Raw genomic sequence first — 142517 nt, forward strand, 5'->3', positions numbered from 1 at the left:
ACAAAGGCTTTGTTTATTGTTGGTGTTTGGCTCAAGGTCAGACCCTTTTTGGTGAATCAGAATCGTGTTGAGCCTTTCAGCTTATCAGGGTGGAACAAATGAGAATCAGCTACTTAACAAGATTTTTCCTGGACTCAGGTGGCTGTGCCTGTCTCAGGTTGCCCCCTCAGGGGGTCTTACCCGTCATTGCCTAAGCAGCCTTCTCACCTCTGAGTCTGCAGCTTTTCACCATTCCAGCCCAAGGCTGTTCTGGGGATAGAAGACTGACAGCAGGCACGCCCAGCGTGTATAGCTGGGGCCTGGGTCATTGCTAAAACCTCAAAGCAGTTACTAAGCACATCTTCTTTAAGGAAATAAGCGGCTGCGATCTGTTACAATTTGTTAACCCAGTCATGGGCTCCCACATCTAAGAACAACAGATGGATTCAAGCTTATACTGATCTTGTTTCCTTCTTTGCTTTGGCTGCTAGGAAGCTTAGAGCTACAATTCCAACTGCTCTCTAGCAACTGAGTTCCTCTAGTGGAGGGACTTATGGTACTTCTCAATTTTGTGTTATAATTTTTTCTGGACTTTATTTTCCTAGCTTACCATTAGTTTTTCATGGTCTAGTTAAACATTTCTTCCTTTGCTGTGGCACTGTATGTGGTTTTGGAGATTGCATCAAATTGTTTTGGAGCAAGGCAGGGTGCAAACAAACTATGACAGAAATGTCACACCCCGCCAAGGAGTCTCAGCCAAGAGCAGTGAGTGTCATCTTGGAGCTGATAGGAGCCGAGTCAGGCAGTCGTGGGTTTGTGTCCTGAGCTCTCCCTACTCCGCACACTTATTAGCCGTGACCGTGGAAGTAAGTACTTCACCTCTACAAGCCTCAGTTTTCTTCATCTGTGAAGTGGGCTGAGTCTTGCCTGAAGAGTGTCTGTGAGGCTTTGATGTCAAGTACAAGATGCCGAGAGCATGAGAGATTTGCAATACGTCCTCCAGGGCTGTTGAGAGCTTGCTGGGTGTGCTGAGCTGGGGCAGTAGGAGCTGTGGCCCCTGATTTCACAAAGAGGACCCACGATGGTGGCACAGGGGACAATGAGAGCCCAGCCCAACACGACATGTGAGCTGGGGGAAGACGGAGAGTGAGTGGGGCTCTGACTTCATGGGTGTGGAGAGAAAAGGCTCCGTGGAGGGAGACAAAGGGGATTAATCCAGTTTTCTGAGAATGTGTGAGGCAACAACAGAGGAGTGGGGAGAATTCTGAATAAATCTCTTCTGGCTGAGTAAGAAAGGGGTAAAGCTGTCCCCAGGCCCTGCCACAGTCTGGAAGAGGAAAGAATTAGGTGCTGGCTCGCCTCCCAATCCAGAGCCTCTCTGAGGTCCCCAAGCCTCCAATGTCTGGGGAGTGACCCCAGAGGTGGTGGAGGGCATGACAGCTCTGCCCCAGCCTTGGGAAGGAGCCAGGCTGGCTCTCCTGACCTGAGGCCAGCTCCCTGCTGGATTGGAAGCCCTGGTGTTAAGTTCTCAGCCTGATCAAAGGCTGTGGAAAAAGCATGTTCATCCAATTAAATCCACCCAAATGGTTGGTCAGGCATCTCCTGGGGGATACTGCCCATACATGTGTCTGCAGGACACACACACACACACACACACATACAGGCACGGGCTCTCTGGGTCCCATATTGTAACAAGGAATAAGGAAATAATGAACAAAACATTTTCACTCAAGGAACTAGCATGAGAGTCAGTGATACCTTCATGAACGCCATCAATCATGTTCCTTCCTCACTGGCTGCTCACAAGAACTCCATTATGGCCACGCTGCTCTCAATGCACTTCTGTTTTCTTTGGTTTGGCTCCGTGTTACACGCTTGTACCTATCTGAGACTCTTTTTTTTGGGTTCCAATTTCCTTGGAGTTATACTATGTGTTACGTCAACACCACCTGTCAAGGCTACAACGAAGACTAATTTGGTGAACAAAGCACTGGACTTGAACCACTGCCTTGAACTCGATGTGACCCAGCTCTCAGGAGTCGAGGGCCCATGGTGATGGCTTCCAGGTCACACCTGCCACCTGAGTTTACTTTGGGACTACAGCGGGCTCTTCAGCCAATGTGAGCAACAGGTGACCTTTCCTTTTGGGTGATGGGGGTCCCTTGGTCTACTCTGCATGGTCCCCTTGGTTACAGTTTGGAGCCACTGCCTCTGCCCTCAGTGGCAGAATGAGAGGCTAGAGAGGAGAGGCATCCCCAGGACTCCGTAGCTTGGGCCTGGTGGACGGGAAGGGAGCCAGCCGGGCTGGAGGTCAGTGAGCAGGGGCCAGCCGTGCCCAGGGAAGGGCCTCTGGGGGAGGTGACCACATGACGTCATCCCAAGCAGCCATGTGTGGCTCGGCCAGCTGTTCAGTCTTTCTAGATTGCCATGCGTACTGGTGGTGTCTTCTGTCTCTTTTCCATGCCTCCCTCTGTGTCGCTCTCCAGTCCTGGTAAAGGTGTTGAAGGAGGTGGGCACGAGGGCTCTCCTGCAGCCCAGGACACCGCCGGGTAGACACTCACCCATCATCAGCCCCTTTGGATCACAGGACTCTCCTAAAGCAACTGAGCTCCAGTCCCTGAATTTAACAAAAAGGCTGTCAAAGGCCACCTTCTGAAGCAGTTGAATTGAACATGAATAACTATGAATCAAACCAACTTGACTGTGGCCCAGGGTCACATGTGCTCCGGTTGGAGGTGGCCTGCGTGAGTCTCCTGTGTCCCCTGCATTCCCGGAGCCCCATGGCTGGGACTTGGGAGGGCAGTCGTGATGAGAAACAAGCATTTAGAGGTGCCCAGAACAGTTCTTTACACAGACACTTCCCAAGAAGGGACAATGACAGGCTCTATTATCTTGATAAGAGTTTCTTTGGGACACCATCCAGTTTCCTTGTTCTCATTCTTTGTTCCCCAAGCAAATTCCTGGTGTATAATTTGATCTCTCAAGCAGAATAATTCTTGAGTCAAAGTATACCCCTATTGCAAATGAATGACTCGGCTTCCTGGCTTACCTATTTGTAATTAGTGTAACTGAATTTCCTAGAACCTGATCGCACGGGGGCGAATTGAACTTGAAAAGGCTAACGTAGTATGATGCTGCCACCCCGAGTGAGATTCCCCTTGAATCAGCACCCGCCCCCCCCCACCGTCCCCCACCGCCCTGAGCTTCCTTCACTTGGTCGTTGGACCTTCGTTCTCGAGGGTCCCCTGCTCAGTTGCAATAACTCCCTTGGAGAGGCAGCGCTCATGCGCCCTAACGGGAAAGAGTTGAGGAGTAAAGAGCGCTGGGAAACGACCACAGCTCCGGCTTGCGTTTCCCCGCATCGCTGTGATCCGACTGCGCGGTGCGAGCCGCCTGGACGACGTCCAGCCGCGTTGGTCTAGAGCTAGTGCTGCCTTCAGAAATGCCCTCCCTCCACCCTTCTGGGGACAGGCCACCTCGCCTCTTTCGCAGGGCGTCCGTCTGGAAATCCTACCCTCCTCTGACGACCTGAGCCAGTTCTCCGTCTCTCCCCGTTCTTTTCAATGTTTCTGAATAGCAAGGCATCCTTTGGTGGAGGGCACTTAGGCACAAGCCTACCATTTGAATGGAAACAGGGTCTTGTGCGAAGAAAGAGAAGGCTCTGGGGTCTAGTGGAAAAATACCAGGCGCTGGACTCAGACTTGTGTTCAAGCTCTGGCTCTGCTACTTTCTAGCTGTGTGACTTTGAGTAAGTGACTTAACCTCTCTGAGCTTCAGATGAGGAAGCCCTGAAGCAGTTTTGAGCTAGTGTGAGATATCGGACCACCCTGTGCAAATGGCCTTTCCCACCCCAGGTACTCCCTGCTCTATCACCCTGTTCGTTTCCTTCATAATTCTTATCCCAATCTGATACATTTCTCCTCACATAGTTACACTCTTGCCTAGTGTCTGTGTTGTCCTAGCCCAGAAAGCCTAGGAGGACAGGGGTCAAGTCTATCTGACTTTGGACTGGAGCCCTATTACCTAGAGCAGCGCCCAGAACATCGTAAGCGCTCAACACATATTTGCTGAGTGAACAGATGAATGGGTAGCCTCATCCCCAGCATGTGGTTGGCGGCCAGTTACTGTCGACCTCACCTGAACCATCTGGGTGAGAAGTCCTGGTCCTCCTCTTCCGGATCTGCTCACACGCATTCAGTCAACTCATTCTGCAAGTATTTCTTGAGCAACTATTATGTGCTAAGCATTGTTCTAGATTCTAGGGATACAGCCATAAACAAAACAGACAAAAAAATCCCTGCCTCTTGGAGCTTGGGTTTCAGTGGGAGCAGACAGGCAAAGAATAAAGAAGTAAAGTATGAGGAGGTCAGATGGTGAGAAGTGTTGTGGAGAAGGTAAAACCAGGAAGAGGTGAGGGGTTGCTGGGGGTTGGGGTGGTCAAGAAGACAGCACAGAGGGAGATGATGCTCCAGAAAAGGTGTGAAGGAGGGCAGGGAGTGAACTCATAGATCTCTGGGGGAGTTTCTCCCAGGCAGAGAAAACAGCAAGTGCAAAGGCCGTGGGGCTGGATGATTGCTAGAGTGCTCTGAGGGGAGCAAGGACATGGGGGCCCATTGAGTGGGGCCTTGTAAACCATGGGGAGGGATTTCAGCATTACTCTGAAAAAAGATGAGAGGACTGAGATCAGACTTGTATTATAAGGGTCATTAGAGGAGTGTGTTTGCTGCTAGAAGATTCTGCAGTTGGACGGCACACTGATGAGCAGAAAGCTGTATCAGCCCTCCTGGTCTGCATCCTTCTGAAGGGAGGCAGTTTCTACTGCCCTGGACACTGGCCTGGCTCTGTGTGTCAGTTCCCATCTCTGGACCTCAGTGACCCCTACTTGATGATGACGGTGACCCTGGAAAGAGGGGCGGGGGGCTGTCTTGATATCCACCTTCAACAGCCAGTGCCTTCTGAGCACCTGTTCTGCTTGAGGCTCTGCAGCTACAGAGGAGCCGCAGGAAAGGACTAGACTCAGCCGGGTCCTCAACTGTGGCGGGGCTGGGGTGGGGCGGGGACCCTTGTAACCTGGCTGGGAAGACAGGCGTTCAGAGAGCAAAGCTGAGTGACACTGTGACGTTGCTAAGTATCATATACCCAGTGCGCAAAGGGCTGTTACAACGGTAACAATGGCTAACAGTCATGTCGTGTTACTCAGTAACAGTAAAATTAGATTTTAGGGGTCAGCCTGACACCTGGAGGGGGAACATAGTCACCGGGACTTCTGGGACCTGATGCCCAGAAGCCAATGGCAATGGTGGGGAGGCCACAGCTCCCCGGCTGTTCCCACTCAGGCCCTCAGTCCTCTCTCTCACCCCCTCAGGCCTGTTCCAGGTCATGGGGCTCCTGGGCTCAGAGATCAGAGACCCCACAGAGATGGGAGGGCCCAGGGTAGCAGGCAGGTTGTGTGTCTGTGAGTTGAGCCAACCTGTGGGGAAAGGGGCTTAGAGGACTGAAGCTGAAGGCAGGTATCTGCTCTGGGAGGGGGTGGGGTCCACCTGGTACCCCAGCTCAGCATCTAGGAGAACCCCAGGCTCCCCAGAAGCCTGGCTCGGTCTCCAGGTCCCTTAAAGGGAGGGGCTGGCCTCCATCAGGGAATTCCCAAGTCTGCCCCTGGCTGCTCTGGAGGAGGAGAGGGCATGGTGCTGAGGGCTCCCCTTTCTTCCTGTTGTTCTTAATGGCAGTTTTTTTTAGGAATTGGGGGTCTGTAGCTCTGGTCTTCCACCCAGACATGCTGTTCACACAGGTACTTCTAGCCTGTGGGTGGGGAAGTGCACCCTCTGAGGGAGAGCAGATGCTGTTAGAGGGGTGGGTCCCCCACCCTCTGCACAGGACAGAGCCCACCCTGAACAGGGTCTCATAAAGGGCCAGGGACACAAGGGCCTTGGGACAGGGTGGGGGTGTTGGTGCTGAAGGACCCACACAGTGGTGGCAGGTGGCCTGTGGTCCCCTTGTGCTCTTCCTGCTCCACTGACATCACCCACTTTCCCACCTGGGACCTCTCCTGTTGAAATGACAGGCAGGTCCCCCAACTTCCTCCTTCCTGGTAACATCTGAAACAGAAGCTCACAAGCATTTGTGTGTTAGGCTCGTTACCGCTAACCACAGGCGGAAGGACAGAGTTCCCAAAATGACAACAATGAGGACGTGGCGCTGTTCTTCCTGGTCTGAGCCGAGCGATCGATTGGGCTTCCTCCGCCGTCTCCTGCCTAGACACCCGCCCCACCTCCGTCCTCCTGGGGGTCACTGCTCTTCCTCATGTGGTCCTCCCACTCTGGGCGCCCGATGACTCCTGTTTACATGTCAAGTCTCACCTGTGGGAAACTGCCCCTGCCGTCTGACTTACATGTCCCTCGTGTATGTTCCCGTAGCAACATGTGTCAGTACTCACTCCTTGTAACTGTCACCATGCAGGTCTGTCCCCAAGACCAGACCGCGTGCTTCTGTGGGGCAGGGATGCTTTTTGCCTGCTCCTCCACTATCGATATTTTGTACTCTGGCCTCTATTTTTCTCGGCTGTGCTCAGGGCAGGCATTACTAACCAATCACAGTATATATATATATATATATTTTGGATGATCCCAAGGCCAGCATCACAATCATTCTCAGCCCAGCACTTCAGGATCCAAACAATCATCACCCCTGTAAGAGGAATCCAACGTGCTGTCTGGCCTCTGGCATCCCGGGCGGGTGCCTTGTCACGTGCATCATCAACTGCTGGACTGACAGAAGGAGAACGAAAAATAGTTAGGCTGTGTGCTTGGAAGTCTGCTTATTCTCATCAAGGGGAGAAGAGGAACTTGGGAACAACAGGAAGAGCTGTGGGATTAAAGAAGAAATCCAAGGTCGAAAGTAGCTTTCATCTGGATGAAGCCAAATGCAGGTGTTCCATGCTGAATCCTCCTTGGTGGCTGATACAAGGACTGTGTTCCTGGTTTTCTTCCAGAATGAAGCAGCAGGAGCCTAGGGGTTAACAGCTCGAGGCAAGGAAATCAAAGTGTCATCTCTCTGCCTTAGGGGCTCACTCAGGCCAGGATAACAGGCAAGTCCTGCAAAGCCCTGTGCTTCTAACCAAGAGTTACTGACCACCAAGAGAGTTTTGATGAACGATGAACAACAGGAAATCTTCTTGATAGATGTAGGAGTTTTATCAGAGTTCAGTGAATAATACTGGGGTCTCAAACAATGCACAAAAATCAGAAGGGAAAAAAATCACAACATATGGCTTATGTTACAGTACAATATTAAAATATGTCTTTCAAATATGAGAAAAAAGATTGGAGGGTCTCAAAGGGGTACCTGCATAACAAACGCAAGAAAAGAGCTTGTGGGAGAGGTTGGAGGAGGATGGGGGGCAGGTTCTGTGGGTTTGCCGAGCTCCAGGGGTCAGACCATGTGAACGCCAAGGGCAAGAAGTCAGAGCCTGCAAGTGGCTGTTCTTGAGGCCACTTGTTTCTCAGCTCCCGGGCTACGGAATGAGTGTGGGAGCCAGACGATGGGGTCAGAGCAGGTGCAAGCCTGTGGAATCCGTGGACTCCCCCACGTCCGCTGTTCTGCAGCCACGGCTGCGCCGATGCTGTCCTCCTTTCTCCAAGGCCAGGGGCCAACAGGAGGATGCCCTGCCAGGACAAATCATTCCAAAGACATGCTTTTCCCCTTGGCACCCTGTCCTCTATTTGCTCAGCAGCCCACATCCTGCTGTGCCCTGAAACTTGGAGCAGACGTCCCACAAATTCATTCAGATTCTCCAAGATGAAAATCAACCCTATATTCAGGGAGCTCTTCAGAGTCTTAAAGGTTCACCTAGAAGGAAGTTGGGAAGTGTATCGCTCATGTCAGTGCTTTTGCAGTTGGGGAGGAGCCAGACTGTTCATGCGACAATCCATCTAGAACACCTAAGATGTTGCCACAGGTCACCATCGATTGTGAGAAAAGTCCCTCACTTCCTTTATATTGATTTATGGCACCAATAGACAGATACGCCCAGAGGACACGCCTCCTTTTGGCTACGAACCTATAAATGTCAAGGCATTTTCACTCAGTGAGAAGAGCCCAGCAAAATGGGGATCTCCACAGTCATCCTTGAATTATGCCTTTTACTGGGTCAAGTTCTATCCACAGGTATTCTACCTAATTGTTATATTTGTTCATTTCACTGCTGCAAATTCAAATCATGGCAAATTATATCTACTTGTTCCTTGGTGCTAGACTTTCTATCTCAAGGGGAGTTTTGTATAAAGGGGGAGACAATTCTTTGCTGATAATTGTAATTGCAAGTATGTTTTGTTTCATTTCTAGCTGATAAATGTAAGGGTTCTGGTTAGAAAAAGTCAGTCATTATGTCAGTGTTTTCAGTGAGTTGCTCAGCTAAGGAAATGATTGATTGGTCTTAGAAAAACTCCTGAAATTAAGGAAAAGGGTGTACAGTTAAGAGGCCCTAAGACTTTGTCATAGCTGGTTAAGCACACAGTTTGTGTACTTATGAAAATGGGCAGAAAAGATTGCCCTGTAAGTGCTCATAATGAGACTTCTTTCTGCAGGTGTGTCTGACTCGTTAACTCATATTTACTGAGCGGAATCAGATCAGGTAGCTGAGCACAGATAAGATCACTAAGAGTCCAAGTTTATGTCTGTCGCTGCTTTAGATCAATGACTTGAAGCTTAGTTACTCAAGCATATCTTTGTGTTCGTAGTGTGTCAAGTTATAAAATGTGCACGAAAGAGCCCTGGGCAAGTCAGTGAGACCGTTGAATCTCAGTGACATTTTACTGAGATGTTAAGTGAACAGGACGCTTAGCCAGCCTGTCTATTATCTCTCCCTCTGTTTCTCTGTCTCTGTCTCTGCTTTTCTCTCTCTTGTCTCTCTGGTGTCTATTATCTGTCTTCTCCTTCCCCTTCTCCCCCCCACCACTGTCCTTCATTCATTTCTTCCTTCTTCTTCCCACCCAGCTTTTTCCCCTTTGGTGTCACCTTTGGCTACATTTCTGAACTTCAGAAGTCAGGGCAAAAGTATCCTAATTTTCAGATAGCTTCCAGAACTCTCGCTTCCCCAGGCTTCACAGGGGAAGCTCTGAGGATAAAGGTTCTCTCAGGGACGCAGCACCCCAGAACCAAGCCCTCCCGGCCCTGGTGACGGGGGAGTAGGCCTGCACTCTGTGACGTGTGGGCCCCGCACGGGGCTGCCAGCGGGCCAGCTGCCAGGGCCACCCGCCTTCCCTTCTTGTCGGGAGGACCTCGGGGGTCCTGACTCTGGACAGTCAGGGGCTGGAGAGCGTGCCTCCATCAGAATATCTGAAAATGGAGGCAGCGTTCTTGGCTCCAGCTTTTATCGGTACAGAGTTAATCCCTGGATTTGCACCGGCTGTGGAAGGGCCTGTCATCCCTTAAAGGACAGGGAGCGCACTGCCCCGTCCTATGCACAAAGGGGCTGAAGGCAGCCGCGCTGTTGCCTTGAGGAAAAGTGGTTTTACACGCTGTCACGTGCACGCGAGCGCGCAGACATGCACACACGCGCGTGCCCGCGTTTGCAGTTCGGACGTGGGAATGAACTCGCTGCCAAGTGCTCGCTCTGCACCGGGCGCTCTGCGGGGCGGGGAGCCTCTCCTCGCTGGTCTAAACCTGCTCACAGCCCCCAGGTTCAGTTTCATCATCTCCACACTGCGGAGGAGGAAACTGAGGCTGGGACAGGTTCCGTGGCTTGTCCAAGGTCGGCAGCTGGTGAGTGGCTGGGCCCGGAGTCGAACCCGGAGGAGGTCAGCTGGCCCTCGGGCGGCCGCCTCGGCCTGTGAGCCCCCGCTGTCCCTTGCAGAGAGCCGAGCAGGTGAACGTCACTCAGCGCTGGCGCCGCGCGGGGGAGCGTTGTGCCCGGAGAGCCGAGGCCTCAGACGCTCCTCTCGGTTCTGGTCTCTGCACAGATTCTTGAGAAAAATCAGGGAGCTCGGGTTTGTCGTGGGCCGGACAAACCTGCAGCTCCTGCGGCTCCTAGCCACGTGTTTCCTCTGCCATTTACCAGCTCTGGGGCCTCTGCAAGCCTCAGTTTCTCCGTTGGTAAAACGGGCTCGTGTTCCCACTTCATCGGGTTGTCGTAGACACCGGGGCCCCGCTGCAGGGCCTGGCCCAGGGAGGGTGCCTCGGGCCGCCCACCGTGACTCTTCCAGGCAATCCTAACAGCTTCCCAGATGCAAGGTGGACTCTTGGGTTGGACCCTAGAACAGAAAAAGGAAAGACCCGTGAAATCCAAATAAAACCTGGACTTCAGTGAATAGGAAGGTTCCAGGGTTGGTTGGGCGCTCGTGACAAATGCTCCGAACAGGTGAGATGTCCCCATTAGGGGAGCCTGCGAGGGGGCTGTGGGAGTGCTCTGTGTTCTCTGCGCTTCTCTCTAACCCTATAAAGTTATTCTGAAATATTTTTTTAACTTAACTTCCTTTGGTCTCATTTCTTCAAAGTTAATGTTTTGCAAAATGAGAAATTAATAACTGCTTACAAATGAATCCCTAGTAAATTGTTAAAGCTTGTACTTCCCCTTTCCACGTTTATCAGGGGGTGATAATGATTAATGCCTTGAAAAGAAGGAGGAGAACCAATGGGGCGACTTTCAGGCATTGTGAAACGTCTTTAATGTGGGTGACATTTGGACTGGGGGAGGCACTCCTGTTATCACCTAAATAGGCTACATAAATGTCTAATCACTCCCCAATAGCGATCTTTTCTTCAACCTGTCTTACTGCGCAAACTGCCCGCTGGATGTTATGTGACTCAGTCTTGTCTAGGTGTGGAATGTTACACAATGAGGAGAAAGTCCAAGGTGGTGCCCGGGACTGAGTCCCAGCACCCAGCCTGGCACCCAGAACCTCGTGGCCCCACCCAGCCGTCTTCTCCAGCTCTGTGTCTCTCCCACCCTGCTGATAACACTCACCTGGGTGTCACTTCCTACATGTCCCAAGCTGATTTCCACCCTGTTATTTTTTTTTGTCCTGTTTTCCAGGATACCTTGCAGCAGGATGTCTCGTAGTACAAAGCAACCTGTCCTTCCCACCCCGTGCACTCCAGTAACCTTGCCTCTTGCTGCGGTGCCCACGCTCATGCTGTTCCCTCTACCTGGAATGCAGTCTTATTCTCCCCGCCCCCACCCCCTCACCTGGATAAATCTAGCTGCTGTTTCTAAATACCACGGACACAGTCCAGTCCAGGAACCTGCCCCTGACATGTGCTCTCAACACACACACAGACATGCACACACCCAGGCACACACGCACACACGCACACACACAGTGTGTCATCCTATGGTTGCTTCTCATGTTCTCCCACAGCACCTTAACTGTTGCACTGAGTTGTCTGCAGATTTTTCTAGAGATTCTGCTATGCTGGGAGTCCCTGGAGGGCAGGGAGCCCGTCTTGCTCGCTTAGTATCCGGCACAACGCTGTGCACTGCCGAGAGCCTAACGGAGGCTCCCGGTGACCCTAACAGAAGAGCAGGAGAGAGGGTGTGTGTGCCGAGAACCATCCCCGCTGTGCCCTGTGCCGGGTCCTGACAAGTATTTCTATTCCCTTACATCTCGTTTATGGGGAGCAAACTCTGTATCAGGAGCAATACTCACCACATCCTCTCCACTACTGAGAATTATTTCAGAACATTTTGCTTTCTGACAAGTTGACATGGAATCTCATTGTTTCACTTGAATCTCAGGAGGCAGTGGAGGGGAGCTGTGAGTGCACTTGGCGGGGGGTCAGTGCGCTTGACTTCTGGTGTCAGTTTCACTGCGTCATTGCTGTGTGGCCTTTGGCAAGTTGTTTTACTTCCCTAAGCCTTGGATTTCTCTTCTATAAATAGATGTGTGTAATAATTCCACTGTAAAGGATATTGTGAAGATAAAATGAGATACTGCAGGTAGAATACTTAGCTCGATGCCCAGAATGTCCCTAACTGATTGATACAAGACATGGTCCCCTCCCCCTCCTCCCCTCTCCCCTTCTCCTTCTCTCCTCCTCCTCCCTCTTTGCTTTCTCTATCCTGAGCTTCACTGTTTCTTTACCTTCTTTATCTTTTTCATCCTTGTTCTTTTCCTTTAGCCTGCAACCACAATTTCTTCCCAACCTGAAAGGATCTGCCTCCTATAGAACCTCATCTCCCACCTTCAGCCTCAAACCACAGCTTTTAATGCATAATTGGTGCAGAAAATGTAGGGACTAGAGAAAAACACAGAGAAATGGTAAAAACACCGAGTGACTTTGTCACAATATATATTTCCTTTCAAATTATGTATGTATGTAAGGGATATCATTTAATTTACATGTTTTCTCTAATTTATCTTTATATTCTGAACATTTCAACATGCATTCATGATTTTTGGAAATTAAAGTTTTTTTAGGTTCTCTTTAAAACAAAAACAAATTTTTGCTTCATTGAGGTATGACTGACCAATAAATTTATAGGATATTTAAAACGTTCCTTGTAGTGATTTGATATGTGTATTGTGAAAAGATTCTCCTCCACCTACTTAATCAGCACATCCATCATCTCATTCATTTCTTTAATTTTGGTGACAAATTTAAGTTCTCTCTTAGCAAGTTCCAATTGTACAATACAGTGTCACCAACTATAGCTCCCATGGGTTACATTCACTCCTGAGACCCTATTCATGGTAGAGCTGAAAGTTTGTACCCTTTTACCAACCTCTCCCTCTTTCCTCCACCCTCTTCAGGTTCTTTCTGTAATTACAGTGGAGGTTACTGTGAAGATCATGTTTGTCCATGCATCTTTGTCCACATCATGAAAATTATTATTTCCTTTGGCTAGATTCTCAGAACTGGAATTACTGAGTCAAAGAGTTGATCATTTCAAGGCTTTTAAAACATACTGCTAAATTCTTTTCTATCAATGTACCAGTTCTTTCTCTAATCAGTAAACAAGCGGCAATTTTCTACACCTTCACCAGCTCCAAATGTTATTGTACAAAAACAGTGGCTGAATTATTGGGTGAAAAATGGTACAGAGTTATTTTGATTTGCATTGCTTTGCTTAGAGTGAGGGTGAACTTTTTAAAGCCATTTACATTCCTTTCCCTTGACTTTGTTTATCTCCTTTGTCCACTGTTTTTGAAAGTTAGCATCATCTTTGTTGGCTTATATAAATTCTCTCTATAATTTAGATGTTATGACTTTGTGCATTTACAATGATGTCAAGTATTTTCCCAGTTTGGATTTGGATTTTTTTTCACACAAATATCTTATATTTTTACATAATTAAATTATTTGCTATTTTCCTTTGTGATTTCCTATTGATTTAAAAATCTAGAAATTTCCCAGAAACCAGATAAGCATTTAATTAATTTCTTCTTTTTGTGTTTAAAAAAAAAGTTTTTTCCTTCAGTTCTTAAAATTATTCTGCTTTCTGGTGTGAAGTAAATATCTAAAATAATTTTTAAATTATCTTATTAAAATTTTTCACTCTGTTTTCATTTTATAGCTTTATTTTAGACATTTTTGGAGCTAATAATAATTTTCTGAATTCTGACTACATACCAAACACTATATTAAGCACTTGATATAGTTTTTCTGATTTTGTCTTCACAATAACCTACTGAAGCAGATTAGTGAAACGACAGTTTTACAGGTGAGGAAACCAAGACTGAGTGAGAATAAATGACTTGCTCAAATTTAGAGACCAAATAATCAGCAGAGCTAGAATTTAAACCCAGGTCACCTATCTCCCAGCTTCATAGTTGGGCAAGGTGCTGTCCCCCAGCCCCACTCCTACTGTCCCTACCTCTGCCCCTTCAGTATTTTTTTTGTTCTTTTTCAAGAACTTAGTTATTTTTAGCCTATTTATTTTTCCTGATAAACTTTAGAATCATTTTTCAAAGAACCAATCAATTCAAGGAAAACGTTTTGTTAGAAGTTATAACAAAGCTATGAGTGAGTTTAGAATGACCGATATTCTTGTATTCAGTCCTTCCATCCAGAAACCTGATTCATCTCTTCATCTGCCAGGAAACAGTCAAGAAGCTTCACACGGAGTTTGTAGTTTTATTCCTGTGAGTTTATTTTGAAAGGGCAGTTTATTCATAGTGTTTTTACTTTCTTGGAGCCCATTTAAGCCACATCTTCCCCTCTGCCTGGCTTATATCTGCTTCTATGTCCTGGTAGCATTCTAGACAGTCTCGTGCAACCCTCTGCTGGACTTCTGAACGTCCCTCAGTCAGAGTCCTTAGTCTCCTGTCCTCTAATGTCTTTCCTGTATGTCTCACTCACTCAATCCGATTTCCAGAGGTGGCATCATGTAATCGCAGTCTTCCCCCTGCCTGCTAGTGTCCAGCATCCAGTAGGCACTCAGTAAGTGATTGCTGAATGAATTATTCCTTACCACTCTTTTGAAACACTCTTACATTCCATTTACACATGCTGCAGGATAGCGGTTTTTAAACTTCTGTGTGTATCAGAATCATCACAAGTGCTTGTTAAAAACACATATTGTTGGGCGCCCCCTCCAGGGTTCCTGATTCTGAAGTTTAGGGGGAGCCTAAGAATTTGAATGTTTTTTGAATTCCCAGGTGCTGGCTGGCGTTACTGATTCTTGGAACTATTTGAAGAGCCATTGCTCTAAAAGCGCTCTTTCTGATGTGACTGGGACGGGAAGTTGATTGGTTCTTCAAAAATGTTGCTCAAAACGGGGAAATCATAAAATATGATACACACACCTTTTAAATGTTTCATTTTTTAAACTTAAAACATATAAATGCACTTTGATTCGCCGATTTCTTGCTGTGAGTCTCCCTCCGCAGGGATCGTCTGCAGTTCTGTAGTGTCTTTCTTGCATAAACTACGCCCACTTGGCATATCTGTAATTTCTAATTTAGTTCCTCTGAAGTAGAGCATGAAATGAGAGACGTCTGCAGAGCAGGATGGGGGCAGAAGCTCTGCTGTCTTACAGATCCTTCTACTTCTTGCTGTCTGACCCACTTGATTTCTTTTTAGCAACTCAATTTTATCTCCAAAGCTTTCAGTGTTATTGTTATTGAAAGACATCCTTCTTTTTATATCTATATTTGATCAATTAACTTAATATTTATTTTAATTTAATGCCAAGTACAACTGGCAGAAGCAGGTTCAGGACTCACAACGGACTCTAATACACCATGGCTGGCATGAACGTTGCCACGTGTACTGGGAATTAGCCCACCAGCCTAGCGCTCAGTAGGTCTACAGAAAGGATGGAGAGCCCCGTTGCTCTGGCTGGGGGTTACATGCAAGTCAGTGAGGAGAACTTCTTCTCTACTGCCACCCATGGGATGCCTTTCCTCTAGAGTAGCCAGATAGTGCAAATAAAAATACAATACACCCAGTCAAATTCTAATTTCAGATAAAATTTTTTTCTTGAGTGTAGATATATCTCAAGTGGTATTGGGGACATAGTGATACAAGAAGTATTCGTTGTTCATCTGAAATTCAAATTTATCTGGGCTTCCCGTGTTTCATCCAGCAACTCGACTTCACCCCATTTTTTTCTTGACATGTGTCCATGCCTTCTCCTGGGTCCTGCTGAAATATCCTCTCCTCTCTGGATTCCTCCTGCCCTTCTCCCAAGCCCATGAATCGCTTCCTCTGAGATTCCCGTTCCCCTCCACTGTGTTCCTCGTTGGCCAAGACCAAGAACTACTGGTTAGCAAGTCTGGGCCAGGTGGCGTCTGAGCTCCAGAGGCCTGAGCCTTACCCTCCATGACGGATCCCTCCTTTCTCCCCGAACTTTAGCTCAGGGCCTCATGTGCGGTCAGAGACTGATTCCCTGAGTGAATCAATTAGTGAGGGATCGGTCCAGCTACGCTTCAAAGCAAAGAGTAATGCAGCCCCCTCCCCTGCTCGAATTAGCTGGTGGGGGGCCCGGATTTAATGTTTGTTTTCAGAAAAGCCCTCATTTATGTCATTTTCTTTGTATTTTCAGCAATACCAACAACAGGAGACACCACAGGAACCACTGTTTGGGATACACAAACTGCCAGCTCTGGTAACTATACCTAAACTCTGGGGCCCAAGGCCACCCCCCAAGGACTCAGGAGGGGCTGCTGCAGAGAGTCCTGCTGGGTTTTAGATGTAGGACAGGAAGGGCTTCCTCTGATGGGGTCCACTAGGACCCTCAGCCCCTTCCTCGCAAGGTTCCTTATTGACCATAAAACAGGCCCGAGTTGCCAGGCAAAGTCTCTGTCTGGCCACATCACTGTCCTAGGATGTCTGTCCCCAGGCTCCCTTCACTGGGTGTCCAGCTGGGGTTCCAGGCCACAGGGCGGCAGGGGAAGCTGGGGACAGCAGCACCTAACTGAGCCTTTCTGGATATAATCTCATTTCTCTTCTTTTCTAGAACTTTTAACAGGTCTTGGGGAAATGACAAATACCCCTGCTCAGTCAAGGCTTTAAATCATAGCTCCTCCTGCTCACTAGTTCCTCATTTACTGCAGTCCTGTGTGTGCACAAGTGCACCTGCCTGTGCGGAAGTGAGGACCATGATTTGCACCAAATAATAGAAGTGTTAACAACATGTACACCGAGCGGCAGAATGGTGAAGTGGTTTAGAGCAACTGTCTGAGGGAAGATCCTGCTCCATCACTTACTAGTCGCTTGATCTGAGCCACAGTTTCCCCACGGGGCTGTTTTGAGGATTCACTAGATGACACATGTAAAGACCCTGGGTCCCCAGGTCAGAAAATGTTCACAATCATCTGCCACGATCCAGCTTTAAAAATCAGTGCCCTTGGTTGTGTGGGAGGGAGGAGAAGAGCTGTCACGGGGAGGGGGTGCTTTTGAGGTGCGGGGATACAGGCATTTTAGAAGCAAGTCTAGCGCTCTCACTGCACACACCTGAGCCTCAGGAAATCCTTATCAACGCCAGGATGCCGGGCTGGATCCCTCAAAACCTGCCCGTTCTCCTGTGTAATCAGTGTAGGTGACTCAGCAGGACCACGTCAGGCAGGAACATGGTGCCCACTGACCCCTTAGTCTCGGGTGGTCCTGGTGGTGGCAGCCAGGCTCTCTAAGCCCCTCCCAGGAGGCTCAAAAGATAGGTTGAGGCCCATCCTTGGACAAATACCATCTTGGACTTGACCCTGGTGGAGTGGAGAGCACACTGAGGCATTTTGAACTGGAAGGTGACTTGACCGTGTCTGCACTTTGTAAAGATAGAACTTAGGATGGTCTGGGGGTGACAGATGAATCTTCTCAGCCCAGGAACTGGCACAGAGTAGGCACTTCATGAATGCTGGTTGAGTCAGTGACTGCGGACGGATTAAAGAAAGGAAGGGCAGGCCTCTGGGGCAGGCCAGGTTCAAGAGCGGGAAGAGCTAACCTAGCAAAATGGCAGGGGACTAAAACGGAAAGACAGCCTCGGTGACAAGCTGGGTATAAGAGGTGAGGAGAAGGAAGACTCAAATGTTACACCCAGATTTCCTACACGGGGGCGGAGCGTGGTAACACTGTGGATCCAATGGAGGGAAGAGACTGCGTTCCGTGTGGGATGAGGAGGTGGGATCCAGGAGGCCACTGGCAGTGTGTGTCTAGAGCCTGGGGCTGGGGTGGGAAGGGCTGATCAGGACTGGAGAGGTGGACTCGGGGGTCCTCTTTCCGGGAAGTTCTCGGAGCACACGAGGTCCTGCAGGTGGGGAAGAGAAGAGGGCAAAGACAGTGCTTGGGAGAGCAGCGGTAGGGAAGGTCCCGAGAGAGGAGAAAAACCGGCTAAGGAGCGGGGACAGGGGTCAGAGGAAGGAGGGGACAGGGGGTGCTGGGCAGGGGACGCCCGGGCAGCAGAAGGACATGCTTGTCTCCTGGGATCGCTGTGGGCTCATCATCCTACGTCACCCACAGTATCATCTCTGATCCCGAAGTTGTGTGGAAGGTGTAAGGATGGGGGCGCACAGCTCTCAAGGGTGGCGGCCTCTGAACAAGGCCTGACTGGGTGTCTCTTCCATGGACCTTGACTCTGAGATTGGGAAGGAGTCAACCTGCAGAGGCATCTCCAAGGACCTCCAAGGTGGAACTTGGTGTCTTGTCACTATGAGGGTCCTATTGCCCATGCTCATTACTCAGTGCCAATTAAGCCTTGATTCTCCACTGTGACAGTGCCAGCCAGAGGCAAATGAGGAAAGTTCTATAGGGGATCTCAGAATGAAGGTCATGGGCTAGGACTCCAGATGGCCCAGGATTTGGTTCCTGAGTCTGGAATGAAGGTTCCTCCAGAGCATAGAGATGCACGTGGGCACCAGGTTTGCTGTGTGCAGGGCAGTGGCCCCTATGTGGGCTGCCAGTCACAGCCTTGTCATCAGCTGGGGTCAGTTCTGACAGACCACACAAGGGATCTGGGTTGGAGCTGGACTCCTCAGTCTTGCTGCCTCAGTGGACCAATAATAGCCCAGAGCCTGATGCTGGGTTTGGGGATAACGTGGTCAACTAGACTTGGAGCTTATCGCCCTAACATAGAAACAACAGATGCTGGTCACTGGGACCTGTTGTAATGAGGATCTCTGCAGCGGTGTGGCTGGCAGATCTCCACCCTCCATGACTGGCACAGGCAGGGACTGTTAGAGATCATCTGTAGGTCTGCCCACACTCAAAGTTTCTGTAAATAGCTTCTTGGGTATAGAAGCGGATGAACAGGCTTGGATCAGATCCTTTTGCTGAAGAACATTAACCAGAACCCAGAAGTCTTTCCCCAACAGAATTCTAAAACTCAGACCTCAGGACCACTTCCTCAGGAGACACAAAAGAGACTGAATTTTCCTGTCTCTTTCCAGGATCTGATTCTGGTTTGGCCCTGAGGCTGGTGAACGGAGGTGCCAGGTGTCAGGGCCGGGTGGAGATCCTGTATCAAGGCTCCTGGGGCACCGTGTGTGACGACAGCTGGGACATTAACGATGCCAATGTAGTGTGCAGGCAGCTGGGCTGTGGTTGGGCCACGTCGGCCCCAGGAAGTGCCCGATTTGGCCAGGGCTCAGGGCCGATTGTCCTGGATGACCTGGGCTGCAACGGGTATGAGACCTCCCTGTGGAGCTGCCCCCACAGCGGCTGGAACAGCCACAATTGTGGGCACTATGAGGATGCTGGTGTCATCTGCTCAGGTGGGCTTCAAAGAAGTTGGGTGTCCCCCTCCTGGGGTGTGGTTTCCCCTTCCTTTCTGACGCCTTCGCTACGCTCTGTCTACATTTCTGTTTTCCCTGAAAGCCCCTGAGCCTTTGGCTTAGAATTAGTATCAGCTTTGGCGAAGCCACCAGGTATGAGGTTGCTGAGTGAGAGCAAAGATCCAAACTGAAAGTGACGCCTAAGCCGTGATTCCCCACTGTGACACTGCCAGCCAGAGGCAAAGGAGGGAATTTCTGTAGGGGGTCTCGGAATGGAGGTCATGGGCTAGGACTGCAGATGGCCCAGGATTTGGTTCCTGAGTTTGGACTGCAGCCCCTTGCAGAGCACGGAAATGCACGTGGGCACCAGGTCTGCTGTGGGCAGGGCAGTGGCCCCTAAATGGCCCAGGCTTCTCATCACCTGGGGTCGGTTCCGACAGATCACACATGCGATCTGGGCCTGGAGCAGGCCTCCTCAGCCTTGTGCCTCAGCGGACTGCTAACAGCCGGGAGACTGATGCTGGGTCTTAGGGTAATGTGGTCATCTAGACGGAGAGCATATCGCCCTGACATGGAAATAACGCACGCTGGTCTGCAGGGACCTGTCACAAGGAGCATCTCTGCAGGGGTGTGGCTGGCAGAGCCCCGTCCTCTGTGACCGGGCACACGAGGGACTGAGCAGCTCACCTGCTCAGCATCATCCCCTTTGCTCCCCTTGGGCCACTTGCGTGCAAGTGTCTGATCTGCCTTCTCTCCTCACAGCTGCCCGGCCACAGTCCACGCTCAGGCCAGGTGAGTCCTGCTGCCTCCAGTCTTCGGGGTGTCTTCTCTCTCCCCAGTCACCTCAGCAGCCCCAACCAGTAGCCCTGAGAGGGGTGTGTGGAGGATCTCCACCTCTCAGTACCTTCCTAGGTCTCTCTAGATCCTGTGGATGGTTCCAGATGAGCCCCTGTCACATGGGTCCTCTGATCTGGCTCAGCGAGATAAGGGCTTTACAGCGACACAGTGTTCCCCACTGAGAGTAGGGTGACAGTGGGGGTCTGTCCTGGGGCCATTTGGACTTGGAAGCCTTACCTGGACCAAGAGGTCTGTGTGAGGAGGGAACAGATCTTCATCATGCCCTGCAGAGTCGAGGCCATGCTTTTACTGGACAGCACTCAGTCAGGAGAGCTCAGACATTGCTCTTGGGGATTGTACCAGCTCATGGCCCTTGTTGTGGACATTCGAGGGCATGGTTTGGGCTCACTGCAACTCTCAGGAAAGGGCCCTTTCTCCCCCAGACAGTGGAGCTCCTCAGTCCCCACTGTCTCAGACCCCAGTTGTAGGTCATTGGGCCAACCTTGATTCTGTAGATCTCCTTTCTGATTCTGCTGTTTTCCCTCCAGATTGGTGGGACACAACAACTCCTACCCATGGTAAGCATCACGGGAATCCTGCCAAGGTATCAGTGTTCAGTGTTCGTCAACAGGCCTGGGTGCAATGTCTGAACCTTGGGTTGGACCTCTGAGCTCACAGCCTCAACCAATGCGGAGGGTTGCCTTCACTTACCAGAACTATGGGTGGCTTTTTCCTACCAGCTATGGTGCATATTAGTCAAGACATTTTGGTTTGCAAGTGATAGGCCCCAAATTCATAGTATCTTAAGATATATGGGGTGCAATGGAGTGGTAGTTCTGTCTTCAGGTACAGCTGGATCCAGAAGTTCCAAGATTAACTGTCAAACTATACATTTCTAACATATTCTTTCCTATGTTTTTGGATTGACTGTCAGCTTGCTTCCTGCATGGGATAGTTATAATCCTCAGTTCTACCTCCTACTAGGAGAAAGTGTCTATTTGTCTCTGGAGGGACTCTTAGCAGCCTGCTGGCAATTGCAGCCTTCCTCCCAGCCATCTCCCTGTGCTCAGAGGACGCTCAGTAGGTCCATGCTTGTTCCAGATGCAGGGTAGGCTGTAGGACTGAAAGTGACATGAGTCACGTGCTCAGTGGAAAGGTAGTCTTCGGGACAGCCTCGGGTCCAACGGAGCGGGTCCCTTGGAGGGGTGAACGGTCCAAGGTGGCACCTTGGTGGGGCTGGGAAGCTGTCTCTGGCGGTCTCCTGCTGCAGAGGCTCAGGTCCTGGGCTGCTCAGGGCGTGAGACCTACCTGTGGAGCTGCCCCCACATGTCCTGGAACACACCCAATGTGGGGCCTGGGCGGACGCCAGTGTCATGTGCTCAGGTGGGCCTCAAAGTTGTCGCTGCACGCATCTCGGGTGATCTTTGCCGAGATATACGTACTTCCCATTCCAGGGCCCCCCGAAGCTGCTCCCAGACATCCCTGCCTCCCGAGTGTCCTGTGGGCAGCTGGCCCCGGGAGTGCAACATCCGGGGGAGCATCAAGTTCCTCTCCCCTCCCTTTTCATCCAAGTGTCACCCAAATCACCTTGGAGCAACAATGGCAGAAGGAAACATCTAGAGCCTCCACTTCCCTGTGGGTGGACGAAATGAGCCTTGCTTGCCAGCAGGATGGCCTCCTCAGGCCACACTGATGTTCCCTGGGGCGCCCTCCTCAAGGCCCATCCTTAGGGAAACGCTTGGAAATGCACTGCTCTAGCCTTTGAGAGCTTATGAATTGGGGTCCTGTCATAGCTGCCTCAGACAAGAGATTTTGAAGCGGAAATGATGAATGTTTGAGCGGGGTGAACACCAGCTGAGTGGATGGGGGTAGGGAGGAGGGTGTGGGGAGGGGGTGGCTCTGTGTGGAAAACTAATGAGCCTGCTGGGACATTGGGGTTGGAACTGGCCCCCAGGCAGAAACTCTGGGGGAGGGGAGGCACCTTGATGGGTCTCAGAATCACTGCACCTGGGCTGGATTTGGGCACTTTCTACACTGACCCTTGGGGCTTTATAGCTGTTCCCCCGAAAAGTTAACTGGTGGCTTTGGCGGCCTGTCCCAGGCATGGCAGGGGCTGTCCTATTCTGGAAGGTGAGCCCCCAGGCCCAGGGAGGCAGGCACAGGACGTGAGACCGAAGGAGGAGCCCCCAGAGGACTGCGACACCCTCAGCGGGCCCTGACACCGCCCATGCTGAGGACGCACGAGGAGCATCAGCTCCATGTGCATGTGCGCAGTGTCGTCTGTGTGGATTCCAGCGGGTCCCCTGTGTGCTGGGTGTGTGACTGTCCTTCTCTTCCCCACAGGTGCTCAGCCGCAGACCACTGCCTGGCCAGGTGAGTCTCCGGTGACCTTCCTCGGGATGTCCCTCTACTCCCTGCCCCCCTACCCCCGTTCCCCCCACTGTAGGGGAAACACAGCACTTTGCAGAACCGGTGGGGACACATGATTTTCCCCTCCATCCCTGAGTCTCCTGGCTGGGGCTTCGTAACTGGACGTGGGATTTCCAACACGGCTACTCCCCATTCATGCACCTAAGCTGTCATCCTCTGCTGGATGCTCTCCCAGAGAAGGCTGGCTGCAGGTTCAGAGAAGCCGGAAGGTGTCCTCCTACCTTTGGCCCCATTACGGTCCTGGCAGGGGAGAGCTCTGTGGAGAGGGAGCGTGGTAACCACCGACCGTCTGTCGGTGGGACGTGACAGCAGGCCCGAGACCCTGTGTCCCCCATCCGGGCCACACCGCAGACTCCATGGGGCCACATGTGCATCCAGAAGTGACAGGGAGAGCGCCCAGGGGAGGGCGGGTCATGAGTGACCTTAGTGCTCTGGGTTCCAGGAACCTGGATTGTCTCCGGCATCTGGGCAGCCCCTCGGATGTGCCGGTGGGCCCGTGGCTCATGCAAGGGTGGTAGCGAAGGTTTTCTCACGAAAAAGCGAACATGCAGACTCAGAGGGGTGGAGGCAGCTGGTGGAACTCAGACGGGGCCCTTGTCCCAGGTGACCCAGCTGAGCGGGAAGCTGGCTCAGGGCACGCACAGGGAAGCGGTGACATCCGGGCGGGGAGCAGCTGTGGTGCCACTGCAGACTCTCCCGGAGCTTCCTTCCTGTGATGTGTAACCCTGACCTTTCTTGGTTGCCCCTTCCAGAATCCACACCGGTCACATTCTTGCCTACTCCATTACCAACAGGTAACTGTCCCTGTTCACCTTTGTGGGGCTCGCTCTCTGCTGCTGGATAGAGGTTGGGTTTGAATGGGACACGAGAAGTCTCAGGGTGTGGCTTTTGTTATCCTTGTCCCTGTGAGTGAGACTAGAGTCCGTGAAGGCCAGATGCAAGGTCTGGTCTTAGTGGGCTGGTCCACTAGGTGACCAGTGGAGTCCAGATGCTCAGCAGACATCCTCTGGGAGGTGAGGGGAGTCAGTGTAGGTCCTGGCTGCCTCTCAGTGCTGCCGGGTCCTCTGCAGGTCTCTCAGGCCATGGACGGCTGTCCGGGGAGGGGGTGAAACTGCCCGACCTGCTCCTATCTGGCCGGGTCCCAGCATCCCCAGGAGCTCTGCCAGAACCCGGGGAGAAGCACCCAGGAGCCACCAAGCTGTCCAGCAGGGGGAGGGTCTTGGCCTTCCCCTGGTAGCTGTGGTGCTGCAGCCTGGGTGTGTCCGGGGTGGGTTGGGGATCCCTTCCTGCTCACCTCTTTTTGGACTTGTGGGCCGCATCCCTGCACGTGAGCACCCCGAGACACGGGCAGGACAGGATGTCTCTGCTCCTCTCCCTGTGATGACGATGAGCTCCTGGGCTTATAGAGAGGTAACTCCCTTTAGGGAGTGGGATGCAGCTGCCATCAGGAAGTCTCTTGAGTCTGGAAGCTGCCTTTGACCTGTGCCCTGAAGAGAGACATGACTTGGGGTCTTGTGTTGCCCTCTAGAGACCGAATCGGGCTTGGCACTGAGGCTGGTGAACGGAGGTGACAGGTGTCAGGGCCGAGTGGAGGTCCTGTATCGAGGCTCCTGGGGCACCGTGTGTGACGACAGCTGGGACATCAACGATGCCAACGTGGTCTGCAGGCAGCTGGGCTGTGGTTGGGCCACGTCGGCCCCAGGAAGTGCCCGGTTCGGCCAGGGCTCGGGGCTGATCGTGCTGGATGATGTGGGCTGCTCAGGGAATGAGGCCTCCCTGTGGAGCTGCCCCCACAGCGGCTGGAACAGCCACAACTGTGGGCACCAGGAGGATGCTGGTGTCATCTGCTCAGGTGAGCCTTAAAGAAGTTGGGTGTCCCCCAGAGGGTTTCCCCTTCCATTCTGACACCTTCTCAAGGCTTTTTCTACATCTCCGTCTTCCCTGAAATCTCCGTAGCTCTTTGCTTAGAATTAGTGTTAGCTTTGGCCAAGCCACCAGGTATGAGGTTGGCGAATGGGACTGTGCGCTCGCTTCCTTCACGGGACAGTCGCCAGCCACGGTTCTACGTTCTACTAGGGGAAAGGGTCTATTTGTCTCTGTTCTTCAGCTGAGAAGTCCTGGAGGGACTCTAAGCAGCCTGCTGGCAATTGCAGCCTTCCTCCCAGCCATCTCCCTGTGCTCAGAGGACGCTCAGTAGGTCCATGCTTGTTCCAGATGCAGGGTAGGCTGTAGGACTGAAAGTGACATGAGTCACGTGCTCAGTGGAAAGGTAGTCTTCGGGACAGCCTCGGGTCCGACGGAGCGGGTCCCTTGGAGGGGTGAACGGTCCAAGGTGGCACCTTGGTGGGGCTGGGAAGCTGTCTCTGGCGGTCTCCTGCTGCAGAGGCTCAGGTCCTGGGCTGCTCAGGGCGTGAGACCTACCTGTGGAGCTGCCCCCACATGTCCTGGAACACACCCAATGTGGGGCCTGGGCGGACGCCAGTGTCATGTGCTCAGGTGGGCCTCAAAGTTGTCGCTGCACGCATCTCGGGTGATCTTTGCCGAGATATACGTACTTCCCATTCCAGGGCCCCCCGAAGCTGCTCCCAGACATCCCTGCCTCCCGAGTGTCCTGTGGGCAGCTGGCCCCGGGAGTGCAACATCCGGGGGAGCATCAAGTTCCTCTCCCCTCCCTTTTCATCCAAGTGTCACCCAAATCACCTTGGAGCAACAATGGCAGAAGGAAACATCTAGAGCCTCCACTTCCCTGTGGGTGGACGAAATGAGCCTTGCTTGCCAGCAGGATGGCCTCCTCAGGCCACACTGATGTTCCCTGGGGCGCCCTCCTCAAGGCCCATCCTTAGGGAAACGCTTGGAAATGCACTGCTCTAGCCTTTGAGAGCTTATGAATTGGGGTCCTGTCATAGCTGCCTCAGACAAGAGATTTTGAAGCGGAAATGATGAATGTTTGAGCGGGGTGAACACCAGCTGAGTGGATGGGGGTAGGGAGGAGGGTGTGGGGAGGGGGTGGCTCTGTGTGGAAAACTAATGAGCCTGCTGGGACATTGGGGTTGGAACTGGCCCCCAGGCAGAAACTCTGGGGGAGGGGAGGCACCTTGATGGGTCTCAGAATCACTGCACCTGGGCTGGATTTGGGCACTTTCTACACTGACCCTTGGGGCTTTATAGCTGTTCCCCCGAAAAGTTAACTGGTGGCTTTGGCGGCCTGTCCCAGGCATGGCAGGGGCTGTCCTATTCTGGAAGGTGAGCCCCCAGGCCCAGGGAGGCAGGCACAGGACGTGAGACCGAAGGAGGAGCCCCCAGAGGACTGCGACACCCTCAGCGGGCCCTGACACCGCCCATGCTGAGGACGCACGAGGAGCATCAGCTCCATGTGCATGTGCGCAGTGTCGTCTGTGTGGATTCCAGCGGGTCCCCTGTGTGCTGGGTGTGTGACTGTCCTTCTCTTCCCCACAGGTGCTCAGCCGCAGACCACTGCCTGGCCAGGTGAGTCTCCGGTGACCTTCCTCGGGATGTCCCTCTACTCCCTGCCCCCCTACCCCCGTTCCCCCCACTGTAGGGGAAACACAGCACTTTGCAGAACCGGTGGGGACACATGATTTTCCCCTCCATCCCTGAGTCTCCTGGCTGGGGCTTCGTAACTGGACGTGGGATTTCCAACACGGCTACTCCCCATTCATGCACCTAAGCTGTCATCCTCTGCTGGATGCTCTCCCAGAGAAGGCTGGCTGCAGGTTCAGAGAAGCCGGAAGGTGTCCTCCTACCTTTGGCCCCATTACGGTCCTGGCAGGGGAGAGCTCTGTGGAGAGGGAGCGTGGTAACCACCGACCGTCTGTCGGTGGGACGTGACAGCAGGCCCGAGACCCTGTGTCCCCCATCCGGGCCACACCGCAGACTCCATGGGGCCACATGTGCATCCAGAAGTGACAGGGAGAGCGCCCAGGGGAGGGCGGGTCATGAGTGACCTTAGTGCTCTGGGTTCCAGGAACCTGGATTGTCTCCGGCATCTGGGCAGCCCCTCGGATGTGCCGGTGGGCCCGTGGCTCATGCAAGGGTGGTAGCGAAGGTTTTCTCATGAAAAAGCGAACATGCAGACTCAGAGGGGTGGAGGCAGCTGGTGGAACTCAGACGGGGCCCTTGTCCCAGGTGACCCAGCTGAGCGGGAAGCTGGCTCAGGGCACGCACAGGGAAGCGGTGACATCCGGGCGGGGAGCAGCTGTGGTGCCACTGCAGACTCTCCCGGAGCTTCCTTCCTGTGATGTGTAACCCTGACCTTTCTTGGTTGCCCCTTCCAGAATCCACACCGGTCACATTCTTGCCTACTCCATTACCAACAGGTAACTGTCCCTGTTCACCTTTGTGGGGCTCGCTCTCTGCTGCTGGATAGAGGTTGGGTTTGAATGGGACACGAGAAGTCTCAGGGTGTGGCTTTTGTTATCCTTGTCCCTGTGAGTGAGACTAGAGTCCGTGAAGGCCAGATGCAAGGTCTGGTCTTAGTGGGCTGGTCCACTAGGTGACCAGTGGAGTCCAGATGCTCAGCAGACATCCTCTGGGAGGTGAGGGGAGTCAGTGTAGGTCCTGGCTGCCTCTCAGTGCTGCCGGGTCCTCTGCAGGTCTCTCAGGCCATGGACGGCTGTCCGGGGAGGGGGTGAAACTGCCCGACCTGCTCCTATCTGGCCGGGTCCCAGCATCCCCAGGAGCTCTGCCAGAACCCGGGGAGAAGCACCCAGGAGCCACCAAGCTGTCCAGCAGGGGGAGGGTCTTGGCCTTCCCCTGGTAGCTGTGGTGCTGCAGCCTGGGTGTGTCCGGGGTGGGTTGGGGATCCCTTCCTGCTCACCTCTTTTTGGACTTGTGGGCCGCATCCCTGCACGTGAGCACCCCGAGACACGGGCAGGACAGGATGTCTCTGCTCCTCTCCCTGTGATGACGATGAGCTCCTGGGCTTATAGAGAGGTAACTCCCTTTAGGGAGTGGGATGCAGCTGCCATCAGGAAGTCTCTTGAGTCTGGAAGCTGCCTTTGACCTGTGCCCTGAAGAGAGACATGACTTGGGGTCTTGTGTTGCCCTCTAGAGACCGAATCGGGCTTGGCACTGAGGCTGGTGAACGGAGGTGACAGGTGTCAGGGCCGAGTGGAGGTCCTGTATCGAGGCTCCTGGGGCACCGTGTGTGACGACAGCTGGGACATCAACGATGCCAACGTGGTCTGCAGGCAGCTGGGCTGTGGTTGGGCCACGTCGGCCCCAGGAAGTGCCCGGTTCGGCCAGGGCTCGGGGCTGATCGTGCTGGATGATGTGGGCTGCTCAGGGAATGAGGCCTCCCTGTGGAGCTGCCCCCACAGCGGCTGGAACAGCCACAACTGTGGGCACCAGGAGGATGCTGGTGTCATCTGCTCAGGTGAGCCTTAAAGAAGTTGGGTGTCCCCCAGAGGGTTTCCCCTTCCATTCTGACACCTTCTCAAGGCTTTTTCTACATCTCCGTCTTCCCTGAAATCTCCGTAGCTCTTTGCTTAGAATTAGTGTTAGCTTTGGCCAAGCCACCAGGTATGAGGTTGGCGAATGGGACTGTGCGCTCGCTTCCTTCACGGGACAGTCGCCAGCCACGGTTCTACGTTCTACTAGGGGAAAGGGTCTATTTGTCTCTGTTCTTCAGCTGAGAAGTCCTGGAGGGACTCTAAGCAGCCTGCTGGCAATTGCAGCCTTCCTCCCAGCCATCTCCCTGTGCTCAGAGGACGCTCAGTAGGTCCATGCTTGTTCCAGATGCAGGGTAGGCTGTAGGACTGAAAGTGACATGAGTCACGTGCTCAGTGGAAAGGTAGTCTTCGGGACAGCCTCGGGTCCGACGGAGCGGGTCCCTTGGAGGGGTGAACGGTCCAAGGTGGCACCTTGGTGGGGCTGGGAAGCTGTCTCTGGCGGTCTCCTGCTGCAGAGGCTCAGGTCCTGGGCTGCTCAGGGCGTGAGACCTACCTGTGGAGCTGCCCCCACATGTCCTGGAACACACCCAATGTGGGGCCTGGGCGGACGCCAGTGTCATGTGCTCAGGTGGGCCTCAAAGTTGTCGCTGCACGCATCTCGGGTGATCTTTGCCGAGATATACGTACTTCCCATTCCAGGGCCCCCCGAAGCTGCTCCCAGACATCCCTGCCTCCCGAGTGTCCTGTGGGCAGCTGGCCCCGGGAGTGCAACATCCGGGGGAGCATCAAGTTCCTCTCCCCTCCCTTTTCATCCAAGTGTCACCCAAATCACCTTGGAGCAACAATGGCAGAAGGAAACATCTAGAGCCTCCACTTCCCTGTGGGTGGACGAAATGAGCCTTGCTTGCCAGCAGGATGGCCTCCTCAGGCCACACTGATGTTCCCTGGGGCGCCCTCCTCAAGGCCCATCCTTAGGGAAACGCTTGGAAATGCACTGCTCTAGCCTTTGAGAGCTTATGAATTGGGGTCCTGTCATAGCTGCCTCAGACAAGAGATTTTGAAGCGGAAATGATGAATGTTTGAGCGGGGTGAACACCAGCTGAGTGGATGGGGGTAGGGAGGAGGGTGTGGGGAGGGGGTGGCTCTGTGTGGAAAACTAATGAGCCTGCTGGGACATTGGGGTTGGAACTGGCCCCCAGGCAGAAACTCTGGGGGAGGGGAGGCACCTTGATGGGTCTCAGAATCACTGCACCTGGGCTGGATTTGGGCACTTTCTACACTGACCCTTGGGGCTTTATAGCTGTTCCCCCGAAAAGTTAACTGGTGGCTTTGGCGGCCTGTCCCAGGCATGGCAGGGGCTGTCCTATTCTGGAAGGTGAGCCCCCAGGCCCAGGGAGGCAGGCACAGGACGTGAGACCGAAGGAGGAGCCCCCAGAGGACTGCGACACCCTCAGCGGGCCCTGACACCGCCCATGCTGAGGACGCACGAGGAGCATCAGCTCCATGTGCATGTGCGCAGTGTCGTCTGTGTGGATTCCAGCGGGTCCCCTGTGTGCTGGGTGTGTGACTGTCCTTCTCTTCCCCACAGGTGCTCAGCCGCAGACCACTGCCTGGCCAGGTGAGTCTCCGGTGACCTTCCTCGGGATGTCCCTCTACTCCCTGCCCCCCTACCCCCGTTCCCCCCACTGTAGGGGAAACACAGCACTTTGCAGAACCGGTGGGGACACATGATTTTCCCCTCCATCCCTGAGTCTCCTGGCTGGGGCTTCGTAACTGGACGTGGGATTTCCAACACGGCTACTCCCCATTCATGCACCTAAGCTGTCATCCTCTGCTGGATGCTCTCCCAGAGAAGGCTGGCTGCAGGTTCAGAGAAGCCGGAAGGTGTCCTCCTACCTTTGGCCCCATTACGGTCCTGGCAGGGGAGAGCTCTGTGGAGAGGGAGCGTGGTAACCACCGACCGTCTGTCGGTGGGACGTGACAGCAGGCCCGAGACCCTGTGTCCCCCATCCGGGCCACACCGCAGACTCCATGGGGCCACATGTGCATCCAGAAGTGACAGGGAGAGCGCCCAGGGGAGGGCGGGTCATGAGTGACCTTAGTGCTCTGGGTTCCAGGAACCTGGATTGTCTCCGGCATCTGGGCAGCCCCTCGGATGTGCCGGTGGGCCCGTGGCTCATGCAAGGGTGGTAGCGAAGGTTTTCTCACGAAAAAGCGAACATGCAGACTCAGAGGGGTGGAGGCAGCTGGTGGAACTCAGACGGGGCCCTTGTCCCAGGTGACCCAGCTGAGCGGGAAGCTGGCTCAGGGCACGCACAGGGAAGCGGTGACATCCGGGCGGGGAGCAGCTGTGGTGCCACTGCAGACTCTCCCGGAGCTTCCTTCCTGTGATGTGTAACCCTGACCTTTCTTGGTTGCCCCTTCCAGAATCCACACCGGTCACATTCTTGCCTACTCCATTACCAACAGGTAACTGTCCCTGTTCACCTTTGTGGGGCTCGCTCTCTGCTGCTGGATAGAGGTTGGGTTTGAATGGGACACGAGAAGTCTCAGGGTGTGGCTTTTGTTATCCTTGTCCCTGTGAGTGAGACTAGAGTCCGTGAAGGCCAGATGCAAGGTCTGGTCTTAGTGGGCTGGTCCACTAGGTGACCAGTGGAGTCCAGATGCTCAGCAGACATCCTCTGGGAGGTGAGGGGAGTCAGTGTAGGTCCTGGCTGCCTCTCAGTGCTGCCGGGTCCTCTGCAGGTCTCTCAGGCCATGGACGGCTGTCCGGGGAGGGGGTGAAACTGCCCGACCTGCTCCTATCTGGCCGGGTCCCAGCATCCCCAGGAGCTCTGCCAGAACCCGGGGAGAAGCACCCAGGAGCCACCAAGCTGTCCAGCAGGGGGAGGGTCTTGGCCTTCCCCTGGTAGCTGTGGTGCTGCAGCCTGGGTGTGTCCGGGGTGGGTTGGGGATCCCTTCCTGCTCACCTCTTTTTGGACTTGTGGGCCGCATCCCTGCACGTGAGCACCCCGAGACACGGGCAGGACAGGATGTCTCTGCTCCTCTCCCTGTGATGACGATGAGCTCCTGGGCTTATAGAGAGGTAACTCCCTTTAGGGAGTGGGATGCAGCTGCCATCAGGAAGTCTCTTGAGTCTGGAAGCTGCCTTTGACCTGTGCCCTGAAGAGAGACATGACTTGGGGTCTTGTGTTGCCCTCTAGAGACCGAATCGGGCTTGGCACTGAGGCTGGTGAACGGAGGTGACAGGTGTCAGGGCCGAGTGGAGGTCCTGTATCGAGGCTCCTGGGGCACCGTGTGTGACGACAGCTGGGACATCAACGATGCCAACGTGGTCTGCAGGCAGCTGGGCTGTGGTTGGGCCACGTCGGCCCCAGGAAGTGCCCGGTTCGGCCAGGGCTCGGGGCTGATCGTGCTGGATGATGTGGGCTGCTCAGGGAATGAGGCCTCCCTGTGGAGCTGCCCCCACAGCGGCTGGAACAGCCACAACTGTGGGCACCAGGAGGATGCTGGTGTCATCTGCTCAGGTGAGCCTTAAAGAAGTTGGGTGTCCCCCAGAGGGTTTCCCCTTCCATTCTGACACCTTCTCAAGGCTTTTTCTACATCTCCGTCTTCCCTGAAATCTCCGTAGCTCTTTGCTTAGAATTAGTGTTAGCTTTGGCCAAGCCACCAGGTATGAGGTTGGCGAATGGGACTGTGCGCTCGCTTCCTTCACGGGACAGTCGCCAGCCACGGTTCTACGTTCTACTAGGGGAAAGGGTCTATTTGTCTCTGTTCTTCAGCTGAGAAGTCCTGGAGGGACTCTAAGCAGCCTGCTGGCAATTGCAGCCTTCCTCCCAGCCATCTCCCTGTGCTCAGAGGACGCTCAGTAGGTCCATGCTTGTTCCAGATGCAGGGTAGGCTGTAGGACTGAAAGTGACATGAGTCACGTGCTCAGTGGAAAGGTAGTCTTCGGGACAGCCTCGGGTCCGACGGAGCGGGTCCCTTGGAGGGGTGAACGGTCCAAGGTGGCACCTTGGTGGGGCTGGGAAGCTGTCTCTGGCGGTCTCCTGCTGCAGAGGCTCAGGTCCTGGGCTGCTCAGGGCGTGAGACCTACCTGTGGAGCTGCCCCCACATGTCCTGGAACACACCCAATGTGGGGCCTGGGCGGACGCCAGTGTCATGTGCTCAGGTGGGCCTCAAAGTTGTCGCTGCAAGCATCTCGGGTGATCTTTGCCGAGATATACGTACTTCCCATTCCAGGGCCCCCCGAAGCTGCTCCCAGACATCCCTGCCTCCCGAGTGTCCTGTGGGCAGCTGGCCCCGGGAGTGCAACATCCGGGGGAGCATCAAGTTCCTCTCCCCTCCCTTTTCATCCAAGTGTCACCCAAATCACCTTGGAGCAACAATGGCAGAAGGAAACATCTAGAGCCTCCACTTCCCTGTGGGTGGACGAAATGAGCCTTGCTTGCCAGCAGGATGGCCTCCTCAGGCCACACTGATGTTCCCTGGGGCGCCCTCCTCAAGGCCCATCCTTAGGGAAACGCTTGGAAATGCACTGCTCTAGCCTTTGAGAGCTTATGAATTGGGGTCCTGTCATAGCTGCCTCAGACAAGAGATTTTGAAGCGGAAATGATGAATGTTTGAGCGGGGTGAACACCAGCTGAGTGGATGGGGGTAGGGAGGAGGGTGTGGGGAGGGGGTGGCTCTGTGTGGAAAACTAATGAGCCTGCTGGGACATTGGGGTTGGAACTGGCCCCCAGGCAGAAACTCTGGGGGAGGGGAGGCACCTTGATGGGTCTCAGAATCACTGCACCTGGGCTGGATTTGGGCACTTTCTACACTGACCCTTGGGGCTTTATAGCTGTTCCCCCGAAAAGTTAACTGGTGGCTTTGGCGGCCTGTCCCAGGCATGGCAGGGGCTGTCCTATTCTGGAAGGTGAGCCCCCAGGCCCAGGGAGGCAGGCACAGGACGTGAGACCGAAGGAGGAGCCCCCAGAGGACTGCGACACCCTCAGCGGGCCCTGACACCGCCCATGCTGAGGACGCACGAGGAGCATCAGCTCCATGTGCATGTGCGCAGTGTCGTCTGTGTGGATTCCAGTGGGTCCCCTGTGTGCTGGGTGTGTGACTGTCCTTCTCTTCCCCACAGGTGCTCAGCCGCAGACCACTGCCTGGCCAGGTGAGTCTCCGGTGACCTTCCTCGGGATGTCCCTCTACTCCCTGCCCCCCTACCCCCGTTCCCCCCACTGTAGGGGAAACACAGCACTTTGCAGAACCGGTGGGGACACATGATTTTCCCCTCCATCCCTGAGTCTCCTGGCTGGGGCTTCGTAACTGGACGTGGGATTTCCAACACGGCTACTCCCCATTCATGCACCTAAGCTGTCATCCTCTGCTGGATGCTCTCCCAGAGAAGGCTGGCTGCAGGTTCAGAGAAGCCGGAAGGTGTCCTCCTACCTTTGGCCCCATTACGGTCCTGGCAGGGGAGAGCTCTGTGGAGAGGGAGCGTGGTAACCACCGACCGTCTGTCGGTGGGACGTGACAGCAGGCCCGAGACCCTGTGTCCCCCATCCGGGCCACACCGCAGACTCCATGGGGCCACATGTGCATCCAGAAGTGACAGGGAGAGCGCCCAGGGGAGGGCGGGTCATGAGTGACCTTAGTGCTCTGGGTTCCAGGAACCTGGATTGTCTCCGGCATCTGGGCAGCCCCTCGGATGTGCCGGTGGGCCCGTGGCTCATGCAAGGGTGGTAGCGAAGGTTTTCTCACGAAAAAGCGAACATGCAGACTCAGAGGGGTGGAGGCAGCTGGTGGAACTCAGACGGGGCCCTTGTCCCAGGTGACCCAGCTGAGCGGGAAGCTGGCTCAGGGCACGCACAGGGAAGCGGTGACATCCGGGCGGGGAGCAGCTGTGGTGCCACTGCAGACTCTCCCGGAGCTTCCTTCCTGTGATGTGTAACCCTGACCTTTCTTGGTTGCCCCTTCCAGAATCCACACCGGTCACATTCTTGCCTACTCCATTACCAACAGGTAACTGTCCCTGTTCACCTTTGTGGGGCTCGCTCTCTGCTGCTGGATAGAGGTTGGGTTTGAATGGGACACGAGAAGTCTCAGGGTGTGGCTTTTGTTATCCTTGTCCCTGTGAGTGAGACTAGAGTCCGTGAAGGCCAGATGCAAGGTCTGGTCTTAGTGGGCTGGTCCACTAGGTGACCAGTGGAGTCCAGATGCTCAGCAGACATCCTCTGGGAGGTGAGGGGAGTCAGTGTAGGTCCTGGCTGCCTCTCAGTGCTGCCGGGTCCTCTGCAGGTCTCTCAGGCCATGGACGGCTGTCCGGGGAGGGGGTGAAACTGCCCGACCTGCTCCTATCTGGCCGGGTCCCAGCATCCCCAGGAGCTCTGCCAGAACCCGGGGAGAAGCACCCAGGAGCCACCAAGCTGTCCAGCAGGGGGAGGGTCTTGGCCTTCCCCTGGTAGCTGTGGTGCTGCAGCCTGGGTGTGTCCGGGGTGGGTTGGGGATCCCTTCCTGCTCACCTCTTTTTGGACTTGTGGGCCGCATCCCTGCACGTGAGCACCCCGAGACACGGGCAGGACAGGATGTCTCTGCTCCTCTCCCTGTGATGACGATGAGCTCCTGGGCTTATAGAGAGGTAACTCCCTTTAGGGAGTGGGATGCAGCTGCCATCAGGAAGTCTCTTGAGTCTGGAAGCTGCCTTTGACCTGTGCCCTGAAGAGAGACATGACTTGGGGTCTTGTGTTGCCCTCTAGAGACCGAATCGGGCTTGGCACTGAGGCTGGTGAACGGAGGTGACAGGTGTCAGGGCCGAGTGGAGGTCCTGTATCGAGGCTCCTGGGGCACCGTGTGTGACGACAGCTGGGACATCAACGATGCCAACGTGGTCTGCAGGCAGCTGGGCTGTGGTTGGGCCACGTCGGCCCCAGGAAGTGCCCGGTTCGGCCAGGGCTCGGGGCTGATCGTGCTGGATGATGTGGGCTGCTCAGGGAATGAGGCCTCCCTGTGGAGCTGCCCCCACAGCGGCTGGAACAGCCACAACTGTGGGCACCAGGAGGATGCTGGTGTCATCTGCTCAGGTGAGCCTTAAAGAAGTTGGGTGTCCCCCAGAGGGTTTCCCCTTCCATTCTGACACCTTCTCAAGGCTTTTTCTACATCTCCGTCTTCCCTGAAATCTCCGTAGCTCTTTGCTTAGAATTAGTGTTAGCTTTGGCCAAGCCACCAGGTATGAGGTTGGCGAATGGGACTGTGCGCTCGCTTCCTTCACGGGACAGTCGCCAGCCACGGTTCTACGTTCTACTAGGGGAAAGGGTCTATTTGTCTCTGTTCTTCAGCTGAGAAGTCCTGGAGGGACTCTAAGCAGCCTGCTGGCAATTGCAGCCTTCCTCCCAGCCATCTCCCTGTGCTCAGAGGACGCTCAGTAGGTCCATGCTTGTTCCAGATGCAGGGTAGGCTGTAGGACTGAAAGTGACATGAGTCACGTGCTCAGTGGAAAGGTAGTCTTCGGGACAGCCTCGGGTCCGACGGAGCGGGTCCCTTGGAGGGGTGAACGGTCCAAGGTGGCACCTTGGTGGGGCTGGGAAGCTGTCTCTGGCGGTCTCCTGCTGCAGAGGCTCAGGTCCTGGGCTGCTCAGGGCGTGAGACCTACCTGTGGAGCTGCCCCCACATGTCCTGGAACACACCCAATGTGGGGCCTGGGCGGACGCCAGTGTCATGTGCTCAGGTGGGCCTCAAAGTTGTCGCTGCAAGCATCTCGGGTGATCTTTGCCGAGATATACGTACTTCCCATTCCAGGGCCCCCCGAAGCTGCTCCCAGACATCCCTGCCTCCCGAGTGTCCTGTGGGCAGCTGGCCCCGGGAGTGCAACATCCGGGGGAGCATCAAGTTCCTCTCCCCTCCCTTTTCATCCAAGTGTCACCCAAATCACCTTGGAGCAACAATGGCAGAAGGAAACATCTAGAGCCTCCACTTCCCTGTGGGTGGACGAAATGAGCCTTGCTTGCCAGCAGGATGGCCTCCTCAGGCCACACTGATGTTCCCTGGGGCGCCCTCCTCAAGGCCCATCCTTAGGGAAACGCTTGGAAATGCACTGCTCTAGCCTTTGAGAGCTTATGAATTGGGGTCCTGTCATAGCTGCCTCAGACAAGAGATTTTGAAGCGGAAATGATGAATGTTTGAGCGGGGTGAACACCAGCTGAGTGGATGGGGGTAGGGAGGAGGGTGTGGGGAGGGGGTGGCTCTGTGTGGAAAACTAATGAGCCTGCTGGGACATTGGGGTTGGAACTGGCCCCCAGGCAGAAACTCTGGGGGAGGGGAGGCACCTTGATGGGTCTCAGAATCACTGCACCTGGGCTGGATTTGGGCACTTTCTACACTGACCCTTGGGGCTTTATAGCTGTTCCCCCGAAAAGTTAACTGGTGGCTTTGGCGGCCTGTCCCAGGCATGGCAGGGGCTGTCCTATTCTGGAAGGTGAGCCCCCAGGCCCAGGGAGGCAGGCACAGGACGTGAGACCGAAGGAGGAGCCCCCAGAGGACTGCGACACCCTCAGCGGGCCCTGACACCGCCCATGCTGAGGACGCACGAGGAGCATCAGCTCCATGTGCATGTGCGCAGTGTCGTCTGTGTGGATTCCAGCGGGTCCCCTGTGTGCTGGGTGTGTGACTGTCCTTCTCTTCCCCACAGGTGCTCAGCCGCAGACCACTGCCTGGCCAGGTGAGTCTCCGGTGACCTTCCTCGGGATGTCCCTCTACTCCCTGCCCCCCTACCCCCGTTCCCCCCACTGTAGGGGAAACACAGCACTTTGCAGAACCGGTGGGGACACATGATTTTCCCCTCCATCCCTGAGTCTCCTGGCTGGGGCTTCGTAACTGGACGTGGGATTTCCAACACGGCTACTCCCCATTCATGCACCTAAGCTGTCATCCTCTGCTGGATGCTCTCCCAGAGAAGGCTGGCTGCAGGTTCAGAGAAGCCGGAAGGTGTCCTCCTACCTTTGGCCCCATTACGGTCCTGGCAGGGGAGAGCTCTGTGGAGAGGGAGCGTGGTAACCACCGACCGTCTGTCGGTGGGACGTGACAGCAGGCCCGAGACCCTGTGTCCCCCATCCGGGCCACACCGCAGACTCCATGGGGCCACATGTGCATCCAGAAGTGACAGGGAGAGCGCCCAGGGGAGGGCGGGTCATGAGTGACCTTAGTGCTCTGGGTTCCAGGAACCTGGATTGTCTCCGGCATCTGGGCAGCCCCTCGGATGTGCCGGTGGGCCCGTGGCTCATGCAAGGGTGGTAGCGAAGGTTTTCTCACGAAAAAGCGAACATGCAGACTCAGAGGGGTGGAGGCAGCTGGTGGAACTCAGACGGGGCCCTTGTCCCAGGTGACCCAGCTGAGCGGGAAGCTGGCTCAGGGCACGCACAGGGAAGCGGTGACATCCGGGCGGGGAGCAGCTGTGGTGCCACTGCAGACTCTCCCGGAGCTTCCTTCCTGTGATGTGTAACCCTGACCTTTCTTGGTTGCCCCTTCCAGAATCCACACCGGTCACATTCTTGCCTACTCCATTACCAACAGGTAACTGTCCCTGTTCACCTTTGTGGGGCTCGCTCTCTGCTGCTGGATAGAGGTTGGGTTTGAATGGGACACGAGAAGTCTCAGGGTGTGGCTTTTGTTATCCTTGTCCCTGTGAGTGAGACTAGAGTCCGTGAAGGCCAGATGCAAGGTCTGGTCTTAGTGGGCTGGTCCACTAGGTGACCAGTGGAGTCCAGATGCTCAGCAGACATCCTCTGGGAGGTGAGGGGAGTCAGTGTAGGTCCTGGCTGCCTCTCAGTGCTGCCGGGTCCTCTGCAGGTCTCTCAGGCCATGGACGGCTGTCCGGGGAGGGGGTGAAACTGCCCGACCTGCTCCTATCTGGCCGGGTCCCAGCATCCCCAGGAGCTCTGCCAGAACCCGGGGAGAAGCACCCAGGAGCCACCAAGCTGTCCAGCAGGGGGAGGGTCTTGGCCTTCCCCTGGTAGCTGTGGTGCTGCAGCCTGGGTGTGTCCGGGGTGGGTTGGGGATCCCTTCCTGCTCACCTCTTTTTGGACTTGTGGGCCGCATCCCTGCACGTGAGCACCCCGAGACACGGGCAGGACAGGATGTCTCTGCTCCTCTCCCTGTGATGACGATGAGCTCCTGGGCTTATAGAGAGGTAACTCCCTTTAGGGAGTGGGATGCAGCTGCCATCAGGAAGTCTCTTGAGTCTGGAAGCTGCCTTTGACCTGTGCCCTGAAGAGAGACATGACTTGGGGTCTTGTGTTGCCCTCTAGAGACCGAATCGGGCTTGGCACTGAGGCTGGTGAACGGAGGTGACAGGTGTCAGGGCCGAGTGGAGGTCCTGTATCGAGGCTCCTGGGGCACCGTGTGTGACGACAGCTGGGACATCAACGATGCCAACGTGGTCTGCAGGCAGCTGGGCTGTGGTTGGGCCACGTCGGCCCCAGGAAGTGCCCGGTTCGGCCAGGGCTCGGGGCTGATCGTGCTGGATGATGTGGGCTGCTCAGGGAATGAGGCCTCCCTGTGGAGCTGCCCCCACAGCGGCTGGAACAGCCACAACTGTGGGCACCAGGAGGATGCTGGTGTCATCTGCTCAGGTGAGCCTTAAAGAAGTTGGGTGTCCCCCAGAGGGTTTCCCCTTCCATTCTGACACCTTCTCAAGGCTTTTTCTACATCTCCGTCTTCCCTGAAATCTCCGTAGCTCTTTGCTTAGAATTAGTGTTAGCTTTGGCCAAGCCACCAGGTATGAGGTTGGCGAATGGGACTGTGCGCTCGCTTCCTTCACGGGACAGTCGCCAGCCACGGTTCTACGTTCTACTAGGGGAAAGGGTCTATTTGTCTCTGTTCTTCAGCTGAGAAGTCCTGGAGGGACTCTAAGCAGCCTGCTGGCAATTGCAGCCTTCCTCCCAGCCATCTCCCTGTGCTCAGAGGACGCTCAGTAGGTCCATGCTTGTTCCAGATGCAGGGTAGGCTGTAGGACTGAAAGTGACATGAGTCACGTGCTCAGTGGAAAGGTAGTCTTCGGGACAGCCTCGGGTCCGACGGAGCGGGTCCCTTGGAGGGGTGAACGGTCCAAGGTGGCACCTTGGTGGGGCTGGGAAGCTGTCTCTGGCGGTCTCCTGCTGCAGAGGCTCAGGTCCTGGGCTGCTCAGGGCGTGAGACCTACCTGTGGAGCTGCCCCCACATGTCCTGGAACACACCCAATGTGGGGCCTGGGCGGACGCCAGTGTCATGTGCTCAGGTGGGCCTCAAAGTTGTCGCTGCACGCATCTCGGGTGATCTTTGCCGAGATATACGTACTTCCCATTCCAGGGCCCCCCGAAGCTGCTCCCAGACATCCCTGCCTCCCGAGTGTCCTGTGGGCAGCTGGCCCCGGGAGTGCAACATCCGGGGGAGCATCAAGTTCCTCTCCCCTCCCTTTTCATCCAAGTGTCACCCAAATCACCTTGGAGCAACAATGGCAGAAGGAAACATCTAGAGCCTCCACTTCCCTGTGGGTGGACGAAATGAGCCTTGCTTGCCAGCAGGATGGCCTCCTCAGGCCACACTGATGTTCCCTGGGGCGCCCTCCTCAAGGCCCATCCTTAGGGAAACGCTTGGAAATGCACTGCTCTAGCCTTTGAGAGCTTATGAATTGGGGTCCTGTCATAGCTGCCTCAGACAAGAGATTTTGAAGCGGAAATGATGAATGTTTGAGCGGGGTGAACACCAGCTGAGTGGATGGGGGTAGGGAGGAGGGTGTGGGGAGGGGGTGGCTCTGTGTGGAAAACTAATGAGCCTGCTGGGACATTGGGGTTGGAACTGGCCCCCAGGCAGAAACTCTGGGGGAGGGGAGGCACCTTGATGGGTCTCAGAATCACTGCACCTGGGCTGGATTTGGGCACTTTCTACACTGACCCTTGGGGCTTTATAGCTGTTCCCCCGAAAAGTTAACTGGTGGCTTTGGCGGCCTGTCCCAGGCATGGCAGGGGCTGTCCTATTCTGGAAGGTGAGCCCCCAGGCCCAGGGAGGCAGGCACAGGACGTGAGACCGAAGGAGGAGCCCCCAGAGGACTGCGACACCCTCAGCGGGCCCTGACACCGCCCATGCTGAGGACGCACGAGGAGCATCAGCTCCATGTGCATGTGCGCAGTGTCGTCTGTGTGGATTCCAGCGGGTCCCCTGTGTGCTGGGTGTGTGACTGTCCTTCTCTTCCCCACAGGTGCTCAGCCGCAGACCACTGCCTGGCCAGGTGAGTCTCCGGTGACCTTCCTCGGGATGTCCCTCTACTCCCTGCCCCCCTACCCCCGTTCCCCCCACTGTAGGGGAAACACAGCACTTTGCAGAACCGGTGGGGACACATGATTTTCCCCTCCATCCCTGAGTCTCCTGGCTGGGGCTTCGTAACTGGACGTGGGATTTCCAACACGGCTACTCCCCATTCATGCACCTAAGCTGTCATCCTCTGCTGGATGCTCTCCCAGAGAAGGCTGGCTGCAGGTTCAGAGAAGCCGGAAGGTGTCCTCCTACCTTTGGCCCCATTACGGTCCTGGCAGGGGAGAGCTCTGTGGAGAGGGAGCGTGGTAACCACCGACCGTCTGTCGGTGGGACGTGACAGCAGGCCCGAGACCCTGTGTCCCCCATCCGGGCCACACCGCAGACTCCATGGGGCCACATGTGCATCCAGAAGTGACAGGGAGAGCGCCCAGGGGAGGGCGGGTCATGAGTGACCTTAGTGCTCTGGGTTCCAGGAACCTGGATTGTCTCCGGCATCTGGGCAGCCCCTCGGATGTGCCGGTGGGCCCGTGGCTCATGCAAGGGTGGTAGCGAAGGTTTTCTCACGAAAAAGCGAACATGCAGACTCAGAGGGGTGGAGGCAGCTGGTGGAACTCAGACGGGGCCCTTGTCCCAGGTGACCCAGCTGAGCGGGAAGCTGGCTCAGGGCACGCACAGGGAAGCGGTGACATCCGGGCGGGGAGCAGCTGTGGTGCCACTGCAGACTCTCCCGGAGCTTCCTTCCTGTGATGTGTAACCCTGACCTTTCTTGGTTGCCCCTTCCAGAATCCACACCGGTCACATTCTTGCCTACTCCATTACCAACAGGTAACTGTCCCTGTTCACCTTTGTGGGGCTCGCTCTCTGCTGCTGGATAGAGGTTGGGTTTGAATGGGACACGAGAAGTCTCAGGGTGTGGCTTTTGTTATCCTTGTCCCTGTGAGTGAGACTAGAGTCCGTGAAGGCCAGATGCAAGGTCTGGTCTTAGTGGGCTGGTCCACTAGGTGACCAGTGGAGTCCAGATGCTCAGCAGACATCCTCTGGGAGGTGAGGGGAGTCAGTGTAGGTCCTGGCTGCCTCTCAGTGCTGCCGGGTCCTCTGCAGGTCTCTCAGGCCATGGACGGCTGTCCGGGGAGGGGGTGAAACTGCCCGACCTGCTCCTATCTGGCCGGGTCCCAGCATCCCCAGGAGCTCTGCCAGAACCCGGGGAGAAGCACCCAGGAGCCACCAAGCTGTCCAGCAGGGGGAGGGTCTTGGCCTTCCCCTGGTAGCTGTGGTGCTGCAGCCTGGGTGTGTCCGGGGTGGGTTGGGGATCCCTTCCTGCTCACCTCTTTTTGGACTTGTGGGCCGCATCCCTGCACGTGAGCACCCCGAGACACGGGCAGGACAGGATGTCTCTGCTCCTCTCCCTGTGATGACGATGAGCTCCTGGGCTTATAGAGAGGTAACTCCCTTTAGGGAGTGGGATGCAGCTGCCATCAGGAAGTCTCTTGAGTCTGGAAGCTGCCTTTGACCTGTGCCCTGAAGAGAGACATGACTTGGGGTCTTGTGTTGCCCTCTAGAGACCGAATCGGGCTTGGCACTGAGGCTGGTGAACGGAGGTGACAGGTGTCAGGGCCGAGTGGAGGTCCTGTATCGAGGCTCCTGGGGCACCGTGTGTGACGACAGCTGGGACATCAACGATGCCAACGTGGTCTGCAGGCAGCTGGGCTGTGGTTGGGCCACGTCGGCCCCAGGAAGTGCCCGGTTCGGCCAGGGCTCGGGGCTGATCGTGCTGGATGATGTGGGCTGCTCAGGGAATGAGGCCTCCCTGTGGAGCTGCCCCCACAGCGGCTGGAACAGCCACAACTGTGGGCACCAGGAGGATGCTGGTGTCATCTGCTCAGGTGAGCCTTAAAGAAGTTGGGTGTCCCCCAGAGGGTTTCCCCTTCCATTCTGACACCTTCTCAAGGCTTTTTCTACATCTCCGTCTTCCCTGAAATCTCCGTAGCTCTTTGCTTAGAATTAGTGTTAGCTTTGGCCAAGCCACCAGGTATGAGGTTGGCGAACGGGACTGTGCGCTCGCTTCCTTCACGGGACAGTCGCCAGCCACGGTTCTACGTTCTACTAGGGGAAAGGGTCTATTTGTCTCTGTTCTTCAGCTGAGAAGTCCTGGAGGGACTCTAAGCAGCCTGCTGGCAATTGCAGCCTTCCTCCCAGCCATCTCCCTGTGCTCAGAGGACGCTCAGTAGGTCCATGCTTGTTCCAGATGCAGGGTAGGCTGTAGGACTGAAAGTGACATGAGTCACGTGCTCAGTGGAAAGGTAGTCTTCGGGACAGCCTCGGGTCCGACGGAGCGGGTCCCTTGGAGGGGTGAACGGTCCAAGGTGGCACCTTGGTGGGGCTGGGAAGCTGTCTCTGGCGGTCTCCTGCTGCAGAGGCTCAGGTCCTGGGCTGCTCAGGGCGTGAGACCTACCTGTGGAGCTGCCCCCACATGTCCTGGAACACACCCAATGTGGGGCCTGGGCGGACGCCAGTGTCATGTGCTCAGGTGGGCCTCAAAGTTGTCGCTGCACGCATCTCGGGTGATCTTTGCCGAGATATACGTACTTCCCATTCCAGGGCCCCCCGAAGCTGCTCCCAGACATCCCTGCCTCCCGAGTGTCCTGTGGGCAGCTGGCCCCGGGAGTGCAACATCCGGGGGAGCATCAAGTTCCTCTCCCCTCCCTTTTCATCCAAGTGTCACCCAAATCACCTTGGAGCAACAATGGCAGAAGGAAACATCTAGAGCCTCCACTTCCCTGTGGGTGGACGAAATGAGCCTTGCTTGCCAGCAGGATGGCCTCCTCAGGCCACACTGATGTTCCCTGGGGCGCCCTCCTCAAGGCCCATCCTTAGGGAAACGCTTGGAAATGCACTGCTCTAGCCTTTGAGAGCTTATGAATTGGGGTCCTGTCATAGCTGCCTCAGACAAGAGATTTTGAAGCGGAAATGATGAATGTTTGAGCGGGGTGAACACCAGCTGAGTGGATGGGGGTAGGGAGGAGGGTGTGGGGAGGGGGTGGCTCTGTGTGGAAAACTAATGAGCCTGCTGGGACATTGGGGTTGGAACTGGCCCCCAGGCAGAAACTCTGGGGGAGGGGAGGCACCTTGATGGGTCTCAGAATCACTGCACCTGGGCTGGATTTGGGCACTTTCTACACTGACCCTTGGGGCTTTATAGCTGTTCCCCCGAAAAGTTAACTGGTGGCTTTGGCGGCCTGTCCCAGGCATGGCAGGGGCTGTCCTATTCTGGAAGGTGAGCCCCCAGGCCCAGGGAGGCAGGCACAGGACGTGAGACCGAAGGAGGAGCCCCCAGAGGACTGCGACACCCTCAGCGGGCCCTGACACCGCCCATGCTGAGGACGCACGAGGAGCATCAGCTCCATGTGCATGTGCGCAGTGTCGTCTGTGTGGATTCCAGCGGGTCCCCTGTGTGCTGGGTGTGTGACTGTCCTTCTCTTCCCCACAGGTGCTCAGCCGCAGACCACTGCCTGGCCAGGTGAGTCTCCGGTGACCTTCCTCGGGATGTCCCTCTACTCCCTGCCCCCCTACCCCCGTTCCCCCCACTGTAGGGGAAACACAGCACTTTGCAGAACCGGTGGGGACACATGATTTTCCCCTCCATCCCTGAGTCTCCTGGCTGGGGCTTCGTAACTGGACGTGGGATTTCCAACACGGCTACTCCCCATTCATGCACCTAAGCTGTCATCCTCTGCTGGATGCTCTCCCAGAGAAGGCTGGCTGCAGGTTCAGAGAAGCCGGAAGGTGTCCTCCTACCTTTGGCCCCATTACGGTCCTGGCAGGGGAGAGCTCTGTGGAGAGGGAGCGTGGTAACCACCGACCGTCTGTCGGTGGGACGTGACAGCAGGCCCGAGACCCTGTGTCCCCCATCCGGGCCACACCGCAGACTCCATGGGGCCACATGTGCATCCAGAAGTGACAGGGAGAGCGCCCAGGGGAGGGCGGGTCATGAGTGACCTTAGTGCTCTGGGTTCCAGGAACCTGGATTGTCTCCGGCATCTGGGCAGCCCCTCGGATGTGCCGGTGGGCCCGTGGCTCATGCAAGGGTGGTAGCGAAGGTTTTCTCACGAAAAAGCGAACATGCAGACTCAGAGGGGTGGAGGCAGCTGGTGGAACTCAGACGGGGCCCTTGTCCCAGGTGACCCAGCTGAGCGGGAAGCTGGCTCAGGGCACGCACAGGGAAGCGGTGACATCCGGGCGGGGAGCAGCTGTGGTGCCACTGCAGACTCTCCCGGAGCTTCCTTCCTGTGATGTGTAACCCTGACCTTTCTTGGTTGCCCCTTCCAGAATCCACACCGGTCACATTCTTGCCTACTCCATTACCAACAGGTAACTGTCCCTGTTCACCTTTGTGGGGCTCGCTCTCTGCTGCTGGATAGAGGTTGGGTTTGAATGGGACACGAGAAGTCTCAGGGTGTGGCTTTTGTTATCCTTGTCCCTGTGAGTGAGACTAGAGTCCGTGAAGGCCAGATGCAAGGTCTGGTCTTAGTGGGCTGGTCCACTAGGTGACCAGTGGAGTCCAGATGCTCAGCAGACATCCTCTGGGAGGTGAGGGGAGTCAGTGTAGGTCCTGGCTGCCTCTCAGTGCTGCCGGGTCCTCTGCAGGTCTCTCAGGCCATGGACGGCTGTCCGGGGAGGGGGTGAAACTGCCCGACCTGCTCCTATCTGGCCGGGTCCCAGCATCCCCAGGAGCTCTGCCAGAACCCGGGGAGAAGCACCCAGGAGCCACCAAGCTGTCCAGCAGGGGGAGGGTCTTGGCCTTCCCCTGGTAGCTGTGGTGCTGCAGCCTGGGTGTGTCCGGGGTGGGTTGGGGATCCCTTCCTGCTCACCTCTTTTTGGACTTGTGGGCCGCATCCCTGCACGTGAGCACCCCGAGACACGGGCAGGACAGGATGTCTCTGCTCCTCTCCCTGTGATGACGATGAGCTCCTGGGCTTATAGAGAGGTAACTCCCTTTAGGGAGTGGGATGCAGCTGCCATCAGGAAGTCTCTTGAGTCTGGAAGCTGCCTTTGACCTGTGCCCTGAAGAGAGACATGACTTGGGGTCTTGTGTTGCCCTCTAGAGACCGAATCGGGCTTGGCACTGAGGCTGGTGAACGGAGGTGACAGGTGTCAGGGCCGAGTGGAGGTCCTGTATCGAGGCTCCTGGGGCACCGTGTGTGACGACAGCTGGGACATCAACGATGCCAACGTGGTCTGCAGGCAGCTGGGCTGTGGTTGGGCCACGTCGGCCCCAGGAAGTGCCCGGTTCGGCCAGGGCTCGGGGCTGATCGTGCTGGATGATGTGGGCTGCTCAGGGAATGAGGCCTCCCTGTGGAGCTGCCCCCACAGCGGCTGGAACAGCCACAACTGTGGGCACCAGGAGGATGCTGGTGTCATCTGCTCAGGTGAGCCTTAAAGAAGTTGGGTGTCCCCCAGAGGGTTTCCCCTTCCATTCTGACACCTTCTCAAGGCTTTTTCTACATCTCCGTCTTCCCTGAAATCTCCGTAGCTCTTTGCTTAGAATTAGTGTTAGCTTTGGCCAAGCCACCAGGTATGAGGTTGGCGAACGGGACTGTGCGCTCGCTTCCTTCACGGGACAGTCGCCAGCCACGGTTCTACGTTCTACTAGGGGAAAGGGTCTATTTGTCTCTGTTCTTCAGCTGAGAAGTCCTGGAGGGACTCTAAGCAGCCTGCTGGCAATTGCAGCCTTCCTCCCAGCCATCTCCCTGTGCTCAGAGGACGCTCAGTAGGTCCATGCTTGTTCCAGATGCAGGGTAGGCTGTAGGACTGAAAGTGACATGAGTCACGTGCTCAGTGGAAAGGTAGTCTTCGGGACAGCCTCGGGTCCGACGGAGCGGGTCCCTTGGAGGGGTGAACGGTCCAAGGTGGCACCTTGGTGGGGCTGGGAAGCTGTCTCTGGCGGTCTCCTGCTGCAGAGGCTCAGGTCCTGGGCTGCTCAGGGCGTGAGACCTACCTGTGGAGCTGCCCCCACATGTCCTGGAACACACCCAATGTGGGGCCTGGGCGGACGCCAGTGTCATGTGCTCAGGTGGGCCTCAAAGTTGTCGCTGCACGCATCTCGGGTGATCTTTGCCGAGATATACGTACTTCCCATTCCAGGGCCCCCCGAAGCTGCTCCCAGACATCCCTGCCTCCCGAGTGTCCTGTGGGCAGCTGGCCCCGGGAGTGCAACATCCGGGGGAGCATCAAGTTCCTCTCCCCTCCCTTTTCATCCAAGTGTCACCCAAATCACCTTGGAGCAACAATGGCAGAAGGAAACATCTAGAGCCTCCACTTCCCTGTGGGTGGACGAAATGAGCCTTGCTTGCCAGCAGGATGGCCTCCTCAGGCCACACTGATGTTCCCTGGGGCGCCCTCCTCAAGGCCCATCCTTAGGGAAACGCTTGGAAATGCACTGCTCTAGCCTTTGAGAGCTTATGAATTGGGGTCCTGTCATAGCTGCCTCAGACAAGAGATTTTGAAGCGGAAATGATGAATGTTTGAGCGGGGTGAACACCAGCTGAGTGGATGGGGGTAGGGAGGAGGGTGTGGGGAGGGGGTGGCTCTGTGTGGAAAACTAATGAGCCTGCTGGGACATTGGGGTTGGAACTGGCCCCCAGGCAGAAACTCTGGGGGAGGGGAGGCACCTTGATGGGTCTCAGAATCACTGCACCTGGGCTGGATTTGGGCACTTTCTACACTGACCCTTGGGGCTTTATAGCTGTTCCCCCGAAAAGTTAACTGGTGGCTTTGGCGGCCTGTCCCAGGCATGGCAGGGGCTGTCCTATTCTGGAAGGTGAGCCCCCAGGCCCAGGGAGGCAGGCACAGGACGTGAGACCGAAGGAGGAGCCCCCAGAGGACTGCGACACCCTCAGCGGGCCCTGACACCGCCCATGCTGAGGACGCACGAGGAGCATCAGCTCCATGTGCATGTGCGCAGTGTCGTCTGTGTGGATTCCAGCGGGTCCCCTGTGTGCTGGGTGTGTGACTGTCCTTCTCTTCCCCACAGGTGCTCAGCCGCAGACCACTGCCTGGCCAGGTGAGTCTCCGGTGACCTTCCTCGGGATGTCCCTCTACTCCCTGCCCCCCTACCCCCGTTCCCCCCACTGTAGGGGAAACACAGCACTTTGCAGAACCGGTGGGGACACATGATTTTCCCCTCCATCCCTGAGTCTCCTGGCTGGGGCTTCGTAACTGGACGTGGGATTTCCAACACGGCTACTCCCCATTCATGCACCTAAGCTGTCATCCTCTGCTGGATGCTCTCCCAGAGAAGGCTGGCTGCAGGTTCAGAGAAGCCGGAAGGTGTCCTCCTACCTTTGGCCCCATTACGGTCCTGGCAGGGGAGAGCTCTGTGGAGAGGGAGCGTGGTAACCACCGACCGTCTGTCGGTGGGACGTGACAGCAGGCCCGAGACCCTGTGTCCCCCATCCGGGCCACACCGCAGACTCCATGGGGCCACATGTGCATCCAGAAGTGACAGGGAGAGCGCCCAGGGGAGGGCGGGTCATGAGTGACCTTAGTGCTCTGGGTTCCAGGAACCTGGATTGTCTCCGGCATCTGGGCAGCCCCTCGGATGTGCCGGTGGGCCCGTGGCTCATGCAAGGGTGGTAGCGAAGGTTTTCTCACGAAAAAGCGAACATGCAGACTCAGAGGGGTGGAGGCAGCTGGTGGAACTCAGACGGGGCCCTTGTCCCAGGTGACCCAGCTGAGCGGGAAGCTGGCTCAGGGCACGCACAGGGAAGCGGTGACATCCGGGCGGGGAGCAGCTGTGGTGCCACTGCAGACTCTCCCGGAGCTTCCTTCCTGTGATGTGTAACCCTGACCTTTCTTGGTTGCCCCTTCCAGAATCCACACCGGTCACATTCTTGCCTACTCCATTACCAACAGGTAACTGTCCCTGTTCACCTTTGTGGGGCTCGCTCTCTGCTGCTGGATAGAGGTTGGGTTTGAATGGGACACGAGAAGTCTCAGGGTGTGGCTTTTGTTATCCTTGTCCCTGTGAGTGAGACTAGAGTCCGTGAAGGCCAGATGCAAGGTCTGGTCTTAGTGGGCTGGTCCACTAGGTGACCAGTGGAGTCCAGATGCTCAGCAGACATCCTCTGGGAGGTGAGGGGAGTCAGTGTAGGTCCTGGCTGCCTCTCAGTGCTGCCGGGTCCTCTGCAGGTCTCTCAGGCCATGGACGGCTGTCCGGGGAGGGGGTGAAACTGCCCGACCTGCTCCTATCTGGCCGGGTCCCAGCATCCCCAGGAGCTCTGCCAGAACCCGGGGAGAAGCACCCAGGAGCCACCAAGCTGTCCAGCAGGGGGAGGGTCTTGGCCTTCCCCTGGTAGCTGTGGTGCTGCAGCCTGGGTGTGTCCGGGGTGGGTTGGGGATCCCTTCCTGCTCACCTCTTTTTGGACTTGTGGGCCGCATCCCTGCACGTGAGCACCCCGAGACACGGGCAGGACAGGATGTCTCTGCTCCTCTCCCTGTGATGACGATGAGCTCCTGGGCTTATAGAGAGGTAACTCCCTTTAGGGAGTGGGATGCAGCTGCCATCAGGAAGTCTCTTGAGTCTGGAAGCTGCCTTTGACCTGTGCCCTGAAGAGAGACATGACTTGGGGTCTTGTGTTGCCCTCTAGAGACCGAATCGGGCTTGGCACTGAGGCTGGTGAACGGAGGTGACAGGTGTCAGGGCCGAGTGGAGGTCCTGTATCGAGGCTCCTGGGGCACCGTGTGTGACGACAGCTGGGACATCAACGATGCCAACGTGGTCTGCAGGCAGCTGGGCTGTGGTTGGGCCACGTCGGCCCCAGGAAGTGCCCGGTTCGGCCAGGGCTCGGGGCTGATCGTGCTGGATGATGTGGGCTGCTCAGGGAATGAGGCCTCCCTGTGGAGCTGCCCCCACAGCGGCTGGAACAGCCACAACTGTGGGCACCAGGAGGATGCTGGTGTCATCTGCTCAGGTGAGCCTTAAAGAAGTTGGGTGTCCCCCAGAGGGTTTCCCCTTCCATTCTGACACCTTCTCAAGGCTTTTTCTACATCTCCGTCTTCCCTGAAATCTCCGTAGCTCTTTGCTTAGAATTAGTGTTAGCTTTGGCCAAGCCACCAGGTATGAGGTTGGCGAATGGGACTGTGCGCTCGCTTCCTTCACGGGACAGTCGCCAGCCACGGTTCTACGTTCTACTAGGGGAAAGGGTCTATTTGTCTCTGTTCTTCAGCTGAGAAGTCCTGGAGGGACTCTAAGCAGCCTGCTGGCAATTGCAGCCTTCCTCCCAGCCATCTCCCTGTGCTCAGAGGACGCTCAGTAGGTCCATGCTTGTTCCAGATGCAGGGTAGGCTGTAGGACTGAAAGTGACATGAGTCACGTGCTCAGTGGAAAGGTAGTCTTCGGGACAGCCTCGGGTCCGACGGAGCGGGTCCCTTGGAGGGGTGAACGGTCCAAGGTGGCACCTTGGTGGGGCTGGGAAGCTGTCTCTGGCGGTCTCCTGCTGCAGAGGCTCAGGTCCTGGGCTGCTCAGGGCGTGAGACCTACCTGTGGAGCTGCCCCCACATGTCCTGGAACACACCCAATGTGGGGCCTGGGCGGACGCCAGTGTCATGTGCTCAGGTGGGCCTCAAAGTTGTCGCTGCAAGCATCTCGGGTGATCTTTGCCGAGATATACGTACTTCCCATTCCAGGGCCCCCCGAAGCTGCTCCCAGACATCCCTGCCTCCCGAGTGTCCTGTGGGCAGCTGGCCCCGGGAGTGCAACATCCGGGGGAGCATCAAGTTCCTCTCCCCTCCCTTTTCATCCAAGTGTCACCCAAATCACCTTGGAGCAACAATGGCAGAAGGAAACATCTAGAGCCTCCACTTCCCTGTGGGTGGACGAAATGAGCCTTGCTTGCCAGCAGGATGGCCTCCTCAGGCCACACTGATGTTCCCTGGGGCGCCCTCCTCAAGGCCCATCCTTAGGGAAACGCTTGGAAATGCACTGCTCTAGCCTTTGAGAGCTTATGAATTGGGGTCCTGTCATAGCTGCCTCAGACAAGAGATTTTGAAGCGGAAATGATGAATGTTTGAGCGGGGTGAACACCAGCTGAGTGGATGGGGGTAGGGAGGAGGGTGTGGGGAGGGGGTGGCTCTGTGTGGAAAACTAATGAGCCTGCTGGGACATTGGGGTTGGAACTGGCCCCCAGGCAGAAACTCTGGGGGAGGGGAGGCACCTTGATGGGTCTCAGAATCACTGCACCTGGGCTGGATTTGGGCACTTTCTACACTGACCCTTGGGGCTTTATAGCTGTTCCCCCGAAAAGTTAACTGGTGGCTTTGGCGGCCTGTCCCAGGCATGGCAGGGGCTGTCCTATTCTGGAAGGTGAGCCCCCAGGCCCAGGGAGGCAGGCACAGGACGTGAGACCGAAGGAGGAGCCCCCAGAGGACTGCGACACCCTCAGCGGGCCCTGACACCGCCCATGCTGAGGACGCACGAGGAGCATCAGCTCCATGTGCATGTGCGCAGTGTCGTCTGTGTGGATTCCAGTGGGTCCCCTGTGTGCTGGGTGTGTGACTGTCCTTCTCTTCCCCACAGGTGCTCAGCCGCAGACCACTGCCTGGCCAGGTGAGTCTCCGGTGACCTTCCTCGGGATGTCCCTCTACTCCCTGCCCCCCTACCCCCGTTCCCCCCACTGTAGGGGAAACACAGCACTTTGCAGAACCGGTGGGGACACATGATTTTCCCCTCCATCCCTGAGTCTCCTGGCTGGGGCTTCGTAACTGGACGTGGGATTTCCAACACGGCTACTCCCCATTCATGCACCTAAGCTGTCATCCTCTGCTGGATGCTCTCCCAGAGAAGGCTGGCTGCAGGTTCAGAGAAGCCGGAAGGTGTCCTCCTACCTTTGGCCCCATTACGGTCCTGGCAGGGGAGAGCTCTGTGGAGAGGGAGCGTGGTAACCACCGACCGTCTGTCGGTGGGACGTGACAGCAGGCCCGAGACCCTGTGTCCCCCATCCGGGCCACACCGCAGACTCCATGGGGCCACATGTGCATCCAGAAGTGACAGGGAGAGCGCCCAGGGGAGGGCGGGTCATGAGTGACCTTAGTGCTCTGGGTTCCAGGAACCTGGATTGTCTCCGGCATCTGGGCAGCCCCTCGGATGTGCCGGTGGGCCCGTGGCTCATGCAAGGGTGGTAGCGAAGGTTTTCTCACGAAAAAGCGAACATGCAGACTCAGAGGGGTGGAGGCAGCTGGTGGAACTCAGACGGGGCCCTTGTCCCAGGTGACCCAGCTGAGCGGGAAGCTGGCTCAGGGCACGCACAGGGAAGCGGTGACATCCGGGCGGGGAGCAGCTGTGGTGCCACTGCAGACTCTCCCGGAGCTTCCTTCCTGTGATGTGTAACCCTGACCTTTCTTGGTTGCCCCTTCCAGAATCCACACCGGTCACATTCTTGCCTACTCCATTACCAACAGGTAACTGTCCCTGTTCACCTTTGTGGGGCTCGCTCTCTGCTGCTGGATAGAGGTTGGGTTTGAATGGGACACGAGAAGTCTCAGGGTGTGGCTTTTGTTATCCTTGTCCCTGTGAGTGAGACTAGAGTCCGTGAAGGCCAGATGCAAGGTCTGGTCTTAGTGGGCTGGTCCACTAGGTGACCAGTGGAGTCCAGATGCTCAGCAGACATCCTCTGGGAGGTGAGGGGAGTCAGTGTAGGTCCTGGCTGCCTCTCAGTGCTGCCGGGTCCTCTGCAGGTCTCTCAGGCCATGGACGGCTGTCCGGGGAGGGGGTGAAACTGCCCGACCTGCTCCTATCTGGCCGGGTCCCAGCATCCCCAGGAGCTCTGCCAGAACCCGGGGAGAAGCACCCAGGAGCCACCAAGCTGTCCAGCAGGGGGAGGGTCTTGGCCTTCCCCTGGTAGCTGTGGTGCTGCAGCCTGGGTGTGTCCGGGGTGGGTTGGGGATCCCTTCCTGCTCACCTCTTTTTGGACTTGTGGGCCGCATCCCTGCACGTGAGCACCCCGAGACACGGGCAGGACAGGATGTCTCTGCTCCTCTCCCTGTGATGACGATGAGCTCCTGGGCTTATAGAGAGGTAACTCCCTTTAGGGAGTGGGATGCAGCTGCCATCAGGAAGTCTCTTGAGTCTGGAAGCTGCCTTTGACCTGTGCCCTGAAGAGAGACATGACTTGGGGTCTTGTGTTGCCCTCTAGAGACCGAATCGGGCTTGGCACTGAGGCTGGTGAACGGAGGTGACAGGTGTCAGGGCCGAGTGGAGGTCCTGTATCGAGGCTCCTGGGGCACCGTGTGTGACGACAGCTGGGACATCAACGATGCCAACGTGGTCTGCAGGCAGCTGGGCTGTGGTTGGGCCACGTCGGCCCCAGGAAGTGCCCGGTTCGGCCAGGGCTCGGGGCTGATCGTGCTGGATGATGTGGGCTGCTCAGGGAATGAGGCCTCCCTGTGGAGCTGCCCCCACAGCGGCTGGAACAGCCACAACTGTGGGCACCAGGAGGATGCTGGTGTCATCTGCTCAGGTGAGCCTTAAAGAAGTTGGGTGTCCCCCAGAGGGTTTCCCCTTCCATTCTGACACCTTCTCAAGGCTTTTTCTACATCTCCGTCTTCCCTGAAATCTCCGTAGCTCTTTGCTTAGAATTAGTGTTAGCTTTGGCCAAGCCACCAGGTATGAGGTTGGCGAATGGGACTGTGCGCTCGCTTCCTTCACGGGACAGTCGCCAGCCACGGTTCTACGTTCTACTAGGGGAAAGGGTCTATTTGTCTCTGTTCTTCAGCTGAGAAGTCCTGGAGGGACTCTAAGCAGCCTGCTGGCAATTGCAGCCTTCCTCCCAGCCATCTCCCTGTGCTCAGAGGACGCTCAGTAGGTCCATGCTTGTTCCAGATGCAGGGTAGGCTGTAGGACTGAAAGTGACATGAGTCACGTGCTCAGTGGAAAGGTAGTCTTCGGGACAGCCTCGGGTCCGACGGAGCGGGTCCCTTGGAGGGGTGAACGGTCCAAGGTGGCACCTTGGTGGGGCTGGGAAGCTGTCTCTGGCGGTCTCCTGCTGCAGAGGCTCAGGTCCTGGGCTGCTCAGGGCGTGAGACCTACCTGTGGAGCTGCCCCCACATGTCCTGGAACACACCCAATGTGGGGCCTGGGCGGACGCCAGTGTCATGTGCTCAGGTGGGCCTCAAAGTTGTCGCTGCAAGCATCTCGGGTGATCTTTGCCGAGATATACGTACTTCCCATTCCAGGGCCCCCCGAAGCTGCTCCCAGACATCCCTGCCTCCCGAGTGTCCTGTGGGCAGCTGGCCCCGGGAGTGCAACATCCGGGGGAGCATCAAGTTCCTCTCCCCTCCCTTTTCATCCAAGTGTCACCCAAATCACCTTGGAGCAACAATGGCAGAAGGAAACATCTAGAGCCTCCACTTCCCTGTGGGTGGACGAAATGAGCCTTGCTTGCCAGCAGGATGGCCTCCTCAGGCCACACTGATGTTCCCTGGGGCGCCCTCCTCAAGGCCCATCCTTAGGGAAACGCTTGGAAATGCACTGCTCTAGCCTTTGAGAGCTTATGAATTGGGGTCCTGTCATAGCTGCCTCAGACAAGAGATTTTGAAGCGGAAATGATGAATGTTTGAGCGGGGTGAACACCAGCTGAGTGGATGGGGGTAGGGAGGAGGGTGTGGGGAGGGGGTGGCTCTGTGTGGAAAACTAATGAGCCTGCTGGGACATTGGGGTTGGAACTGGCCCCCAGGCAGAAACTCTGGGGGAGGGGAGGCACCTTGATGGGTCTCAGAATCACTGCACCTGGGCTGGATTTGGGCACTTTCTACACTGACCCTTGGGGCTTTATAGCTGTTCCCCCGAAAAGTTAACTGGTGGCTTTGGCGGCCTGTCCCAGGCATGGCAGGGGCTGTCCTATTCTGGAAGGTGAGCCCCCAGGCCCAGGGAGGCAGGCACAGGACGTGAGACCGAAGGAGGAGCCCCCAGAGGACTGCGACACCCTCAGCGGGCCCTGACACCGCCCATGCTGAGGACGCACGAGGAGCATCAGCTCCATGTGCATGTGCGCAGTGTCGTCTGTGTGGATTCCAGCGGGTCCCCTGTGTGCTGGGTGTGTGACTGTCCTTCTCTTCCCCACAGGTGCTCAGCCGCAGACCACTGCCTGGCCAGGTGAGTCTCCGGTGACCTTCCTCGGGATGTCCCTCTACTCCCTGCCCCCCTACCCCCGTTCCCCCCACTGTAGGGGAAACACAGCACTTTGCAGAACCGGTGGGGACACATGATTTTCCCCTCCATCCCTGAGTCTCCTGGCTGGGGCTTCGTAACTGGACGTGGGATTTCCAACACGGCTACTCCCCATTCATGCACCTAAGCTGTCATCCTCTGCTGGATGCTCTCCCAGAGAAGGCTGGCTGCAGGTTCAGAGAAGCCGGAAGGTGTCCTCCTACCTTTGGCCCCATTACGGTCCTGGCAGGGGAGAGCTCTGTGGAGAGGGAGCGTGGTAACCACCGACCGTCTGTCGGTGGGACGTGACAGCAGGCCCGAGACCCTGTGTCCCCCATCCGGGCCACACCGCAGACTCCATGGGGCCACATGTGCATCCAGAAGTGACAGGGAGAGCGCCCAGGGGAGGGCGGGTCATGAGTGACCTTAGTGCTCTGGGTTCCAGGAACCTGGATTGTCTCCGGCATCTGGGCAGCCCCTCGGATGTGCCGGTGGGCCCGTGGCTCATGCAAGGGTGGTAGCGAAGGTTTTCTCATGAAAAAGCGAACATGCAGACTCAGAGGGGTGGAGGCAGCTGGTGGAACTCAGACGGGGCCCTTGTCCCAGGTGACCCAGCTGAGCGGGAAGCTGGCTCAGGGCACGCACAGGGAAGCGGTGACATCCGGGCGGGGAGCAGCTGTGGTGCCACTGCAGACTCTCCCGGAGCTTCCTTCCTGTGATGTGTAACCCTGACCTTTCTTGGTTGCCCCTTCCAGAATCCACACCGGTCACATTCTTGCCTACTCCATTACCAACAGGTAACTGTCCCTGTTCACCTTTGTGGGGCTCGCTCTCTGCTGCTGGATAGAGGTTGGGTTTGAATGGGACACGAGAAGTCTCAGGGTGTGGCTTTTGTTATCCTTGTCCCTGTGAGTGAGACTAGAGTCCGTGAAGGCCAGATGCAAGGTCTGGTCTTAGTGGGCTGGTCCACTAGGTGACCAGTGGAGTCCAGATGCTCAGCAGACATCCTCTGGGAGGTGAGGGGAGTCAGTGTAGGTCCTGGCTGCCTCTCAGTGCTGCCGGGTCCTCTGCAGGTCTCTCAGGCCATGGACGGCTGTCCGGGGAGGGGGTGAAACTGCCCGACCTGCTCCTATCTGGCCGGGTCCCAGCATCCCCAGGAGCTCTGCCAGAACCCGGGGAGAAGCACCCAGGAGCCACCAAGCTGTCCAGCAGGGGGAGGGTCTTGGCCTTCCCCTGGTAGCTGTGGTGCTGCAGCCTGGGTGTGTCCGGGGTGGGTTGGGGATCCCTTCCTGCTCACCTCTTTTTGGACTTGTGGGCCGCATCCCTGCACGTGAGCACCCCGAGACACGGGCAGGACAGGATGTCTCTGCTCCTCTCCCTGTGATGACGATGAGCTCCTGGGCTTATAGAGAGGTAACTCCCTTTAGGGAGTGGGATGCAGCTGCCATCAGGAAGTCTCTTGAGTCTGGAAGCTGCCTTTGACCTGTGCCCTGAAGAGAGACATGACTTGGGGTCTTGTGTTGCCCTCTAGAGACCGAATCGGGCTTGGCACTGAGGCTGGTGAACGGAGGTGACAGGTGTCAGGGCCGAGTGGAGGTCCTGTATCGAGGCTCCTGGGGCACCGTGTGTGACGACAGCTGGGACATCAACGATGCCAACGTGGTCTGCAGGCAGCTGGGCTGTGGTTGGGCCACGTCGGCCCCAGGAAGTGCCCGGTTCGGCCAGGGCTCGGGGCTGATCGTGCTGGATGATGTGGGCTGCTCAGGGAATGAGGCCTCCCTGTGGAGCTGCCCCCACAGCGGCTGGAACAGCCACAACTGTGGGCACCAGGAGGATGCTGGTGTCATCTGCTCAGGTGAGCCTTAAAGAAGTTGGGTGTCCCCCAGAGGGTTTCCCCTTCCATTCTGACACCTTCTCAAGGCTTTTTCTACATCTCCGTCTTCCCTGAAATCTCCGTAGCTCTTTGCTTAGAATTAGTGTTAGCTTTGGCCAAGCCACCAGGTATGAGGTTGGCGAATGGGACTGTGCGCTCGCTTCCTTCACGGGACAGTCGCCAGCCACGGTTCTACGTTCTACTAGGGGAAAGGGTCTATTTGTCTCTGTTCTTCAGCTGAGAAGTCCTGGAGGGACTCTAAGCAGCCTGCTGGCAATTGCAGCCTTCCTCCCAGCCATCTCCCTGTGCTCAGAGGACGCTCAGTAGGTCCATGCTTGTTCCAGATGCAGGGTAGGCTGTAGGACTGAAAGTGACATGAGTCACGTGCTCAGTGGAAAGGTAGTCTTCGGGACAGCCTCGGGTCCGACGGAGCGGGTCCCTTGGAGGGGTGAACGGTCCAAGGTGGCACCTTGGTGGGGCTGGGAAGCTGTCTCTGGCGGTCTCCTGCTGCAGAGGCTCAGGTCCTGGGCTGCTCAGGGCGTGAGACCTACCTGTGGAGCTGCCCCCACATGTCCTGGAACACACCCAATGTGGGGCCTGGGCGGACGCCAGTGTCATGTGCTCAGGTGGGCCTCAAAGTTGTCGCTGCACGCATCTCGGGTGATCTTTGCCGAGATATACGTACTTCCCATTCCAGGGCCCCCCGAAGCTGCTCCCAGACATCCCTGCCTCCCGAGTGTCCTGTGGGCAGCTGGCCCCGGGAGTGCAACATCCGGGGGAGCATCAAGTTCCTCTCCCCTCCCTTTTCATCCAAGTGTCACCCAAATCACCTTGGAGCAACAATGGCAGAAGGAAACATCTAGAGCCTCCACTTCCCTGTGGGTGGACAAAATGAGCCTTGCTTGCCAGCAGGATGGCCTCCTCAGGCCACACTGATGTTCCCTGGGGCGCCCTCCTCAAGGCCCATCCTTAGGGAAACGCTTGGAAATGCACTGCTCTAGCCTTTGAGAGCTTATGAATTGGGGTCCTGTCATAGCTGCCTCAGACAAGAGATTTTGAAGCGGAAATGATGAATGTTTGAGCGGGGTGAACACCAGCTGAGTGGATGGGGGTAGGGAGGAGGGTGTGGGGAGGGGGTGGCTCTGTGTGGAAAACTAATGAGCCTGCTGGGACATTGGGGTTGGAACTGGCCCCCAGGCAGAAACTCTGGGGGAGGGGAGGCACCTTGATGGGTCTCAGAATCACTGCACCTGGGCTGGATTTGGGCACTTTCTACACTGACCCTTGGGGCTTTATAGCTGTTCCCCCGAAAAGTTAACTGGTGGCTTTGGCGGCCTGTCCCAGGCATGGCAGGGGCTGTCCTATTCTGGAAGGTGAGCCCCCAGGCCCAGGGAGGCAGGCACAGGACGTGAGACCGAAGGAGGAGCCCCCAGAGGACTGCGACACCCTCAGCGGGCCCTGACACCGCCCATGCTGAGGACGCACGAGGAGCATCAGCTCCATGTGCATGTGCGCAGTGTCGTCTGTGTGGATTCCAGCGGGTCCCCTGTGTGCTGGGTGTGTGACTGTCCTTCTCTTCCCCACAGGTGCTCAGCCGCAGACCACTGCCTGGCCAGGTGAGTCTCCGGTGACCTTCCTCGGGATGTCCCTCTACTCCCTGCCCCCCTACCCCCGTTCCCCCCACTGTAGGGGAAACACAGCACTTTGCAGAACCGGTGGGGACACATGATTTTCCCCTCCATCCCTGAGTCTCCTGGCTGGGGCTTCGTAACTGGACGTGGGATTTCCAACACGGCTACTCCCCATTCATGCACCTAAGCTGTCATCCTCTGCTGGATGCTCTCCCAGAGAAGGCTGGCTGCAGGTTCAGAGAAGCCGGAAGGTGTCCTCCTACCTTTGGCCCCATTACGGTCCTGGCAGGGGAGAGCTCTGTGGAGAGGGAGCGTGGTAACCACCGACCGTCTGTCGGTGGGACGTGACAGCAGGCCCGAGACCCTGTGTCCCCCATCCGGGCCACACCGCAGACTCCATGGGGCCACATGTGCATCCAGAAGTGACAGGGAGAGCGCCCAGGGGAGGGCGGGTCATGAGTGACCTTAGTGCTCTGGGTTCCAGGAACCTGGATTGTCTCCGGCATCTGGGCAGCCCCTCGGATGTGCCGGTGGGCCCGTGGCTCATGCAAGGGTGGTAGCGAAGGTTTTCTCATGAAAAAGCGAACATGCAGACTCAGAGGGGTGGAGGCAGCTGGTGGAACTCAGACGGGGCCCTTGTCCCAGGTGACCCAGCTGAGCGGGAAGCTGGCTCAGGGCACGCACAGGGAAGCGGTGACATCCGGGCGGGGAGCAGCTGTGGTGCCACTGCAGACTCTCCCGGAGCTTCCTTCCTGTGATGTGTAACCCTGACCTTTCTTGGTTGCCCCTTCCAGAATCCACACCGGTCACATTCTTGCCTACTCCATTACCAACAGGTAACTGTCCCTGTTCACCTTTGTGGGGCTCGCTCTCTGCTGCTGGATAGAGGTTGGGTTTGAATGGGACACGAGAAGTCTCAGGGTGTGGCTTTTGTTATCCTTGTCCCTGTGAGTGAGACTAGAGTCCGTGAAGGCCAGATGCAAGGTCTGGTCTTAGTGGGCTGGTCCACTAGGTGACCAGTGGAGTCCAGATGCTCAGCAGACATCCTCTGGGAGGTGAGGGGAGTCAGTGTAGGTCCTGGCTGCCTCTCAGTGCTGCCGGGTCCTCTGCAGGTCTCTCAGGCCATGGACGGCTGTCCGGGGAGGGGGTGAAACTGCCCGACCTGCTCCTATCTGGCCGGGTCCCAGCATCCCCAGGAGCTCTGCCAGAACCCGGGGAGAAGCACCCAGGAGCCACCAAGCTGTCCAGCAGGGGGAGGGTCTTGGCCTTCCCCTGGTAGCTGTGGTGCTGCAGCCTGGGTGTGTCCGGGGTGGGTTGGGGATCCCTTCCTGCTCACCTCTTTTTGGACTTGTGGGCCGCATCCCTGCACGTGAGCACCCCGAGACACGGGCAGGACAGGATGTCTCTGCTCCTCTCCCTGTGATGACGATGAGCTCCTGGGCTTATAGAGAGGTAACTCCCTTTAGGGAGTGGGATGCAGCTGCCATCAGGAAGTCTCTTGAGTCTGGAAGCTGCCTTTGACCTGTGCCCTGAAGAGAGACATGACTTGGGGTCTTGTGTTGCCCTCTAGAGACCGAATCGGGCTTGGCACTGAGGCTGGTGAACGGAGGTGACAGGTGTCAGGGCCGAGTGGAGGTCCTGTATCGAGGCTCCTGGGGCACCGTGTGTGACGACAGCTGGGACATCAACGATGCCAACGTGGTCTGCAGGCAGCTGGGCTGTGGTTGGGCCACGTCGGCCCCAGGAAGTGCCCGGTTCGGCCAGGGCTCGGGGCTGATCGTGCTGGATGATGTGGGCTGCTCAGGGAATGAGGCCTCCCTGTGGAGCTGCCCCCACAGCGGCTGGAACAGCCACAACTGTGGGCACCAGGAGGATGCTGGTGTCATCTGCTCAGGTGAGCCTTAAAGAAGTTGGGTGTCCCCCAGAGGGTTTCCCCTTCCATTCTGACACCTTCTCAAGGCTTTTTCTACATCTCCGTCTTCCCTGAAATCTCCGTAGCTCTTTGCTTAGAATTAGTGTTAGCTTTGGCCAAGCCACCAGGTATGAGGTTGGCGAATGGGACTGTGCGCTCGCTTCCTTCACGGGACAGTCGCCAGCCACGGTTCTACGTTCTACTAGGGGAAAGGGTCTATTTGTCTCTGTTCTTCAGCTGAGAAGTCCTGGAGGGACTCTAAGCAGCCTGCTGGCAATTGCAGCCTTCCTCCCAGCCATCTCCCTGTGCTCAGAGGACGCTCAGTAGGTCCATGCTTGTTCCAGATGCAGGGTAGGCTGTAGGACTGAAAGTGACATGAGTCACGTGCTCAGTGGAAAGGTAGTCTTCGGGACAGCCTCGGGTCCGACGGAGCGGGTCCCTTGGAGGGGTGAACGGTCCAAGGTGGCACCTTGGTGGGGCTGGGAAGCTGTCTCTGGCGGTCTCCTGCTGCAGAGGCTCAGGTCCTGGGCTGCTCAGGGCGTGAGACCTACCTGTGGAGCTGCCCCCACATGTCCTGGAACACACCCAATGTGGGGCCTGGGCGGACGCCAGTGTCATGTGCTCAGGTGGGCCTCAAAGTTGTCGCTGCAAGCATCTCGGGTGATCTTTGCCGAGATATACGTACTTCCCATTCCAGGGCCCCCCGAAGCTGCTCCCAGACATCCCTGCCTCCCGAGTGTCCTGTGGGCAGCTGGCCCCGGGAGTGCAACATCCGGGGGAGCATCAAGTTCCTCTCCCCTCCCTTTTCATCCAAGTGTCACCCAAATCACCTTGGAGCAACAATGGCAGAAGGAAACATCTAGAGCCTCCACTTCCCTGTGGGTGGACGAAATGAGCCTTGCTTGCCAGCAGGATGGCCTCCTCAGGCCACACTGATGTTCCCTGGGGCGCCCTCCTCAAGGCCCATCCTTAGGGAAACGCTTGGAAATGCACTGCTCTAGCCTTTGAGAGCTTATGAATTGGGGTCCTGTCATAGCTGCCTCAGACAAGAGATTTTGAAGCGGAAATGATGAATGTTTGAGCGGGGTGAACACCAGCTGAGTGGATGGGGGTAGGGAGGAGGGTGTGGGGAGGGGGTGGCTCTGTGTGGAAAACTAATGAGCCTGCTGGGACATTGGGGTTGGAACTGGCCCCCAGGCAGAAACTCTGGGGGAGGGGAGGCACCTTGATGGGTCTCAGAATCACTGCACCTGGGCTGGATTTGGGCACTTTCTACACTGACCCTTGGGGCTTTATAGCTGTTCCCCCGAAAAGTTAACTGGTGGCTTTGGCGGCCTGTCCCAGGCATGGCAGGGGCTGTCCTATTCTGGAAGGTGAGCCCCCAGGCCCAGGGAGGCAGGCACAGGACGTGAGACCGAAGGAGGAGCCCCCAGAGGACTGCGACACCCTCAGCGGGCCCTGACACCGCCCATGCTGAGGACGCACGAGGAGCATCAGCTCCATGTGCATGTGCGCAGTGTCGTCTGTGTGGATTCCAGTGGGTCCCCTGTGTGCTGGGTGTGTGACTGTCCTTCTCTTCCCCACAGGTGCTCAGCCGCAGACCACTGCCTGGCCAGGTGAGTCTCCGGTGACCTTCCTCGGGATGTCCCTCTACTCCCTGCCCCCCTACCCCCGTTCCCCCCACTGTAGGGGAAACACAGCACTTTGCAGAACCGGTGGGGACACATGATTTTCCCCTCCATCCCTGAGTCTCCTGGCTGGGGCTTCGTAACTGGACGTGGGATTTCCAACACGGCTACTCCCCATTCATGCACCTAAGCTGTCATCCTCTGCTGGATGCTCTCCCAGAGAAGGCTGGCTGCAGGTTCAGAGAAGCCGGAAGGTGTCCTCCTACCTTTGGCCCCATTACGGTCCTGGCAGGGGAGAGCTCTGTGGAGAGGGAGCGTGGTAACCACCGACCGTCTGTCGGTGGGACGTGACAGCAGGCCCGAGACCCTGTGTCCCCCATCCGGGCCACACCGCAGACTCCATGGGGCCACATGTGCATCCAGAAGTGACAGGGAGAGCGCCCAGGGGAGGGCGGGTCATGAGTGACCTTAGTGCTCTGGGTTCCAGGAACCTGGATTGTCTCCGGCATCTGGGCAGCCCCTCGGATGTGCCGGTGGGCCCGTGGCTCATGCAAGGGTGGTAGCGAAGGTTTTCTCATGAAAAAGCGAACATGCAGACTCAGAGGGGTGGAGGCAGCTGGTGGAACTCAGACGGGGCCCTTGTCCCAGGTGACCCAGCTGAGCGGGAAGCTGGCTCAGTACACGCACAGGGCAAGTGGCATTCTGGACTCTGCGGGCCAGTCCACTATGTGACCAGTAGAGTCCTAGTCAGATGCTCAGCAGACATCCTCCGTGGGTGGGGAGTGTGGAGTCAGTGTAGGTCCTGGCTGCCTCTCAGTGCTGCCGGGTCCTCTGCAGGTCTCTCAGGCCATGGACGGCTATCCGGGGAGGGGGTGAAACTGCCCGACCTGCTCCTATCTGGCCGGGTCCCAGCATCCCCAGGAGCTCTGCCAGAACCCGTAGAAGCACCCAGAAGCCACCAAGCTGCCAAGCAGGGGGACGGTCTTGGCCCTCCCCTGGTAGCTGTGGTGCTGCAGCCTGGGTGTGTCCGGGGTGGGTGGGGGTCCCTTACTGCATCTCTTTTTGGACTTATGGGCTGCATCCCTACATGTGAGCGCCCCGAGACCCGTGCAGAACAGGATGTCTCTGCTCCTCCCTCTGTGACGACAATGACCTCCCAGCCTTATAAAAGTTGACTCCCTTTAGGGAGCGGGAGGGAGAGCTGCCATCAGAAAGTCTCCTGAGTTTGGTACTTTCCTTAGACCTGTGCCCTGAAGAAAGACATAACGTGGGGTTTTGTGTTTCCCTTTAGAGACTGAATCGGGTTTGGCTATGAGGTTGGTGAACGGAGATGACAGGTGTCAGGGCCGAGTGGAGGTCCTGTATCAAGGCTCCTGGGGCACCGTGTGTGATGACAGCTGGGACATCAATGATGCCAACGTGGTCTGCAGACAGCTGAGCTGTGGTTCGGCCGTGTCGGCCCCAGGAAGTGCCCGGTTTGGTCAGGGCTCCGGGCCGATTCTTCTGGATGAACTAGGGTGCTCAGGGAATGAGACCTTCCTGTGGAGCTGCCCCAACAGTGGCTGGAACACTCATAACTGTGGGCACCAGGAGGATGCTGGTGTCATTTGCTCAGGTAGCCTCAAAGAATTTGGGTGTCCCCCTTCTGGGGTGTGGTTTCCCCTTCCATTCTGATGCCTTCTCAAAGCTTTTTCTACACCTCTGTTTTCCCTGAAATCTCCTTAACTCTTTTCTTCAGTTATCATAATTTTGGTCAAGCCACCAGGCATCATGATAGTGAATGATAACAAAGATCCAAACTGAAAGTGATGCCTAAGCCGTGATTGTCCACTGTGACAGTGCCAGCCAGAGGCAAAGGAGGGAAGTTCTGTGTAGGGTCTTTGAATGGTGGTCATGGGAAAGGACTGTAGATGGCCCAGGGTTTGTTCCTGAGTCTGGAATGAAGGCCCCTCCAGATCACGGAGATGCATGTTGGCACATGGTCTGCTGTGGGCAGGGCAGTGACCCCTGCGTGGCCCAGGCTTGTCATCACCTGGGGTCGGTTCCGACAGATCACACATGCGATCTGGGCCTGGAGCAGGCCTCCTCAGCCTTGTGCCTCAGCGGACTGCTAACAGCCGGGAGACTGACGCTGGGTCTTGGGGTAACGTGGTCATCTAGACGGAGAGCTTATCGCCCTGACATGGAAATAACGCACGCTGGTCTGCAGGGACCTGTCACAAGGAGCATCTCTGCAGGGGTGTGGCTGGCAGAGCCCCGTCCTCTGTGACCGGGCACACGAGGGACTGAGCAGCTCACCTGCTCAGCATCATCCCCTTTGCTCCCCTTGGGCCACTTGCGTGCAAGTGTCTGATCTGCCTTCTCTCCTCACAGCTGCCCGGCCACAGTCCACGCTCAGGCCAGGTGAGTTCTGCTGCCTCCAGTCTTCGGGGTGTCTTCTCTCTCCCCAGTCACCTCAGCAGCCCCAACCAGTAGTCCTGAGAGGGGTGTGTGGAGGATCTCCACCTCTCAGTACCTTCCTAGGTCTCTCTAGATCCTGTGGATGGTTCCAGATGAGCCCCTGTCACATGGGTCCTCTGATCTGGCTCAGCGAGATAAGGGCTTTACAGCGACACAGTGTTCCCCACTGAGAGTAGGGTGACAGTGGGGGTCTGTCCTGGGGCCATTTGGACTTGGAAGCCTTACCTGGACCAAGAGGTCTGTGTGAGGAGGGAACAGATCTTCATCATGCCCTGCAGAGTCGAGGCCATGCTTTTACTGGACAGCACTCAGTCAGGAGAGCTCAGACATTGCTCTTGGGGATTGTACCAGCTCATGGCCCTTGTTGTGGACATTCGAGGGCATGGTTTGGGCTCACTGCAACTCTCAGGAAAGGGCCCTTTCTCCCCCAGACAGTGGAGCTCCTCAGTCCCCACTGTCTCAGACCCCAGTTGTAGGTCATTGGGCCAACCTTGATTCTGTAGATCTCCTTTCTGATTCTGCTGTTTTCCCTCCAGATTGGTGGGACACAACAACTCCTACCCATGGTAAGCATCACGGGAATCCTGCCAAGGTATCAGTGTTCAGTGTTCGTCAACAGGCCTGGGTGCAATGCCTGAACCTTGGGTTGGACCTCTGAGCTCACAGCCTCAACGAATGCGGAGGGTTGCCTTCACTTACCAGAAATATGGGTGGCTTTTTCCTACCAGCTATGGTGCATATTAGTCAAGACATTTTGGTTTGCAAGTGATAGGCCCCAAATTCATAGTGTCTTAAGATATATGGGGTGCAATGGAGTGGTAGTTCTGTCTTCAGGTACAGCTGGATCCAGAAGTTCCAAGATTAACTGTCAAACTATACATTTCTAACATATTCTTTCCTATGTTTTTGGATTGACTGTCAGCTTGCTTCCTGCATGGGATAGTTATAATCCTCAGTTCTACCTCCTACTAGGAGAAAGTGTCTATTTGTCTCTGGAGGGACTCTTAGCAGCCTGCTGGCAATTGCAGCCTTCCTCCCAGCCATCTCCCTGTGCTCAGAGGACGCTCAGTAGGTCCATGCTTGTTCCAGATGCAGGGTAGGCTGTAGGACTGAAAGTGACATGAGTCACGTGCTCAGTGGAAAGGTAGTCTTCGGGACAGCCTCGGATCCGACGGAGCGGGTCCCTTGGAGGGGTGAACGGTCCAAGGTGGCACCTTGGTGGGGCTGGGAAGCTGTCTCTGGCGGTCTCCTGCTGCAGAGGCTCAGGTCCTGGGCTGCTCAGGGCGTGAGACCTACCTGTGGAGCTGCCCCCACATGTCCTGGAACACACCCAATATGGGGCCTGGGCGGACGCCAGTGTCATGTGCTCAGGTGGGCCTCAAAGTTGTCGCTGCAAGCATCTCGGGTGATCTTTGCCGAGATATACGTACTTCCCATTCCAGGGCCCCCCGAAGCTGCTCCCAGACATCCCTGCCTCCCGAGTGTCCTGTGGGCAGCTGGCCCCGGGAGTGCAACATCCGGGGGAGCATCAAGTTCCTCTCCCCTCCCTTTTCATCCAAGTGTCACCCAAATCACCTTGGAGCAACAATGGCAGAAGGAAACATCTAGAGCCTCCACTTCCCTGTGGGTGGACGAAATGAGCCTTGCTTGCCAGCAGGATGGCCTCCTCAGGCCACACTGATGTTCCCTGGGGCGCCCTCCTCAAGGCCCATCCTTAGGGAAACGCTTGGAAATGCACTGCTCTAGCCTTTGAGAGCTTATGAATTGGGGTCCTGTCATAGCTGCCTCAGACAAGAGATTTTGAAGCGGAAATGATGAATGTTTGAGCGGGGTGAACACCAGCTGAGTGGATGGGGGTAGGGAGGAGGGTGTGGGGAGGGGGTGGCTCTGTGTGGAAAACTAATGAGCCTGCTGGGACATTGGGGTTGGAACTGGCCCCCAGGCAGAAACTCTGGGGGAGGGGAGGCACCTTGATGGGTCTCAGAATCACTGCACCTGGGCTGGATTTGGGCACTTTCTACACTGACCCTTGGGGCTTTATAGCTGTTCCCCCGAAAAGTTAACTGGTGGCTTTGGCGGCCTGTCCCAGGCATGGCAGGGGCTGTCCTATTCTGGAAGGTGAGCCCCCAGGCCCAGGGAGGCAGGCACAGGACGTGAGACCGAAGGAGGAGCCCCCAGAGGACTGCGACACCCTCAGCGGGCCCTGACACCGCCCATGCTGAGGACGCACGAGAAGCATCAGCTCCATGTGCATGTGCGCAGTGTCGTCTGTGTGGATTCCAGTGGGTCCCCTGTGTGCTGGGTGTGTGACTATCCTTCTCTTCCCCACAGGTGCTCAGCCGCAGACCACTGCCTGGCCAGGTGAGTCTCCGGTGACCTTCCTCGGGATGTCCCTCTACTCCCTGCCCCCCTACCCCCGTTCCCCCCACTGTAGGGGAAACACAGCACTTTGCAGAACCGGTGGGGACACATGATTTTCCCCTCCATCCCTGAGTCTCCTGGCTGGGGCTTCGTAACTGGACGTGGGATTTCCAACACGGCTACTCCCCATTCATGCACCTAAGCTGTCATCCTCTGCTGGATGCTCTCCCAGAGAAGGCTGGCTGCAGGTTCAGAGAAGCCGGAAGGTGTCCTCCTACCTTTGGCCCCATTACGGTCCTGGCAGGGGAGAGCTCTGTGGAGAGGGAGCGTGGTAACCACCGACCGTCTGTCGGTGGGACGTGACAGCAGGCCCGAGACCCTGTGTCCCCCATCCGGGCCACACCGCAGACTCCATGGGGCCACATGTGCATCCAGAAGTGACAGGGAGAGCGCCCAGGGGAGGGCGGGTCATGAGTGACCTTAGTGCTCTGGGTTCCAGGAACCTGGATTGTCTCCGGCATCTGGGCAGCCCCTCGGATGTGCCGGTGGGCCCGTGGCTCATGCAAGGGTGGTAGCGAAGGTTTTCTCATGAAAAAGCGAACATGCAGACTCAGAGGGGTGGAGGCAGCTGGTGGAACTCAGACGGGGCCCTTGTCCCAGGTGACCCAGCTGAGCGGGAAGCTGGCTCAGGGCACGCACAGGGAAGCGGTGACATCCGGGCGGGGAGCAGCTGTGGTGCCACTGCAGACTCTCCCGGAGCTTCCTTCCTGTGATGTGTAACCCTGACCTTTCTTGGTTGCCCCTTCCAGAATCCACACCGGTCACATTCTTGCCTACTCCATTACCAACAGGTAACTGTCCCTGTTCACCTTTGTGGGGCTCGCTCTCTGCTGCTGGATAGAGGTTGGGTTTGAATGGGACACGAGAAGTCTCAGGGTGTGGCTTTTGTTATCCTTGTCCCTGTGAGTGAGACTAGAGTCCGTGAAGGCCAGATGCAAGGTCTGGTCTTAGTGGGCTGGTCCACTAGGTGACCAGTGGAGTCCAGATGCTCAGCAGACATCCTCTGGGAGGTGAGGGGAGTCAGTGTAGGTCCTGGCTGCCTCTCAGTGCTGCCGGGTCCTCTGCAGGTCTCTCAGGCCATGGACGGCTGTCCGGGGAGGGGGTGAAACTGCCCGACCTGCTCCTATCTGGCCGGGTCCCAGCATCCCCAGGAGCTCTGCCAGAACCCGGGGAGAAGCACCCAGGAGCCACCAAGCTGTCCAGCAGGGGGAGGGTCTTGGCCTTCCCCTGGTAGCTGTGGTGCTGCAGCCTGGGTGTGTCCGGGGTGGGTTGGGGATCCCTTCCTGCTCACCTCTTTTTGGACTTGTGGGCCGCATCCCTGCACGTGAGCACCCCGAGACACGGGCAGGACAGGATGTCTCTGCTCCTCTCCCTGTGATGACGATGAGCTCCTGGGCTTATAGAGAGGTAACTCCCTTTAGGGAGTGGGATGCAGCTGCCATCAGGAAGTCTCTTGAGTCTGGAAGCTGCCTTTGACCTGTGCCCTGAAGAGAGACATGACTTGGGGTCTTGTGTTGCCCTCTAGAGACCGAATCGGGCTTGGCACTGAGGCTGGTGAACGGAGGTGACAGGTGTCAGGGCCGAGTGGAGGTCCTGTATCGAGGCTCCTGGGGCACCGTGTGTGACGACAGCTGGGACATCAACGATGCCAACGTGGTCTGCAGGCAGCTGGGCTGTGGTTGGGCCACGTCGGCCCCAGGAAGTGCCCGGTTCGGCCAGGGCTCGGGGCTGATCGTGCTGGATGATGTGGGCTGCTCAGGGAATGAGGCCTCCCTGTGGAGCTGCCCCCACAGCGGCTGGAACAGCCACAACTGTGGGCACCAGGAGGATGCTGGTGTCATCTGCTCAGGTGAGCCTTAAAGAAGTTGGGTGTCCCCCAGAGGGTTTCCCCTTCCATTCTGACACCTTCTCAAGGCTTTTTCTACATCTCCGTCTTCCCTGAAATCTCCGTAGCTCTTTGCTTAGAATTAGTGTTAGCTTTGGCCAAGCCACCAGGTATGAGGTTGGCGAATGGGACTGTGCGCTCGCTTCCTTCACGGGACAGTCGCCAGCCACGGTTCTACGTTCTACTAGGGGAAAGGGTCTATTTGTCTCTGTTCTTCAGCTGAGAAGTCCTGGAGGGACTCTAAGCAGCCTGCTGGCAATTGCAGCCTTCCTCCCAGCCATCTCCCTGTGCTCAGAGGACGCTCAGTAGGTCCATGCTTGTTCCAGATGCAGGGTAGGCTGTAGGACTGAAAGTGACATGAGTCACGTGCTCAGTGGAAAGGTAGTCTTCGGGACAGCCTCGGGTCCGACGGAGCGGGTCCCTTGGAGGGGTGAACGGTCCAAGGTGGCACCTTGGTGGGGCTGGGAAGCTGTCTCTGGCGGTCTCCTGCTGCAGAGGCTCAGGTCCTGGGCTGCTCAGGGCGTGAGACCTACCTGTGGAGCTGCCCCCACATGTCCTGGAACACACCCAATGTGGGGCCTGGGCGGACGCCAGTGTCATGTGCTCAGGTGGGCCTCAAAGTTGTCGCTGCAAGCATCTCGGGTGATCTTTGCCGAGATATACGTACTTCCCATTCCAGGGCCCCCCGAAGCTGCTCCCAGACATCCCTGCCTCCCGAGTGTCCTGTGGGCAGCTGGCCCCGGGAGTGCAACATCCGGGGGAGCATCAAGTTCCTCTCCCCTCCCTTTTCATCCAAGTGTCACCCAAATCACCTTGGAGCAACAATGGCAGAAGGAAACATCTAGAGCCTCCACTTCCCTGTGGGTGGACGAAATGAGCCTTGCTTGCCAGCAGGATGGCCTCCTCAGGCCACACTGATGTTCCCTGGGGCGCCCTCCTCAAGGCCCATCCTTAGGGAAACGCTTGGAAATGCACTGCTCTAGCCTTTGAGAGCTTATGAATTGGGGTCCTGTCATAGCTGCCTCAGACAAGAGATTTTGAAGCGGAAATGATGAATGTTTGAGCGGGGTGAACACCAGCTGAGTGGATGGGGGTAGGGAGGAGGGTGTGGGGAGGGGGTGGCTCTGTGTGGAAAACTAATGAGCCTGCTGGGACATTGGGGTTGGAACTGGCCCCCAGGCAGAAACTCTGGGGGAGGGGAGGCACCTTGATGGGTCTCAGAATCACTGCACCTGGGCTGGATTTGGGCACTTTCTACACTGACCCTTGGGGCTTTATAGCTGTTCCCCCGAAAAGTTAACTGGTGGCTTTGGCGGCCTGTCCCAGGCATGGCAGGGGCTGTCCTATTCTGGAAGGTGAGCCCCCAGGCCCAGGGAGGCAGGCACAGGACGTGAGACCGAAGGAGGAGCCCCCAGAGGACTGCGACACCCTCAGCGGGCCCTGACACCGCCCATGCTGAGGACGCACGAGGAGCATCAGCTCCATGTGCATGTGCGCAGTGTCGTCTGTGTGGATTCCAGTGGGTCCCCTGTGTGCTGGGTGTGTGACTGTCCTTCTCTTCCCCACAGGTGCTCAGCCGCAGACCACTGCCTGGCCAGGTGAGTCTCCGGTGACCTTCCTCGGGATGTCCCTCTACTCCCTGCCCCCCTACCCCCGTTCCCCCCACTGTAGGGGAAACACAGCACTTTGCAGAACCGGTGGGGACACATGATTTTCCCCTCCATCCCTGAGTCTCCTGGCTGGGGCTTCGTAACTGGACGTGGGATTTCCAACACGGCTACTCCCCATTCATGCACCTAAGCTGTCATCCTCTGCTGGATGCTCTCCCAGAGAAGGCTGGCTGCAGGTTCAGAGAAGCCGGAAGGTGTCCTCCTACCTTTGGCCCCATTACGGTCCTGGCAGGGGAGAGCTCTGTGGAGAGGGAGCGTGGTAACCACCGACCGTCTGTCGGTGGGACGTGACAGCAGGCCCGAGACCCTGTGTCCCCCATCCGGGCCACACCGCAGACTCCATGGGGCCACATGTGCATCCAGAAGTGACAGGGAGAGCGCCCAGGGGAGGGCGGGTCATGAGTGACCTTAGTGCTCTGGGTTCCAGGAACCTGGATTGTCTCCGGCATCTGGGCAGCCCCTCGGATGTGCCGGTGGGCCCGTGGCTCATGCAAGGGTGGTAGCGAAGGTTTTCTCATGAAAAAGCGAACATGCAGACTCAGAGGGGTGGAGGCAGCTGGTGGAACTCAGACGGGGCCCTTGTCCCAGGTGACCCAGCTGAGCGGGAAGCTGGCTCAGTACACGCACAGGGCAAGTGGCATTCTGGACTCTGCGGGCCAGTCCACTATGTGACCAGTAGAGTCCTAGTCAGATGCTCAGCAGACATCCTCCGTGGGTGGGGAGTGTGGAGTCAGTGTAGGTCCTGGCTGCCTCTCAGTGCTGCCGGGTCCTCTGCAGGTCTCTCAGGCCATGGACGGCTATCCGGGGAGGGGGTGAAACTGCCCGACCTGCTCCTATCTGGCCGGGTCCCAGCATCCCCAGGAGCTCTGCCAGAACCCGTAGAAGCACCCAGAAGCCACCAAGCTGCCAAGCAGGGGGACGGTCTTGGCCCTCCCCTGGTAGCTGTGGTGCTGCAGCCTGGGTGTGTCCGGGGTGGGTGGGGGTCCCTTACTGCATCTCTTTTTGGACTTATGGGCTGCATCCCTACATGTGAGCGCCCCGAGACCCGTGCAGAACAGGATGTCTCTGCTCCTCCCTCTGTGACGACAATGACCTCCCAGCCTTATAAAAGTTGACTCCCTTTAGGGAGCGGGAGGGAGAGCTGCCATCAGAAAGTCTCCTGAGTTTGGTACTTTCCTTAGACCTGTGCCCTGAAGAAAGACATAACGTGGGGTTTTGTGTTTCCCTTTAGAGACTGAATCGGGTTTGGCTATGAGGTTGGTGAACGGAGATGACAGGTGTCAGGGCCGAGTGGAGGTCCTGTATCAAGGCTCCTGGGGCACCGTGTGTGATGACAGCTGGGACATCAATGATGCCAACGTGGTCTGCAGACAGCTGAGCTGTGGTTCGGCCGTGTCGGCCCCAGGAAGTGCCCGGTTTGGTCAGGGCTCCGGGCCGATTCTTCTGGATGAACTAGGGTGCTCAGGGAATGAGACCTTCCTGTGGAGCTGCCCCAACAGTGGCTGGAACACTCATAACTGTGGGCACCAGGAGGATGCTGGTGTCATTTGCTCAGGTAGCCTCAAAGAATTTGGGTGTCCCCCTTCTGGGGTGTGGTTTCCCCTTCCATTCTGATGCCTTCTCAAAGCTTTTTCTACACCTCTGTTTTCCCTGAAATCTCCTTAACTCTTTTCTTCAGTTATCATAATTTTGGTCAAGCCACCAGGCATCATGATAGTGAATGATAACAAAGATCCAAACTGAAAGTGATGCCTAAGCCGTGATTGTCCACTGTGACAGTGCCAGCCAGAGGCAAAGGAGGGAAGTTCTGTGTAGGGTCTTTGAATGGTGGTCATGGGAAAGGACTGTAGATGGCCCAGGGTTTGTTCCTGAGTCTGGAATGAAGGCCCCTCCAGATCACGGAGATGCATGTTGGCACATGGTCTGCTGTGGGCAGGGCAGTGACCCCTGCGTGGCCCAGGCTTGTCATCACCTGGGGTCGGTTCCGACAGATCACACATGCGATCTGGGCCTGGAGCAGGCCTCCTCAGCCTTGTGCCTCAGCGGACTGCTAACAGCCGGGAGACTGACGCTGGGTCTTGGGGTAACGTGGTCATCTAGACGGAGAGCTTATCGCCCTGACATGGAAATAACGCACGCTGGTCTGCAGGGACCTGTCACAAGGAGCATCTCTGCAGGGGTGTGGCTGGCAGAGCCCCGTCCTCTGTGACCGGGCACACGAGGGACTGAGCAGCTCACCTGCTCAGCATCATCCCCTTTGCTCCCCTTGGGCCACTTGCGTGCAAGTGTCTGATCTGCCTTCTCTCCTCACAGCTGCCCGGCCACAGTCCACGCTCAGGCCAGGTGAGTCCTGCTGCCTCCAGTCTTCGGGGTGTCTTCTCTCTCCCCAGTCACCTCAGCAGCCCCAACCAGTAGCCCTGAGAGGGGTGTGTGGAGGATCTCCACCTCTCAGTACCTTCCTAGGTCTCTCTAGATCCTGTGGATGGTTCCAGATGAGCCCCTGTCACATGGGTCCTCTGATCTGGCTCAGCGAGATAAGGGCTTTACAGCGACACAGTGTTCCCCACTGAGAGTAGGGTGACAGTGGGGGTCTGTCCTGGGGCCATTTGGACTTGGAAGCCTTACCTGGACCAAGAGGTCTGTGTGAGGAGGGAACAGATCTTCATCATGCCCTGCAGAGTCGAGGCCATGCTTTTACTGGACAGCACTCAGTCAGGAGAGCTCAGACATTGCTCTTGGGGATTGTACCAGCTCATGGCCCTTGTTGTGGACATTCGAGGGCATGGTTTGGGCTCACTGCAACTCTCAGGAAAGGGCCCTTTCTCCCCCAGACAGTGGAGCTCCTCAGTCCCCACTGTCTCAGACCCCAGTTGTAGGTCATTGGGCCAACCTTGATTCTGTAGATCTCCTTTCTGATTCTGCTGTTTTCCCTCCAGATTGGTGGGACACAACAACTCCTACCCATGGTAAGCATCACGGGAATCCTGCCAAGGTATCAGTGTTCAGTGTTCGTCAACAGGCCTGGGTGCAATGCCTGAACCTTGGGTTGGACCTCTGAGCTCACAGCCTCAACCAATGCGGAGGGTTGCCTTCACTTACCAGAAATATGGGTGGCTTTTTCCTACCAGCTATGGTGCATATTAGTCAAGACATTTTGGTTTGCAAGTGATAGGCCCCAAATTCATAGTGACTTAAGATATATGGGGTGCAATGGCTTACCTGTCTAGACATTGAGTGGTAGTTCTGTCTTCAGGTACAGCTGGACCCAGAAGTTCCAAGATTATCTATCAAACTATACATTTCTAACGTCCTCTTTCTTATGTTCTGGGGGTTCACTGTCAGCTTGCTTCCTGCATAGGCTAGCTGCCAGCCACAATTCTGCATCCTACTAGGGGAAATTGTCTTTTTTTTTTTTAACATTTTTTTATTGAGTTATAGTCATTTTACAATGTTGTGTCAAATTCCAGTGTAGAGCACAATTTTTCAGTTATACATGAACATACATATATTCATTGTCACATTTTTTTCTGTGAGCTACCGCAAGATCTCGTATATATTTCCCTGTGCTATACAGTATAATCTTGTTTATCTATTCTACATTTTCAAATCTCAGTCTGTCACTTCCTACCCCCTGCCCCCTTGGCAACCACAAATTTGTATTGTATGTCTATGAATCTGTTTCTGTTTTGTATTTATGACTTTTATTTTTTTAGATTCCACATATGAGCAATCCCATATGGTATTTTTCTTTCTCTTTCTGGCTTACTTCACTTAGAATGACATTCTCCAGGAGCATCCATGTTGCTGCAAATGGCATTATGTTGTCGGTTTTTATGGCTGAATAGTGTTCCATTGTATAAATATACCACCTCTTCTTTATCCAGTCATCTGTCGATGGACATTTAGGCTGTTTCCATGTCTTGGCTATTGTAAATAGTGCTGCTATGAATAATAGGGTGCAGGTGTCATTTTGAAGTAGGGTTCCTTCTGGATATATGCCCAGGAGCAGGATTACTGGGTCCTATGGTAAGTCTACTCCTAGTCTTTTGAGGAATCTCCATACTGTTTTCCACAGTGGCTGCACCAACCTGCATTCCCACCAGCAGTGTAGGAGGGTTCCCTTTTCTCCACAGCCTCTCCAGCATTTGTCATTTGTGGACTTTTGAATGATGGCCATTCTGACTGGTGTGAGGTGATACCTCATTGTAGTTTTGATTTGCATTTCTCTGATAATTAGTGATACTGAGCATTTTTTCATGTGCCTATCGATCATTTATATGTCTTCCTTGGAGAATTGCTTGTTAGGTCTTCTGCTCGTTTTTGGGTTGGGCTGTCTGTTAGGGGAAATTGTCTTGTTTGTCTCTGGAGGGAACTTCAGCAGCCTGCTGGCAATTGTTTCCCTCTCCCTAGCCATCTCTTTGTGCTTGGATGACATTCAGTACGTCCATGGTTTGTTCAAGTTTAAGGGTCAGCTTCAGGTTTGAAAGTAACATGAAGAGGTGCTCAGTGGAAAGGTAGTCTCCAGGACAACCTCAGGTCCGACGGAGCGGGTCCCTCGTAGGGTTGAACAGTCCAAGGTGGCACCTTGGCGGGGCTGGGAAGCTGTCTCTGGTGGTCTGCGCCCTCAGGGGCTCAGTCCATCCCAGTGGCCCCTGGGGATGCAGGCTGTGGGCTTCCCTTCTTCCCAGCTGCATCCCAAGGCTGGGTTCAGCAATTGAATTTCTGGCTTTGAGGGGCTCCAGTTAGAAATCATGTGTAGGTTTGCCCCCACCCAAGGAGTCTGTAAAATAGCTTCTTGGAGATAAAATGTGATGAACAGGCTTGGATCAGATCCTCTTGCTGCAGAACCTTAACCAGAACCCAGAAGTCTTTCCCTGAAAGAATTCTGAATCTCACTCAGACCTCAGGACGACTTCCTTCAGGAGACACAGAAGAGAGTCAATTTTCCTATCTCTTTCTAGGATCTGATTCTGGTTTGGCACTGAGGCTGGTGAATGGAAGTGACAGGTGCCAAGGCCGGGTGGAGGTCCTGTACCAAGGCTCCTGGGGCACCGTGTGTGATGACAGCTGGGACATTAACGATGCCAACGTGGTCTGCAGGCAGCTGGGCTGTGGTTGGGCCACGTCGGCCCCAGGAAATGCCCTGTTCGGCCAGGGCTCAGGGCCAATTGTCCTGGATGAGTTGCGCTGCTCAGGGAATGAGACTTACCTGTGGAGCTGCCCCCACAACCCCTGGAACACCCACAACTGTAGGCACTATGAGGATGCTGGGGTCATCTGCTCAGGTGGGCTTCCAAGGCTTTGAATCTCTGTTTTAGTGTGAGTTTCTCCAAAAAACTGCTCTTCTTTGCCCTGGGCTCTCGTTATCCTGAGTGTCCCTGAAAGATGAGTAATTTCCTAATGGCATCAGTGGTTATAGTGGCATCCTGGGTTTCATGTGTCTGAAGTATCACTTTCTCAGTGGCCCCTGGAGCAGACAAGGGTGCAGAGGACACTAAAGTTGTAAGAATGAATTCCCCCAAAACCTTTTGTGTGTGTGTGTGTGTCTGTGTGTGTGTATGTCTGTGTAGACTAATATCTGAGGTTGACATTTAATATTCAGCTCTCCTGGACAAGTCCCAGATCACCCTTCTCCGGCCAGGGAGGGGCGGGCCCTCAGCAACTCTCTCAGGAGCCTGAAGGGTTCACTGCAGCACATCCTGGGCGCCCAGGCTGACCCTGTGTCCTCTTTCTTGCAGCTTCGCCAATCGATCCTACCATCGGAGGTGAGTCCCTGCAAAGCAACCCAGCAAGATTCCTCTCTGCAAACCCCCCCTCAGTTCCCAGAAGGAGAAGGAGGAGGGCAGGCCTCTCCTGGGGAGGGGTGTCCCTGGGAGGACTCTGGAATTTGTTTCCGTGACCAGCTGAGCTCCCAGGACCCTGGCTGTCACTCAGCTCTGCCTGGAGGGCCCCTCTGGTCTCCTACCATCACCTGCTGCCTCTGCTCCTTAAGGGACCCTGTAGGGGAACAGGATTTGTTCCCCTGGTCATTTTGGATGACAATAACTATCCCAGTCATCCCGTGGAGCGCTGTGACCATGTTACTGACATGGCCAAGCGGCACTCCTACAAATGATTGTCTGTTAAAGGATTCCCTCGCATTGAGAGCAATCCCCAAAATGATCTTCATGGCACAGCGAACATATCTGGTGCCAAATATGTTGGGAAGTGCTGTGTACTCCAGCCCATTTGGACAGCCACAGTGTAAGTGGGAAAGGTCAAGGCTCTGAGAAGTCCTGCAGAAAGAAAAAGGATTTAGTTTCTCTATCGACCATGGAATTAAAGAATTATCCAACAATATCCTAACACTGCTTCATTTTCTTTCTAGATGTCCTGGGTCCATCAACTACCACCACAGAGAGTAAGTGTCACATTTTCCCTCCTGAGCTGTAGGGCACGGGTTTCTCATCCCCATGCTTGGCTGTCCGTGCAGTGGTGCCTACACCTGCAATGTCCACCTGTACCTGCACCCCCCCTGCTGGCTTCCCGCGCACCCCAGCCCCCACCCAGGGCCAACACAGAGCTTGCACATGCTCAGCCCTCACGTCTCCCCTGTCCCCGAGAGGACTTTTGCTTTAATTAAGGAAATCTCCTTCCCCTTCTTTGAAGTGAATGAGGTAAGTGGTTCTTAAAAGAATAGACTTCATGACCTTTACTTCCTGGAGTCAGATATAATAAGTGTTGCTGAGGACATGGAGAAATCAGAACCCTCATCCACTGCTAGTGGGAACGTAAAATGGAGCGTGCAGTTTGAGATGAAGCCTGGTGATTCCTCAGAAAGTTATGTCCCAGCTATTCTACTCGTAGACATATACTCAGGAGGAAGGAAAGCATATGTCTGCACAGAAACTTACATACAGATGTTCGTGGGTAGCAGCATTATTCCTAATGGCCCCAAAGTGGAAACAGCCTGAATGTTCATTATGGTGAATGGACAAACAGAATATGGTATATCCATACAGTGGAATATTACTTGGCAATAAAAAGACATGAAGTCCTGGTACACGTGCATACATGCTACAACACGGAGGAACATTGAAAAGATTATGCTCAGTGAAAGAAACCAGTCACAAAAGACCACATATTGTATGATTCCATTTATATGAAATGTCCAGAATAGACAAATCTATACAGACAGTGGATTAGTGGTTGCCTAAGGCTGGGGGTTTTGGGGGAAAATGGAAAGTGACTGATGTTGGGCACAGGGATTCTCTTTGGAGTGATGAAAATGCTCTAAAATTGACTGTGATGCTGATTGCAGAGCTCTGAATATACTACAAATCATAAAGTTCTAAACTTTGGAAAAAATAAGAGTTATGAATGAGGAAAAAAAAGTTTTAATTTAGATCACTACTGAGGAGTACATATGTATTTTTAAGCGGTCTATTAAAATAAACTAACCAACAAAAAGTTTGAATGCATTCTATCACTCTCTGGTAAATAATAACAGCTAACATTGTTGGGTGCTTGTTACATGCTGGGCACTGTTCTAAGGGTTTACATGTATTATCTCATTTAACATCTATCAGAATCTGATCACGATCACTCCCGTTTTTCAGAGGAGGAAACTGAGGCAGAGAGGTTAGGTAACTTGCTCAGGATCACGGAGCTGATAAAGGCAGAGCCAAGATGCAAGCCCTTCTGTGGCAGAAACCTTGTGTCTGACCCCCCTTTGCACTGCTTCTTGTCAAGCAGCATGTGTTACCGTCCCCGCGTGAAACTAGAGAAGGGCTTCAGGGACGTGTTGCCCATTGTCCTTATCTGGGCAATACAAGGCAGCAAGAGGGGGAGAAGAGGGGACACACCCTGGCCCTGGGTTTGCCACCAGCACCCTGGGGGTCCTGGTGACTCACCTTGCTGAGCCAACACCTGCGCAGCCGAGGGTGAGGGAGTCTGGGCTCTGTGATGCTGGGGCTTCTTCCAGGTGGATCAGGTAGCACTTGTACCCTCATCAGTGCTGTTTGGTGACCCTGGGGATGAGGAGAGACCTAGGGGTTATTGATTGGCCTTTGGGATTTGCTGTGGGACAAGGCCATCACCTTTCACAACATGAGTCTTTCAGATGCCAGCTTGAGATTAGTTAGTGGGAACTCTTCCTCCTGTCCCGGATGTGCCGGGCATGTGGAAATTCACCGTGATGGCCAGTGGGGGAAGAATCTGTGATGATAACTGGGGCATTCAGGATGCCCAGGTAGTCTTCAGGCAGCTGGGCTGTGGACAGGCAGTGTCAGCCCCAGGAAATGCCTATTTTTGGCTCTGGCTCTGGCCCCATCACCTTGGATGATGCTGAGTGCTCAGGGGTGGAATCTATGCTCTGGCAGTGCCGGAACCAAGGCTGGTTCTCCCAAAATTGTGCCCACTCCAAAGATGCTGGAGTCTTTTGCTCAAGTATTGCATGATGTCGCTCATGGAAGGCCCACCTCTGACCCCCTACAAGTGAAAGCTGGAGGCAGTAGCTAATGGTGTCTGCGGTTCAGTTCAGGGGGTGGGGGCACGCAGGAGCTTTCCAGCCTACCCCCTTGGCCTGTCCACTCCAGGAGGCCATGCAGGGCCCACTTGCTCTCCGGTGAGGCGGGGGTCATTATGCTGAACACACAGCTGGTGCCCAATGTGTTTCATTCTCCCATTTGCTTTGTGACCTTTAGCAACGAATTCATCTTGCTAAGCCTCAGTTTCCTCGTTTATTAAGAGATGGTCAGGATAGAACCTGCTTCCAATGGTGATTAGAGAATTGAATGCAATTGCATGTGAACCCTTAGAACAGCTCTGGACAAGTAGGAAGTGATGAATAAATGACGGCGTTATGACCTTGGCTGTGCCGCTGATGACCCCGCATAATGATGGGGCTGAGGGAGCCACTGTGGAAACCCACGTAGGTCCCCTCCTGACATCACAGGCCTCCACAGCAGTAACTCAGGGGACCAGGGGTGCACTCACTGATTTCCAGCCACACTTTAGTGACCGCTTTCTTTCTATCCGTTTTTAGGAGCCTCCTCAGCAGCAACACCCGGTAAGTACCTGTGGTTTCCATCTCACTGCCTGGCTGCCCCTCCCTGCTGCTGGTCCCTGGGCTGCAGGTCATGTCGTTCACTCTCCAAAGTGTTTGCCTCTCCTGCCTTTCCTGGCTCGCGGCGTCCCCTGCAGCTGATGTCCCAGGCCGAGGAGAGCTGGGCCTCTCCCTAGGGTTTCCCTGTTAGGAGCCTGGTCAGTCTAAGATTCCGATCTCTGGTCGGTCCCCAGGAGAGGCCAGGCCCCTCGCCCCGTTTTGGTCCCGCCCGCCCCACCCCTGGTTTTGGTCCCGCCCGCCCCACCCCTGGTTTTGGTCCCGCCCTTCCCCTTGGACACTAGACCCTGGTCAGTGCCAGCTGGAAGGAGCCTGCTTCATTGCTGAGCTCGTGTGTAACCAGCCAAAGCTCCTGATTGGCTGCCCCTGAGCTGCTGCCAAAGCCCTGAGTTTCTTCCTCTCCATCCCCACCTCACCTCCTCACCACCTGGCTTCCCGTCCCCTCCCCTTCCCTCTGCAGTGCAGCTAGAATTGTCTTTACGAATAGCCAGTGTCATTTCCAGCCTTGAGACTGATTCCTCAGGGCCTCCTGGGCACAGATCCTCACTGCTCAGGGCCGCCTCTAGGGCTCTCCATGACCCACGCCGCTTGTCTGGGGGGTCCCCACTTCCCTCTCCTGCCTGCTCCATCCGCACCGAGGTTCCCCAAATGTGCCAGGTACTCTCATACCTCGGCACGCGTTGTTCCCTCTGCCGGGAACACCCCTTTTCACCTTTTTGCCTCACCTCCCTGATTGCCTGACCGCCTTTCCCTGCTCATCTGGGTCTGGAACCAAGGCTCCAGGCTCCTGCCACTTCCTGGGCTTTACTCCACCCCAGCCCCATCCCGCTGCACTGGGATTCGCTCCTTGCCATCCCCTCCTCTAGGCTGGGTGCTCCCTGAGGGCCAGGCCTGTATCCAGCATCTCACTGTGAACCCAGGGTTGGTACGTTTCTGGCACAGAGCCAGCAAGCACTCAACGATAGCTATCTTTTCTCTCTGTCAACAGATTTTTTTCACAACAACACTCGGCCAGCCGGTAAGTTCTGAGCTCCCTGAGAAGTCCCCTTTGCCTTTTCCTCAATGACAGTGACACAGGGAGGGATGACAAGAATGATGTGGAGATGGCTTCCCTAAGTGTAGCCTCCCACGAGGGGCACCCGGCTGATCCTCAGTGGATCATCTGGGCCTAGGCACCTCCTGGCGGGTTTCTGTCTTGGGAACCGTGGAAACATTTCCCGCAGGTGACTGTGCAACGTGCACTGCAGGTCATCAGCCTTTCCATTTTGTCCCAACAGCAAATTATTCCTGCGGGGGCTTCCTTTCCCAGTCCTCAGGGAACCTCCACAGCCAGTTCTACCCTGAGAACTATCCGAACAACGCCAAGTGTGTGTGGGACATTGAAGTTGAAAACAATTACCGTATAACTGTGGTCTTCACAGATGTCCAGTAAGTGTGTGGGGGGACCTAGCACTTCAAAAGACGTATGTGTCCCATTGACTTTTGGGGGTTCAATTTCTGACTGAGCACAGGGGCAGCCGTGGAGGTGGGGCCAGGACAAGGGCCCGGGTTTAAAGTTGCAGCTCTGTCACTAACTTGCTATGTGATCACAAGAAATCACTTAACTTCTTAAAAGAGGAGAGTCAGATAGCTACGGTCCTCCCCTCACTGGTTACTGGGAAGGTCACAATAGAAAGTATATGAAAATACCTGGAAAATGTCATCCCATGGAAGGGATTGTTGTTAGGAGTAATAATAACACACAGAATCCTAGTAACAATCACACCAGTTTTTCTGAACCCGTTTGTCTGCACTCCCCCCTTTTTTCGGGGTGAATTCCAGGGGGCAGGCAGAGGTGGGGAAATCACTGTTGGAGAGGTTAGGTTAACCTGCTCCTCATCCAGCGAAGAGTGGGAACCACTGTTTTAAGCAGAGGAGACATCATCAGTACCACATCGATACATGACTGGTTCAAGGAGGGGGTGACCTCACTGGGGAACCACTATTTTCTAGCGTCCAGGGAAAGGGGACCACCATTTGCTCTCGAACAGCCATCACTGAGCAAAACAGTTCTCACTCTTGATTTCTGGTTGCAGTGGCCTTGGGAGTCTCTGTGCTGGAAATTCATTTGAGGTTTTGCAAAAGATACAGTATTATTTTAATCTCTTCATTGTTACAATTCATTTTGGATTTGGGGGACTGCACTTGTGGCTGGTGAGCTCCTATGGAGGAAGGTTGACCATGACTGGTTCTTCAGCCAGCATCTTTGAACAGTGACCACCACCGTCTGTTATATCATTTATATCCATACATTATATCATTTGAGCCTCACAACAGCTCTCTTCAGTGTACGTGGATTGGGAGATTTCACCTTTGTAAATAAGAAACGATCTTCAGAGATGTTATTTGACTTGTCCAATATTTATTTGTTCAATTATTTGTTTCCATCAGTAAGAATTCATGGATATTTATTTTATTCTATGGCAAACTGGGGTCTTTTTGATCAAAGAAAAAGTCTAAGGCAGGATGTGATCCTTTCTCACATGATGCAGAGGGCTGTCAGGGGAGGGGCCACAGACATCATGTGTGTGACCCCAAAATGCAGAATTAAGACCTGTACCTGGAAGCCATGGGAAGATGAATTTCCATTCAATTTAAGAACATCTGACAAACTAGTGGTTATCAGTGGGGAGAGGGCAGGGGGAAGGGGCAATTTAGTGGCAGGGAATTAAAAGGTACCAACTAGTATATAAAAAATGAGCTACAAGGACATATGGTACAACATGGGGAATACAGCAACTATTTTGTAAAAACTATAAGTAAAATATAACGTTTAAAAATTGTGAATCACTATATTGCACACCTGTAACATATATTATACATCAACTGTAGGTCAATTGAAAAAAAGAAAATCTCTTATTTTCAATGATTAACTTTGTTGGGGTTTCTGCCTTAGAAAGGTGTGACCGCTCTCACAGCGATCTGATCCCCTGCACCAAATCCTGGTTTAAAGTGAAGCCAAAACTGTGTGTTCCGTCCCTGCAGGCTTGAAGGCGGCTGTAACTACGATTACATTGAAGTGTTCGACGGCCCCTACCACAGCTCCCCGCTCCTCGCCCGGGTCTGTGACGGTGCAAGGGGCTCCTTCACCTCCTCGTCCAACTTCATGTCCATCCGCTTCGTCAGTGATAGCAGCATCACGAGGAGAGGGTTCTGGGCTGAATACTACTCCAGTCCTTCCCCTCAGAACACAAGTAAGTCCCTGATGGTCTGGGGTGGGGCTCCTCTGAGAGCCTTCTGCTGCTCAGACCCCTGTGGCTGTGAAGTAAGAAGCCAGAAACACCTTGTCAGGTCACCAAGGCTCCATCCAGCACAGAAAGGGGTCAAAAGCGGGGGGTCTTGGCACTGTGGCTGCTCAGAAATGGCCGATGGTGGCCTATTGGCCTTTCTGTGGTCAGCAGAGACTAGGAAGAAGGGGCAAGACGATGCTTTCAGCACCTACTGAGATGTCAGTGCTGAGGGCCATGTGGCTTGAGGCCTTGTGACCGTCCCAGAATGAGGGACACTGAGATCATTTCCTGAGACCCAGCACATCTGGCTGCTACCCTGAGATGGATGGAGCTGGTCACTCAGCCATATCTGGCAGAGGCCAAGGGCCACAGTCTGAACCGTTAAATGGATTGATTTACAGACCGGCCGGGGACCGGGCCAGGCGCTGTGCTGGCTTTCTTGCAGGCAGGATTTGAAGCTCTGACCCGCCCCATGGCTAAAGGACCGATGTTTAGGTCCATAGCTAAGGATGTTGATTTCACAACATCCCCACAACCCACCACCCAGTGCTACTTCACTCTATGGATAAATGGTAACTTGGCAAAACATTTCACTCATTTCACATCCTGCCTCCATTTCTCCATCAGAGGAACCCTAAGTCCTTGTGTCCTCCCAGGGCTGTCGTGAGAGGGAGACTGACTTGGTCACAGGGCACGTGGGGTGGCGGGGAGCCGGGTCCTGAGGGGACCATTTGCCCACCATCTTGGTCTCTGCACCTTTATATGGGCTCGGAGGGCGCTGACTGACTGCACTGTCCACCCTCGGTCCCCAGAGCTGCTCTGCCTGCCGAATCACATGCGAGCCAGCGTGAGCAGGGGCTACCTCCAATCCCTGGGCTACTCTGCCTGGGACCTTGTCATTCCCAACTGGAACAGGAACCGCCAGTGTCAGCCCCAGATAACAAGCAGCCAGGTGACCTTCACGATTCCCTACTCCAGCTGCGGCACCGTCGAGCAGGTGAGCCTGGGGCTTCCCCTCCAGCTCCTGCTGAGCGAGCTTTCTTACAGTGATGTGTGCTGTGCTTTTTGAATTCTGGGGGCCCAGAAGACATGCTTACGGTATAACCAGCATGTATTTGGGATGAAGATATAAATTTGTTTCTTGGTGCCGCGATGTCCTTGTAGCCACATCCAAGTAGAAGAAAGGAGGAGGCAGGAAGTTCAGCAGGGGCTTTTTCCAGCATCCTTTAGCAGAGAGGGTGCCTGACAGGCTGTGATCAGGTCGGCAAGGACCACAGCAGCTCCCGGGGCAGCTCCAGGTTTGGATGGTTCTGGCACTTACACAGGTTGGGGTGGGTGGGTGAGAGAGGTGGGTACCTCATTCAGGGAAAGAATGCAAACACATACTTTTAGAAATCTTACATAAACACACAGCTGTTCCAGTGCATTGCTAAGCCTTGGAGGAACCCGTGTCAGCGGGGACCCTGAAGCTCAAGCGTCATTAGCTTCACAGGACATTGGTGTCTGCAGCTGCCGTGTGTTGAGTTGTCACCGTCTAGGGGATCAACTGTCTTGGTTGTCCCGGGACCTCGCAGCTTTTAGCACGGAGGAGTCCTGTGTCCCAGGCAACCCCTTGATCCTGTCACCCTACAAGTGGCAGACCCTGAGGTTAGCCCGTGTCCTACCACTCAAAGCCCCACCAAGACGGTGCAGCCTCCTCTCATCATCACCCCACTTTAAAAATAGGGAGACTGGGCCTCGAGGGGGCGAGCAGGTTGCCCGAGGCCGCTCAGCCAGGAAGTGGCAGGACTGATGTCAGACTGAGAATCTCCAAGATGCTCCGCTGAGTGAAAGCAGCCAGACACGCCTGATTCCCCACCTGCGACCCATTTACAGCATTGAGAAATGCAGAACCAGCGTCTGAGGGCAGCGAGCCCGCCTGCGGGGAGGGGCGGCCCGCGAGGGGCGCGGTGGCACTGCGGGGGCTGGTGGCGGCGCTGGGCATCTTGCTGAGGTGGGTTACTCTCAGAGCTCACTGAGCGGTACCCTGACAGGGGCTGCATTGAATTGTACGTACATCGATTTTCAATTCTCCATCCTAAGTTCTGAATTTTGGCTGCCACCTCAGTAATCACTTCAAGATTTTGTCAGTGAGGGAGCAGACGCGGGGCAGACACTTCTGTCAGGTTGAGGACTGCAGCAAATGTGCCCCCTGGAGTGCTCGCGTCTGTGCAAGGTGTGTGACACACACGTTCGGAGGGCTTGTCATTCACCAAAGACACACCGGGCGTCTGCTGCGGGCCAGGCTTGGCGCCCTGAGGAGGCTGTTCCTTAGCTGGCAGGGTCAGGAGAAACACCGGGGAGGGGCACTCATTAGCTAACCAGATTGGCCTGAGGGTCTGCAGTCGCCACTGTGGTCACCCATCTCCCTCTTGACAGTCCCCACAGACACGAGATCGCCTTCCCAGAGGAACTGAGTGGGTCAGGGAGACTCACAGGCAGAGAAGGGTACAGAAGAGTCAGGCCATGCAAACGTTCTGGTCGACCTGGCTTTCATATTTTGCCCTGTGAATCAGTTGTGTTGGATTCTGGTTTGTCATGAGTTTAGTTGGTAAGACTCAGGCCACAAAGGTGACCATCCCTGCTAGTTCTAGATGTGACATCTGCCAGTCCCATCCCTGTTGCTCCATCTCTGTCAGGAGCTGCCAAAGCCACGGGCCAGCCCTGGTCTTCTAACTTTTTTTTTAATTGAAGTATACAATGCTGTGTTAATTTCTGGTGTACAGCATAGTAATTCAGTTATTTCATATATATATTCCTGGTTGAGGGCAGCACATGCTACATCCTTATTCTTCTGTTATTTTAATACCTGTATCCGTACCAAACTGTGCCTCCGGGAAGCCAGTGTTTCCTTCATCCTTGCAACTCCCAGTGGCCCTGGTGTGGGGTAAGCCTTTATAATCAGATTATTAATGGCTCATACATATACCAAGCACTGAACTAGGAGTTCCACGTGAGTTTCAAAATTCTTGGAACAAGTTTTACTCGCATTTAATCATGAGGAAATGGAGGTTTACAGAGAATAAGCCACTCTCCCAAGGCCACGTGATCCTCAGCTGCGGAGCCGGGATCAAAAGCAGGGCAGCATGCCCCGTACCTGGTGTTTTCTGCATCTCCTCCAGGTGCCCATTTAGTGGGTGCCTGACAAATGTTGTTCATGTGGCCAAATTAATGAGGGATGCCAGGCGGAAGAGTCCGAGTCTCTGTGGGACAGCAGTTGACGTGTCTGCTAGACCTCCCGTTCCATCCTGAGTGCTTTCAAACTGAGCAGGTATCTAATCATGAATCCTAATTTAAAACCAGAGCTGCTTCTTATGATCAAGAAGTAAACCTGCCCTCCACATTCATTGTTTTCAGAGTCCAGCTTGACCATAGAAACCACAGACAAACATGGATTCTAAGAAAACCTTTATGTTAATGTGCAGAGTTAAATTGAAGGTACCTTGTTTGTTATTGAAAGAGTAACATGGCAATAATGTTTATATGGTTTATTTCTATAACCACTGGCACTCAAATATAAAGCTCCCAATCTTTTCCTTAAGAAAATATAAATAAACTTATTTACAAAACAGAAATAGACTCATAGACATAGAAAACAAACTATGGCTACCAGGGAGGAAGGGGGAGTGGAGGAATAAATTGGGAGTCTGGGATTTGCAGATACCAACTTCTATATATAAAATAGATAAACAACAAGGTCCTGCTGTATAGCACAGGGAACTATATTCAATACCTTGTAATAGCCTATAGTGAAAAAGAATATGAAAAGGAATATGTATATATGTATGTATAACTGAATTACTATGCTGTACACCAGATATTAACACAACATTGTAAACTGACTATACTTCAATTAAAAAAAAAAAGAAAAGAAACTATGAAGGGAGAAAATAATAGTGTATTTCCCGTAAAGGGATGGAAGTCATCCTCATTCTCACTAGACCTGAGCCCAAAGTGTGGGCTCTGGCGCCCCCTTCAGGCCAGAGCCTCCCTCTGCAAGGAGCGAAGGGAAACTCGTGGTCAGAGAGAGGGGGCAAGGGTCTAGGGGTGGCAAAATCACCTTAAGTTACTTGTTAAACGTTTCTCTTTTCACATGTTTTCTGGACAGGACAGACTCAGAGCTGAGTTCTGCAACTTCAGGCATGAAATGAAAGCCTTTCTAACACATTTTGTTCTAAAGAATAGTTTTATTTAGCTCATATAGGTGCTGGCTTCAGAAGGGAAACTGTCTTGTCTCCCAAACGACCAGGAATGAACTTTTGTTCCTGACAGTGTGCAGGGCTAAATGTGACTAAGTGACAGACTTTTTTTTTTTTAAGTAAGGCTTACATTTTAGGACTTCTGTTTAACCACTAGGGTATTATTTCTGTGTTCATTCTTGCAAAGGCATCCACAGCTGGTGGGAACTCATACCTTGCTAGAAGTTTGCTTCTGACGATCATCGCATTGGGAAGGGAAGAGTCCCCCAGTCTCCACCTGGTGATGCCGCTCTTGTGCTTGGCTCACCTGAGGCCAGATGGTCATGACCATGGGGTTTCCAGGGGCACCTGTTTGCCTGTGTCCTCTTGGCCATTTGAGCTGGCTGCTTCCGGCTCCACCCTTCATTCCTCTCAGGACTTTTGCTGGGCTTTTGTCCCCTGGACCTGCCTCCATTCCCTGGACATGTATTGATGCCACTGATGCTACTGTAAACAGTACACCAAGCCCTGGGAAAAGAGAGACGCTTACACATACCCTTTCCTTGAGATGCTCACAGACCACCAGGTGCAAGGCTCTTGTCTCTGGAAAGGTCACTCTTACAAGCAGATCTATCAAATGGCATGAGAGACCAACATTCTTAGGAGTTAGCTGTCCTTGGTGAAAGGCACAATAGGAAATGGTCCTGAGGTTTGGGGAGTGAAAAAGCAAAATGTGACAGGAAGTGCTCCAGCGTTGCCATGGCTCACCCGTTGGTCCATATGAGCCTCTGGGGAGGCTCCTACCCAGAGGTCAGAGACCCACCCCAGCTTTAACTGGGTCTCTGTCGCTTCTGGCTCCGGCAGCTTCGGACACCAAGCTGCAATAGCTACTGACCCATCCAAACAGCGCAGTGAAAACTGATCCCACCAGCCTCTCCCACATGACCGCCTCCCCTGATTTCTCCCAGCAACAGTGCGAATGAAACAGAACCAGCCAGAAGGGCCCTGAGCCATGGAGTCCAGACTCAACTTAGGTGTACAGCAGGGGTAGGGCTCATCTAGACTCGCCCATTTTTCCCTGATCAGCAGCTCCCAGAGGCGCCAACGCCTGGCTCACACTGTGGTCCCCATCACATGGTAGAGGAAAGGGGATGTGTGAAGGAAGGAGTCTTGCTGGTTAAGCGTATCTGTCCCGGGTAACGATAACCATGGCGATAGTCATGCGCCATCTCTTGTGGTTCCAGGAGGGTTATGAAATCTTGTTTCATCACTTCCTTCTCATTCTGCGCAAAACCAGCAATGAGATGCCCTTAGTCGGGACATTTGCCTGACTGCTCTCCTGCCTGCCTCTTCCAGGTGGACAATGACACCATCACCTATTCCAACTTCCTCAGAGCGGCTGTTTCAAGTGGCGTCATCAAGAGGAAGAAGGACCTCCACATCCGTGTCAGCTGCAAGATGCTGCAGAACACCTGGGTGAACACAGTGTACATTGCTAATGACACCATCGAGGTCAAGAACGTGCAGTATGGGAATTTTGACTTGAATGTGTCCTTTTATACGTCCTCTTCATTCTCTTATCCTGTGACCAGCAGCCCATACTATGTGGACTTGAACCAGAATTTGTACATTCAGGCTGAAATCCTCCATTCCAATACCTCCTTGGCCTTATTTGTGGACACCTGTGTGGCGTCACCACATCCCAGTGACTTTACATCTTTGACTTATGATCTAATCCGGAGCGGGTAAGGACATGTCTTCATGGGATAAGCTTCAACCTTTATCTGATAACTCAAACAGCACTAGCCCAGACCTCAAGAAATGCAGATTTGCTCCCAGTCGCTCAAGCTTAAGCAGTTAGGTTATCATCTCTGGGTGTCTGAAGAATTCAGCGACTTATCAGTGGTCACCAAGCAGGTTAGCTATAAAGTGAAACTGGACCAGATAACTGAATATTAAGGCAAGACTCACTATTAGAAAGACATGTGTGTTGTGGGAAAAACATTGATTCTGAAGCAGATTGAGGTTGAGATGCCAGCTCTGCTACATACTAGCTGTGTCACTCTGGGCAGAGGGTCGCACCTCTCTGAGCCACTTTCTTCAGCCATCAAATGAGCCTAGTGAAGCCCATGTCACAGCCTGTAGGAGGACTAAATGAGAAGGAGGAGATGGGGCCCCAGGCAAAGAGCATGCCCGGCACGAATGTTGCCTGAAGGTAGCAGGTGGTTTCCTCACCTCCATCTTCTGAGAATGGATGTTGTCAGAGTCCCTGGTTCCACCCAAGCTCAAGAGAAGCAGAGGTGAGGCGGTGGTGCCCATGCTGGGTCCAGGGGTGCCCAGGTTGAGCTGCTGCACCATAGTCCTCCTTCCCTGGGTGACAGGACTCTGGGGAAGTGGGATTTGCCTCTTCTGAGCTCATGCAGGGGCCCCAGGACACCGGCACATGCAGCGCTCATCCCTGCCCTGTCGTGTCTGGCCATCGGTGTGCGCACCGTCTCTCGGCTTACACGTCGACCTTGGCACCTCAGTAACAATTTCCTCCCATAGAAGTGGTGCTGACAGGGTGAGGGGCTCTGCTGGGAACGAGCCTTGGGAGGTTAAATTTCACACCTCCCGGAGATCCTAGAAACAGCATCTCTTTCCAGGCACAGTTTGAATTTGTGTCAGATGGGTGAGTAGATGTGGATCCTTGTCTTGCTCAGTTTAGGCAGTTGGTTCAGTTCACAGCAGCCCCACTGGCAGCAAAGATGTCGTAGAAGCTCACCCACATCCTCTTTCTACAGCAAGTAACAAGTTCACGTGTGAATTTATGTCAAATGAGATTAATGCAGATGCGTGAGAGATTTGGTCCTTTTCTGGATCTCAAGGTTCATTTTGGTCAAATTCAGGCGTGTGTGTGTATATAACGTGATGCACTCTTCTCAGAGGAGGGGGAGGTGCACGTGGGGGCAGACGGGTCCCAGCTGCGCCCGGGGCAGAGGGGCACTGGCTGCAGACCAGCCGCCTGGGCGCCCATGGCAATAACCCGGAGCCACTCCCGGCCACGCCCAGGCGTCTCCTGTAGGTTCTGTAGATTTGGTCTGCGCCGGGGCTCGGGTGCCTTATTTTCAGACTTTCCGCGGGGACTATGAACTGCAGTCTGGGTTCCGGAGCTCCGGCCCCCACAGACCACCCCGACGGCTGCGGCGTCAGTGCGGTTCCTGCCCGGCAGCCCCGGGTTCACCTGACCTCGTGTACGACTGTCCCAATGAGTCCCTGGGTCCTTCCCCTCTCAGCTTTGCTGCTAAGTGACCGCTGGGGGAAGGAACTTGGGCTTGGAGAGGACGTGGGTGCAGGGGAGGAGGGAGCGCTGAGAGGCACAGGGAAGGGAGGGCGTGGGCCCCGGGTCGCACTGCCCAGCGGAGTCAGGCTGCCCTGGTGACAGCTCCCACCACCGCAGACTTTTCCGCCCCACCCCCGGGCCAGTTTCCTTGCTCTTCTCTCTGCCCGCGTCCCCGCAGCCCTACCGCTGGGGGCGCCCGTGAGTCAGCGCGAGCTGCTTCCTCCGCGGGGGCCGCGGGGGGCGCCCTCGGCCATCTCCTAGGACAGCACCTTCCGGGGGACTCTAAGGTGGCTTTGCCCCGCACACCGGGGAGACGAGGTGCCTGAGGGGATGAGGACGTGGCTGGCACTGGAGCAGCAGGTCCTGGACGGCACTCAGGCCCGTGTGGAAAACGCCGCCGCCCGGGGCTCCGGGCAGCTGCAGGACCAGAGACACGGGAGCACCAAGCACACCAGAGAGCAGGCGACGGCCACTTGCCAGCCAGGCCCTGAGACCACAAAAGGGAAGGGAATGTCCCTTCCTCGAGCCCTCTCTCTGGCCGGGCTGCTTCCCTGACTCAGCGGCGGTATTGAGCTCACGGGTACTGAGCATGCGCTGTGCCGGAGGTGGGGGGGGTGGGGGGCTGCTGGTCCACCTGGACCCCTGGGCGGAGGTGCTGCCTCGAGATGCTGCCCATGTGCTAGGGCTGCCGGACCTCCCCGCGGGGCTGCAGGCGGTGTCTGAACCGCGCTGCGAAGGAAGGACGGAAGGAGGGAAGGAAGGAAGGAAGGAAGGAAGGAAGGAAGGAAGGAAGGAAGGAAGGAAGGCAGGCAGGCAGGCAGGCAGGCAGGCAGGCAGGCAGGCGTGGGCCTCGGGATCGGGCTGTGAAGATCCACGCCCTGCACGTCCCGCTCCTGCAGGCAGCGCCTTGGCCAGAGCTGACGGTTCCTCTCCTCTCCTTCCAGGTGTGTGAAGGACGAAACCTACCAGTCGTACCATCCGCCATCGCCCCACATGGTCCGCTTCAAATTCAGTTCCTTCCACTTCCTGAACCGCTTCCCCTCCGTGTACCTGCAGTGTAAGATGGTCGTGTGCAGGGCGAATGACTACTCTTCCCGCTGCCACAGAGGCTGCGTGGTGAGGTCCAAGAGGGACGTGGGTTCTTACCAGGAGAAGGTGGACATTGTCCTGGGACCCATCAAGCTGGAGGATGCCCCACAGGCTGAGAAGAAGATCCTGGGTAGGTGTACCCCCCCCCCCACCGTCTGCCAGTGAGCCATGGGCACTGGGGGTGTGTCTGTGGGCGTAGGTTCCACCTGGAACTGGGCACCTCCTGTGTGCCCGGCACACTGGGCTATGCCGTGCGGTACGGAGTTGAACTTGACTTGGTTCCCGTCTTCTTCCAAGGGCTTCTGGTCTCTGAGGGGAGGCCTGTGTAGGGTTTGGTTGAGAGAGTTCAGACCTGGGACACAGACACACCTGACACCTTTATCCTCTGGGTTCTGAACTCCCAGCCTCACACTCTTCATCCATAAAACAAGTTAATACTTGCCTCTGAGGACTTTTGAGAGAGTTACATAAAATAGTGTCAGTTACACTGCTTTGGCCCCCACCAGCTACAAGTCACTGGGTGCAAAGTGCGCTGATTTTGGTTTCTATTATTGACATTAACATTATTAACATTAATGATATTAAATAACATTAATATAATTTATATTAACCTTCATGATAACATTATTAATGATGATAATGACAACAAATGATAGCCCTGTTGGAGTGAAATCAGGGTCTGGGCAGGGCCTTGGGAGGCAGGCAGGACTGACACTGGAAAAGCCGTTTCATTTTCCTCAAGTAGAACGGGGAGCAGAGATCCTGCTGTGCTGCCTTCTTGTGGGTGTGGATGCACAAATGTGTGCAGAAAGTCTCCTACAATTTCTGGTCCAGGCCAGGCCAGGTCAACAAATGTGGTGGCCTTGGTGACAGGAGCAGGTGGGGTAGCAGGAGTTGTCACAAACCCTCCAGCAGTCACAGGCTCCACCCCCCGTAGGATCTTTGACAGCTCACTCTCCTCAGGGCCTGTGTTCTGAGCTTCCCCCCATGTCTGGCTTCTTTTCTGTTCTTTCCTGACACATTCAGCATTCCATGCATCTTTTGAAGGCCTATTATGTGCCAGGAGACATATAACCAAGTAGATCAAAATCCTTGCCCCAAGGGGCTTCCATTCCAGTGGGAGGGGACACAGTGCAGACAGAAGTCACCTGCATGGTACCCACCATGGGGCTGGAGCCGCAGAGAGAAGGAAGGCGGGGCAGGTGAGGGCAGGGGGGCCTATGGGGACACCTCTACGTCTCTTCCCACCGGTGCTGCAGTAACTTAAGGCCAGTGTCTCTCTTGCTGGGACTCTTGTACCCATTTCCCCTACTTGCTCCCCTCCCATCCTTCGGGGGCCTTGAGTCAGCTGAGTTATACAAAGCCCCACTCTGAATTCCTCTTCAGAACCCTTCCCCGCTCTTGTTGGCTGACAAGACACTGTGGACTCTCCCAGAGAGAGAATCAGCTGCCCTTTGGGGTCTGAAAGGTGCTCCTCTCTCCCTTACCTCCCCCGACCAGACAAATGGTCCTGATTGCCAGCACCCTGCCCTGGGACCACCCCCATCCTGACTTGTCTCCTTCTCCTTCCCTGCTGGGCTCATCCTGATTCCCAATTCTTCTTCCCAGATCTGCCCGTGGCCCACCTGGAGGAGGAGGCCAGTGCCAAGTGGAGCAACCACAGTGCCGCCATCTCCATTGGGACCTTTGTGGTCGTGGTCCTGGCCGTGGCAGCCTTCATACTGGGGAGAAGCACCCGTTCCTCTGGTGTCCAGCTTCTGAGTGCTGAGATGTGAAGCAGGAGAACACAGAGCAGACAGAGGCCCCTGGGCTCTGCAGCCCGAGTGAGGAAGGAAGGAGGAAACCAGGGTCCAGAGCTGGGCACCCAGAGCACCCAGCGCTCTTTACTCTGGCCCAGGGGCACGGCGGGGGCAGGTGGAGGTGGGGGTGAGAATGATGGGAGAGGGTTTTCCCAGAAACAGACGTGGTGGTGGGATAAAATGTCAGGCCAGCAGGTGCCGGAATCTAAAACCCTGCCTGCAGCTGTGAGCCCCTCACTAGTGGCAGCAGACCTTTCTCTGGATAGAATTTCTTTCCTGAGCTTTAATGAGCCAGATTCTTAGGCCTATAGTGTAATCTCAGCCTTTCCTTATTGTATCACATGCTTAATAAAGAACTTACTTCAAAGCAAATGTGGATTTGGTCACTGTTTCCAGAGGCTCACCTAAGCACTGGATCCCTTCAAGTTAAGCAGACAGGCAGGTCAGGCTCTCAGAAGAAATGAGAAAGGCCGCAGGGCCCTGCCCTATGGCCTCCAGACCTTCTAGGAAATAGGGAAGGTGTCCTTCTATGCTCTTGACAAGTTTTGGTTCTGCCCAAAGCAGGAAACACAGGGTGAAGCTTAGAGAAAGACCTGAATGCTAAGAGCATCATAAGTTGTAAATTAGAGCTGACTGCATCCATTCCTCCAGGAATCTGTGCATCTTCTGGTTTTTGACAACGTATCCAGGACTGTGAGGTGTTAGGGAGGAGAGTGGGCCTCCAGGAGTCTTGTTTGTACGTGGTCTCCAGGGAGAAGTGGATTGACAGGCGCCCCCAGGAGCTCAGAAGAAACAAAAGCATGGGGTGGCCTCCAAGGAGGCAGTGGATTTGCCAGAAAATGGGAGAGCAGCCAGACCCTGGGCCCCCACATAAAGTTTGGGAACAGTGGGGTCTATGAATAGTTCCCTGGCTGTGCCAGCATTCATCCCTCTGAGCCAGGCTGAAGACCCCTGACCCGAAGGGGAACTGCTAAGGTGAGCCTCACTCAGAGGTGTGGCTCGAGCAGGTGAGACCCCAGCAGGGCAGCAGCTGCAGAGGACACCCTGGGATGGGGCAGGGCTGCGGTCCCAGCTGGCAGCTGATAGCTGAGCTGTGTGCTGCCTGAGAGCCCCGGAGCACGGGGGCGAGCAACCTCCGCCCGCCCTACCTGTCAGCCTCCCTGGGCCCTGCATGGGGCAGAGGAGCCAGGGGCCCAGGGATCCACTGTCACCCTGCTCTTTCAGGCTGAGTGATGGAGGACAGCACTGAGGGTCTCCTTACTGGGGAATCTTCCCCAAGGAGCAGTGGCAGTGTAAGGAAACGAGCTCTCGGCCGGGATCTGAGCACACGCAGGAGAAGCAGCGATCAGGGCTGCACGGGGGTTTGAGATACACAGCGGTGGAGCAGAGCAGCAAGCTGGACATCGTACCCTGCAAACTGTCTGAAGACGGAGCCAGCACAGGGTCCTGACTTCATTCATTCCTTCATTCCACTGGCTGCTGGCTCCAAGCCAGACTGTTTGCTTGGCCCAAGGATACAAAGAGAGGCTACAAATGTCCTTACCTCGTTAAAGTAGAAACTTGGTCCCACCACACTCCACCCGGAATCTTCTCTCTCATTGGGAACATCTCCTGCCCCTCAGGAACCAGCCATCCTCCACAGATGAGCTCCGTGTTCAGACTCCCTCCTGGCCATGGGCTGCTCCTCAAAGGAACAGCTAATGACTCATTTCTAGCCCAAACGGAGCTCTGTATATGTTCTGAGAATCAGTGTGGATGTGTCTACCCTGGAACAAGTCTCTGTGAGAGCTGGGGCTCCAGCAGTCGGGGCCTGAGGCAAACTGCAGGGGGACAGCATCACGGGGTGGCTCATTGCAGACCCCTCATCATAGGGGAGGAGTATCCACAGGTGAGAAGAGCCAATCCCATGGCAGGGGTGCAGGTGGGTAAGTGACAGCCTCCAGGACCCAGGCAGGTGGGAGCTCAGGTGGACAATTAAGTGGAAGCAAGAGTTGAAACTGAGGATAATCACTAGCTAAATCCCTTAGGCTAAAACTTGCTTGTCTATTAAATAGCAAATTGTAACCCAGTATCGTTGATTAGTTGTTCTTGTAAAACTGCATGCCTTCCAAGCTTCACGCAGCTTAGACAACATGTCATGTGTCTCCCTTCACCTACAGGTAGTACTCTGAGTCCTAAGAAGCATGTGGGAGTGGCTTTTCAGGAACTTGGAGTCTGCCCTCCATGTAGTTTGAGTAAGCTGGGAGCCCCATCCCTTCATCTGAGCACGTACAAGTGTTTGGTGGCCTCTGACGTCAGTGGACTGAAAACTCCACCCTCGCACCATGCTAATGTCACCATTTTCTGAACATCATCCTATAAGGAAGCATGAAATTGAGATGCACCTGCGAAGAGTAGCCATCACTTCACCTTTTCCTGCTGCCAATCACCTTCCCTTGGACCTCCCACCACCCTACACTCTACCCATAAAATCCTAAACCCTTTGAGCTTTGGAAACCTAATCTGAGACTTGGTCTCCTGTTTCCTTGCTTGGCTACATTGTGAATAAACATTTTCTCTGTTGTAAACTTTGCTTTTCAGTGTTTGGCTTACTGTGTGTTGGGAAAATGGATCTGGCTCTAAGAAACGTGATGAAATAGCCAGGACGTGGGAGTTTTTAAGATGACCTAGTTCAACAACAGAGACAGTAAGGTACAGGTGACAGGCCAAGTCAGAAGACATGGCCATTGGTGACAGGAACAAGGAGACAAATCCAGGGCCCTGATCTGTGGGACAAGGCGGAGCACAGGACCAAGGGCTCTGAGAAGCTGTATGGAAGGGGATAAGGAGCCACAGATAGCACCACACCTTGGGCAGGGTGGGGCTGACACCAGGTCGCTATGAGGTCCAGCACCTGGGACTGTGGTTTAGGGCAGGGATGCGTCCCCAGGCCTGCACCTGAGGATGACCTAAGGGCTTTGAACATTCTGCTGCCTGGTTGTCCCCAGACCACACAAATCAGAATCTCTGGGGGTAGGTCTGACATCAGTGATTTAAAATTTCCAGGGGATTCTCTTGCAGCCAAGGTTGAGAACCACAGGTTTAGAATTCCTTCCATCCCTCTGAAGGGGCCACTTGGGGTCCTGCTCATGAGAAGGAACAGAGGAAGCAAAGGGTCCCTTCCCACAGGTGGGAGGACTCTGTCCAGGGCCAAGCAGCCCGCCCTGAGGGTTCCCCCAAAATGTATCTTCCTTTTGGCATAGCTACTCCATTCGAATCCCAAATGACATTTCTCGAAAGTGTCTCATTTTGACTAACTGCACTGCTTCAGCCTAAGCTCTCAGTAAGAACAACGTGTGGAGAAACACTGATTAAACATTCTTACTGTCATGGCACTCAGACATGTTTTGAAATGCAATCCCTGACCACTGTGGGGTCAGATATTGTCATCTCCCCCCGACAGGGATGCAAACTGAGGTCGGAGAGGAGCGAGAGAGCAGAGAAGAGAGGCAAGATCTGGTTAAGGAACGGCAGAGCCAGGATGGAGTCCAGTCTGCTGACTCCCAGTGCAGGGCTTCCCTCTGTCCTAGCCTCAGGGCCCATGAACTCAGGGAGACTGGCTTCACTCACCTAGAGTTTACCCATGTTACTGCATCTGACATGCTGTCTGCTGCTGGGTGGGGTGTGGCCCCTGTGGGTGAGGACCAGATGTCAAAGGAGGGATTTGATGATGTCTACACCCCGTCTACAGCCCTGCCAAGCTTGGTGGGCCCCTTGGCTTTACCTGTGGGCCCCTGGTTTTACCTGGCAGCGGGGTTTCTCCATCTCCCTACACCTTTAGGACTTGCTCAGTGCTCCATGACCCTCAGCTCTACCCTTAGCAGAATGACTGACACCCTAAGCCTCTGTCCAGTGGCCAGGAGGACAGAGAGGCAGGGTCCTGGCAGCTGCCTGGAGTTGTGTCCTTTCCCCTTCTGGTGACAGGTTCTGCCTTCCAGCCCCTCCCAGGGCACTGTCATCTCCCCGACTTACACTCCTGCCACCCCTCCATGCAATCGCCAGGAGGCGCTGTGTCTCTACTTTGCAATTTTTCTGTTGAGGATCTTACTTTGCTTCCTTTGGGCACCAGCTCTGATCTAGTATAGGAAGCTGTTTCACATGCCTTCACCCTAACGCCCTCCTGCCCTGATGTTAAGGAGACAGACTCTTACTGGACCTCAAACAACAGAGGTCCCCTTTCTCCCTGGACAGTATCCTTAGAACTCCTTTGGATACTGACCCCATTCTTGGTCTTGACTAACGAGCCCTGTAGTGTCGTGTCAGGGTTCTGCCCTGGAAGGGGGCTGATGACCAGACAAGGCTGATGGCATACAGAAGGTTTCAGCTGGGCTAATCAGGGGCAGCCTCACTCATGGTCATTTCTCCAGGGTTTTGTTTTTTTCTTTTAACTTCTTTGTTAAGTGTTTGCATAAAAGATGTACATTCTCCTATGGACAAATCTTGTCATGAAAAAGAACAACAAAAATAGGGCAATAGTAAGATTTGCTTCACATATAAATAATCATATGATGACAGGAGACCAGCCCTGTACAACAAAAAGACTAGGAAGCAAAATATGAATGAGACTTACATTCAGAATATACCCTAGCGTGTGTGCAAAGAGGGCACATCCATCCTGTAGCTCACTTAGGCTCCTTGTTTATGACACATAATTCCTTAATTATCCATTTGTGAAATAAGAACAAACATTAAGAACCATGAAATCAGAGGGGTGAGGTTTAGCTCAGTGATAGTGTGTGCCTAGCAAGTACAAGGTCCTGGGTTCAACCCCCAGTGCCTCCATTAAAATAAAAACATAAAACCTACTTATCCCCCCACCCCAAAGGGATGCAGTGCCATACGTCAATTATATCTCAATAAAACTGGAAGAAGAAAAGAAAATGATTAAGAAACATGAAATGAGACTCACATTCATTTTCACAATATCAGTGCCAAACTCAAAAGAGCAACTTCATTGAATCTGAATGTTAAGTGATTCCCAAAGTAAAAAGCCATCTTAATTTTTTTTAACCCTATGAATAGGGACTGCAAAAAGGGCTGGATTATTTTACTTTACTCGCCAGGAGACTGGGTCTCAGCCTGCCCTGAAGTAGCAGGAGCCACAAAGGGCAGCGAACAAATCTCCCTGAGAGTCATGGGTTTGACCTGAGAGTCTCTTGTCCCTGCTGGAGTTTGGCTGGGACACGAGGGGTGGGTATGCGGTCTGTGTGCACGTGGAGAGGCGGCCTCGGTCTGTGCCCACTGGAGGGGGGAGCTCAGCTGGAGGAGGCCAAGCAGTGGTCGGATATCTTTTCATAAAATTTTCAAGCCCATTTTTCAACACAGCCGTTTTCAGACATTAAATTGTACAAACTAACAATTAAGTAAACTGTATTCAGAGCAAGGTAATACTTAACCTCATCACTTCATAATCATTCAACGTCATTTTATGGTTATATTTGTCCAAGATGGCTTGCATCTACAGCAGCTGTCTGGGAGGAGTCCAACACACAGGTGGGCGACTGTACCCCTCTTCCCAGCTCCACCTTCAGGGATGTCATTTGAGAGCATAAAGTCAGCAGAGGTGGGAGGGTCTGCCCCGTAAGTATCACAGATCAGGGCCTTCCCCACCTCCGCCCCAGAGCTGCTGGTGCGTACCACACACCGCAGCTCACACTGACCAAGAAAGGGCCCCAGCCACTAAGAGGCTTGGCCAAACCCTCCACCGGCCTCCCTATGCTCAGATGCCTCCAGGAGGATCCATCTTAAGAGAAGCATCTGTATCCCAGCAGGCTGGGTGCGGAAGGTGCCTGGGTGAGGGGATGGCTGGCAGCTCCCTCAGGCTCTGATGAAGGCCTGAGAGGGCTCAGACTTTGATGGAGGTTGCAAGGGCAGGAGAGGGCTGGGGAGCCGGGTCCAGGCAGAGGAATGAGGGGCCTCCTTGGCTTTTGTTCCACAGCCAGACCACCTACCTCACTGACCCTCACCTGCTCTGACCTCCTTCAAAGTCTGAACCCTCTGAGGCCTAGGTGTGGGCCCCTGTCCTGAGGTCACTTCAAGGTGACAGTTCCATTTCCCTGGGTTCTACACTTGTTGTGTGGCCAAGATCGCCCTGCCCATGCTCTGAAACCAAGAACAGAATGTGTTTTAGAGACCAACCTTTGTGCTACAGAATCTCCCAGAAGAGGCTCCCAGGCTGACTGGGAAGGGAGACATGCGGGGATCTCCCTGGCCCTGGGCACATGGAGCGCTCAGCAGGGCTGCTGCTCAGAAGGACCGGAAAGGCCACTCTTGGCCACTGGGCTGAGCTGTGGTCATTCCCCTGAGGTTGAGGAGGGTGTGCAGTGAGCAGTGGACAGACGAGGTGAAAGAGTTTCACAGCATCCTCCACTCACAGCCCTGGGGGATCTTCATGGGCAGGAGAGCCATGAGTGGGCAGATGACCAGCCCCCACCCACCTGCCTCCCCTCCCTTGGCCCCATTACAGCCTCTGTACACAGCTTGTGGGAGGCAACGCTGGGCGTGTCCCCTTCTTGCTGCTTGTCCTCTGCAGGGTGGGTAGTTGTAGGAGGGCTGAGTTTGGCCTGAGGGGCCTGGGGGAACGTCCAGCTGGGGCAAGAGGACAGAACCCTCTCAACAGAGACCCACGGTGACTCTTATGTCCGCTCCATCCTACATGGCCTCCTGTGAGGTGTGAGGAGAGAAGTAGACTTGATGGAGGAGCCAGGAAGCTACTTGAAGTTGGAATCTATAAAATCTTTGTGAAAGCAACTCCCGCTTGGTTGACAAAGCTCCTGGTTGACCGTGTTGCGAGGAGTTGGTCATCTGACCAGTAAAACTTCTGTCCCCTCTCCTTTGAACACTGGATCCTCACTTATGCCACCCTTGTTTGGGAGGGGACCACCCATCCCTATTTTTCTGGGATCTTCCTGAGAAACCCTTGGAGCCATTATAAACCAGAAGGGTTGGTCACTCTAGACTTCAGACAGCAGGGCTACAGGGGCCGTGGTGTCTAGGTTCCCATGACAACCACCAGGGCAGCAGACTGGATGGAGATTGAGGCAGGAGACCAGGCCAAGTGCAGCATCTAAGGTGGGTCCTACATGCCTTAATCCCCTGTACACAGGACTTTTGGAGACTGTCCTTGGCTCAATTCAGTGTCTGGCCAGTTTTTGATTTTGGTCTCTAGGGGCAAAGAACAGACTGGGGAGACCTCAGGTTTACTTAGGACTGGATGGAGACCCTGACTTACAAATGCATATGGGCCTTCGTATGCTGTGGGTGTGTGTTGTGAATGTGCGTGCATGTGTGTGTATCCAGGATGGACTGGATAACGTCTTCCAGCACCATCTGAGGAGCTGGGTTAGCACCTCTCATGTTCACTCCCCAATGTGTGAGCAGTAGTGACATCTCCACTTGCACGAGAAATGGAAAAGCGAAAGTCTCCAGTGGGGAGGGGCCCCTGGTGCCTGGGAGTCGCAGGGCCCAGTTCTAAAGGGATGTCCACTTTAGGAAGAGATTCCTGGAAGGGAAGCCAGTCCTGCTTTGATTTATTTGCAGAGGGAAGGGAAGCTCAGAGAGGGAAGAAGGCTTTGGGGGTTTGCCTGCCCTCTTCAGGAGGACGGGCGGGAATTTGCAAACAGGCTGCATCAACAAAGCCGCGGGCACTGAGCCCACCCCAGGCAGGGGCTTCGTGGGAAGGGGAGCAGTCGGAGGAGCCCAGGGCTGGTCCCTGGACTTGTCCTCCGTTTGTAACTGAGGCTGTAATGTGCCCGCCTCCCTCCTGTCACACAGGGAAGCAGACTGACTTCATCCCTGGAGATGAGGCTGCTGAGCTGGATTCGGTTTGGCTGTGGGGGAGGCAAACGTCGTCACCTTCTTGGGGTTTTGTGTGGCTGGACCTGCGACTTCAGTTGAAAGAAGACGACTCAACAGGAGAAAAGCACACAGGTTTACTTAATGCAAGTTCACGTGACATGGGAGACTCCATAAGAAATGAAAGCTCCCCAAATTGGGAAACCGACTTGCTTTTACATGAGGTTCAACAAAGAGGCAATTGTGGAAAAGTAAGTAGACTGCTGGGGAGGAGAAGAGAATTAGAATTATTTTATCAAGATCTCTGTGTGTAGAATTCTCTGGACTCAACTTTTTGTCCCAGTGAGAACAATGTTATTTCCTTTTGACATAAGGACGACGCATTTCAGTGGCAATTTATCTCCTGCTTTAAGACAAAAAAGGTCAGTGTGTGTGTGTGTGTGTGTGTGTGTGTGTGTGTGTGTGTTGTTACTGTTTTTTTGGATTTGCCTTTTTTCAAGTGTCTTTCAATCAAAATAGTCAACACGACAGATCAACATACTGTGGGGTGGCATGTTCTGAATTCCTCCCGGGTAAACATGAAGACAGTTTTAAGACTTTAAATGGGCTCAGCTGTTTTAAAACGAAGCCATTATCAAGCTTTAGAATCACTCGGGAGCCTCGGGCTGGTCTGGTGCAGGGCAGTGATCGCAGTTCTCACTGCTCCCGACAGTGACTCTTATGGAAGTGACTTCCCAGTCACTTCGAGAAACAGTCCTTTAACTTTGGGTAAAAACCTTCTTGAAATTCAACACATAGCAGTATGGATAACGTAGGGAAAAAAGCAAAATCTCACATGGGTTCAAATAAAAGAACAGTATTTCCAAAGTTCAGAAACATTGATGAACACAGATGGCCAATGGATTGAAGCTCAGGAGTCTCCCACCAACAAGATGTGCTGGAAGGGCCAGGAGCCGACCAACCAGACATGCGTCGACCCACCCAGTGACCACCAGCTAATGGAGGCTGATGAAAATCTTCTGCTGGACCTGGGGCCACCGCCATGGGAGGTGGAAGGCAGATCCAGCCCAGGCGCTCCTGAATCTCTGGCTAGATCTGCCCTTTCTCCAGCATCTCTGCAGGAGGTTCAGTTGGTTTTGGGCTCTGGGCTCAGGAAAGAGCCATGTGGAAGCAACTGTCAAACCACTAAGACCAGGAGAGAAGAACGTGGGGGCGGAGGATGGGGCCAGGGCCAGGGGAGGGGGTCAGAGAGACACAGAGATTCATAAAAACATCCCACTCCAAAAGGCCTGGGGTCTACATACTGGTGGTCAGCACACAGTTAACTTCCTCCATGTGGTGGGGGTTTCAGTGTCTGTGAAACAGCTCAAGGGTATGGCCCGGGGTATTATCCACAGCCCTTGGGGAGGAACAAAACGTCCTTGACTTTGTTTTATAATTAAACCATTATTATGTTTTCTTGCTTGATTACTCTCCTTTGTTTCTGCATTTTCTCACTTCTCTGATTAAATTTGCTCTTTGGAACTCAGGGAAAGCCTAGGATGCTAAAGCTTCTCTACAAACAAGAGGAAGGAGACACAGGGGAGTCTGTACCCAGAAAGCCCCTGCAGGGTCCCATTCTGTTTCATATCCTATTAGGTGTTAATATCCAAAATACACAAAGAACACATAAAACGCAACATAAGAAAACCAAACAACTTGTGTTAAAAAAAGAGGGTCTGAATAGACATTTTTCCAAAGAAGACATGGGACTTCTTGGTCAACAGCCCAAGAAAAGGTGCTTAGCAACACTACTCATCAGGAAAATGCAAATAAAAGCAACACTGAGACATTGCCCCACACCTGTCAGAATGGTTATTTAAAAGGAAAACAAATAACCAGTGCTGGCAAGAATGTGCAGAAAAGGAAATCTTTGCACACTGTTGGTAGGAGTGTAAGTTGGTGTAGCCACTATGGAAAACAGAATGGAGATCCCTCAAAAAATTAAAAGTGCAACTACAGTATTAACCAGCAGTTCCACTCCTGAGTATTTATCCAAAGGAGATGAAAACATTAAATACATGCACCCCGATGTTCACAGCAGCACTATTTACAATAGCCAAGAAATGGAAGCAACCTAAATGTCCATCAGTAGATGAATGGATAAAGAAGAGGCAGTATATACACACAGTGGAATATTACTCAGCCATTAAAAAGAATGAAATCTTGTCATTTGCAATAACATGGATGGACCTAGACGGTATTATAGTAATGAAATAAGTCAGACAGAGAAAGACAAATGCTGTATGATTTTGCTTACATGAGGAATTTAAAAACAAAATAAATGAACAAACAAGAAAACAGACACAGAGTTGTAGATAACAGAGAAAAAACATGTAATTCCAAAAGGGAAGGGAGGTGAAGGGGAGGAAAGAAATAGGTGAGGGAGATTAGGAGGTATAAACTTCTGGCTACAAAATAAATGAGTCAAGGGGATGAAATTTACAGTGAAGGAATGCAGTCAAAAATGGACATCTTTCTATGGTGGCTCTGTAACTAGGCTCATTACGGTGATCATTTTGAAATGTATAGAAATATTGAATCACTACATTGTGTACAAGGAACTGTGTTGTATGTTGTTATACTTCAAAAAAAACAAACAACAAACTCACAGAAAAAGAGATCAGATTAATGGTTACCAGAGGTGGTGGTGGTGGAGGGGGAAATAACTGGGTGGGGTCAGTCAAAATGTACAAACTTCCAGGCGTAAGAAAAATAAGCTCTAAGCATGTAATTTACAGCATGATAAATACAATCAACACTGCCGTAGGTTAGATATAAAAGCTGTTAAGAATGTAAATCCTTAGAGTTTCCATCACACATAAAACTTTTTTGTCTACTTCTTTAGCTTGTGTCTCTATGAGATTATGGACGTTCACTAAAGTTATTATGATAAAAACTTCATGATGTATGTAAGGGAAATCATTATGTTGTACACCTTAAATTTATACAGTGCTCTATGTCAATTAAAACTCAATAAAACTGGAGGAGAAATAGGAATTCACAGATTATTTAATAAAATAGGAGGACAGATGCTTTGAAATTATCCAGAGTGAAAAACATTTTCTGCTCAGAACCATAGTTTCAGTAAGTTTTACAAGGAATATCAGTGTCTTCCATCATATTTATCTTATTCAGAATATCTTAGAGGAAATAGGCTACTCAACTCAGTTTTACAAATTTAGAATAATCTGATAACTATAATCTGATGTGAGTAATGAGTAAGGACAGTACAGGAAAGAAAATTTAAGCAACCTAATTTATGAGCATAGATTCAAGCATAAGATAAAAGAAAACAGAATAGGACAGAATTTTAGGAAACTGAATTTAGTAGTTTAAAAAATATTCTTCAAAAGTAAGGATTTATCCTGAGGTTGGAAAGGTAATTCAAAATCAGAAATTCTATTAATGTAATATATTAATGGAATAAACAGTAAAATTCATATTACTATCTCAAAGGATAAAGAAACATTCAACAAAATTAAATAGCTATTAATGTTGTGACAAAACTCTTAGAAACTAGTCTTTGAAGGAAATAAGTTTAATTTCGTAAAGCACAATTATAAGGAAATCCAGCGAAACATCTAATTTACAGTTGAGACTTCAGGAGCAATTCTATTAAAGTTAAGGAAACAACAGAATGGCTGTCATCACGTTTAGTTAGTATTGTATGAAGCGTCTTAGCCATTTTTAGCATTTTCTCCACAAAAGATCAGCACAGGAACAGGTCTGCTCAGCTTGGGGGGCTCAAACAGAAGATACTTCTTGTTCTTCTAAGACTTTCTAAGGAATCTTAGAAGCACTTTCTTTCCTGGGGTTCATGGGACCTGGAAGGGGTGAGGATGTTTTGCGCTGCATGTGACTGAAACCCCGTCTCAAATGCCTTAAACATCAAGGCCAGGGGATGACCCTGCAGCTGGGAGAGTGCAGGCTTTGGGGGTGAAGGTGCCCGGTGGCTCTGGACTGGCCTCCCCGCCATCCTCTTGCTCTGCCTCCCTTGTGAGCTGCCCTCACTCTCACTTGGTAGCAAGTGGAGAGCGGACATCTCCCCGCTCCCCTGCAGCCAGATCTTTCCTTCCACTTCACTGGCCCGTTTGGGGGACATGCTCCTTCCTGCACCATCACCGACCAGGACAGGGAGCCTCCTGGTGACACTCACAGCACCTCCTCCACCACTGAGGCTAGTTCTCAGAGATGGGTCTGGGCTCAGCTTCTCCCAAGGCCCATGGGACAGGCAGGCAGGAACAGAAACTGAATGAAATTGTGGTTCTCTGTCAACACGGAGGGAATCCATGCTGGGGGGCAGCTTACACACTGCCCAACACACCCTTCAACCCTTCCGTGAGAGTAAGAGCCTGGTGCTGGGGAGGAGAGGACACCCACCTAAGGGACGGTGCAGAGAGAGAGTGGCTGGGAAGCTCTGACGGGGTGGAGGACGCTCAGGGGCAAAGTGGAGACAACTGCTGCATCTCACGGAGGAGAGGAAAGATGGGCAGGGGCCGCGCACAGGGAGGAGCCTAGAAGGGGAGAAACCGGGCTGGTTCAGGGCCCTCAGAAACTAGGTGCAAATTTAAGGGACAAACATCCAAGGGACACCAAACCTCAAAATCTGCTGTTGACCTGTACGTGTCCTCCAGGGGATGTTGTGACTTTAGGAACCCAGGACGTTGATTCCTGAGTGTCCCCTGGCAAAGGGACTGTGCTTGCTTTTTCTCTCCAGGCGGCCACAGCCCTGCTCGGAGACTGCTGGGAGGAGCGGGCCTGACACGCTGGAGCTGCAGGCAGGCTCCTTGGGCTGGGATGGAGGATGAGGAGCTGCCTTCTGCCCGTGGTTCCCCTGTTTGCTCCATCCGGGCATTTACACAACTGGGGAGACCCTTTGTCCTCCCCGCAGACCAGGGCCAAGAAGTGTTTTGAGGGCAGAGGAATGTAAGGGGTATCTTGCAAAGATTAGGAAAAGAAGATTCTAGATGGAAGGAGAACTGTGAGGAAATATTGCAGTTATAGTAGTAATAAGCAGGGGGTGTAACTAAAGTAGAGCTAGCTCTGTATTCTGAGAGGGAGAAACTTCCTAATCTGCTTCCTCCTCCATTCCGGAGAGCTTTGAGGGAGATGGTTCAAGGCAGCTTCCCTGTGTTCTCCTTGATTCAGAATCTCCTTCACTTTGTGAGCCCATCAGGGCCTCTGTAAAGAAAGATATGGGTTGGAGAGGACAGGAAGTCTTCTACAATCTGTAAGAAAGAGATGAGTGATCCAACAGTAATAGAAAATTGCCCAAAAGATATGAATCAATCAGCAGTTCACAAAATAGCTGCAGTTGAACTAGAAACATACAAAAAGAGACCAAAAGTCCCCTGGCAACTGGAGAAGTGCACATTTAAAAAGTTAGATATTATTTCTAGCATATTTCATCAACAAGGAATTTTGAAAGATTTGGTAAAATCTAGAGCTGTTTAGAGTTCAGGAAAACAGACTCCCACGTGCTCCTGGTTGGTGTGTGATTGGTAATGCTTCTCAGAAGGCATTTGGGCTGACTTTCCTTTTCATGGCTGAATAACTTTCCTCATATGGACAGGCCATGCTTTATTTATCCATTTATCAGTGGATGAACATTTGGGTTGTGCTGTTCTTTGACTCTTATGAATAATGTTGCAGTAAATATTCATGTACAATTTTCTGTGTGGACATTCATTTTCGTTTCCATGGATAAATACCTAGTGGAATGCTGGGCCCTGTGGAAACCTTGGTAAACTGTTGAGAAACTGCCAGCCTAGTCCAACAAGCAATTCTTATAACTGGGACACTCTCCTTGGTCCCACATGGACTGAGCCATGTGGTCTTGATATTATAAATATAGGAAGAAAGTGGACATGTGTGCAGGTGTCCTCCTTGGGGACACGCCCACACACGGGCTGATATGTACCACAGCTTCCCCCTCTTACCCAGAGCAGACTGGGGGCTGTTTATGTACATTTGCCCCGAGTGACACAGGAGGGCTCCCAGAGACACCAGGCAGCCAGGAGGTCAGACATCATCCTGGTCCTGTCACTGTCACCCTGTGATGTGGGCCTGTCCCTTGGTCTCTGGGTCCCCGTTCCTCCCCTGTCCAAGCTGTTGTGAGGCTTATGCAGGTTCATAGAGGTGGAAGTGGTGGACCTTAACCCCAGGCGGGAGGGTCCCCAAACAGGAGGGCCCGGTGGCCTGTGGCCAACTTGTCACCCTTCACCCAGGACCACAGAAAGAGGAGAGGAGGAGAAGAAACTGGCCACGCTTCCCAGTCCAGGTGAGAGAGGAACAGGGAGAGTCTGAGGGAGATGAGTGGTGACAGCAGGTCCCGCCCTTCCCTCTAGAACCAGGGCTCCCGCGGGGCCCTGAGCTCCTGCAGCGCTGCTGGCCTGGGCTCCGGGGGGAGGGGCGGGGACAAGGTGGCAGCAGCTGTCTATATAGCCCGGGCCCAGGGCCAGGCTCGCTCCTGGGGCTGCTGCCAGGCCTGCTGAGATGAAGCCAGCCCACGCCATCTCTTGGGCCTTGCTGCTCAGTACAGGTAAAGCCTGGCCCCGAGTCCCCGGCTCCTGGGCCCCTCTCTGCTTCCTGTTCACCTAGGGATTCTGTACAGGCGGCTTGTTGCCCACAAAGAGATTCTGCGGGTGATGATTTGCAAGATACTCTCCTCTGATAAGATGCCTTCCTTATCCTCAGTTGGAGGAGGAGCACATGGGAATGACCATGACCCGGGCTGAGGCCACTTTGGGATTTTAAAATATTTTGGGGCTCCACTGTCCCTCATTAGACATATGTTTCATGGGCCTGCCTGGCTCCCTGCTTCCCTACTGCCTTAAGCAAATGCACCCTGGGATGTCCTGCGGGGCAGCGGGGCTCAGATCAGACGGGGATGAGGTCAATCAGACGTGGCTTTGCTGTGGAGGTGTTTTCTGAGGTGTGACTGGGTGGGTGCCGGAGGGGGACCGTGGCTTGAACTGAGTCGGAGGGGTCACCAAAGGGGACATGGGGGCCCCTAGGGAAGCCCTGCAGAGGATTGGGGTACTCTGCTTCTGTCCCCAAGGACTGAGACATGGAGGCAACACAGGTTCAGGGATGAACAGCAGGAAACAGCAGCTCCCAGCAGGGGCTGAGGGTGTCCTGGGGGGAGAGGCACTCACCCTACAGAGGGCTGGGTGCTGGGACTGCAGTGAATTCAGCAGGGGACCAGCTCTGATTCCAGACGCTGGGAGGGAAAAAGGCGTCCATTTCTTCAGGGAAAACTTCCTCTCTCTCTGTGTCCAGTTCTGTCTTTTTTCTTCTCTTCCTTTTCTGCTCCAGTTCCTCTTTTCATCTCTCCTCACTCTGCTCCTCCTGCCCTCCCCCAATGACTTCTTGCCTGCTTGACTTTGCCCCTCATTCTTCAGGTCAGGGGCTGCCCCATCACTAGCCCCTCCTTTCCTCTCTCCTCTCCTGCAGACAATTGTGGGGTGGTGAGTAGGATCTGTGCGGGGCTGTGCAGAAGGAAAATGGGAGACAGTCAGGGTGTAGCGCATATCCCCGTCAGCCTCCCTCCCGCCTCCTGTGTCCTCTCTCCCTGGTGCAGGCTGGGCACTGTTCTCATGGGAAAGGTTGTGGACAGCTTGTAGGTAGAAATGGGTACAACAGAACCCTTCCTGCATCTGCTTTTTCTCAAGTGTCTTCAGGTCAAATCATCGGTACACGAAGGTGACATTTTTCAAAGTGACATGTCCTATAGTTCTTCATGGGGGACATTTTCTCTGTGCTTAAGGTCTGGACCAAAGAGCCTGACCAAAGGAGTACCCTGCAGATGTGGGTCCAGTCCAGAGACGACACTTGAAGTGATGAGGGTATTTTGGTCTTCTGCACTTGCAGTCTGCTGTCAGGCAAACCTTGATTTTATCTTCCCAAAAAGACTTGATGGGGAAAGTTTCCTTTGTGCCCCCCAATACCAATGCTTCCTTAGTGTTCAGGAAGGCCACCTGGAGCTGGACATCCAGTGTCCTGCTTGACATTTATGGTCAAATAGTTTCCAGAGCATTTGTTGACTTCTAATTTACTGAGGAAAGAAGTATCATCTAGTTTATGAAATAAAATGAATGTCTTAAAATGTTGACATGGCACGTAACTTAGTGGAGACCCCCCGCCCGCCACCCTGTGCTGGGCACTGAGCCATGTATGTGTGGATTATCCTCAGGACCCAATGAGGCAGATACTATTAAATTCCCATTTTACAGATGAATGGACTGAGGCTTAGGAGAGTAAACAGTTTGCCTAAAGCCATCCAGCTCTCATGCCCACAGATCTATGATCCAGGGCCGCCTGTGCCCATCTGTCAGATCAGGAAGATAAGCCACGGGGCAGGTCAGCAGTGGGAGGCCCTGTGATTACAGTCAGGGCCCGTGATGCAAGCACCTGACTCGGGTCCCTGATATAGTGAAATGTCCATAAATGAAGAAGCTTCATTTCTCTTCAGCTGAAAATTGTATTCAATGTGTTTACTCCAACATCAAATTCACCACGGATCTCATTAAAAAATTATTTGAAATGTTTAGGCTATTTTAGGGTGGCCAACGGTCTTCATTATGGGAGGAGTGTCATTCAGAGCTGAGATGAGAAATTCCCAGGCTTTTTGGACAAATCAGTCACCCTCTTGAGAGCTGAATTTTCCAGAGTGGGAATACTGGCTTAAACTGAGCAGAAGGGGAGAAACAAGGCCACCAAGCTGAATGAGCTGGTCTTTGAAGACTCTCCCACTGCCCTTCCCCCATGTGACCAGGACTGCCCCCAGGGATGAGGACAGTGACACCGCTCAGCTTGTGCTCAGCCCCATACTTGGCACTCAGCTCCTCTTCACAGAGATGTGCATTTTCCATTCTCTTCTTTTGACCCATCAGTAACTTCCGGTTTTCAGTATTGTTGTTCTGTTTTGGTGTCTTTCAGCCATGCTGGTTTCAACTGCACAGAACAGCAGTAAGTCAGACAATATTATTTCACCATTCCCCTCCTCACACAGAGATGTGCTTGGACTTAAAGTAAAAATGGCTTCTCCAGAAGGAAATTTTATGGACCAGAAACACCGTTGGCCAAAGGAACATGGTATCTGAACCTAACAGTCTGCTCCAGTCTTAGCAGTCCCTAATTAAGCCTCTCCAGACCTCTGTAGACCCCCTCTCTGTCCCTCCTCTCCACCCCACCACCTCCTCCAAACTCAGGAGCAGCCTGACTCGGGAAAGGAGAAAGGAGTCACATCTCCCAGAGCAGGTGTCACAGGAGGACGGAGCCTCCTCCAAATGGCTGGGGTCTGGAGGGCTGAGGGGCGCCAGGTCTTCAGGGTCAGAAACAAGAGCATCGAAGGGAGAGGACAGGAGGGCATCACGAGTGGTCGGGCCAGAGGGAAGAAGAGCTGCCTGTGGAGGCAGGACAACTGTAGGTGGACTGTGTTGCCCAGTGATGTCCGGGTCCCGGTACTGGCTGAGCCCCTTACAAACATGCACTCATCAGAGCCTGTGCCTCCCTAAAAAGTGGTGTTTTCAGCCTTACTTCCAGATGTGGAGCTGAGGTACCACGGAGCAGGTCCTCCCTCCCTGTCGCACTTTACAGTGAGTGGGTTCTCATGTTTTTAGGAGGTCAGGCTTCTTTGGGGCAGGAGAACTGTTTATTTGCTATTTCTCAGGCTTGCGTCAGGAAGAGTTCTTCAGGGAGACAGAAATGAGGTATCTGTGTCCACTTTCTGACCTACATTCTGGTGATACTATTGATTATAAAGAATGATTTGATGAAAAATAGTTAAATTCTTCAATTTCAGTTGTTACTACATATTGTAGTTATGGTATGGGTCCTTCTAAAGTTCTTTAGAAAAGAGTGAAACCTAAAAACCACCGTCTTGTGCGTCATCAGACTTGGATGGTGAGTGTTGGGTTGTGGTGTGGGAACTGGAGAGTGAGGATGATGAGCAGTGGTGTGGGGCCCAGGGATGGCACAGGTCCTCGTGGGCCTGGTGCTGCTTCTGGGCACCTGAGCCCTTTTTCCTGTCGTAGGCTCTGCAGGCTGTGGGGGTGTCCTCACAGACCTTTCTGGGAGGATCTCCAGCTATGTCGGGTGGAAAACTGTTTGTGTCTGGACCATCCAGATGAAACCTGCTTATAAAATTGTACTGGCCATTCCATTTATCAAGTGAGTGCTCAGGGTGTGAATTTTCCCTGCTGATGCTGTGGTTTTATGGGAAGGTGTCTATCTTGGTCTCTTCCAGGTCCCCCTGTACCATCGAGCACACATCTAAACACACCCTGACTCTATTTCACTCCGTGCTGAAAACCCTTCAATGGCCCCCTGGCCTCTGGATAAAGTTCACTCTTTTTAAACAGACTTCAAATCCCTTCCTGATACAGCTGGAACTCCCCTCCCTTCTCATCTCTTCTCCCCTCTGCCCCCTCTGTGAGCTGAGCCATCACACACGGAGCTGTGGACCCACCAGACCACTGGGCAGCTCCGAGCCTTTGCCCACACCATCCCCTCTGCCTGGAATGCATCCTTCCATCTCTTCCAGACTCACCTACCTGCTGCATAGGGGCCTCATTTTGTATTTTATGATTTCACCTGTGGACAAACTTTCCCATCAGATCTGCAACCCCTGTTCTGACTCTGTCCACAGGAGAACAGATCTTTCTCTGATTTGTGCCTCACCAACTACCCCATGCAAAACTCTGGGTGGATTTTACAGCATAACATCACTCCTGCCCAGATCTGTGTTTGTTCTTCCTGGAATAGGAGTCCTTTTTTTTTTTTTTTGTAAGAAATCAAATTTTTTTGTTGCTGAATTATAGTCAGTTTACAATGTTGTGTCACTTTCTGGTGTACAGCGTAATGTTTCAGTCATACTTTTACATACATATATTTGTTTTCATATTCTTTGTCATTATAGGTTACTACAAGATATTGGCTCTAGTTGTCTGTGCTGTACAATATAAACTTGTTTATCTCTTTTATATACAGTCATTAGTATCTGCAAATCTTGAATTCCCAATTTATCCCATTCCACCCCCTTCGTCTCCTGGTAGCCATAAGTTTGTTTTCTATGTCTGTGATTCTGTTTCTGTTTTGTAAATAAGTTCGTTTGTTTGTTTTTTTTTAAGATTGCATCTATAAGTGATATCATATGGTATTTTTCTTTTTCTTTCTGGCTTAACTTTACTTAGAATGACAGTCTCCGGGTCCATCAGAGTCTTTTTTTTTTAAACTAATGAGTGAATGAATGATTGAAAGAACAAATAAACGGTTGAAAGAGTGGATGAAATATTAAGTTCCCAGAAGGTATTACCACTGTGGCAATAAGTTACAACATTTCTATAGCAGATTCATTCTCAAAGATCTTAACAGAGAAGCCACATCTCCAACAATTGCAGACCGAGTGAGAGAGCCCAGAGTGGTGGCTGAGATGTGTGTGGTTATCTTGTGAGACTAAGGACCTCTACCCCTCCAAACCCTCCACGGGGTCAGGAATCCCACTAGGCACAGGAGCATCTCTGTGGGAGGAGGACAACCTAGAGATGCCTGCCTCACTTCAGGGCTTAGACCGTCTACTCAAACCACACCCCACGGGTGAAGGAGTCAGGTATTTTCTGCATCACCTTTTGTATAAGGGTCAGAAGGATTGATTATTCTGAAATTTTCTCCTTATTATCCCATTGACTTTTTCAAAGGTTGATTTTGGATCTAACCTTGTTAACAGCAAGGAAGGAATCAGTCTAAGAGCAAGCTAGTATAAAGGGTGCCGAGTATGTGTCCTGGTGAGATGTGCCTTCCCTGTCTTGTCTTAACCCAGAGAGGACTGGTCCTCCCTCCTGTGTGGGAGACATGCTGGTGGATGACAGGCTGGGGATCAGGTCTTGATGAGGAGAAGAGACGGGAGCCCTCAGCAGGACTGTGACAATCCAAGGTGCACTTTGCCCACAGGAGGTGGAGATGGACACCTCTCTCCCCTCTGCTGGTCCTGGAGGCCAAGCTGGGGTTGCAGGGCCACATCTGACAAGGATTCGGAGGGTGAAACAGGAGTGGCATCACACACTCCTGTCTGGGCCCCTCACCTGACACAGTGGCTGTTGCCCAAGAAAACATTCCACAGGGTTGTCTCTATTCTGATGCTTAAGGGGCCTGAAGGACAGTGGCTCCTGATCCCAAAGTCCTGCATGGACTTCCCTGAGCCCTAAAGAGGGCTTCCTGGGACATGAGGAAGTCACCTGCAGCCCAGGTGGAGGGCGTCCTGGGTGACTGTCATCTATTCAGAATAATGACTCTCCTTCCCTGTGGCACCAGGCCTGGAATGTCTCATGAGCAAAGCTGTATGATTGTGTCCAGGCCCAGGTCGGGGAAGCTGCCTGCAGGAGGGACCATGATTCCAAACACTGATGCCTGCCTTTCCTCTGCCCCAACAGACTCAATTGTAATAAAGAATATTTGGAAATCCAAGACGGACTGCCAGGGGCTAAGAGCTATGGGAAGATCTGTGGAGGTGTAGCCATCAAATATCAATCTTCTTTCAATGTCATGACTGTCAAGTACCGCAGAAAATGCAACCACCCACCACCTTCTCTTGATGTTTATTTCTATGGTGAGCCAGTAGGTAGGTAGGATGGGCCAGGGACCCCGCTAATGTGCCCTCTCCATTCCGTGCATGGCTGTGTGGCAAGTTGGGCATGTGGCTATTCAGATGAAGGTTGACAGGTTGAATCAAAGTTCTACTTCACCTTCACTGAGTGAGTGAGAGTCAGTGTGACCCAGTGGTCTTCTCCAGAAACATACACTACTTGGATCCCAGCATTTCTGCATCTAAGATACTGGCATTGGGAAGAGCCATAAGAAAATGCTTTTACAAATTTCACTTTTTGATTTGACTGTGTCCCATACTCTTCCTAAATATAAAATTTTCCTTTTTTGATCTTATAATCAAACTTTAGGTATTTTTAGTATATATAATTAAAGTGTGTAATACACATAGAACACCATACAGAAAGTATGTATTTAGTATATACGTAGACTTATAGCATGTATATTGATATATAACAGGTATATATAGATCTAGTAGAATGTAAATGTATACTATACTATATAAAATATGTATTTTGTTTGCTATATAAATATTATGTATGTGTGTATACATATGTGTGTGTGTGTCTATATATATATATATATGTGTGTGTATATGTGTGTGTGTGTGTGTGTGTGTGTGTGTCTATTCCAGGGAAGCCAGACATAGTCCTTCAAAATTGTGTATTTTATATCCAATGTTAGCTTAACTTTCCCCCACTCATTAAGTTGAAAAAAATACTTGTTAAATTGACTTAACCAAACTCTATTTAAGCTGCTCTCCATCCCACAGGTCAGTGATTTTTGCCTCAAGCGTAGGGTAAACAAGCATTGCCAATGAGAACAATGTTCTTTGGAGACTCTTCCGGAATCAACTGACCACAAGGAGAGATTTCTCCTGCTCACTTGTCTGATCACACCCGCTGAACTCAACTCATCCAGTCTCCTCTGTCCTTTCCAGTCTTCTGTGTCTTCCCTGCAAGGAAAAAGTGCTTACTCCTGAGCTTTGCATATTTGCCAGTCTTGTGGTTGGATCATTCTGCTTATTGCTATAGTCATTTTAAATAAAGTCTCTTTGCCTAAGTCTGGATTTTATTTTATTTATTTATTTATTTATTTATTTATTTATTTATTTATTTATTTATTTATTTTAGTTTGCAAAACCTCATTTCACAGGGTTGGAGCTTCAGCCATCAGCGAGATTGGTTGAAACCCCTTCCAAAGGCCTCTAAAATAAGAAGGATTCTCATTTGTCTGAGGCCTGTCTTGGGGCAGGAGGGTTGCCCATCTGCTAGTTCCCTTGTCTGCACTAGAAAAACCTCTACAGACACAGACATGGGAGGATATCCAGGCTTTCTGCTTGACTTTCTGGCCATGTAGTTAATGATAAAGGATTTTTGGTGAGGATGTGTTCCCGCTAGCCAACTATAAATTGTACTACATTACATTCTCTTAAAAAGTTCTGAAGAGTAAAAGATAAAAGCCCACATTATTTGTAGCATCATCAGACTCAGGTTTCTACGTTGTATTTTATGGAAGAACATGATGTTAGAAGGGTCAGAAAGCATAGCATCCTTCTGAATCACACAACCCCCACAGCACTGGAGAGACCCTGAACTGTTTTCTTTAGAGAGCTGGTGGTTTGGGGGTCTCTTTGAAAACATTGAGAGGGCCATCAACTCCCTTTGGAAAAACACTGCCAATGTCTGGATCATCCTGATGAGAATAACTCAGAACGTCATGATGGGATTTTTCTTTTCCAAAATGAACGTTGAGGGTATCTTTGCTGATGTTGTTGTAGATTCTAAGAAAGATTCCATCTTGGTCTCTTCCACTTCACCCTCCACCCTCTGGCACAGGCATTTAAACAGAATCTGATTCCTTTTTCACACTTCTTGAAAGCCCTTCTATGGATCCAACTATTTGATGTTCTAGACAAAGTAAAACATGATGACACTAAAAAGGTCAGTGGTTGCTATAGGTTGAGGGAAGTGATGACTATCTGGAGCACAGAGGATTTTTAAGGCTATGGAAGTATCCTGTACGACATTTTCATGATGAACATATGTTATTAAACTTTTGTCCAAACCCATAATAAGTTCAACACTAAGAGTGAGCCCTAATGTAAACAAAGGACTTCAGATGATTCTGATGTTTCAATTTAGATTTATCAGTTGTAACAAATGCACCTTTCTGGTGAGTGATGGTGATGCATATGAGGGCATGAGATATGTGGCAAATTTCTGTACCTCCCTCTCAGTTTTGCTCTGAACCCGAAACAGCTTTGAAAAATAATCTCAGGAAAACAAGGGTAATAAGAAAGATTTGTTTAAAAGTAAATGTTTTATTCATTCATTCATTCATTCATTCTTTGATTCAAGAAGTATTTCTTGTTTACCTAAAAAGTGGAATTAGTAATTCAAAGATTTTGGCCTCAAAAAAGCATAGTTCCTGACAGTTTTATAAGGAAATATAACTTTCAACAAAGTGGATATAGAGGGAATCTACCTCAACACCTCAGCATAATAAAGGTCATATATGACAAGCCCACAGTTAACATTATACTCAGTAGTGGTAAACTGACAGTATTTCCTCTAAGGGCAGAACAGGGCAAGGATGCCCACTCTCACCACTTTTATTCAACATAGTTTTAGAATTTTTAGCCATCACAATCAGATAAGAAAAAGAAATAAAAGGAAACCAAATTGGAAAGGAAGAAGTAAAACTGCCACAATAAATGACATGATAGTATGCATAGAAAATCTTAAAGATACCACTCAACACCGACTAGAACTCATCAATGAATTTGCTAAAGTTGCAGGATACAAAGTTCATTATTCATAAATCTGTTGCATTTCTATATACTAAGAACAAACTATCAGAGAGAGAAATTGAGAAAACAATCCCATTCACAATCACATGAAAAAAAGTAAGATACTAGGGAATATACCTAAGACAGTAAAAGACCTGTACTCAAAAAACTATAACACTTCAATGAAATAAATGGAAGATGACACAAAAAGATCAAAAAATATACCATCTTCATGGATTGGAAGAATTAATATTGTTAAAATGACCATAATACCCAAGGCAATCTACAGAATCAGTGAAATCCCTATCAAATAACCAGGGCATTTTCCACAGAAGTAGAACAAATAATTTTATAATTTGCGTTGAAACAAAAAGATCCTGAATTGAGAAAATATTCTTAAGTAAAAAAAAAGCAGAACTGGAGTAATCACATTCCTTAGCTTCAGATTATACTACAAAGCTATAGTAATCAAAACAGTATAGGACTGGCACACACCAAAAAACATAGATAAATGGAACAGAATAGTGAGCCCAGAAATAACTGACACACTTATGGTCAATTAATCTACAACAAAGGAGGCAAGAATAGACAATGGAGAAAAGACAGTCTCTTCAATAAGTGCTGCTGGGAAAGCTGGATGTAAAAGAATAAAATTAGAACATTCACTATCACCAAAAAACAAAAGTAAATTCAAAATGGATTAAAGACCCTAAATGTAATACTAGAAACCGTGAAGAAACGGTGAACATTCTTTGACACAAATCCTAGCAATTTGTCTGTCTCCCAAATCAAAGATATAAAAACAAAAATTAACATGTACACACTACTATAAAATAAACAACATGGGCTCACTGTATAGCACAGGGAACTAAATTCAATATTTTGTAATAACCTATAGTAGAAAAGAACTTGAAAAGTATATATATTTTATATATTTATTTAATTGAATCACTTTACTATACCCCTGAAACTAACACAAAATTGTAAATTTATTATACTTATATTAAAATGGCTAAAAAACTTAGGACACATAATTAAACTTAAAGTCTTTTACACAGGAGACAAACCATCAACAAAACACAAAGACAATCTATTGAAGGGGAGAAAATATTTGCAAATGATATGACCATCAGTCATTAACATCCAAAATATATAAACAACTCATTTAACTCAATATCAAAAACAAACCACCTAATTAAAAAATGGAAAAAGACCTGAACAGACATTTCTCAAAGAAGACATACAGATGGCCAACAAGCATGTGAAAAGATGTTCAACATTGTTTAACTATCAAAGAAATGGAAATTAACACCACAAAGTGATAACATCTCACACTTTTCAGAATGGCTATCATAAAAAGACATCAAATGACAAATGTTGGCAAAGATGTGGAGAAAAGGAAACCCTCTTACATTGTTGGGAATGTAAATTGGTGCAGCCATTACGGGAAACAGTATGAAGGTTTTTCTAAAAATAGAACTACCATATGGCCCAGCAATTCATCTCCTGGATACTATTCCAGCTAAAAACCCACATAAAAACCTAAAGAAGGAGATACATGAACTCCAGCATTCATAGCAGCATTATTTACAATTGCCAAGATATGGAAGCAAAATGTGTCCATCAACAGATGAATAAAGAAGACATGATTATATGTATATTTACACAATGGAATACTACTCAACCATAAAAAAGAATGAATATTTGCCATTTGCAACAACATGGATGCACTAGCAGGTTATTATGCTAAGTGAAATAAGTCAGGCAGAAAAAGACAAATACTATATAATATCTTTTATATGTGAAATCTAAAACCTAAAACTAACTAGTGAATATAACAAAAAAGAAATAGACTAAGAGATAAAGAGAACAGTTACCAGTGAGAAGAGAGAAGGAGGTAGGGGAATTAAGAGGTACAAACTATTATGTATAAATAAATAAACTACAAGGATATATAATATAACATGGGGAATGTAGTCAACATTTCATAGGAACTATAAATGGACTATCACCTTTAAAAATTGTGAACCACTATGTTGTGAAATTTACATAATATTATACATCATCTATACCTTGATTTTTTAAAAATAAGAATGATATCTTGTCATTTTTGACAACATGGATGTAACTAGAGGGTATTATGCTAATGAAATAAGACAGAGAAAGACAAATACTGTATGCTTTTTCTTACATATGGAATCTAAAAACAAAAAAATGAACAAACATAAAACAGGCACAGAGTTATAAGCACAGAAAACAAACAGGTGGTTGCCAGAGAGGGGAGAGGTAGGGGGAGGAAAGAAAAAGGTAAGGAAGAGTGAGATGTACAAACTTTAGTTACAAAACAAATGAGTCAAGGGGATGGAGTTTACAGTGTAGGAACACAGTCAATAATTATGTAATAACTTTCAATGGTGGCACCGTAACTAGGCTTATCATGGTGCATTTTGACATGTATAGAAATACCGAATCACTATATTGCAGACTAGAAGCTAACATAGTATTGTAGGTTAATTATAATTCAAAACCAAACTCATTGAAAAGGAAATCAGATTAATGGTTACCATAGGTGATGGGTATGGAGGAGGGCAATTGGATAATCGGCGTTCAAAAGTTCAAACTCCCAGATTTAAGATGACTATGAACTAGGGATGTAATGAACAACATGCTAAATATAATCAACACTGCTCTGTGTTACATATGAAAGTTGTTAAGAGAGTAATTCCCAAGAGTTCTCATCACAAGTTAAAAAGAACTTTTTTTCCTATTTACTTTAGTTCTCTATATGAGATGATGAATGTTCACCAGACTTACCATGATCATCATTTCATGATGCATGTAAGGTAAATCATATGCTGTACATCTTAAATTCATGCAGTACTCTAGGTCAATTATACCTCAATAAAAACGGAGAAAAAAGTAATATAGTGGTCTTATAATCAATATGATGACAGAGGCCTTGAAAAGTATCCATTGAGTGAACATAAAGATTTCTACTCCAAAAGACCATAGTTCCAGACAGTTTTACAAGGAAACATCACTGTCTTCAATCATCTCAATCTTATTCAAAATACTACAAATTTACAATAATCTGATGTAACTATGATCTGATATGAGTAATGGTTAAGGTCAGTATAGGAAAGAAACTTCTGGCAATCTAATTTATGTTTGATTTGTTTTGGTTTGTGGGGGAGGGGGAGGTAATTAGGTTCATTTATTTATTTATTCTTGGAGGAGGTCCTGGGAATCGAACCCAGGACCATGTGCATGTTAAGCATGTGCTCTACCACTTGGGCTATACCCTCCTCCTTAATTTATGAACATAGATGCAAACACAAGATAAAATAAAATAGACTATGATAGAATTTTAGCAAATTGAATTTAGTAGTATAAAAATATTCATAAAAAGTAATGATTTGTCATAAGGAAGAAAGACAACTCAAATTAGAAAATCTGTTAATATAATTTCTCAGATTAATAGAATAAAACTAATATCCACATTAATACCTCAAAAGATACAGAAAAAAGATCAAGAAAATGCAATTGCTATTAATGATATAAACAAACTCTTAGAAACTACTCACTGAAGAAAACAAGCTTAATGTCACAAAGCTCAACTATAAAAAAAACTCAGGCAAACATCTAACTTACAGTTGAAACTTCAAAAGCAATTCCATGGAAGTTTTAAGAGCAAGAAAGAATGGCTATCATCACCTTTAGTCAACATTGTATTCAGGGTTTAACAATTTTAGCCTTTTCTCCACAAAAGATCAGAGCCAGAGCAGTTCTGCTCAGCGTGTGGGGCTCAAATGGAAGACAGTTCTTATTCTGCTAAGACTCTACAAAATTTTAGAAGGACTTTCTGTCCCAGAATTCATCGAATGTTGAAGAAGTAAGGATGTTTTGCGCTGCATGTGACTGAAACCCCATCTCAAATGCCTTAAACATCAAGGCCAGGGGATGACCCTGCAGCTGGGAGAGTGCAGGCTTTGGGGGTGAAGGTGCCTGGTGGCTCTGGACTGGCATCCCCGCCATCCTCTTGTTCTGCCTCCCATGTGACCTGGCTTCACTCTCAGCTGGTAGGAAGTGGAGAGCACACATGACCCCGCTCCCCTGCAGCCAGACCTTTCCTTCCACTTCACTGGCCCATTTTGGGGACATGCTCCTTCCTGCACCAACACCAACCAGGATGGGGAGCCTCCTGGTGGTGCTCACACCACCTCCTCCACCACTGAGGCCAGTTCTCAGAGCTGGGTCTGGGCTCAGCTTCTCCCAAGGCCCACGGGACAGGCAGGCAGGAAGAGAAACTGAACGAAATTGTGGTTCTCTGTCAACACGGAGGGAATCCATGCTGGGGGGGAGCTTACACACTGCCCAACACACCCTTCAACCCTTCCGTGAGAGTAAGAGCCTGGTGCTGGGGAGGAGAGGACACCCATCCACGGGACGGTGCAGAGAGAGAGTGGCTGGGAAGCTCTGACGGGGTGGAGGACGCTCAGGGGCAAAGTGGAGACAACTGCTGCATCTCACGGAGGAGAGGAAAGATGGGCAGGGGCCGCGCACAGGGAGGAGCCTAGAAGGGGAGAAACCGGGCTGGTTCAGGGCCCTCAGAAACTAGGTGCAAATTTAAGGGACAAACATCCAAGGGACACAAAACCTCAAAATCTGCTGTTGACCTGTACGTGTCCTCCAGGGGATGTTGTGACTTTAGGAACCCAGGACGTTGATTCCTGAGTGTCCCCTGGCAAAGGGACTGTGCTTGCTTTTTCTCTCCAGGCGGCCACAGCCCTGCTCGGAGACTGCTGGGAGGAGCGGGCCTGACACGCTGGAGCTGCAGGCAGGCTCCTTGGGCTGGGATGGAGGATGAGGAGCTGCCTTCTGCCCGTGGTTCCCCTGTTTGCTCCATCTGGACATTCACTCAACTGGGGAGACCCTTTGTCCTCCCCGCAGACCAGGGCCAGGGAGTGTTTTGAGGGCAAGAGACTGTAAGGAGTATCTTGCAAAGATTAGGAAAGGGAGATTCTAGACTGGAGAACTGTGAGGCAATATTGCATTTTATATCAGTATTCACTAGGAGCTTAACCACTGAAGCAGAATTAGCATTGTATTCAGAGAGCGAAAACTTCCCTGTTTGCTTCCTCCTCCATTTATCAGCCAGAAGAGGTCTGAGTGACCAGATGGCTCAAGCAGTTTCCCTGCGCTGTACCTGATATAGGAGCTCCTTCACATTGTGAACCCATTAGGGCCTCTGCAATAGAGATATGGGTTGGAAAGAACAGGGAGTCTTTTACAAACCAGGAAGAAAGATGAGCGATGCAATAGTAATAGAAAATTTGCCAAAAGATTTGGATTAACAGGGATTTAAAAAAAAAAGAGCTATAGTTGGACTAGGAACATAGGAAAAGAGGTCAAACCCCCAGGCAACTGGAGAAATGCCCATTTAAAAAAAAAAGATAATATTTGAACATTTTTAATGTCCATTTTATTTTATTTTATTTTTTATTGAAGTATATAGTCAGTTTGCAATGTTGTGTGAATTTCTGGTGTACAGTGTAGTTTCAGTCATGCATATACATACATATATTCATTTTCATATTCTTTTCCATTCTAGGTTACTGCAAGGTTACTACCAGATATTGAATATAGTTCCCTGTGCTATACAGTATAAACTTGTTGTTTATCTATTTTATATATAGTAGTGTGTATCTGCAAATCACGAACTCCCAATTTTTTCCTTCCCACCCTCTTTCCCCCCGGTAACTATAAGTGTTTTCTTTGTTGTGAGTCTGTTTCTGTTTTGTAAATAAGTTCATCTGTGTCTTTTAGATTCCACACATAAGTGATATCATACGGTCTTTTTCTTTCTCTTTCTGGCTTACTTCACTTAGAATAATGTTCTCTAGGTCCATCCATGTTGCAGCAAATGGCATTATTTTAGTCTTTTTTTTTTATAGCTCTGTGTGTGTGTATACATACATGTATAGCTCAACTTTTTTATCCACTCCTCTGTTGATGAACATTTAGGCTGTTTCTGTGTCTTGGCTGTTGTAAATAGTGCTGCTGTGAACATTGGGGTGCATTTGTCTTTTCTAATTATAGTTTTCTCAGATCTATGCCCAGAAGTGGAACTACTGGATATTACAGTAAGTCTATTTTTAGTTTTTTAAGGAATCTCCATCTTGTCCTCCATAGTGGTTACACTAATTACATTCTCACCAACAGTAGGAGAGCTCCTTTTTCTCCTCACCCTCTCCAGCATTTATTATTTGTAGACTTTTTTTTTTGTAGACTTTTTAATGATGGCCATTTTGACTGGTGTGAGGTGATACCTTACTGTCATTTTGATTTTTAGTGATAGTTTTTTAGTTTTGATAATTAGTGATATTGAGCATTTTTTTTCATATGTATATTGTATTTGTATGTCGTCAATGGAGAATTGATTGCTCAGGTCTTCTGCCCATTTTTAGATTGGGTTGTTTGTTTTTTTGTTACTAAGTTGTGTGAGCTGTTGTATATTCTGGAGATTAAGCTCTTGTCAGTTGCACTGTTTGCAAATATTTTTCCCCATATGTTATCTTTTTGTTTTGTTTATAGCTTCCTTTGCTGTGCAAAAGCTTGTAAGTTTAATTAGGTCCCATTTGTTTATTTTTGCTTTTATTTCTATCGCCCTAGGAGAACATTGCTAAGATTTAAGTCAGAGAATGTTTTGCCTATGTTTGCTTCCAGGAGGTTTATAGTGTCTCGTTTAAGTCTTTAAGCAATTTTGAGTTTATTTTGGTGTATGGTAGGGAGTGTTCTAATGTCATTGATTTACATGCGGTTGTCCAGTTTTCTCAACACCACTTGCTGAAGAGACTGTATTTCGAGCATTTTTAATCACCAACATTTTTTGAAAGATTTGGTAAAATTCAGAGGTTTTGAATGTGAGAAAAATGGGCACTCATGTTGTCCTCGTTGGTGTGAAATTGGTAATGCTTCTTGGGAAGAAGTTGGGCTGCCGTTCCTCTTTGTGGCTCAATGACTTCTGCTGTGTGGACAGATCTCATTTTATTTATCCGTTCACCAGTGGATGGACGTTTGGGTTTTTTCCATTCTTTGTCTCTACATAAATATGGCTACTGTGAATGTTTATTTACAAGTATCTATGTGGACAAACGTTTTTATTTCCTTGGGTAAATACCTAGTGGAATGCTGGGCCGTATGGAAACTCTTATAAAATGTGTTGAGAACCTACCAGACTATTTCCACAGGCAGTTCTGCTGGGTCCGTACAAGTGTGACACTCTGTGGCCTGAGCCTTGTGGGCTTGATATTGTAGATAGAGCAAATGCATATACGTGTGCAGGTGTCATCCTTGTAAACGTGCCCACACACGGGCTGATACGTACCACAGCTGCCCCTCAGTTCTCTTACCCGGAGCAGACTGGGGGCTGTTTAAGTGCTTTTGCCCTGAGTGACACAGGAGGGCTCCCAGAGACACCAGGCAGCCAGGAGGTCAGACCTCATCCTGGTCCTGTCACTGTCACCCTGTGACGTGGGCCTGTCCCTTGGTCTCTGGGTCCCTTCCTCTCCTGTCCAAGCTCTTGTGAGGCTTACGCAGGTTCATAGAGGTGGAAGTGGTGGAGCTTAACCCCAGGCGGGAGGGTCCCCAAACAGGAGGGCCCGGTGGCCTGTGGCCAACTTGTCACCCTTCACCCAGGACCACAGAAAGAGGAGAGGAGGAGAAGAAACTGGCCACGCTTCCCAGTCCAGGTGAGAGAGGAACAGGGAGAGTCTGAGGGAGATGAGTGGTGACAGCAGGTCCCGCCCTTCCCTCTAGAACCAGGGCTCCTGCGGGGCCCTGAGCTCCTGCAGCGCTGCTGGCCTGGGCTCCGGGGGGAGGGGCGGGGGCCGGGTGGCAGCAGTTGTCTATATAGCCCGGGCCCAGGGCCAGGCTTGCTCCTGGGGCTGCTGCCAGGCCTGCTGAGATGGAGCTGTCCCACGCCATCCCTTGGGCCTTGCTGCTCAGTACAGGTAAAGCCTGGCCCCGAGTCCCCGGCTCCTGGGCCCCTCTCTGCTTCCTGTTAGCCTTAGGGATTCTGTACAGATGATCCCTGTTACAGACAAGAAGCTCTGGGGGTGACTGTCCTCTAGATACTCCCCTCCAATCAACTGCTTCCCTCACCCTGGGTTGGAGGTGGAGGAGTCAAATGACAATGGCTGGGACCCTGCGCTGAGGCCACCTTGATTCTTAAACATTTCTGTTCTCTACTCCCCCTGTTTGACATGTGATCCATGGGCCTCCCTGCTTCCCTGCTTCCCTCCTGCCTTAAGCAAACGCACCCTGGGATGTCCTGTGGGGCAGCGGGGTGCAGATGAGATGGGGATGAGGTCAATCAGACGTGGCTTTGCTGTGGAGGTGTTTTCTGAGGTGTGACTGGGTGGATGCCGGAGAGGGGATCCTGGCTTGAACTGAGTTGGAGGGATCAACAAAGGGGGACACGAGGGCCCCTGGAGAAGCCCCACAGCAGATGGGGTCTCTCTGCCTCTGTCCCCAGGGACTGAAACGTGGCAGCAACACAAGTTCAGGAATGAACAGCAGGAAACAGCAGCTCCCAGTAGGGACTGAGGGCGTCCTGGTGGGAGAGGCACTCGCCCTACAGAGGGCTGGGCGCTGGGACTGCAGTGAACTCAGCAGGGAGACCAGCTCTGATTCCAGATGCTGGGAGGGAAAAAGGGACCCATTTCTTCAGGGAAACCCTGATCTTCTCCCTTGTTCTCTCTCTCTGTCCCATTCTGTCCTTCCTCCTTTTCTCCTCCTCCATTCTTAGTGCCTCTTTTCACCTCTCCACACTCGTCTGCTCTCCTGCCCTCCATCAGATGCTTCTTGACTCCTTACCTTTGCTCCTCACATTTCAGTTCAGGGGCGCCCCATCACCAGACCCTCCCCTCCCCTCCCCTCTCCTCCCCTCTCCTGCAGACAATTGTGGGCGGTGACTAGGAGCTGTGCATATGGCCAAGTGGAAGGAAAGGGTGAGACAGTCAGGGTGTGAGCACAGATCTCCATCAGCCTCCCTCCTGGGCCCCTGGTCCTCTCTCCCTGGCACAGGATGGATGCTGTTCTCATGGGAAAGTTTGTGGACAGCTTGTAGGTAGAAATGGGTACATCACAGCCCTTCCTGCATCTGCTGTTTCTCAAGTGTCTTCTGTTCAAATAATCAATACACGAAGGTGACATGTCCCAAACTCTTTCAAGGACAGCACGTTCTCTGTGTTTAAAGCCTGGACCAAAGAATCTAACCAGAAGAGTTCCCTGCAGATGTGGGCCAGTCCAGAGATGACACTGGAACAGAAGGGGATGTTTTAGGGTTCTGCACTTGAGGCCTGCTTTCAGGCAAACCTGAATTTATGTTTTCCAGAGCATTGGTGATGAGCACCCCAGTGTGGGGAGCTTTCCCCTGTGCCTTCCAAAACCAATGCTTCCTCAGTTTTCAGGAAGGCCACCTGCAGGTGGACAGCCAGTGTCCTTGTTGCCATTTGTGGTCAAATAGTTTCCAGAGCAATTGTTGATTTCCATTTTTTGGAGAAAGAGATATCATATAGTTTGTGAAATAAAATGAAGATCTTAAAATGTTGACAGTGGCAGGAACTGAGTGGAGACGCCGCCCCCCCGCCACCCCCCCCGTCCTGGCACTGCCATGTATGTGTGGATTATCCTCCAGAACACAAAAGGATAGTGATAATCAGATTCCCGTTTTACAGATGAATGAACTGAGGTTTAGGGAGAGTAAATAATTTGCCCAAAGCTATCCAACTCTCGTGCCCACAGGGCTGTGACTGGGTCATCTGTACCTATCTGGGACATCAGGAAGATAAGCCACGGGGCAGGTCAACCCTGGGAGGCCCTGTGATTACATCAGGGCCCTTGATCCAAGCACCTGACTCGGGTCCCTGATAGAGAGAAACTTCCATAAATTAAGATGGTTCATTTCTCCTCAGTTATGAATTCTATTCATATGTTGTCTCCAACATCAAATTCATCACGGGTCTCATTAAAGAATGTACAAGAAATGTTCAGGTCATAGTAAGGTGACCAAATGTCTGGGTTTGGCCAGGACTCAAAGGTTTCCTGGGTAATTCAGCCCTGGGACCAGAAATTCCCTGGCTAACTGGACAGTCAGCCACCCTCCTGAAAACTGACTTTTGCAACTATCGGCTTACACTGAGCAGAAGGGGAGTAACAAGGCCACCAAGCTGAATGAGCTGGTCTTTGAAGACCCTCCCACTGCCCTTCCCCCATGAGACCAGGACTGCCCCCAGGGATGAGGACAGTGACACCGCTCAGCTTGTGCTCAGCCCCATCCTTGGCACTCAGCTCTCTTCACGGGGCTGTGCATTTTCCATTCTCTTACAGTAACTTCCAGTTCTCAGTATTGTTCTGTTTTGGTGTCTTTCAGCCATGCTGGTTTCACCTGTATGCAATAAAGGTAAGTCAGACAATATCATTTCACCATTTCCCCTCCTCACACAGAGACGTGCTTGGAGTTGAAGTAAAAATGGCTTCTCCAGAAGGAAATCTTAGGGACCAGGAACACCACTGGCCAAAGGAATGTGGTATCTGAACCTAACAGTCTGCTCCAGTCTTAGCAGTCCCTAATTAAGCCTCTCCAGACCTCTGAAGACCCCAATTCTGTCCCTCCTCTCCACCCCACCACCTCCTCCAAACTCAGGAGCAGCCTGACTCGGGAAAGGAGAAAGAGGTCACATCTCCCAGAGCGGGTGTCACAGGAGGATGGCTGGAGTCTGGACGGCTGAGGGGCGTCAGGTCTTCAGGGTCAGAAACAAGAGCATTGAAGGGCGAGGGCAGGAGGGCATCACGAGTGGTTGGGTCAGAGGGAAGAAGAGCTGCCTGTGCAGGCAGGACGACTGTAGGTGGACTATGTTGCCCAGTGATGTCCGGGTCCCGGTACTGGCTGAGCCCCTTACAAACATGTGCTCGTCCTTGCCTGCGCCTCCCTGAGGAGAGTGGTGTTTTCACCCTTACTTACAGATGTGGAGCTAAGGTATCACGGAGCAGGTCCTCCCTCCCTGTCGCGCTTTACAGTGAGTGGGTTCTCATGTTTTTAGGAGGTCAGGCTTCTTTGGGGCAGGAGAACTGTTTATTTGCTATTTCTCAGGCTTGCATCAGGAAGAGTTCTTCAGGGAGACAGAAATGAGGTATCTGTGTCCACTTTGTGACCTCCATTCTACTGTTGATTATAAAGAATGATTTGGTGAAAAATAGTTAAATTCTTCAATTTCAGTTGTTATTACTTATTGTAGGAATGGTATGGGTCCTTCTAAAGTTCTTAAAAGAGTGAAACCTAAAAACCACCATCTTGTGCGTCATCAGACTTGGATGGTGGGTGTTGGGTTGTGGTGCGGGAACTGGAGACTGAGGATGATCAGCAGTGGTGTGGGGCCCAGGGATGGCACAGGTCCTTGTGGGCCTGATGCTGCTTCTGGGCACCTGGACTTCTTTCTTCTGTTGTAGAGCCTAGTGACTGTGGAGGTTTACTCACAGACCTTTCTGGAAGGATTTCCACCCCTCCCAAGTTGAACACTTCTTGTGTCTGGATCATCTGGATGAAAAATTGTTACAAAATTACTCTGGCCATTCCATTTATCAAGTGAGTGCTCAGGGTGTGAATTTTCCCTGCTGATGCTGTGGTTTTATGGGAAAGTGTCCATCTTGGTCTCTTCCAGGTCCCCCTGTACCATCCAGCACACATCTAAACACATTCTGACTCCATTGCACTCCATGCTGAAAACCCTTCAATGGCCCCCTGGCCTCTGGATAAAGTTCAGTCTTTTTAAATGGACTTCAAATCTCTTCCTGATACAGCTGGAACTCCCCTCCCTTCTCATCTCTTCTCCCCTCTGCCCGCTCTCTGAGCTGAGCCATCACACACGGAGCTGTGGACCCACCAGACCACTGGGCAGCTCCGAGCCTTTGCCCACACCATCCCCTCTGCCTGGAATGCATCCTTCCATCTCTACCCGACTCACCTGCCTGCTGCATATGGTCCCAATTTTGTAGTTCATGATTTCACCCAAAGACTAACATTTTCATCACACCTGAAACCCCTTTCCTGACTGTCCACAGGAGGACAAAAATCTTTCTCTGATTTGTGCCACATGCATCATCCCATGGGAGACCTTGGGTGGAATTTATAGCATAACATCACTCTTGCTTATATATGTTTGTCTCTGCTGGAATGGGAGTTTACTTTTTCAAGTAATGAGTGAATGAATGAATGAAAGAATGAATAAACAGTTTAAAGAGTGAATGAAATGTAAAGACTCCAGGAGGCATTTCCAATGTAGCAATGTTATTCCTACAGCATGTTAATCTTCCTAGATTTTAACATAGGAGCACATTTCCATCAATTGTGGACCAATCCACACACAGCCCACAATGGTGGCTGAGATGAGTGATGTTATCCTGTGGTTAAGGGCCCTTGCCTCTCCAGAACTTCTGTGTGGCCAGGACTCCCACACAATTTGGTAGCTGTTCTGTGGGATGAGGACAACCTGGAGATACCTACCTCACTTCTGCATTTAGACCATCTACCCCTACCATACCCCAGGGGTGAAAGAGTCAGGCATTTTCTGCATCACCATTTCTATAAGGATCAGGGGGACGGATTATTCTGAAAAATTTCCCTATTTGACTCCTTTTTCAGTGGTTTGGTTCCTTTAATTTGGAAATTTATAGGAATTGTAGAGATTGGCCATCTATTACAAGATACTGAATAGTTTCCTGCGCTATACAGTAGGTCCTCATTGTCTATCAGTTCCATATACAATACACATGCCAATCCCAAACCCCTCGTTAATCCCTACCCTCTGCTCTCCCATTTGGCAACATGAGTCTTCTCTCCACGTCTGTGAGTCTATTTCTGCTTTGTAAACAAGGTCATTTGCATCACCTTTTCCGACTCCACACATCAGTGACACTATACAATATCTGTCCCTCTCTGTGTGACCCACCCCACTTAATATGATAAGCTCTAGGTCCATGCATGCTGCTGTAAATGGCACTATTTCACTCCTTTTAATGGCTGAGTAATATTCCATAATATGTGGTGTGTATATATCTATATCTATGTGTATATATATATATGCGCCACATTTTCTTTATTCAGTCATCTGTTGATGGACATTTAGGTTGCTTCCATGCCTTGACTATAATATATCATGCCAGTATGAACATTAAGGTACATGCATATTATCTAGTTTGAGTTTTCACTAGATGTATGCCCATTAGTGGAACTGCAGCATCACATGGCAGCTCTATTTTCAGTTTTTTAAGGAACCTCTCTACTGTTCTCCATAGTGGCTGTATCAATTTACATTCCCACTAGCAGTGTAGGAGTGTTCCTTTTCTCCGCACCCTCTCCAACATGTATTTGTAGACTTTGGGATGATGGCCATTCTGACTGGTGTGAAGTGACACCTCACTGTAGTTTTGATTTGCATTTCTCTAATAATTAGTGATATTGAGCATCTTTCCATGTGCCTGTTGGCCATCTGCATGTCTTCTTGGAGAAATGTCTATTTAGGTCTTCTGCCCATTTTTTTGATTGGGCTGTTTGTTTTTTTACATTAAGAAGAAATAAATGAAAGACTTAAAACATAGGGAAAAAAATCAATAAACTAAAAGCTGATTCTTTGAAAAGATAAATAAAATTGATAAACCTTTAGCCAGACTCATCAAGATAAAAAGGGAGAGAGAGCGCCCAGATTAATAAGTCAGAAATAAGAAAGGAGAAGTTACAAACAACACCACAGAAATACAAAGCATCATAAGAGGCTACTGTGAGCAACTAACTGCCAACAAAATGGACAACCTAGAAGAAATAGAAAATTTCTTAGAAAGGTACAACCTCCAAAGACAGAACCAGGAAGAAATAGAAAATACGAACAGACCAATTACCAGTACTGAAATTGAATCTGTAATTTTAAAACTCCCAAAAAACAAAAGTCCAGGACCAGACAGCTTCACAGGGGAATTCTACCAAACATTTAGAGAAGATTTAACACCTATCTTTCTGAAATTATTACAAAAAAATTGCAGAGCAAGTAACACTTCCAAACTCATTCTACAATGCCTCCATCACCCTGATACCAAAACCAGCCAAAAGTATCCCCCAAAAAGAAAATTATAGGCCAACATCATTTATGAATATAGATGCAAAAAGCCTCAACAAAATACTAGCAAGCAGACGCCAATAGTACATTAAAAGGGTCATAAACCATGATCAAATAAGATTTACCCCAGCGATGTAAGGATTTTTTCAATATCAAAAAATCAATCAACAGGATACACCACATTAACAAATTGAATAATAAAAACCATAATATCATCTCAATAGACACAGAAAAAGCTTTTGATAAAAATTCAGCATCCATTTATGATAAAAAAAACTCTTCAGAAGGTGAGCATAGAAAGAACATACCTGAACATAATAAATGCCATGTATGACAAACACACAGTGACATCATACTCAGCAGTAAACAGCTGAAGCATTTCCTCTAAAATTAAGACAAAGACAAGGATGCCTTTTCACCAGTTTTATTCAGTATAGTTTCGGAAGTCTTAGACACAGTAATCACAGAAAAAATGGAAATAAAAGAAATCCAAATTGGAAAAGAAGAAGTAAAATTGTCACTGTTTGCAGATGGCATCATAGTATACACATAAAATCTTAAAGCAGCTATCAAAAAACTACTAGAGCTCATCAATGAATTCAGTAAATTTGCAGGGTATAAAATTAACATAAAGAAATCTGTTGCATTTCTATATACTAACAATGAAATATCAGAAAGAGAAATTAAGGAAACCCATTTACCATTGCATCAAAAAAGAATAAAATACCTAGGAATAAACATACCTAAGGAGGCAAAGAATTTGTACCCAGAAAACAATAAGACACTGATGAAAGAAATTGAAGATGGCACAAACAGATGGAAAGATATATTGTGTTCTTGGATTGGAAGAATCAATATTCTTAAAATGACCATACTACCCAAGGCAATCTACAGATACAATGCAATCCCTATCAAATTACCAATTGCATTTTCACAGAACTAGAACGAAAATTTTTTAAATTTGTGTGGAAACACAAAAGATCCCAAATAGCCAAAAACAATCTTGAGAAAGAAGAACAGAGCTGGAGGAAGTATGCTCCCTGACTCCAGACTATACTACAAAGCTACAGTAATCAAAAGAGTATGGTACTAGGACAAAAACAGACACATAGATCAATGGAACAGGATACAAAGTCCAGAAATAAATCCACATATTTATGGTCAATTAATCTACAACAAAGGAGGCAAGAATATACATTGGAGAAAAGACTGTCTCTTCAATAAACAGTGCTGGGAAAACTAGACAGCTACATGTAAAAAAAATAAGAAATTAGAACATCTTTGACACCATATACAAAAATAAACTCAAAATGAATTAAAGACCTAAATATGGGACTGGATACTATAAAACTCTTAGAGGAAAACATAGGCAGAACACTCTTTGACATAAAACGCAACAGTAGTTTTTGGATCTGTCTCCTGGAGTAATGAAATAAAAACAAAAATGAGATCTAATTAAACTTAAAAACTTTTTCACAGCAAAGGAAGTTATAAACAAAATGAAAAACCAATCTATAGACTGGGAGAAAATATTTGCAAAGGATGCAACTGACAAGGAACTAATTTCCAAAATATTCCTGCTATATATATATATATATATATATATATATATATATAGCCCTTATTGACCATTTGGCCTTTTCAAAGACTGATTTTGGATCTGACTGTCATTGGCATCAAGGAAGGAGTCAGTCTGGCTCAGAGCAAACTAGTATAAAGTGTGCCAAGTATGTTTTCTTGGTGAGCTATACCTTACTTGCCTTGTTCTAACCCAGAGAGTGTTGAGCCTCCCTCCTGGAGAAATGCTGATAGCTAAGTGAGGTTGAGGGTTGCGAATCAAGTCTTAAAGGGTAGAAGAAAGAGACGGGAGCCCTCAGCAGGACTGTGACAACCCAAGGTGCACTTTGCCCACAGGAGGTGGAGATGGATGCCTCTCTCCCTCTGCTGGTTCTGGGGACCAAGCTGGGGTTGCAGGGCCCATATCTGACAGGAATGCAGAGGGTGAAACAGGAGTGGTATTACACAGTCCTGTCTGGGACCCTCACCTGACACAGTGGCTGTTGCCCAAGAAAACATTCCACAGGGTTGTCTCTATTGTGATGCTTAAAGAGCCTGAAGGACAGTGGCTCCTGACCCCAGAGTAGTGCCTGGACTTCCCTGAGCCCTAAAAAGGGCTTCCCGGGACATGAGGAAGTCACCTGCAGCCCAGGTGGAGGGGTCCTGGGTGACTGTCATCTATTCAGAATGATGACTCTCCTTCCCTGTGGGCACCAGGCCTGGTAAGTTTTGAGAGCAAAGCTGTGTGATTGTGTCCAGGCCCCGTCTGGGGAGGCTGCCTGCAGGAGGAGGGAACCACAATTCCAAACACTGATGCCTACCTTTCTCTCTGCCCCAACAGCTTCACCTGTAGTAAAGAGCATGTGGAAGTCCTAGATGGACCCCCAGGGCCTAACTCCTTTGGGAGGCTCTGTAGAGGTATAGACCTCACCTACCGATCGACTTTCAATGTCATGACCGTCAAGTACAGCAGGAACCCCGATCACCCAGCATCTCCTTTGGATTTATATTTCTATGGGGATGCATAGGTAGGTAGGATGGGGCCCTCTCCTGTCCTTGCATGGCTGTGTGGCGGGGTGGGCATGGGGCTGTCTACATGAGTGTTGAAGTAAGGTTGAATCAAAATTCTACTTGACCTCCACCTGGTGAGCGAGAGTCAGTGTGACGCAGTGAGCCTCTCCAGAAACACCTACCAGTTCTAGCCCAGCATTTCTGCAGCCCCAGATCATGGGGTTGGGAAGATTCAATATGAAATTTACCTTACCAATTTTACTTTTACATATGGATTGTGTACCATATTCCTCTCAAATATAACATTTCCCTTTTTTGGTCTTATTTATAAAACCTTAGGCTTTTTAAATGTATTTATTTTAAATGTGTAATACACATAGTATACTATACTATACAAAATGTATATATTAAGCAGGTATGTATACAGCAGATATCTATGGATATGTATAGGTATATAAAGATATAGGGGATGTATGTGGTATACTATATGAAAGGTATATTAAGTTTGCTATATATTTATGCATACAAATATACATATATATGTAAACTAGGGCAAAGCAGAAACAGTCCCTCAAAATTGTGTCTTTTATATCATCAGTGGTAGCTGAACTTGCCCTTCAACTTGTCAACTGGAAGAAAATTCTTGTTACAATTTTGAAATCCCAGTCTATCCCTTCCCACCCTCCACCCCCCTGGTAACCACAAGTCTGTATTCTCTGTCTGTGAAAATTGACTTCATCAAACTCTATCTTAGCTGCCCTCCATCCCACAGGTTAGACATTGTTGCCTCAAGCCTGAGGTGTGCAAGCATTGCCAATGAGAACAATCTTCCTTGAAGACTCTTCTGGAATCAGCTGACCACGAGGAGAGACATCTCCTGCTCACCTGTCTGATCACACCTGCTCAACCCATCCATTCTCCTCCATCCTTTCCAGTCTTCTGCCTCTTCCTGCAAAGAAAAATTTCTTACTCCTGAGCTTTAGATACTTGCCAGTCTTGTGGTTGGATGATTCTCCTTATTTCTATAATTGTTTTGAATAAAGTCTCTTTACCTGAATCTGGATTTTTTTTCAATCTACAAGCCTTCATTTCATAGGTTGGAGCCTCAGGCATTAGTGAGAGTGACTGAAACCCCTTCTAAAGATCTTTAAAATAAGAGGGATTCTCATTTGCCTGAGGCCCATCTGGAAATCAGACTGCTGTCTATTTGCTATTTCTCTCACCAGTACAAGAAAAAGCTCTACAAACACAGAATAGAGATGTTGGCCTGACTTTCTGCTAAAGCTTCTGGCCATGTGGTTGATGATAAACAATATTTGATGAGATGTGTTAAATTTCTTCTGATTCTCTCTAGCCAACTATAAATTGTATCTCATCGGGAACGCTGAAAAAGTTCTGAAAAGAATAAACACAAAGCCCACATTGTGGGATCCTCAGACTCAGGTTTTCTATGTTGCACTTTATCAGAGGCCGGGATATTAGGAGGATCACAAAACATAGTGTCCCCCGAATGACGCGATTCCATAGGCCTGGGAAGACCCTGATCTGCCTCCATGTTGTTTTGTTCTCTTTGGAAAGTTCGGGAAATGGAGGGTGTCTTCACAGACTTTGGGCAGGGTCATCGACCCCTCAGGAATGAGGCTACCTCCGTCTGGACCACGCTGATGAAGCCAACTCAGGATGTCACGCTGGGATCTCCTTCTCTCAAGTGAGTTCTCTGGAGGTGGATTTTCTTTGCTGATGGTGAAGATTCTAGGAAAGATCCCATCCTGGTCTGTCCCAGTTCACCCTCTACCATCCAGCACAGGCATCTAAAACACAGTCGGACTCCGTATCCACTTCCTGTTGAAGGCCCTTCTGTGCATCCCTGCCTCCAGGATAAAGTTTTATTTTTTAACTAAAATCTTTCCTGACCTGCCTTCCCTCCCTTCTAACTTCTTCTGCCCTCTGCCCCTTCTCACTGATAAACCATCACACACTGAGCTGTGGACCCTGCAGACGTTGTGCAGCTCCGTGCCTGTACTCACACTGTCCGCTCTGCCAGGAATGCATCCTTCCAGCCCTTCCAGACTCATCTGCCCACCCCGAGGGTCCCCTGTTCCATACGATGGTTCAGGTGAAGGGTTACCTCTACCTTAACATCCTCCTGACCCCTCCCAGGTGAGCAGATCTCTCTCCTTTTCCCCATCACTTACCTTGTGTAAATCTCTAAGTTGTTTCACTCTTCATTATCATTTTTAATTAATTGGGTGGGTGTACCATTGTAAGACTCTAACTTTAGAGGCAAGGTGTAATTAAAAAAATTTTTTTAATTAAAATGTAGTTGATTTACAGTGTAAGTTTCAGATGTTGAGCAAAATGATTCAGTTATACAAACACATATATATTTCAGATTCTTTTCCATTATATGTTATTACAAGAAATTGATTATTGTTCCCTATGTTATAAGGTAGGTCCTGTTGTTTATGTATTTTATATATAGTAAGGTGTATCTATTAATCCCAAAGTCCTAATGTATCCCTCCAATGCCCTTTCCCCTTTGGTAACCATAGTTTGTTTTCTATCTCTATGAGTCTATTTTTGGTTTGTAAATAAGATTTGTATCTTTTTTTTAAGATTCCACATATAAGTGACATCATATGATATTTGTCTTTCTCTGTCTGACTTACTTCACTTAATATGATAGTTCTTACATATATCCATATTGCTGCAAATGGCAGTATGTCATTCTTTTTTAGGGCTAGGTAATATTCCATTATATATATATATATCTCTCTCTCTCTCACAACTTCTTTATCCAGTCATCTGTCAATGGGCGTTTAGATTGTTTCCATGTCTTGGCTATTGTAAATGGTGCTGCTATGAACATTGGGGTGCATTTGTCTTTTTGAATTATAGTTTTCTCCAGATATATGGCCCCAAGTGGAATTACCTGTTAGTATAGTGAGTCTATCTTTAGTTTTTTAAGGAACCTCCATAGTGTCCTCCATAGTGGCTGCACTAATTTACATTCTCACCAACAATAGGAGGGCCCCTGTTTCTCTACACCCTCTCCAGAATTTATTATTTGTAGACTTTTTAATGAAGGCCGTTCTGACTGGTGTAAGATGATATCGCATTGTAGTTTTGATTTACATTTCTCTAATAATTAGTGATATTGAGCATCTTTTCATGCGTCTGTTGGCCATCTGGATGTCTTCTTTAGAGAAATGTCTATTTAGATCTTATACCACTTTTTTAAATTGGGTTGTTTATTTTTTTTATACAAAGCTGTATGAACTATCTCTATATTTTGGAAATTAATCCCTTGTCTGTTGCATTGTTTGCAAATATTTTCTTCCAGTCCATGGGTTGTCTTTTTGTTTTACTTATTGTTTCCTTTGCTGTGCAAAAGCTCTTAAGCTTAATTAGGTCCCATATGTTTATTTTTGCTTTTACATCCATTTCCCTAGGAGCTGGTTTGAAAAAAATATCGCTTCAATTTATGTCAAAGAGTGTTCTGCCTATGTTTTCCTCTAGGAGATTTATAGTATCTGGTCCTACATTTAGGACTTTAATCTATTTTGAATTTATTTTTGTATGTGCTGTTGGAGAATGCTCTACTTTCATTCTTTTTCATTTAGCTGTCCTGGTTTCCCAGCATCATTTACTGAAGAAACTTTCTTTTCTCTACTATATATTCTTGCCTTCTTTGTTGTAGATTAATTGGCCATAACACATGGGTTTATTTCTGGACTTTGTATCCTGTTCCATTGATCTATGTGTCTGTTTTTGTCCTAGTACCATATTCTTTTGATTACTGTAACTTTGTAGTATAGTCTGAAGTCAGGGAGCATGATTCCTTCAGTTCTGTTCTTCTTTCTCAAGACTGTTTTGGCTATTTGGGATCTTTTGTGTTTCCACACAAATTTAAAAAAATTTTTTGTTCCAGTCCTGTGAAAAATGCAATTGGTAATTTGATAAGGATTGCATTATATCTGTAGATTACCTTGGGTAGTATGGTCATTTTAAGAATATTGATCCTTCCAGTACAAGATCATGGTGTATTTTACCATCTGTTTGTGTCATCTTCAATTTTTTTCATAGTATCTTATCATTTGCTGGGTATAAATCTTTTGCCTCCTTTAGGTATGTTTATTCCTAGGTATTTTATTTTTTTGATGCAACACTAAATGGGGTTGTTTCCTTAATTTCTTGTTGTTAGTATATAGGAATGCAACAGATTTCTGTTTTTGTATCCTGTAACTTTACTGAATTCAGTGATGAGCTCTAGTAGTTTTCTGGTAGCTGACATCCTGCTTGGACATTAGTACTGAGACTTGACCCCACGCAACAGCCTTCAGGCTCCATTTCTATGATTCCTCAAGTCAAACAACTAACTAGGTGGGGACGTATCCCTAACCATCAGCAGACAGACTGCCTAAAGACTCTCTGACCTCACAGTTGCCTTTAGACACGGCCTTAGACATGGCCCTGCTCATCAAAAGGCTAAGACCTAGTTCCACCCATCAGTCGGCAGGCACCAGCCCCTTCTGCCAGGAAGCCTGAACAAGACTCTAGACCAGCCTCACCCACCAGGGGGTAGTCATCAGAAGCTAGAAGACTTCTGGAGTCAACTTCTCCCAAGGCCCACGGGACAGGCAGTGGGGAATTGAAACTGAATAAAATTGCGGTTCTCTGTCAACATGGAGGGAATCCATGCTGGGGAGGCAGCTTACACACTGCCCAACACACCCTTCGCTCTTCCATGAGAATAAAACCCTGGCCTCTGGGGAGGAGAGGACACCCATCCATGGGACAGTATAGAAAGAGAGTGGCTGGAAAGCTCTGATGGGGTGAAGGACACTCGGGGGCAAAGTGGAGACAACTGCTGCATCTCATGGAGAAGAGGAAAGATGTGCAGGGGGCGAGGAGTGCACAGGGAGGAGCCTTGAAGGGGAAAATCCAGGCTGGTTCAGGGCCCTCAGGAACTAGATGTGAATCTAAGGGCCAAACATCTGGGGACCACACATGCTCAAAATCTGCTGTGAATCTATACATGTCCTCCAGAGGATGCTGGTGACTTTAGGAACCTAGGACGTTGATTCCTGAGTGTCCCCTGGTAAAGGGACTGTGCCTGCTTTTTCTCCCCAGGTGGCCACAGCTCTGCTCGGATGCTGCTGGGAGGAGCAGGCCTGACACGCTGGAGCTGAAGGCAGGCTCCTTGGGCTGAGATGGAGGATGAGGAACTGCCTTCTCCCCATGGTTCCCCTGTTTGCTCCATCCAGGCATTTATCCATTTGGGGAGACCTTTTGTCCTCCCCGTAGACCAGGGGCAGGGAGTGTTTTGGGGACAAAGGATATAAGGGGTATCTTGCAAAGATTAGGAAAGGGAGATTCTAAATTGAAGGAGAACTGTGAGGAAACATGGCAAATTCTAGTAGTAATAAGCAGGGAGCTTAACCACTGAAGCAGAATTAGCCTCGTATTCTGAGTGAGAGAAAACTTCTCAGCTGGCTTCCTCCTTTATTCATCAGCTGGGAGAGCTTTGAGTGACCAGATGGCCCAAGGCAGTTTCCCTGTGTTGTATCTAAGTGGAATGTGAACTTCACATTGCGAACCCATTGGGGCCTCTGAAAAGAAAGACATAGGTTGGAGAGGACAGGAAGTCTTCTACAATCTGTAAGAGAAAGATGAGTGATGCAACAGGAACAGAAAATTGGCCAAATGATGTATGTGAACAGGCATTTCACAAAAGAGCTGCAATTGAACTAGAAACATGGAAAGAGACCAAACCAACTGGTAGTTAGAGAAATGCACATTTAAAAATTTAGATATTATTTCTAGCATATTTGATGAGCAAGGAATTTTGAAAGATTTGGTAAAACCCAGAGTTGTTTAGATTTCAGAGAAACGGACAGTCACGTGTTCATGGTTGGTTTGAATGAGTAACGCTCCTTGGAAGGCAGTTGGGCTGCTGTTCCTTTTTATGGCTGAATAACTTCCGCTGTACAGACAGACCACGTTTTCTTGATTCATTCATCAGCGGATGGACATTTGAGCTATATCTATCCTTTGTCTCTTATGAATAACGCTGCTGTAAACATTCATGTACAAGTATCTATGCAGACATACGTCTTCATTTCCTTGAGTAAATACCTAGAGCAGTGCTGGGTCACGTGGAAACTCTTCATGATCAGTTGAGAAAGTCTGTCTTCAACAGGGGCTTCTGCTGAGTTATTGTAACAATAACACTCCCCTTGGACTCAGCCATGTGGTCTTGGTACCACAAATATAGAAGGAAACTGGACATATGTACACGTGTCCTCCTTGGGGACATGCCCACACACGGGCTGATATGTACCACAGCTGCCCGCCCCCACCCCCAGCTCTGACTCTCACCCAGAGCAGACTGGGGGCTGTTTATGTACATTTGCCCCGAGTGACACAGGAGGGCTCCCAGAGACACCAGGCAGCCAGGAGGTCAGACCTCGTCCTGGTCCTGTCACTGTCACCCTGTGACGTGGGCCTGTCCCTTGGTCTCTGGGTCCCCGTTCCTCCCCTGTCCAAGCTGTTGTGAGGCTTACGCAGGTTCATAGAGGTGGAAGTGGTGGACCTTAACCCCAGGTGGGAGGGTCCCCAAACAGGAGGGCCCGGTGGCCTGTGGCCAACTTGTCACCCTTCACCCAGGACCACAGAAAGAGGAGAGGAGGAGAAGAAACTGGCCACGCTTCCCAGTCCAGGTGAGAGAGGAACAGGGAGAGTCTGAGGGAGATGAGTGGTGACAGCAGGTCCCGCCCTTCCCTCTAGAACCAGGGCTCCCTCGGGGCCCTGAGCTCCTGCAGCGCTGCTGGCCTGGGCTCCGGGGGGAGGGGCGGGGACCGGGTGGCAGCAGTTGTCTATATAGCCCGGGCCCAGGGCCAGGCTCACTCCTGGGGCTGCTGCCAGGCCTGCTGAGATGAAGCTGTCCCGCGCCATCCCTTGGGCCTTGCTGCTCAGTACAGGTAAAGCCTGGCCCCGAGTCCCCGGTTCCTGGGCCCCTCTCTGCTTCCTGTCCAGCCTAGGGATTCTGTACATGCGGCTTGCTGTACAAAGAAGCTCAGTGAGTGACAGTTTGCAAGATGTCCCCCTCCAACAAGCTGCCTCACACACCCTGAGCTGACAGAGGAGGGGTGGGACAGAATGGCCGTGACTTGGTGCTGAGGTCACCTTAACTTTAAAACACTTTCTGGGCTCCTCTGTCTCTATTTTGCTATGTGCTTCCTGGGCCTCCTTGCCTCCCCACCTCCATCCTGTCTTAAGTAAGTGTACCCTGGGATGTACTGTCTGGCAGCCAGGGCTCAGATCAGATATGGAAGGGATGAATCAGACACAGTTTTGCCTTGGACAAGTTCTGGGTGTGTGACTGGGTAGGTGCTAGAAGTGGGGCCCTGGCTTGACTTGAGTTGGAGGGGGCAGCCACAAGGAAAAAGGGGTCCCTGGTTAATCAGCAGAGGAGATCAGGGTGCTCTGCTTCTGCCCCTGAGGGCTGAGAAACAGGGCGGCAACACAGGTTCAGGAATGAACAGCAGGAAACAGCAGCCCCCAGCAGGGCCTGAGAGTATCCTGGTGGGAGAGGCACTCGCCCTACTGAGGGCTGGGCGCTGGGACTGCAGTGAGATCACCAGGGGGACCAGCTCTGATTCCAGATGCTGGGAGGGAAAAAGGCGTTCATTTTTTCGGGGAAACCTCGATCTATTTTTCCACTGTTCATCTTTCTGTTCGGTTCTGTCTTTCCTCCTTCTCTCTTCCTTTCTCCTCCAGTTCCTCTTTCATCTCTGCCCCCTCTCTCCTTCCCTGGGCTAGATTCATTTCCTCTCCTCTGCTCATCTTCATTCCTCGCACTTCAGGTCAGCGGCTGCCCCATCACTAGACCCTCTCCTCCCATCTCCTGGACAGTGATTAGAGCTGTGTGCGGGGCTGAATGGAAGGAAAGGGTGAGACAGGCAGGGTGTGAGCACAGATCCCTGTCAGCCTCCCTCCCAGTCTCCTGTGTCCTCTCTCCGTGGTGCAGGATAGGCGCTGTTCTCGTGGGAGAGCTTGCAAGTAGAAGTGGGTACATCCGAGCGCTTCCTCCATCTGGGGTTCCTCCAGTGCCTTCTGTGCTAATTATCCGTATGCAGTGTGGTATGTTTTGGGGTGACATGCTCTGAACTCATTCAGCGGCAACATGTTCTCTGTTTTTAAGACCTGGACCTAGAACTCTAGACCAGAGGAGGTCCCTGTAAATGTGGGTCCAGTCCAGAGCTGACAGGAGAACTGATCGGGGTGTTTTAGGGTTCTGCACGAGAGGCCTGCTTTAGGACAATCCTTGATTTATATTTTCCGGAGCAGAAATGATGGACTCCCCAAAACCAACGCTTCCTCAGTGTTCAGGAAGGCCACCTGAAGACGGATTCTCAGTGTCCTGGTTGCCACTTATGGTCAGATAGTTTCCAGAGTATTTGTTGATTTCTATTTACTAAGGAAATAAATATCATCTAGTTTATAAAATAAAATGAATGTCTTGAAATGTTGACATGGCAGGTAACTTAGTGGAGACCCCCTGTGCTGGGCACTGAGCCTTCTATGTGTGGATTATCCTCAGGACCCATTGAGGCAGATACTATTAAATTCCCATTTTACAGATGAATGGACTGAGGCTTACAAGAGTAAATAACTTGTCTAAGGCCATCCAGCTCCCATCCATACAAGACTGTGACCCAGAGTCATCTGATTCCTGAGCTGTGCTGTGCCCACTCCTCACATCAGGAGGATAAGCCACAGGGCGGGTCAGCCCTGGTAGGGGGTGTGACTGCAGTCAGGGCCCTTGATCCAAGCACCTGACTCAGGCCCCTGACAGAGTGAAACTTCCATAAATTAAGATGGTTCATTCCTCCTCAGTTGAAAATTCTATTCATATGTTTTCTCCAGCATCATATTCATCATTGGTCTCATTAAAGAATGTACAAGAAATGTTCAGGTCATAGTAAGGTGACCAACTGTCTTGGTTTGGCTAGGACTCAGAGTTTTCCTAGGTAAGGGTCATTCAGTGCTGAGACCAGAAATTTCCAGGTCAACTGGACAAGTCGGTCACCTTCCTGATCGCTGACTTCTGACTGTGACTCCAGAGAGGGAACATTATAGTTTAACTGAGTGAAACTAGAGGAATAAAGAGATCACAGCTTAATGAGCTGGTCTTTGAAGGCTGAGCGCCAGACCCGCCCGCTGCCCTTCCCCCGTGTGACCAGGACTGCCCCCAAGGATGGGGATAATGACACCACTCAGCTTGTGCTCAGCCCCATCCCTTGGCACTCTCTTACTGTGACCCATCAGTAACTTTCAGTTTTCAGTCTGCTGTTCTGTTTTGGTGTCTTTCAGCCACGCTGTTTTCGACTATATGGAGTAAAGGTAAGTCAGACAATATTATTTCACCATTTCCCCTCCTCAGACAGAGACGTGCTTGGAGTTAAAGTAAAGCTTTCTGGCTTCCCCAGAAGGAAATCTTGTGCACCAGGAACACCACTGGCCAAAGGAATGTGGTATCTGAACCTAACAGTCTGCTCCAGTCTTAGCAGTCCCTAATTAAGCCTCTCCAGGCCTCTGAAGACCCCCTTTCTGTTCCTCCTCTCCACCCCACCACCTCCTCCAAACTCAGGAGCAGCCTGACTCGGGAAAGGAGAAAAGGGTCACATCTCCCAGAGCGGGTGTCACGGGAGGACGGAGCCTCCTCCAAATGGCTGAGGTCTGGAGGGCTGAGGGGTGCCAGGTCTTCAGTGTCAGAAACGAGAGCATCAAAGGGCGAGGACAGGAGGGCATCATGAGTGGTCGGGCCAGAGGGAAGAAGAGCTGCCTGTGGAGGCAGGAAGACTGTAGGTGGACTGTGTTGCCCAGTGATGTCCGGGTCCCGGTACTGGCTGAGCCCCTTACAAACCTGCGCTCGTCAGAGCCTGCGCCTTCC

The 142517-nt window shown here is 52.0% G+C and overlaps 1 protein-coding gene across 1 annotated transcript; it reads left to right on the forward strand.

The window, feature by feature from the left end:
- Positions 1–16551: 16551 nt before the first annotated feature.
- Positions 16552–92923, forward strand: DMBT1 (deleted in malignant brain tumors 1). The gene is given in 48 exon segments (XM_072972407.1): positions 16552–16573; positions 18798–19121; positions 19884–19913; positions 23141–23182; positions 23917–24240; positions 25845–25874; positions 27460–27783; positions 28361–28372; positions 30690–30707; positions 30970–31326; positions 34546–34869; positions 36474–36503; positions 37313–37354; positions 38089–38412; positions 40017–40046; positions 40546–40574; positions 41074–41085; positions 41634–41955; positions 42533–42544; positions 44862–44879; positions 45142–45498; positions 48718–49041; positions 50646–50675; positions 51485–51526; positions 52261–52584; positions 54189–54218; positions 55028–55069; positions 55804–56127; positions 59486–59670; positions 61275–61304; positions 61965–62031; positions 62154–62348; positions 62608–62931; positions 63690–63719; positions 66947–66988; positions 67723–68046; positions 72066–72095; positions 72949–72957; positions 74684–75037; positions 75491–75517; positions 76120–76152; positions 78778–78801; positions 80133–80283; positions 81880–82088; positions 82937–83121; positions 87698–88086; positions 90608–90882; positions 92361–92923. Coding segments are annotated over 48 exon segments (7149 nt in total). The 3' UTR covers positions 92528–92923.
- The last annotated feature ends 49594 nt before the right edge of the window (positions 92924–142517 follow it).

Source organism: Vicugna pacos, chromosome 11 (genome assembly GCF_048564905.1).
Source record: "Vicugna pacos chromosome 11, VicPac4, whole genome shotgun sequence".
NCBI lineage: Eukaryota > Metazoa > Chordata > Mammalia > Artiodactyla > Camelidae > Vicugna > Vicugna pacos.